At 45.7% G+C, this 144,179-nt stretch overlaps 1 protein-coding gene across 4 annotated transcripts; it reads left to right on the forward strand.

The window, feature by feature from the left end:
* Positions 1-43,033: 43,033 nt before the first annotated feature.
* PCIF1 (phosphorylated CTD interacting factor 1) lies at positions 43,034-116,735 on the forward strand. 4 transcript variants are annotated; one of them, XM_088481927.1, is made up of 16 exons: positions 43,034-43,141; positions 44,497-44,620; positions 44,695-44,819; positions 49,214-49,348; positions 49,437-49,540; positions 56,584-56,759; positions 75,378-75,525; positions 75,645-75,728; positions 84,688-84,787; positions 85,034-85,196; positions 98,619-98,794; positions 110,339-110,425; positions 110,952-111,136; positions 111,894-111,987; positions 112,067-112,242; positions 113,827-116,735. In XM_088481927.1, exons 2-16 carry the CDS (start codon positions 44,512-44,514, stop codon positions 114,035-114,037), a joined length of 2,073 nt encoding a protein of 690 aa, XP_088338053.1. In that variant the 5' UTR covers positions 43,034-43,141; positions 44,497-44,511; the 3' UTR covers positions 114,038-116,735. The 4 variants fall into 4 exon arrangements, with proteins under 4 accessions (XP_088338053.1, XP_088338054.1, XP_088338052.1 ...); XM_088481928.1 differs by lacking the exon at positions 43,034-43,141 and adding an exon at positions 43,187-43,428; XM_088481926.1 differs by lacking the exon at positions 43,034-43,141 and adding an exon at positions 43,439-43,564.
* The last annotated feature ends 27,444 nt before the right edge of the window (positions 116,736-144,179 follow it).

Raw genomic sequence — 144,179 nt, forward strand, 5'->3', positions numbered from 1 at the left:
CCACAGTAGTTAGGTCACGCCAATCCCAAAATATGGGTTACATCCACTATCCACCTAAAAGTTGTGACAGAGAGAGTTCCAAAGGTGAGAAGCAGCACGGACAAAATCTTGGAGGTGGGAGTGGGAGGAAGTAATCAGTTGACATGAGAGGCGATGTGCATTTGTTAAACAAAGAGGGCAGACAGGAGAGTGGAGGGAGATGAGGTCAAAGATGTAAATAGGAGAGGAGTGGGTGAGGGCTTTGTAAGCGAGTGTAAGAACCTTGAATTGGGTTCTGAAGGGGAAGGGGAGCCAGTGGAGGGCTTGTAGGAGAGGGGAGGCAGATATAGAGCGTTTGGAGAGAAAGATGGGCCGAGCAGCAGCATTCAGGACAGACTGGAGAGGAGAGAGATGGGAGTTGGGGAGGCCAGACAGAGAGAGGTTACAGTAGTCCAATCTGGAGATGACCAGTGAGTGTTTGAGGGTCTTAGTGGCATCCTGGGTGAGAAAGGGTCTGATCCTGGAAATATGTTTGAGATGGAAATTACAGGACTGCGAGGGGTTCTGGATATGTGGTTTGCATGAGAGGGAGGAGTCCAGGATAACTCCAAGACAGAACACTTTGGGGCTAGAGGAGATAGTAGTGCCATTACACAACCAATAGCACACATCAGGGCCGCCATCAGGGGGGGACTGCCGGGACTGGAGTCCCGGGCCCGGACACCTGGCAGAAAGGGGAGGGCCCGCTCCACTCACCCGTCGTTTCTAGCATTTTTCTTTTTTTTTTCATGGAGAGAAGCAGCAGCAGCACTGCTGCTGTCTCTCTCATATTAAGTTGAGCTGGTGGGCGCTAGGACCCGCCGCGGCTCTCAGTCTTGCTCCTGCTGCCCGGGAACACGTGCAGGCGCGTCAGTATTCAGGGGCCGGGACTCAGCAGAGAAGACACTGAGACAGCACAGCAGCAGACGGTAAGTTAAATGTGCTGTGCTAGTGAAAGCGGAGGAGAGGGGGCCTGGCTGGACACAGAAGGGGGGCCTGGCTGGCTGGACACAGAAGGGGGGCCTGGCTGGATGGACACAGAAGAGGGGCCTAGCTGGACACACACAGAAGGGGGGCCTGGCTGGACACACACAGAAGGGGGGCCTGGCTGGACATAGAAGGGGGCCTGGCTGGACACACACAGCAGGGGGGCCTGGCTGGACACAGCAGGGGGGCCTGGCTGGACACACACAGCAGGGGGGCCTGGCTGGACACAGAATGGGGGCCTGGCTGGACACACACAGAATGGGGGCCTGGCTGGACACACACAGAATGGGGGCCTGGCTGGACACACACAGAATGGGGGCCTGGCTGGACACACACAGAATGGGGGCCTGGCTGGAAACACACACAAGGGGGGCCTGGCTGGACACACACAGAAGGGGGGCCTGGCTGGACACAGAATGGTGGCCTGGCTGGACACAGAATGGGGGCCTGGCTGGAAACACACAGAAGGGGGGCCTGGCTGGACACACACAGAAGGGGGACCTGGCTGGACACACACAGAAGGGGGGCCTGGCTGGACACAGAAGGGGGGCTTAGCTTGACACAGAATGGGGCCTGGCTGGACACACACAGAATGGGGGCCTGGCTGGATACACACAGAAGGGGGGCTGGTTGGACAAATAAGGGGGGCCTGGCTGGACACAGGACACAAACAGAAGGGGGCTGGTTTGGACAAATAAGGGGGGCCTGGCTGGACACAGGACACAAACAGAAGGGGGGCTGGTTGGACACATAAGGGGGGCTGGCTGGACACACACAGAAAGGGGGCTGGCTGGACACAAAAGGCGGCCTGGCTGGACACACACATAAGGGGGACTGGATGTATGTACACAAGAGGGGCCTGGCTGGATGCACATAAGGAGGGCTTTGCTGGATGCACATAACGGGGGTCTTGCTGGATGATCATAAGGGTGGCTGTCTGGACACACATAAGGTGGGGTTAGCTGGACGCACATAAGAGGGCAGGTTTGATATATTTTGGGCACATTTTTTTTGTAGGAATAAGGTAGTGGGGGAAGGGGGGCCCTGGCAAGTTTGTCAGTCCCGGGCCCCACAATTTCTGATGGCAGCCCTGGCACACATAATTACAAATTTATTTCAACAAAGTAATGGATTGACACTGAAAATAATGAATATTTGCCAGTGTTACAGAAGTACTAGTAAAAATAAAAAAATTAATTAAACAGTATGAGTTGCAGTATAAACTTTTTTAATCCTGTAAATTTTAGGTAATTTTTGTAAGCATAACATGCTTAAAAACAGTACTGCAAACCCATGTTTCTAGTGTATAAGAAGATTGGGACAAAGTAGTCATTTGTATTTATTTCTAGAAATAGTTTTAGCTGTGAAATGGAGCTGCAGTCATAGGACATGCATGGAAACGAAACCTTCCTCAATACAGTTACAGTCTATACACAGGGCTTAGTATTCAGAAACAATTTCTCTCCCTCCCCCTGGCCAATTAGTGTTGCTAGGGTATCACTGCAACCTATCACCACTTAAGGGAGGCTCATGTTGTTGTTTTTTTCTACAGTCAGCCAATAGATAGAAGTGTTGTGCTACCAATACTGTACTGTAATGTGTGATGTCATGTGAGTTGGTAGGAGAAGGCAGCCATATTGAGTGTGGCAGTCAGCATAGAAGCTGGAATTTTTAAAGTAAAGTTGTTTTAATTGAGACTAATCTAAAATAGAACACCTTTCAAACCTTTTGGCTCTTTGTTTTATACTTACCTGTAGATATTGTTGTGTGTCCCTCTGTAGCTGTATGCATTGGTACAACAAATACTGCACACATACATTAGGGAGGCAATGGTATATTGGGTGCTGTGCGTTTCTGAATTTTAATTTCTTAAGACTTATGTGTCCGGTGCCTATCCACTAGATGATTAAGTTGAGCGATTGAACGATAACGATATCAATATCGTTCGATAATTCGATAATCGTTCGATAATATTTTGATAATCATTTGAAAATCGTTTGCAGATTGTTTAAAAAATTGGTCTTTTAGACATCTATCATCGGGCAAACATGCTGGTCAACGTCAGGTTCAGCATGTTTGCAGATGATTGATTGTGCCTACACTGAACGACTGCTCGTTCAGTGTAGGCACATCACAGAATGACAAACGAATGCACAATTACAATGTCGTAATCGTGCAGTCTTTTGCCTGTCTTCTAGTGGACTGGCACCTTAAAATGTAAAAGCGCCATGTTTGCTGCCTTGAGCAAATAGTTCCTTACTTATTCTGATGTGCCCTTTAGCTATGTATAGACAGGATTACTGAAATTCTTGAGATTTTAATAGGATTTTACTAATTCCTCTGATTCTCCTGGCATTTTAAAGACCTTTACATTTAATGCAAAATAAAATCACGTTATAGACTTCACAGATTGAAATGGATATTTTATTTTTAGTGCAGAAAGTTAAAGCAGTAACATAAGTGCAGAAATTAAGTTTATGTGTCTACTGTCTACAGATTATTTTTCCATTATGGACACATTTATGTTAAAGGCTCGCAAACCATATGTAACCAAGAAGGTTCATACATCAGGACCTGGAGACGATATTGTGTACAATGATCACAAGGCATCTGTGGGTCTCAAAACCAATTCTGAAAAAGTGACTGAATTATATTGTAATTACTTTGGTTTTGTTAATCTGTTCAGTATTGTCAGGGCCGAAACCAAGATTTTTGTCACCCGGGGCAAGACAGTAATTTGGCGGCCCCCTGGTAATTTCTCCATAGTAATGTCCCATGCAGCAGTGCCCCTATAGTAATGCCCCCTTCAGCAGTGTACCTATAGTAATGCCCCCCTGAGGTAATGCCCCTTTAATAGTGTCCATAGAGTAATGCCCCTGTAGTAGTGCCCATATAGTAATGCCCCTGTAGTAGTGCCCATATAGTAATGCCCCATTGTAATGCCCCTGTAGTAGTGCCCATATTGTAATGCCCCTGTAGTAGTGCCCACATGTTAATGCCCCTGTAGTAGTGCCCATATGGTAATGCCCCCATAGTGATGCCCCTGTAGTAGTGCCTATATGGTAATGCCCCCATAGTAATGTCCCTGTAGTGCCACTTACAGAAAAAAAAAAAACCATTACTTACCTTAAACCCCGCTCCGACGTCCGCCGACGTCTGGTCCGCCCGGCTGCTCCTTGGAACTATGAGAGAGATGTCATCAGGGCGCCAAAAGGGGGGGAGCAGGTACAAATTACCCGGGCTTGCTGGAGGGGCCCAGCGAAGGCCCGGGTCCGGACACTGTCCCCCTCCTTCTACATCACAGCAGCCCAGCACACGCTGCTGTGTGCTGGGCTGCAGTGGGAGACTGCTCGCATGCTGCTAAACAGCAGCTGGAGCAGTCTCCTATGCCTATGGGGGGAGTGATCACGCTGATCGCACCCCCCATTGGCTGTGCGCCGGGCTGAGGGGCTCACAGCGCCCCCCTCCCAGCGCGCGACGCTGCTAAAATATTTTTTTTTCCTGTGTTTTATCCTCTAAGGGGGCGTGGCCATGTCTCCCACGATTAGGCTATGCCCCCTGTCACCTGGGCCCGGCACGGCTCTTGGCGGCCCTGGACGTCATGACGTCTCTCCCATAGTGCCGGAAGCTGGTGTTCAGGAGAGAACTGCAGCATCCGGCTACCGCGGTGCTGCAGGGAAGGAGCCGGGCACCCACTGGTAATAAAATCTCAGCGGGCATCTGGCTTGGAACTCCCCTGCGGCGCCGGGCTGGAGGACACTGGCGGAGGGTGCAGCGGCAGACCCGGTGCACGTGCACCTCCAGCCCCCCCTAGTTGCTGCCCTGGTATTGTACATGGTGAATTACAGTTTTAGGGTTATATTTACTAAGAAATGGAATTTCAAAACCCATGATTTTTTACTGATTTTGCTTACAAGATTTCAAAAGGCAATACTAGTAAATGCAAAATTAGGCTTGTTTTGCCTAAATATTATTGCCCTTTTAAATCTGGCAGGCAAAATCTGCAAAAATCGAGGGTTTTGAATTTCTTAGTACACTGAAGTGCCAAAACTCATGGGATAGCAGTATGTAAAGGTAATGATAGGTGGTGTCACTCTACTGTGATGTCTTGGAAATGCCCAGACCTGCATCAGTTGTAATCTGACATCTCATGAGTCAGTTTGAACACCGGCTAGGCTGCTCATAGCAAGGTGACATTATTTATCGGAGATCGAACGGGGCATGGTAATGGGAGTCCAGTGGATGGGACATTCTATTTCCGAAGTTGTGCAGACATTCAACATTCCTCGATCTGTGGTGTCACATGTGTACCAGGAATACCTCATGGAAGGCATTATTACCCTCTGTGGACAGTGCCTTGACTAACCACAGGTGCTTAATGATCGTGGTCTGGCCAGAGTTGTTTGCGGTAACAGACGAGACACTGGCTCAAATCACATGCACATTCAATACAGGAGGTACCAGATGCATATCCAGCAGGTCAGTGCATCATTCTTTAGCTTCCATGGGATATGGGAACAGAAGACCGACCAGAGTGCCCCTGTTAACACTAGGACACCGGACACAGCGCCTCACCTGGGCATGGAATGTTGCTAATTGGACCCTGGGGGACTGGCAACATCTGGCGTGGTCCGATGAGTCATGGTTCCAGTTGTTTTGGGCTGATGTAGGGTTTGGGTGTGGCTCAGAACCCATGAGGCCATGGGCCCCAAGGCACCATGCAGGCTGGTGGTGGTTCCATAACGGTGTGGGATGTGTTCACGTGGCATGGGTTATGGCCTGAACATGTCATTGACTGATAACATGTATTGCAGTGCTTGATACCCATTTGCAACCCTTCATGGACTTCATATGCCCCCACAATTATGGAATATTCCAGCAGGATAATGCACCATGTCATCGGTCCCAAGTTTTCCCAGAATTGGTTCGAGGAGCATTTTGGAGAGTCCTGATGGATGGTGTGGTCACTATGTTTGCCTGACATGAACCCAATCGAGCATTTATAGGACTCCGGGGATGGAGCTAGGCTCTGTGTCCCGGCAGCAGGCTGTTAAAATAAGACAATTGTGGGTCTCTGTACCATTGATGGTAGAGAACCATTGGATCTCCACCATCGAGGGTAAACCCATTAGTAATTGGTTCCAAAGCATTGATGGACAATGGCCATCCCTACACCTGATTTCACCTTATGGGGTGCTAGTAGGACTAAATCCTGGGAGTGCCTGTTTCAGCATCATCTAGATTCTGGCAGTAGCTCCTGTAACTTCTTCACATTGTGAATCAGAGATCCTGTTACTGCTTTAGCAGCTGATACAAGTTTTGCACACGCACCAAGCTTTTTATTTTTATAGTTAGCATTTGAGACCCTAGAGTGTTTGTGGAGCTAGATCTTGCAGGGCCGTGATAATACCTTTAGAGGTCCTAAGTACTTAAAAGATTTTGGTGCCCTCATATATATATTGCTCCCCCAAAAAACCCTCAATTCTTGCCACAGCCTTTAAAAACCTCCAAATTTGGAATCCCTCTCCATCTGGCAACACTGTACTGAGCGCCTCCGCATTCACACTCAGTGGACGACTCAATGGGACAGGCGACATGGCCAAGACTAGAGCGATCATGTTAAAAAAAGGGGAACCTGGAATAGAGGTTGGAACAGGAGTTGGATAGTTGGAATAGAGGTTGGAACAGGAGTTGGATAGTTGGAATAGAGGTTGGAACAGGAGTTGGATAGTTGGAATAGAGGTTGGATCGTTCAGTGTAGGCACAGCACCAGACTGTGAAATGACTGCACGATTAGTGTCATAATCGTGCAGTCGTTTCTATGTCTGCTAGTGGATGTGCCCCTTTACTTTGGTGTCTACAATAAAGATTTAAACAAATATTATAGGTAAGACATGTAAACATATAATATAAGATCATGATTTTTGTACATCATTCAATTTTTTTACATCATTAGTGGACTTATAAATTAGTACATTTGTCTTTTCCTGACAAGGAGTGAATATGCTCCACTCATTTATCTTTGCCCTTGGTCCAAGCAGCTAGATGTATCTCTTTTCTCCCTTTCATAGACTTCATTGAGAACCTTTTTTTGCCCTATATAGCAAGCCTATATTTTCTGTTTATTAATACCCCTTTTACACCAGAGCTAAAACCTGGGTTATTGCAGGGTTAACCCGGGTAGCTCCTTGGTGTAAACACGGTAATCCAACCCAGGTAACTTGGGGGTTACCACAGGAATGACCCGTGAAACCCTGCACTGTAAACGGCGCAATCTGGGTCACGATGACCTGGAGTGCGGCGCATGCCGGCTGGCTTCAGTGGCGCTTGGAGATGACGTCATCTCCAAGCGTCCACTTCCACGCCGGAAGAGCCGGGTCTCTGCAGACCCGGCTCAGGTGTGAACGGCGCTGACTCGGGAATATCCTGGGTCGGCACCGGCTAAATTCCGGGCCTGATCCGGTTTGGAAACCTGTTCCAACCTCGGTGTCAGACCCGGAATTTAGGTATAAAAGTGGTATAAGTGATGTTGACTGTGTGTAATACATATAGTAGTCAAATTCGAGTAAAATTGTCAGTTTAATATCCCTTAATGTTTCTGCTGAGGAAACTCCCTGTACCAAACCTAAAGATTGAAGGCAGTTTTCCCAGAAGCTTGTGTGCATCAATATTATTATTTATTTGGACAGCATGGTTGGTGTAGTGGTTAGCATTACTATCTCACAGGACAGACGTCTTGGGTTAAATTCCCACCACGGCCTTAACTGTGTGGAGTTTGTATATTCTTCCCGTGCTTGCAAGGATTTTGTCCCACAATCCAAACCTATACTGGTAGGTTAATTGTCTCCTAACAAAAATCAACAGTAGTGTGTATGTGTGTGGTAGGGAATATAGCTTGTAAGCTCCATTGTGGCAGGGACTGATAAATTGTGAATATTCTCTCAAAAGAACAACAGAAATAGAGGGGTATTCAATATGAAACGTAAATTTCGCTGTCGAAGTTTACGTATCATATCGGAGTTTTTACCTGCGTTAAAGTATCGGGCGCGCCCCCGCTTATCCCCGTATTCAATATGAAATTAACGAAAACGGGAGACTCCGAAGTTGGATTTGCGTAAAGTTACAAATTTTTCCTTAAAAAAATTGTAGGACCCCCCTAAAGTTGTAAAAACATGGGGGAACACTATGGGTACCCCCGTTTTAGCCTGTAATTCAGTCGGGAATTTAAATAGCCGCAGCAGGTGTTTTTTCCCGACATTGAAGAAGTGATGCAGAAGAGCACTTAGGTTATTTTTTTCGTTTTTTTAAGTGGTCCCATCAAATTTGGGGTACATGAAAATGGGTACTAGCATAATTTTAAGTCCCTACTTGCAGAATAGTCCTGAACCTATTTCCCTATTTTTAAACAATTTTTTCCCTTTTTTTTTTTTCACCCCAATTTTTAAATTCATTTTTTGGGGTGTCCCTATTTTTTTTTTAAACTTTTTTTGACACAGTTCTTTCTTAAATGTCATTCCCAGGGGTGCAGGCTATTTTTTTTAAGCCTGCACCCCTAAACCCCAATTCTGCACTTTTTTTCGACACCTATTCAATGGTGAAAAGTTATCCCCGTTTTTGATCAAAGACTTTTCGAACCTGCGATAAGTCTTTGAAATTGAATACGGTGTAAAAGTCAAACCTGCGATAATGACGTCAAAAATGCGATATTAACTCAAAAACAATGTTTTCGCTCCCATATTGAATACACCTATTAGTGTGTGCTATATTAATAACTGTTAATAAATAATGTTGTTTGTGCCTCTTTATAAGATGAAGATATATAACCGGCTACCTTTAGGGAGGGTTAGATAACCTGATGCAGACCTCAGTTCCTTATACCCCTTTTACACCGGAGCTAAAATCCGGGTTATTGCAGGGTTAACCCGGGCAGCTCCCTGGTGTAAAAGGGGAGAGGGTTGGATCGCCGGGTCGAGTGACCCGGCAATCCAACCCAGGTAAATAGCAGGGTTTAACACGGGCATAGCCCGTGAAACCCTGCTGTGAGAACAGCGCACTCCGGGTCACGGTGACCTGGAGTGAGCTGTTAGCCGGCCGATTGGTCCGGCTTCAGTGGCGCTTGGAGATGACGTCATCTCCAAGCGTCCACTTTCACGCCGGGAAAGCCGGGTCTATGCAGACCCGACTCCGCTGTGAGCTGCACCGACTCGGGAATATCCCGAGTCGGCGCCGGCTAAATTCTGGGTCTGATCCGGATAGGAACTCTGGCCCTGATTCAGAGCCTGAATCAGGGCCGTCCTTCTTCATTTTTAGAGCGGCCTCCTGGCCGCTCGTATAGCTGTGGGTGACCACCCACAGCTATAGCGAGCGGCCAGGAAGATGGTCGCGATGGTCAAGACCATCGCGACCATCGGGCTTGCGACGAGACCCTCTATCAGAGCCGAGAGCACTCCCACTGACATCACTTGTGATGTCAGTGGGGCTAGCCCCAGACGGTAGGCGTTACCATGGGAACGCCTCCGTCTGGACAGCCACGTCCCTGGCACGCCCACCAAAGGGGGCGTGCTGTCACTCACCATCGACAGCACGCCCCCTTTGTAGCGAGACCCGGAGCGACGGCTTGCCCGTCGCTATCCGGATCTCGCGCATGCGCACGACGGAGCTGCCTCCGTCTTGCGCATGCGCACTGGGCCAACATCGACTCGCTTGCGAGCGGGTCTGAATTAGGCCCTCTGTTCCAACTCCGGGTCAGACCCGGAATTTTGGTGGAAAAGGGGTATATTAAATTGTGTATTCATCCTACACAAGAGTGTATGTGGGACCTAATACTTTTTGTACTTTTTTATTGCTTGAAAAGTCAGATATCTGTTTTGGTAATTGCTCATCACATATAACCAGTTTGGCACATACCATCCGTACATTCAATCCTTGGATATCAGGTTTTTTTTCTTTTACTTATGTTAGCTTATTTATGCCCCAATTCTAGAGATGCAGAAATGTTGTTTGTGTTTTTTATCATACCTAAATTTCCTAATTAAAGGCTAGACTAGTTCCACAGAAGGGTTAAGAAGGGTTTAGTGTTACAGAATTCTGGACTTGAGCTGTAATATTTGCCTCCACAAAGTTTCATTGTACACAGAACATGAAAGCTCTCTGTGTGCAGACACCATATGAATGCAAAGCGCACAACTATAGAAGATAGGGACTAATCGCTCAATCTGAGAACTAATGAGAGGCAATGCCAAGCCATCTTTATCAGCATACAAGTCACACCACCTATTACATCTAAAAACTGTACTATGCCTGGAATGATCAATGCAAATGTCTTAATATGTCAGTAATATCACTTAAGGGTAATGAACAGAAGCCATAAGCATTTACAAAAATTATAACTAAAATGAATGTACACTGGTGTGAAAAAAGTTTTTGCCCCTGATTTCTTCTATTTTTGCCACATTATTTATACCTCGTTTCCACTAGCAGCCAGGGGCTTATTTATAATGTGTGCAGGGTGTGCAGTGCACACGGGCCCCTGGGTCTAGGGGGGCCCGTACCACACACTCTGCACCCATATTATCTAATACTTACCTCTCCGTGGTCCCGCATCGGGTGTCTTAGCCCTGCACAAAACACCAGAAAATGGATGGCGTGGCCATTTATTCCGGCTTTTCGCACATGTGCGATTATCTCACTGCGCATGCGCCAACGCCGGAAAAATGCCCAGAGTCTACTGATGCTAAGGTTGCCGGTCAACTACGTCAGTCTGCTACCGGTCGCCAGGTAGAGAGGAGGGGGCTTCGGATGGGGAATGCACACGGGCCCCCTCCTCTCTTAATACGCCCCTGCTAGCACATGCAGTGTGAAAGGGCAGGGTTGAAATAAGACAGGTCGTTTGACCTGGCATTTTAACCCTGGTCACGAGAAGGCTTGAATGCGTGTTTAACCCAGCTCGTGAAGCAGTGTGAATGGGTAACCCGGGACGACGCGACCCGGGTCCCGTTCTCTGCATAGGAAGAGCTGGCGTTTGGAGATGAGATCATCTCCAAGCACCGCTCATCACGTGATGCCGATAGTGTCATCGTCCTGGCATTAGTGCCTGGTCGGGCTGTCTGCCTGTATGGGGTCTCAGTCGGGTCCCACCCAGGATGGGCCTGTGAACATAATCCTGGCTGCGACCCGGCTATCAGATGGAAAAGAGGTATTATTCAGATCTCCAAACCAGGGCCGTAACTAGGGGTGTGCGACCGGTGCCATCACACATAGTGCAAGGGCTTTGTGGGCAGCACAGTCTCCACCCCACGGCCCTTGCTTCTGGCTAGCAGGGTGCCCAGAACGGAACCCTGCAGCCAGGATTGGCTGTCTGGAGTGTCCTGTGGACACTCCAGACAGACACACTGCAATCTTTGCAGCCGACCAGGCGTTCTTGAGTTCATAGACAGGGCTGGCACAGGGCATATTTGTTCCCTGTTATGGCCCTGCTACAAACTAATACCCCTTTTACACCGGAGCTAAAACCCGGGTTTTTGAAGGGTTAACCCGGGCAGCTCCCTGGTGTAAAAGGGGAGAGAGTTGGATCTCCGGGTCGAGTGACCTGGCAATCCAACCCAGGTAATTAGCAGGGTTTAACACGGGCGTAGCCCGTGAAACCCTGCTGTGAGAACAGCGCACTCCGGGTCACGATAAACTGGAGTGCGCTGCTAGCCGGCCGATTGGTCCAGCTTCAGTGGCGCTTGGAGATGACGTCATCTCCAAGCGACCACTTTCACTCCACAAAAGCCGCGTCTATGCAGACCCGACTGCGGTGTGAGCGGCGGTGACTCGGGAATATCCCGAGTCGGCGCCAGCAAAATTACGGGTCTGATCCGGATAGGAACTTTGGCCCTCATTCAGAGCCGTACGCTCTGAGCAGAGCGCACGCTCTCAATGAGGGCCGCCCTCCATAATTATGGAGCGTCCTCCTGGACGCTCGTATAGCTGTGGGTCACCACCCACAGCCTATACGAGCGTGCAGTTTGATGGCCGCGATGGTCTTGACAATCGCGACCATCGCCACTGCGAGCCGGAGCCTGCAGTTGAGTTTTTCAACCGCAAGGCCCGGAGTGATTTTGGCTCTATCAGAGCCAAAATCACTCTCACTGACATCACTAGTGATGTCAGTGGGCCGGCTTATGACGGTAGGCGTTCCCTTGGGAACGCCCCCGGCACGCCCACCAAAGGGGGCATGCTGTCAATCAACATCGACAGCACGCCCCCTTTGATCAGACACAACGAGCGAAGGAAAGTCCTTCGCTCGTCGCGTCTGGCGCATGTGCACGACGGAGCTCCCGCCGTCGTGCGCATGCGCAGTGCACAACATCGACCCACTTGCGAGCGGACAGCCGCTTGCGAGTGGGTCTGAATCAGGCCCTTTGTTCCAACTCCGGGTCAGACCCGGAATTTAGGTGGAAAAGGGGTATTAATTGAATATAAGTCAAAGACAACCTAAGTAAACACAAAATACTGTTTTAAACGATAATTTCATTTATTGAAGGAAAAAAGTTATCCAACACCAACTGGTCTGTGTTAAGTAGTAATTACCCCTTAATTGCTCATTCAAACAATGATCTAAATTCAATTGATAATTGAGTTCAATTAGACTAGACATAATCAGGTTTGATTACTGCCAATCCTATTGAATTTAAACATACCTTAAATAGAACCTTTACAGCAATGTGAAGCAGGATAAAAGGTCTCAACAAGCAGCACAGTTTGCCGTGAATATATCAGTAAAGCTGCATACACACACTACGATTTTTTGAACTATTATCGTTAAACATTGTTTAACGATAATCGTTTGAAAAAATCGTTCACTTTCTGAGTCAAACGATGAACGATTATCGTTCATGCGCGTTCACGTTTGTAGTTTGTAGTTCAGTCAGACTTGTCAACTCAATGATTTTTATTAAGGGAATATGCAAAAATCGTTTGTAGTTCAAAAAAATCGTTCATTACACTTTAAAAAATCTGACAGATAATCTGACAGAAAATCGTTGGTAACAAAATCGTTGTGTGTGTATGCAGCTTATGGTGCATACACACAGTCAGATTTTTCCTTCAGATTTGAACGATAACGATTTAAAAATCGTTCAGTCGTTCATATCTGAAGGAAAATCTGACATATCTGACATGCCTGAACGATGGACGATGAACGATGCGCGTTCCCATTTGTCAGATAACGATATCTGACATCTGATGTGTTTGCAGTCAGACTTGGACTTGGACGATTCCATTCATTTTTTTAATGCAGTCAAAAATCGTTCAATCGTTCAAAACTTTGGTCAAATCGTTCAATCGTTCATCTGACAAATCTGACCGTGTGTATGCTCCATTAAGGAAAAAGTTACAAAGCCATTTCTAAAGGTGCATACACACACAACTATTTTTTGAACGATTATCGATAACGATATCGTTCAATCATTGAAAAAATCGTTCACTTTCTGAGTTAAAACGATGAACGATTATTGTTCATGCGCGTTCACGTTTGTAGTTCAGTCAGACTGACCAACTGAACGATTTTCATTAAGGGAATATGCAAAAATCTTTGTAGTTCAAAAAACTCGTTCATTACACTTTAAAAAATCTGACAGATAATCTGAAAGATAATCTGACAGAAAATTGTTCATAAAATCGTTCATAAAATCATTGGTAACAAAATCGTTGTGTGTGTATGCAGCTTTAGATACCAACGATTTTATGAACGATTTTCTGTCAGATTTTTTTAACTACAAACGATTTTTGTAACTTCCCTTAATGAAAATCATTCAGTTGGCCAGTCAGAATGAACTACAAACGGGAACGTGCACGATAATCGTTCATCGTTATAACTCAGAAACTGAACGATTTTTTCAACGATTGAACGATAACGACGTTGTTATAGTTAAATCTTCAAAAAATCGTTACGTGTGTATTCACCTTAAGGCTCTGGAACTTCAGTGAACCAAATGGAAAAAACTTGGAACAGTGGTGAATCTTCCAAGGAGTGGTTGCCTGCCGAAAATTCCTCCAAGAGAGCATCCAGGAAGTCACAAAAGAACCCAGATAAACATCTTCAATATTCGATTTTTTAAAGAAACATACATAGAGCAAGAAAATCAAACAGAGAAGATTTTACAGGAACATAAATGGGGGAATAAAGCAAAGTTAAATTAAACAACCAACATAAAATGGTACATACAATATACATTATAGTCATATCCTTTGGTCAAAATAGACCCTATATCCTGGGTTAGAATATGTAGCTTTAATACCATAGACATATACACGTTTTTAAACATGCAATCGTTTTTGAAAATATACTTCACATTGTTTGACACATTAAGCAATCTTACTGTAAAAGCCTAACAATGAATTGTGGAATCTAACTAATAAAGCCTTGAAAATATTTTGCCATGACATTTTTTATTTATTTATTTTTAGTCGATTTAGTTACCTAGGGAACATTTATGACTCCAATATTCATTCCAGTTAAGCCAGCGTATCAGAGGGCTTGATACCGATGAAGAATAGGGGACACCTGCTGTTTCAAATTCATAATGAGCCTGAATTTTATGTTCGATAGCCTGTATATTAGGGATAACGGTAGATTTCCAGTGTTGGGCAATTAGTAATTTAGTCATAATAAGTATGTGCCCCATTATATAGAGATCATTATTAGAAATGGGCCCCTGATAGATATGGAAGATAGCTATTAAAGGGTCAGTGGTTATAGATATCTTCAAAACCTGCTCTATAAGTTTAAATACCATATATGTAGGAGTTTATAAAATTGTTCTACATGGGAAATACATTTAGAAATTTTAAAACAGGTGCGGAAGACCGACTGCCAGTCTTCTTCAGTCAATGAGCAAGATGAATCTGACTCCCACTTTACCAAAGAAGGGAATTTAGAGGAATTTGCGGGGCTATTTATAAGGGAATACCACCAGGTTATGCCTCCTTTATAAGAAACTGAAACAATATTTAGGGACTTTACAGATATGGTGAGGAGTATGTGTTGCATTATGTAACCAATGGCGTAGTTGAAGAAATTTAAGGAAATCATTTACCGGTATAGAAAATTTCTCACATATCTGAGTAAAAGAAGTCAGAGTACCGTTTAATGTGACATCACCTAAGGTAATAACCAGGGCCGGCCCTAGCCCAAATTTTTTGGTAAGCAAGTATATTTTTTGGCGCCCCCCTATGCAGTGCCCCTTTTACAGTGCCACCAGTAGTGGTCCCCCCTGTGCAGTGCCCCTTGTGCCCCCAGTAGTATTCCCCTTATGTAGTAGTCCCCCTATGCAGTGCCCCCAGTAGTGGTACCCGCTATGCAATGCCCCTTTTACAGTGCCCCGGTAGTGGTCCCCCCTGTGCAGTGCCCCTTGTGCACCCAGTAGTATTCCCCTTATATAGTGCCCCAGTAGTACCCCCCCCATGCAGTGCCCCCAGTAGTGGTACCCACTACGCAGTGCCCTTTATATAGTGCCCCCAGTAGTGGTCCCCCCCTTGTAGTGCCCCTAGTAGTAATCTCCCCCCAGTAGTAATCCCCCCTTGTAGTGCCCCAGTAGTATTCCCCCCCTGTTGTATTGCCCCCTGTAGTGTCCCCAGTAGTATTACCCCCTGTAGTGCCCCCAGTAGTATTACCCCCTGTAGTGTCCCCAGTAGTATTACCCCCCTAGTAATCCCCCCTTGTAGTTCCCCCAGTAGTATTCCCCCCATAGTAATCCCCCCTGTAGTGTCCCCAGTAGTATTCCCCCCCTAGTAATCCCCCCTTGTAGTGCCCCCCAGTAGTATTACCCCCCCTAGTAATCCCCCCTTGTAGTGCCCCCCAGTAGTATTACCCCCTGTAGTGTCCCCAGTAGTATTCCACCTTCCCCCGCCCCCCGCAGTAGAGACATAATGAAAATTAAAAAAAACCCACTTACCTGAAAACCACTCCTGCTCCTGCCGCCGATACCAGCTCCTCCGTCCGCCGCTTTGCATTATGGGAGTGACGTCACGTCATGACGTCACTCCCATTACCCACTGCAGGAGCCGGAAGATGTCCGGCTCTGGCAGTGGGAGCAGCAGCAGCCGATGAGAGTCTGTCTGACTCTCATCAGCTGCTAAAGCAAACACACAGCTGCCGGCACCAGCGGCTGTGTGTTTGTGCTGTGTAGCGCTGACCGAACTCCATCCGGTCAGCGCTACACACGCGGTGCAGCTGTGTCAAGGAGACACAGTCTGCACCGTGGCCCGCATGGTACGCAGCTGAGGCGCCCTTCACTATGTGGCACCTTACGCAGCTGTGTACCATGCGTAACGGGAGAACCAGCCCTGTTAATCACCTCCCTATTTGTCCAATTTTCAAATCGTAAATTTGGAATAAAGGATGCAATTCCCCTAAGGGAGAGGTTAGTAGGAGGTAGGGTGATATCATCCAGTCTAGCAACTACATCAAGCCAAGCCTTTCTAGAGGTTGTGGTCGCTGCTAAGCTTCTGGTTCGATGGAGGTTACTGGATTGAGGCAACCATAGTAAATCTGCAATGGTAATTGATAAATTAAGTCCTTTTCCAGACTGACCCATGTCTTTGGATTGTCTGATACAAACCACTCTCCTATTTGACTCATTAAGCATGCTAATTGATAGAGTTGTAGGTTTGGAAACGTCAACTCTCCCTCCAGTTTCGGTAAAGATAAAATTCTCCTAGCCATTCTTGGTTTCTTATTTTTTCAAACGTATTTAATGACTAATGCACAAAACTTATCCAATATGTATTTAGGGACCATCAGCGGGATTGTTCTAAATAGGTATATGAGTTTAGGAAGAAGCATAATTTTCAATGCGGCAATATGCCCCAACAATGATACTTCCTGCATCATCCAATCTTTCAATAGTAAAGATAACAAACTCGTATAATGGTAGATAATTGCAAGAGATTTAATCAGAAATTTGTGGGGTAATTTGGTTTCCTAGGTATTTAAGGCTTCTTGTTTTCCATATGTATGATTAGGACGCTTTGAGAGAGGTGAGCATATTTTGCTGAACATTAATCGGAAGAGCTTCAGTTTTTTTTTTTTAAATTGAATAAATTTTTATTGGTTTATAGAAATACATTAACAAATAACCAAACAAAATAAATAATAAAAAATAATATATAATACAAAAATGAAAAAAATAATTATATATATATATATATATATATATATATATATATACACACACATATACATACATACATACACATATACACATAAATACATAATCAAATAACAGTATCTGGAATATAAAACCTAGATCTACAAACTGCATCCCAGATCTATTGCTTATAAAAAATATAATATTAATGTGTATACCAAAACAATAAACATAGAGAACATATATATATATATACACACACATATATATATATATATATATATATATATATATATATATACACATAAAACATATAAAATAAATAAAAAAAAAAAAAATACCACACTATACAAATATTGGAATATTGTCAAAAACAACACCTGAAAAATTGGCAAAATCAACTAGATCCCAATAAATTCTCAACTTATCACACAGCACATTACCTCCAACAAAGTAATAATCTACCTCATTATCTTAACAATAATATACCGGTCAATCATTAGGCAGTGCACGGGCATAACAGGATTTAAGCCAACTGCTCCAGATACGTTCATACTTCTTCTCAGCTTTGCGACAAATAAACACATGTTTTTCATGTTCAACAGTGGTACGGACCAAGGACAGCCAAGCATTATAATCTGGTCCTGTAGGAGCCATCCACGACCGAGCCACACATACCTTAGCTAGTGTACACATATTGACAATGTATTGTTTAAGATATCTGTCCACTACCTCATCGTCCATAGAGCCTAAACAGCACGTCAATGGCGTAGCTAAAGTGGGAGCAATACCTGTATTGGACAAAACTCTCAGAACCTTATTCCAAAAAGTGCTAACCACAGGACAATCCCATAGAAGGTGCCAGAAAGTACCGCTACTAATTTTACACTTAGGGCATATGTCAGATGCTCTCCCCCCAAATTTTAGCAAACGAACAGGAGTTAAATAGGTACAGTGTAGAATAAACAGTTGAATCTGTTGAAATCTTATAGAAGTCGTGGAAATACGAGGAGCTTCTAGAGCATTATCCCATTCCGTATCACTTATAAGGCCAATATCTCTCTCCCACTTTGATCTAAGATGTGGTAAACTATCCTTATGATAAGAAGACAATATATAGGAGTATACGTAAGAAAGCGTCTTCCGGGGACCTAAAGATTAAAGGAATGACTTCAATGGGGATATTTGAATTAGAGGAGGGCCATCTGAAAATTGAGCCGAGAGAGCATGCCGTAATTGTAAATATCTATAGAAATATGATTGAGGGAGATGATGAGCTTCTTGGAGTTGTGCAAAAGATTTAAGAATTGAAGTGTCATATAAATGACCCAATGTAGTTACACCGTTAGAACCCCATGTCACCTCAAGCTGTAAAGAGGCCAGTTCAGGTAATATACGATAACTACATAGAGAAGTGTCTGGATCTAATCCCGTAAACTGTAGAATACTAGATACCAATTTCCATATCTTAATAGCTTGCATCAACAGGGGAGGGCCTTTCTGTATAATTCTACCCGAAAGCAAGGCCTGCAATGGTGCAAAGTTAGGGAAAATCTGAGAAACCAACAAAACGTGCAGGGCATTAGGGGAGTCATCTTGAAGCCATAACCATATATGTGCCATCTGCGCCGCATAATAATAAAATTTGAAATTTGGAAGAGCCAAACCTCCCCCAGACCTAGATCGGGTCAGAGCTGCCAATTGAATACGTGGTCGACGATTCACCCAGACCAATGAAGAAAGAAGACTATTCAAACGCCTAAACAATGTATCTGTAATAAAAAACAGGAGAATGCTGCAAAACGTACACAAATTTTGGCTGCACCACCATCTTTATTAAGTTAATTCTACCAGTAATGGTAAGAGGGAGCCGGCGCCAGGACTGAAGTTTGCCCTTTAAGTAGACAAACAAGGGCTCAACATTCAATACTATATAGTCCTTTGGGGAATTAGTTATCCAGATACCTAAATATTTAAATGTATTTACCCAACAGAGAGGGAGAGTGACAATGGGAACAGTCGGATACAACCCCCTAAGAGGAAGGATAGATGATTTGTCCCAGTTTATCTTAAGACCAGAAAAAATTCCAAATTGTTCTATGACTTGAAGAAACACAGGCATAGCTGTTACATAGTCAGACAAAAAAAGTAATAAATCATCTGCATATAAGGAAACTTTGTCCATTCTATTACCCAATTGTAGACCCATAATATCAGGGTGAGAACGTATAATACAGGCTAACGGCTCAAGAGCCAATGCAAATAGGGTTGGGGACAAGGGGCAACCCTGTCTTGTGCCCCGAGACAGGGGGAAGGATGGGGAGATGGGGAAACCCATTCACTGACACCCTGGCAGTAGGGTTCGCATACATAAGCTTTACCCATTTCAAGAACACCGGCCCAAACCCAAAACATAACATGACCTCCCACAGAAAGGGCCACTCCACAGAGTCAAATGCTTTTGCAGCATCTAATGACACAATAACAGAGGACGATTCCTCGCCATGGGAGGCCTGTAAGTGAGTGTGCAGCCTTCTAATGTTCTCCGACGTCGACTTGCCTGGCATAAATCCTGATTGGTCTGGGTGAACAATCGAAGTAATAACAGTGTTTAGCCGAATAGAAAGGATCTTAGCCAAAATTTTGGCATCTGTGGGAATTAGAGAAATTGGCCTATAGGAATCAGGGTATCTAGGGTCCTTCCCGGGTTTAGGGAGCACAACAATTATGGCTTCAGACATAGATGGAGAGAACAAATTCTCTTCATAGAGCCCATTAAACAGATCTAAAAGTCTTGGAACAAAGATACGAGCATGTTTTTTATATATCTCTATGGGAATCCCATCAGATCCGGGTGCCTTGTTACCGGGAAAGGAACTAATCGCAGCATCTACCTCCTCCAGGGTCAACGGGGCATCTAAATACGCCCGAGCCTCGGATGACAATTTTGGAAGCCTAGCAGAAGCAACATATAATGACAAAGCATTCACGTCCTCAGTCAACTGTGTTTGATATAAGTTTTTATAAAATAAACTAAAAACCTCTGCAATATCTTGTGTAGATGTGACCATAGAACCCTCAGGCCCAATTAGTTCCGAGACAACAGCAGAAGGATGATCAGCTTGAACCAAGTGTGCCAAAAAACTACCAGTTCTGTCAACCTGCATATAATATAAATGAGTACGGAATAACAGTCTATGGTTCATTCTATCTGTCAAATGATCAGTCCACTCTGTCTGTGCAGTCAACCATTTAAAACGTGAAGATTCCAACCTATTCCCCAAGTAATCCAACTCAAGATTTCTACAGACCATCTCCAAAACACGTTCTTTTTCCCTATAAAATGTTTTTAATTCTGCTACCCTTTTGATCAGAGACCCACGTAAATAGGCCTTGAAGGCATCCCAAACACTAGCTACAGAGGCAGATCCCACATTGTCAGTGAAATAGCCATCCCACATAACTTCCAGCTCTGAACCTGCACCCATTTGAAAAAGCCAAGAGGGGTGTAGTTTCCATAAACGGAGACCTCTAGGACTACACATTCAATTCTACTAGAAGATCTGAGATTCCTCTGGCTTTATATTCACTGTTAGTTATATTAGGTACAATAGATGGGGACACCAGGGCCAAATCCAATCTAGAGAAAGAGTGATGCGCGGAGGAAAAACAGGAGAATTGTTGTACTCCAGGGTGTTTAACTCGCCACGCATCAACCCATCCCAAGTCAGTTACAAACTTAGCAAAGCCCTCACCACCTTTAGAAAGAGAACTGGAAGACTCACGCCACTTATCCATAGACTGGTCCATTATATTATTGAAGTCTCCCAAACAGAGCACTAGCGTATCTGGAGAATGGGCCACAAATTCAGCAGCTTTTTTTAAAACGTCATATGAAAAAGGAGGGGGGATGTACACTGCTAACAATAAAATGGGCTTAGAATACAGTACACAATCCAGAAACACATATCTGCCATAAGGGTCAGTTTGGACCGCAGTAAAAGAAAAAGGGACAGATTTATTAAATAAGAATGGAGACACCCATGGACGATGAAGTATGCGAGGAGTGATAAGCCCATCCCACCCATGGTCTTTTTAGAGCTAGTACCTTACTCCCAACCAAATGCGTCTCCATTAGACAAGAAATATCAGGGCCATATTGCTTAATCATTTTAAAGACCACAAGCGCTTTAAACGATCATTAACCCCCCGGACATTCCATGTTAAAAGTTTCACCATTGTAATACATTGAACTATAAAGCATAATTGAAGTTACCTTAAAAATAGTGTGGTAAAGAAAAAACAAAAAAAAACATTTGTAAGAAAAAGACTGGACAACCCATCCAAAACCACCCCCCACCCTGTATACCCACCCGAATTTAGGCATACTTAAACCCAAAACTAAACTAAACTACACTAAACCCACAGGATACAACTACTCAATCCTTATAGGTGTAACAGGCACTGGAATAAAAATAACCACCAATGCAACGGAACTCTCCGGCCATATTTTGACCGAAATATCAACATAAACAACAAAAGAAAAACCCTACCAGAGAAAAAAAAAAGAAATATACCCAGTAAGGGGAGCGGGACATAGAACAATATCCAACCAATATCACAACATAAATACTATTATAGAAATATAAATATTGGAATATCAGAAAAAGGCCTATTTAATGTCGTTATGACACTAGCAATTTCTGGCCATAAACAAATATAATCAGCAAATGCAATCAGTACAGTCATTCCGGTGCCATTTGCCTGTTCCCAGGAGATCTCTGGTCCAGCCACGCCGCAGCCTCCCGTGGTGTAGAGAAAAATTTTGACTCTCCATCCGCTACCACTCGCAACTTAGATGGAAAAATCATAGCATACTGAAGATTTAAATCCCGGAGACGACGCTTTATTGGAAGGAATTTAGCTCTGTCTTTTTGGACATTCATTGTGAAATCAGGAAACATAGAAATTTTCACACCGTTGCGTTCCAGTGGCCCTTTAACTTGAGCCAATCGAAGCACAGTATCACGGTCCTGGTAATGAAGAAATTTGGCTATATATGTGTGCGGTGGAGCGCCAGGCGGCAGGGGACGGGTAGGGATCCGATGCGCTCTCTCCACAGCAAATTGGTTAGTAAATGAGTCTCTGCCATATGTATCCCCCAACCACTTCTCAAGGAATGTTTCAGGTGAAGACCCCTCCTCTCTTTCCGGGAGACCAACGAACCGCACATTGTTGCGGCGCAGTCTGCCCTCCATATCGGAAATTTTATGCTGCATTGCGGACATTTGGGATGTCAGGGAGGCCACTTGAGCCTGTAGTGGGGTCTGGGAATCTTCCAGATTAGATAGATGTGTTTCTGCCTCCCCGACTCTTTTGCGGACCTGCTGGAGACCTTGATGAAGAGAAGATATATCGGATTGAACTTTCTCAATCTTATCTGCCAATTTAGTCTCGCAGGAGGTAACTGCTTCCAGCACTTGTTGCAGCGTAACTTCTGGTGATGAATCTGACCCAGATGCAGCAGGGGGAGGTGGGGTCACAGACTTGGATGTACTCTGGGGATCACAACACACTGGGGGCACAGGAGTGGAGGAACGGGCAAAGCGTTCCAGTTTTGCAGCAGCAGCATGACCTGTTTTCCCCATAGTATTAATATAATGTAGGAGAATAATGTAGGAGACAAGTTATAATATATAAATGCACAGGTAGTGACACAGCACCAGCAACAGGCAGAGATCCCTCCAAACTTAGAAATCACTCACAGAGAAAGAAGTGTTGCTGAGTCCCACAGTTGCAGAGCTGACAGTTCTCCACACAGAGCAGGGAGAAATAGTGATGTCTGGCAGAACTCCGGCAGTATCAGACTCAGAGATAACCTCCCTGACCCTGACTCTAAACACAAGCCAGGCAGGAGAAGCAGACCAGAAGCTCCCAGCAAAGCCCCCTTGTCAGGCACAGACAGGCTGCGTAATACAGAAGCCAACAGGAGAGGAGAGGCCTGGGTGCAGCTCTGGAATCACAGGATCTGGAGACAGGCAGGCCCAGGGAATGCAATGGAGGCCCTCAAGAGCCACTCTCCTCACTCCACACAGCTCCAACCAAGTCAGCAGGTTCCTGGCAAGGTATGTGAGAGACAGCAGGGTAGTAACGTTGATATAGGGGTCTCAGGAGGGGTAAGCAGGATTATCAGCCGGTGAGCTCAGAGTCCCTGTGTCCTACACTATTGCTGCCATGGCCACGCCCCCCAAGAGCTTAAGTTTTTGACGTGTTCAGTTTATAGTATGACGTGTGAATATCTCTCTAGTAGTGCATGTAAGTTTGATAAGCTAGAGAAGGGGTGAGTAAGGGTCAACAATACATCATCTGTGGAAAAAAAAGATTTTATGGTGGTTTCCAGCAAAAACCGGGCCTTGAATATCTGGATTCGACCGAATAGATTCAGCGAGAGGCTCAATGGCTAGCGCGAATATTAATGGTGATAACGGACAGCCTTGACGGGTTCCATTAGATATATTAAACCCATTGGAAAGCATACCATTGGAGAATACTTTAGCTGAAAGGTTGGAATATAAAGCCATTATAGAGGACTGGGCTCTGTTACATATTCTAAAGCATTGTAGCACCAATGTTAAATAACCCCAGTGTAGTCTATCAAAAGCCTTCTCCGCGTCCAGGGATAACACCAACAATGGCTCCCCTGAACCAGGGAAGGCCTCGATCAAGTCAATCACTCGTCTGGTGTTGTCCAGGGTTTGGCGGCCCAAGACAAAGCCAACTTGGTCTTGGTGTATTAAGGCAGGCAGGACCAGTTTCAGCCTATTAGCTATAAGCTTCGCGTAGATTTTGATGTCTGAATTTAGTAATGCTATTGGGCGATAATTGGAAAGAAAAGAGGGGTTCTTATTCAGTTTGGGAAATGCCACTAATATAGCCTGTAACATTTCCTTGGGCAAAGAGCCACGTTCAGATACAGTACTTCATTAAATACATTTACCAAAATTGGAGCAACTCCCTATAGTCTTTATAAAATTTATTGATATACCCGTCTGGGCCCGGGGCTTTATCCAGGGGCAAAGAGGTAATGACCGTCTCCACTTCTTCTATTGACCAAGGTTCATTCAAAGAAGTGATAGACTTGTCATCTAAAAAGGGGAGCCGTATGGAATTTAGGAATATGTCTATATCCGCCGATGTGGGTTGGGTAACTATGGGATCAACCTGTAAATTGTATAGCTTAGAATAGTAATATGCGAGAGCATTTGCTATGTCATTAGGATCAGTGACCTTCGCTCCATTGGAAATATAAATCATCCGAATCCTTTCTTTAGCTAATTTGCCCTTTAACTTCCAAGCTAACATTTGTCCTGCTCTGTCACCTTGAACATAGTATTTATGTTTCAGTTTAAATATGTTTCTATGAACAGCCCCCAACACCAACACATTCCACTCCTCTCTGGTTTTTAGAAGTTCCCAATAAATTTTATCATTAAGGGGAGAGTTCATATGTTTGTTATTAAAATCAGCCAGTTTTACCTCTAGATCTGCCTGGGTCTTAATGGCGGTTTTTCTAAGTCTTGCCACCGATTGAATTGCTGAACCTCTCACCACGGCCTTCAGAGTACACCAATGGTTAAACAAGGAGGTGTCCTTTGGTTTTTTAGTTTCCAAATATAATGTAATAGAATCCAGAATATTCTGTCTAGCTATGGGATTATTCAACAATTTATCACCAAGGCGCCACAGTCTAAGGGGGGGTCTTATGGGAGTCAACATCCCAGTATAGGACTATAGTCGAGTGATCTGACCAAGCCACAGGTAATATAGTGGCTTTCCCGATTTGTCGCAGATTTATCCGTCAGCGCTAGGTCTATACTTGAATAGGATCGATGCACATGGGAGTAAAATGTGTAATCTCTGGATGTAGGGTCCTCCATATATCATAAACATAGTATTCTGTTGAACGCCTTAGAGTGGTCCCGGACCTCCTGAGAGTAATTTGCTAGTAGGTGTGGATTTCTCTAATGACGGGTCTAACACCATATTGAAGTTCCCTACTAAAATAACCCTACAGTGTTTTTAGAGAATGACGCAGAATTTCCTGCAGAATAATGATTGTTTTGAATTTGGGGCGTACACCGTAGCAAGTGTAACTGTCCTGTTCTCTAATTTTCTAATAGGTATCGACCGTTCGGATCCACAATTTTTTCCTCTAGTTGAAATTTTCAGGTGCTGGAAAATAAAATGGCCACACAGCTTTTTTTTGTGGGCCATTAGACAAATAAGATTGGGGGTAATAGGAATTAGTGAATTTCAGGGGTGCTGAGTGAATGAAATGGGTTTCCTGAACTGCCGCTACATGTGCCTTATGTTTGTGGAAGAAATGTAGGGCTAGTCGTCTCTTATTGGGCAAGTTTAGCCCTTTAACATTTAAGGACATCAAGTTAACTATTGTGTAATAACAGAGTAACAATAAGTTAGTTTATGGAGAACCCAGATAAACATCTAAGGAACCTAAGGCATTACTTGCAAGTTGCCTCAGTGTCAGTGTTCATGATTCCACCATAAGAAAAATAGTAAGCCACTTAGGTATGAGAGATTCCCTTGTGCCTACTTGTTGGTCGCATCTAGGTATGAGAGATTCCCTTGTGCCTTCATCCTGGTAGAATCTTTTATGCACTCTTATATGGCCATCTCTGACACCCCATTGAAGAAAGAGACATCACACTATAGCTGGCGAAGATCCAATTTATTTAACACTTCCATAAAGTTGGTGGCCCAGGAAAAGCAATTGCAAACATATTCAATTTGGTAATTGGGGTGGGTACTCCTACCCACCCCTTCACAGGTGGGCCCATCCAAGCCCACCCAGTCCCAACGGACTGGGTTCTCCAATCCTACTGACCATGAAGCCAAGACCTCAGTCACTCCTTCTTCACTAGTGGGGTGAAGGTCCGAGTTTGGGCCTAGTGCCCCCACTATGGTCAACTTGGGAGGAGCCTTCACGTTCCATCATTTAACAAAAGTGGGCTGTGACACTACTAGCTGCACTGCTGCCCACATCAGCACAGGTGTCATACACTGACATAGGTGTGTTCTGCCCGTCATGAGGCAATCCATTCCAGGTAGTGTGCCCAATCACTACACGGCCCCGGAGGACATATCATCCTCCCATCACGTCATTGACAATGTACCTAGCTTATCTTAAGTTTGCTATTGCGTTTCCCTGGATGCCAAACTGCCAAAAAGAAACATTTTAGGTGTTAGTGGGGAGCTAGGGTGGGAAAATTCCTTAGAAAGAGAAAGCATCCTCCTCTGCATTGCCTTTTGTTGAATCCTATTCCTCCCACTTCTCCTCCTCCGAGAACGGACCTCCCCTCTCGTGAGTCACTTTAACCCTGTATGGTTTGGGTCATGTCCCAGCCCCCCCCCTCTGCTCAAGCAGCTACACACATTTTGCCTGTGACAAAGGCTATTCATCCAACTAGCCCCAATTTATATCCCCAATACCGCATCACTTATCTACATCACGTCCAGAATGCGGACGCTGCTTCCATATATCCATGGGTGAGCTGCAAGATGAAAACACATTAATAACCCCCCAAGCCTTTTGGGCTAATGTTCTGTGGACTGATAAATAAAAAAAATGAACTTTTTGGAAGACATGGGTCTCGTTACATCTGGGGTACAGCATATCACAATAAGAACATTATACCAACAGTTAAACATGGTAGTAATGTGATGGTGTGGGGATGTTTTGCGGCTTGAGGTCCTGGGCGACTTGCCATAATTGGCATAATCATGAATTCTGCTGTCAATCATAAAATTCTAAGAGAGAATGTCTGGTCATCAATCCATTATCTGAAACTCAAACGCAATTGGGCCATGCAGCAAGACAACGATCTGCAGCACACCTCTGAGTGGCTCACAAGAAACAAAATTAAGGTTTTGAAATGGCCTAGACAAAGTCTTGACTTGAATCCAATTGAGATGCTGTGGAAAAACCTTAAATGGACCAAGTTATTGTAAGTGCTTGGTTGCAGATTTTGCTACTAAAGGTGGCAAAACTAGTTATTAAGTTTAGGGGGCGCTTACAGCCGCGCGGATGGCACTTTAGTCAGAGAATGCCGGTTCTCACGACTAAACACCCAGGTTAAGGGCCATATTCAAGTAACGTAAAAAATGGCTGATTTCGCCGTCGGCTGCGAAATCGCCCATTTTTCGGCAAAAAACAGGTGAAAAGTTTTCTCCATATCAGATGCAACTTATGAATTTTTGGGGGGTGATTTATCAATAGGTGGGGTGTCCAAAGGGTTCTGAAAGAAATCCCCACATTTTTAGGCAAAAATAAAGATTTAGCTTTTTTTTCTCCTGGTCGGAGATGGAGATAACTTTTCGCATTTTTCAATCTATCCTATTATCGTGGGTGCGATAATATTGGCGACAAAATCTGCAAAAATCGTCCGATATTATTGCCAGTTATATTATCGCCGCTAATTGAATCTGGCCCTAAGTCGCAAGAACCGGCATTCTCAGACTTAACTGCTTCCCAAAAGAGGAAACATTGCACTGAATTGAACAGCTCCGGGAGCTCCCTCCGTGCACTATTCAAATTACACTGAAGAATAGCCCCCTATGTTTTGTCTTTACTCCAGTTGTCTTGATTTTATATTCAATTTTGTTTGCAGATCTGAAACAATTAGGTGTGACAAATGTGCAATATAAACAGGATGGAGCCAAAAACTCTCTCACTCCACTGTACATAAATGAAACACAAGTGTTTGGGATAAAATACTTTATTGGAACAGAACTCACCAGTCTTCAAAAAAAAGAATCCTTTATCCATATCAATATGCTATAACCCTGCCATGCTGTGAATTAATAAAGGATTCTTTTTTGAAGACTGGTGAGTGCACCCCATTTTTAAAATTTTTGCCTTAATGAGGGTTTTAATAAGACTCCCTTTTGGATAGCTACCACATCAATCACATTTAAAGACGTGAGTGTAGACCACTTTGGAACTATATGAGTGTGTGTGTATATATATATATATATATACACACACACACACACACACACACACACACTCCCATCCATCCCTGATTTTTTTTCTTTTATATAATTAGTATGGAGATATACCCCGGCACTCCAGGGCTGTCAATATAGATCTTGCTCCGGTGCCCTTCTAAAGAGTCGGCGCCCCCACAATACACTCAGAGATGAAGAATGGGCGGCACTTGGAGACTTCAATATTTAAACAAAAAACCCCATAGCAGGGGCGTTTATTAGTGCGGTCAACGTTTCGGGGATCGAATTCTCTTCCGCAGGACAAACAGTGTTTGAAGTCTCCGAGTGCCGCCCATTCTTCATCTCTGACTATATATATTAATTCAATTAAAAAAATATATATATACACACATATATATATATATATATATATTTTTACATTTGAAGTAAATAATTGTCATTTAAAGATTTCTGTTTTTCCTTCCATGTATTCAACACAAGGAGTGTTTACTGGCCCAGTGACTCCATGTTCTCACTCTTTTGCGGAGCATTGGTCTGATAATCCCAGAGTATGTAAGCACCAAGGCCTATTATCATTCCTATAACAATCAGATTGGATGACTGGATCTGACTTAAACAACATTTGTAAAAAACGGTGAGCCAATATCTTGCATATTGTGAAGTACACAAGTGTACATTTCCGATCATGGGCGGTATTCTATTAGTTTTGCATCCGCGATAAAGTTTCGCCTCCCCAACTTTCCACCTACATCGCGTGTTTTGGATGCGGAACTTATCGTGCACGCCCCTGCTATTCGCCCTATTTAATTCCAAACCACGCGAAAACGGCAAACCACGATGTTGGAACAGGCGGAAAGCGGTCAGAAATGGGGAAATCAGCCCGAAGCCCCCAAAAAGATGCACTAACATGGGGGATCAATGTAGATGTGCCCGAATAGCCCTAATAAAGCTATTTGGGGTACTTAAGTTGTTTCAATAGCTTCTTATTAGCATCTTTGCACAAGTGGTGATGGATGGCATTAATCAATATTTTTGAGTGAAAATAAGTAGTCCTGTCAAATTTGGGGTACTTCAAAATGGGTGCTAGCATATTTTTTTGTCTCTAAAGTGAAGTTTTAATACATTTCGTACGCGAAACCCGGATGGAATTGAGGGTCTGATTCAGACCCCTCGCGAGCGGCTGTCCGCTCGCAAGTGGGTCGATGGTGTGCACTGAGCATGCGCACGACGGAGGGAGCTCCGTCGTGCGCATGCGCCAGACGCGACGAGCGAAGGACTTTCCTTCGCTCGTTGTGTTTGATCAAAGGGGGCGTGCTGTCGATGTTGATTGACAGCACACCCCCTTTGGTGGGCGTGCCGGGAGCGTGCCTTCCTGACGGGGGCGTTCCCAAGGGAACGCCTACCGTCAGAAGCCGGCCCACTGACATCACTAGTGATGTCAGTGGGAGTGATTTTGGCTCTGATAGAGCCAAAATCACTCCGGGCCTTGCGGTTGAAAACCTCAACCGCAGGCTCCAGCTCGCAGTGGCGATGGTCACGACCATCACGGCCATCAAACTGCACGCTCGTATAGGCTGTGGGTGGTGACCCACAGCTATACGAGCGTCCAGGAGGACGCTCCATAATTATGGAGGTCGGCCCTCATTCAGAGCGTGCGCTCTGCTCAGAGCGTACGGCTCTGAATGAGGGCCTCAATACGGAGATAAGTTTCCGCTACGCGAAAAGCCCCGATGCGCAATACTTTCAGCAGATCTCTGCTTTTTGCTTCTAATTGAATACGGCTCTATCTGTCAAAAGTCAACTTTGTGATGAGCTTTAGGACAGATAATTGTTTGGTTTGAAACGACAATAGTCTGTACATTTAAAAATGGATGTTCTCAAAATTGTTTAATCACTGAGAATATCATAAATTGGTTGGATTGTGAGTAAAATTGTTAAGGTGTGTTCCTAGCATTACTAATTTTATGCAGGTCACTGCTATGAGGAAGCACTGATTGGCTGAGAGCGGATACTGCCATAGCAATCATTCCCACGCTTTCAGCCAATCAGCGCTTCATCATTAATTTCAATGGCAGTGTCCTCTAGTGACCTGTCATTTCATGTAGGCAATGTACACAGTATACAGTACAGTGCCTGTACGGTGGGCTCCATTCAATTTATTTTACCAAGATCATTGGAAACCTACTTGGAATGAATCGAAGGCCATCCAAGGATTTGGTAATTATGAAATTGGTGGTTTTAGGATGAGTGTGTTTTGTTTTTTAATGAAACTGTAAAAAATTGCGTTGTCTGTGTCTTGTGGTTATTTTAATAGCTTCTTTACAGGTGGAATACAGGTGCCAGTGGGCCCTTAATGTCTGGGCATACTGGCACTTGTTGTTCCACAAGTGTCATCCTGCCATAGCAGGCTTCCTGGGACTTGCAGTCCACCTGTAACAATATTATCTATTGTTTAATCATTAACTCTGGCCCCACAGTTGTGCGGGAATAGCCCTGGGCTTATTTTTGGGGTCCCATCTTTCCGAGGAATTCCAGTCCTGAGCTGACCAGTTTGAGGCTGGTTGCCGTTATGGCGGGGGGACCCCAAGCTGTGTGTCCTCCAGCCATAGTGTCAGCCCCCTGACTGGTTCTGCCTTGTGCTAGTTATAGGAAAATAGGGGGAATCCAACTCCAGTTTCCCCCCCTATTTTCCCATACCAGTCCAGGCTCAAAGGTCTGGGGCTTGTCATGAATTTGGGGGGACCACACACATTTTATTTTGCAACTTTAACTCTCTCGCCTTTTAAACCTAACGAAGCCTGCACAGATCATAGTGATCTGTACAGTGCTTCTCCCAAACAAACACGCTTGCCACAGTCAGGTATATTGTTTGGGTGGGTTTGCCATAGTTTTACAGTTGGATTTTGGATGCTTTTTTAAAACAGACCATTAGTAAATATTTGGATCCTATTTTGGTATATATGAAAGTATTGATTGTTGATCAGATGTTCTAAGGTCGGGTTTTTTGTCAATTTGTCATCAGTTTCGACTTTAGTATATGGTCAGGTTGCAAAACCAACAGTAAATTGCCCCCCCAAAAAAACAAAAATGTTTTTTTAGTAAATGTACCCCTTAGTTGGGAGTCTTTGCACGAAAGCTGCATAAAAATGTTGTACTAGGCAGAATTTATCTATTTTTTTATTGTGAATATTATTGGTGTTTAATCTTTTTTCCTAAGCAGTTTCCTTTTAAAGAGCTACTTTTTTTTGCAGTTGATGCTTATTTGTAAAAAACTGCAACAGGCCTACAACCCATTGCAATCGGTTTATTTTGCCATTTGTTTTGTCTGAATTTCCAAAAACCATTTTCAGAACGTGCATTGCATACTTAATTGAATTTTAAGGGCCTCTAGACTTAAAATAAGGGGGCAGATGTATTATGCTCTGGAAAGTGATAAACTACCTAAAGTGGAAAGTGATAAACGACCAACCAATCAGCTCCCAACTGTCATTTTTCAAACACAACCTGTAATATGACAGGAGCTGATTGTTTGGTCGTTTATCACTTTCCAGAGCTTAATAAATCTGCCCCAAGATGACTTATTTAACAGTATATAAATTTCATAAACATATATGTAGAAGATACCATATACTCTGAAAGAGCCCAAGATGTTTTACGTTGAAGTTATACTTGCTATGCAAAAACAGTTCTCTGCTATTGGCTTTTTTTCTGCAAAAGGTGACAAGGAGGGTTGCTACAGTATCCACTAATGGGGTTAGTGGTAGAATGTATGCTATCTATAGGAAAGTACTGCACCTATGATAGCAGGAATTTCCCTTCATGATAATCAGTGAAACTTTTACATGTACTGGGCCCAGTGCCGGATTTAGACATCATGGGGCCCTAGGCAAGGTACAGGTTTGGGGCCCACCTTCCCTCAAACAATTCATGTACTTTGTTAGGCTCTGCGGAAATCTTGTGGCGCCATATAAATGAAGGATAATATATATAATTATATATATATATATATACATACACACACTGTATATTTCACAATATACAGTACCCCACAGCGGTGGGTGACAGGTGGAGGCAGAGGGTGACGGGGGAGGCAATGGGTGACGGGGAGAGGCAATGGGTGACGGGGAGAGGCAGAGGGGGATAGAGAGAGTGTGATGGGAAGAGGGTTACAAAGAGAAGCAGTCAGTGACAGGCAAAGGGTAGAGGCAAATGGTATGTTAGGTTTGAAAGGGATTCACTGGGACAGGAAGATAAAGGATCAGTGGGGGAGATCATGTGATCTTTTTATAAGGATTGATACATCTCCCTACTATTTCTCTTAGATCCCTACTGTCAGTAATGTTCACCATAAGAAAATAGGCATAATTGGATTAGAACTTTTTATATCTACCAAAATACATTTATAGACATGAAGATCTGTCAGTGCTGTTTGCAAGTAAATATATGAAAAGCCTCAAATAGTACATTTCTTAATTCCTACAAATGCAGCATTCAGTAGATTACAAGCAAGAGTAATGTTAAAAGCAAGGAGAGAGACCGACCGACCGACCTGCCAGCTACCTGACTTATCATCCATTCTAAATCCGGGCTGTAGCGCTCTGCTCCTCTACTCCGGGGCCGGTCACTACATTGTGACGTCGGACCCATCGTGACAGCAATCTCAGAGGATGAGGTAAGGGGAGGAGATGAGACGATAGGGGTGGAGAGGAGGCGGCCCGGACACCTCCTCCTTCTTTGTTATGGCCGATGCAGTACTATTAGCACTGCCGTCAATGCTGCTGTGTGGGCCCCTTCATTGCCACGGGAACGGCGGGCAGCGGTGCAATGCACCGGCACCGCCGATTTGTCCGCCACTGAGTCTGCCAGACGATCAGGGCCGGATTTCGGGGGGACCCGTCCGCGGGCCCCATGGGACCAGCCGGGCCCTATGCGGGCGCCTAGGTTGCCTGGCGGTAAATCCGGCCTTGACAGGGCCAGTTAAAATTATAGAGTCCCTAGTTAGAGCACTTTGGAGTGAGTTCTAAGGCTCATAATGAAGAGAAATTTGGTATGGTATTTCAGAGAATGTGCTAGCCATTTATTGAAAATTAAAATATTGGTTACAAATTCTTACACCAGGTCATATTCATAGACGATGATACACCGCACCACATCAGTAGTTGTGCAAACATTGCTAAGAAAATACTTTACCGAAGAATAGGTCATGAGCCCCTACTTTCAGACATCTTGGCCACCCCAATCACCAGACTTTATCCCATGTGACTTTTGATTATGGAGGAAACATTGAACAATTGTAGCGTTCCAAGTACTTTGTATCAGCACATCGCCACCTGGTGACAGAGTTTGTAACTGACTTTAAAAAAAAAAAAAAAAAAAATTGCAGGGTGTTTTGCTGTTAAAAGCAGTGTCCTTTTACATCTCAGGCTTAAACACGTCGGGAAGTGGTGGCTTGTAGTAAATAAACTCTTTAGTCTTAAAAATGTATAGACAATCGAATTTGTAACACATAGATGGTGGTACTTTGTGTTATTCTTATTTCAACCAGTATAATTAGTGTTTTTCCTAAGGTCTCTCATCCTATCTGGTGATCTTTCTGGGTCTGCCCATGGTCCTAGCATTTTATGCCAGAGCCCACATCGGGCATCGTCGCTATTGCTATTAAGCATAGATAATATAATAAGATTATAGGAAAGCAGAAGCCTTGTTTGGATGACTTTATTATATAAACCTCTGGTTGATTGTATTAATTGGATCTACCACTTACTCAGGGCCTGATTCAGCAAGGATCACAATTGCAAAGCTGCACTCAGGCTATAGATATGATGTATGCACGCAAGCAGCTTTGCAATTGCGATCCTTGCAATTATGGTAATGCAGCAGGAGGCATCACGCCCCCTGCTGCATTACGTATCCGTGCTGAATTGTCCAACACAGCATCGGATACTCTGCGGTCCATCGGGGTCCTGCAGCCGGCCGCCGCAGATTAGAGTAAGAGGCCAGGAAATCTCCGTCAGCCGCTGGAGATCCTAGCCTCTTCCCTCCCCCCGAACAGCGGCGACACGCCTCCGCTTCAGGATCATGCGCCTGCGCTTATTCCTGTTCATCGGGAATCTGCATTCAGCGGTGCACTTGCGTGTACGGCTGAATTAGACCCTCAGTGCTTTACAATTAACATAGAAACATAGAATTTGACGGCAGATAACCACTTGGCTCATCTAGTCTGTCCTTTTTTCCTTTTGGTAACCTCAATTAACTAACAAACTATTCATATACACATTCATTTTATGGTATGCATTGATTTTGATTAGGGATGTGCAGGCTCGGATAGGTTCGAGTTTGCACGTGGAGTTCGGATTTTTCCCTCCAAAAAAACGGAACTCAGAAAGAGGCAAAACGTCATCTTACATGGACGAACATCATCATTCCTGGACTTCCAGGAATGATGATGTTCGTCCATGTAAGATGACGTTTTGCCTCTTTCTGAGTTCCGTTTTTTTGGAGGGAAAAATCCGAACTCCATGTGCAAACTCGAACCTATCCGAGCCTGCACATCCCTAATTTTGATAAACCTTTTAGATGCCAAATTATTATCTTATTGAACATGCATGTCAAAACATAGGTAATATACTGTAATGGACCATAACATTACAGTTAAATTATCATCTACAATTTTGCACTGCTAGTGTGTGACAAGCATACAAAATATACAAAAAAAAACCAGTGAGGAGGTGCCCACGCATGTGCTGACCGTTTCACCATACAAGCCCCCTCAGCGCGATGCCCTCCCCCCAGCACTTTCATTACCTCTTGTGAACGGTGCTCGGTGATGTCCTCCAGGGCTCTGGTCAGCTGGTCTCCTGTCCTGCACTGTGACCCCGATCAGCTAGAACAGCAGCTGACCAGGGTCACAGTGCAGGTGGGAGCCGGGAGACAAGCAGACTGGAGCCCGCTGGAGGACATCACCAAGCACCCTGGATGCAGGTGTTTGTTTTTATTTTGCATTGATCAGCTTGTGGTTTAGACCACAAAGCTGATCACAGGGGCCGGCTCCTGGCTCTGCTCTGCCTGTCAGAGCAGGAGTCGGGGAACCAGGGGGAAACCGTAAATAATGCCATTTATTTTTAGTAACTCTGGCCAGATCACATTTCCCCTTACAATTATGGAAAATGCAAACTGCTTACTAAAAATATGTGATAAGTAGGGTTTGGAGTAGAATTTTACGAATTCTACTCAAATTGCCCTTTAGTAAATTTATGTTAAACTAACTGACTAGATGGTAAATTAAAGTAGCCAAAATATAGGTCATGTCATCATACACCTATAAATAAATTTAGATAATTGAAATATTATTATAAATAATCAGGCCCAACGGTACCAGTAGGCGGCTTTAAGCAGCTGCCTAGGATGCTAGCACCTGAGCAAATATGGCATAGAATCAGGGAGGTAAAAGGAGAAAACTGGTGGACAGAAGGTGGCATGAGAGGAAAACTGGTGAGCAGGTAAGGGAAAACTGATGGGCAGTGGGGCATATGAAAGAAAAGCTAAGGGAAGAGTGGCATCTAGAAAAAAGCTGTTGAGTAGAGGGACATTTTAGGGTGGGCTGAGTAAATAACCTGACAGTGGACATGTGAGAACTGAGAGTGAGCAGTGGGACATGTGGGAGAAATGCTGGCAGGCAGATGTGTATGTGAGGGAAAAGCTGGCGGGCACAAGAGCATGTGGGAGAGAAGTTGGAAAACAGTACATGTGAAGGAAATGCTGGCGGGCAGATGTGCATATGAGAGAATAGCTGGTGGGCATAGCTGTATGTGAGGGAAGAGCTGGTGGGCAGCAGGGATCATGAGATAGAAAAGCTGGTCTGCATCAGGAACATGTAGGGAAAAGTTGGAGGACAGAGTGGCACGTGAAAGGAAAGCTTGTGAGCAGAGGAGCTAATACTGCAGACTTGCCAGACAATTATGCTTATGCTCTGTAAATATGCCATATAATTGGTTATGATAATAATATTCAGCTTAAACAGTTATTGAATTGTAACTATTTATCCTGCACTACATAGTTTATCTTAGAACTTGTGCACATAAGGACTCATACAGAGTCAGACACAATCACAATATATGATCGCAAATCTATTTGCATCTTTGAGTTGCATATGCAAATCATAAGCTGCGATTCACTTCTCCTGTTGTACCAGGGTGATATGAGACTGGATTGTGATTGGAGGCGTGGTTTCAGCAAGTAGTTACAAAATGCTAAAAATCACAGTACACAAAGGAAACACATTACATGTATTGGCTGGATAGAGCAGATAATAAAAAACCAAGTGGCTTCAGGTACCAACAAGTATACACAAATATACACAGTGTGTATATATATTATATAACAGTATATAATATATACAGTACACACACACCAATCAGTCATAACACTAAGATCACCTGCCTAATATTTTGTGAGTCCCCCTCGTGTCACCACTGAAGCATGGCCTCAACAAGACTTCTGAAGGTGTCCTGTTGTATCAGGCTAAGAATAATTGAGTTACAAAATTGCGCAAATACACACCAAAAGCAGCCACCAACACCAAGGAGTTTTACCATCTCCAGATTACAGAGATAAATAACAGAAAGGTGTAGTTACGGCGCTAAAAGTCAAGGGATATAGGGCCTCATTCAGACCCAGTTAGAAGCACTGAACGCTCGCAACCGGGTCGATGTCTGCCCACTGGGCATGCGCACGTTGGAGCCGGCTCCGATGTGCGCATACGCGAGACCCGGCTAGCGACGGCCGCTCCGGGTCTCTCACCACAGGGTGAGAGACCCGGAGCTCGCCCCGTTTGGAAGGCGGCCGGCCAAACGGAGGCGTTCCCAACGGTACGCTTACCGTTTGGGGGTGGCCCCACTGACATCAGCAATGATGTCAGTGGGGAGCTTCCTGCTCGATCAGAGCAGAAAGCTCCCTGGAGCTTGTGAGTGCCAAGACCCAACCTTAGGGTCTTGTCGCAAGCCCCGATGGTCGCGATGGTCCTGACCATCACCCTGGTCGGTCACTAAGCTGTGGGTGGTAACCCACAGCTTAGCTAGCGACCAGGAGGCCGCACTTCAAGATGCAAGCGGCCGCCCTCAATCAGAGCGACCGCTTGCATCTAACGACCGGGTCTGAATGAGACCCATAGTTCCAAGTAGATATCTTACTTTTTATTAAAATAGTAATAGTGCAACATTACATCACATGCAGATTTATTCATATTCCTATGGGGTTACACCTGCATGTGATGTATATGCCTGTATTTTTATAAACCATGTGAGTGCATTATGTGAATAAATCTATGTTCCTTTTTGAAACAATGTTGCACTATTACTATTTTTTCTTCTTTTTAGATAAATAAGGTGAAATTATTTGATTGTCTCTATTGGAGAACCCTATTTGGAGTGAAAACTTTTGGAATAGACAACTATTATTGGATGAACCCTAAGAAGGATTTTTGGGAGATCTTACAAAAATAAAAAGTAAGATATCTACTTGGAACTATGGGGGCGATTCAGACCCGAACACAAAGCAGCGCACTTTCTCTGCCATTAGGGCAGGGTATGCGAATTCTGCGATTGGACAGCAAGGCTTAAGGATGCCCTCTATGTCTTAGAGAGCGACGGCAGAGCGAACGCACGCCGGTCTAAAGATGCCCACTTTACTTTCTTAGCACGTCATCTCCAGGAAGTGTATGATTAATCAGAACCATCAAGAGCCGCTTGAGGTAGACCCTACCCCACCGCAAGCACTGTGATCAACGCAGGCTGAAATACAACTAAGTGACATGTACAATGACGCTTCCATGCTTATTATGCACACCCATAAAACGCCATTTTGACGCCCAGACAAGCCTGCGTTCACAACACCACTCCCTCGTTCACAAGCACTTTCCCCTGTTACCACCCACAAACGGCACTGTCACTCAAAGTAGCATCCAGTCTGTGTACTACGAGCGCACAATTCCCGAGCACAGTGAGTATCTTACGCATGCGCATATTGACACATGCACAGACGGGCAACTATCTGCCATAGCGTGCATTCACGGCTTAGCGTCCGGGTCTGAATCAGGCCCTATATCCCTTTTAGCACCTTTCTGTTATTTCTTTATCTCTGTGGTATCTGGCACCAAGACATTAGTAGCAGCTCCTTAATATCCTGTAAGTTGCAAGGTGGAGCCTCCATGGGCCGGACTTGTTATTCCAGCACATCCCACAGATGCTTGATCAGATTGAGATCTGGGGAATTTGGAGGCAATGTCAACACCTTGAACTCTTTGGGCCTGATTCAGACCCGCTCGCAAGCGGGTCGATGTTCCTCGCCTGCGCTTCTGAATCAGGCCCTTTGTCATGTTCCTCAAACCATTCCTGAACAATTTTTGCAGTGTAACAGTGCATTATGCTGAAAGAGGCCACTGCAATCAGGGAATACCGTTGCCATGAAGGGGTTTACTTGGTCTGCCACAATGTTTAAGTAGGTGATGTGTGTCAAATTAACATCCTTGTGAATGACGAGAACCAAGGTTTCCCAGGAGAACATTGCCCAGAGCATCACACAGCCTCCACTTGCTTGCCTCCATCCCATAGTACATCCTGGTACCATCTCTTCCCAAGGTAAACAACACACACATTTTGGAGATGCTCTGACCAAGTTGCTCAGATCCTTATGCTTCCCCTTTTTTCCTGCTTCCAACACATCAACTTCAAGGTACCATTGTACGAGATAATCAATTTCACTTCACCTGTCCGTTGTTTTAATGTTATGGCTGATGGGTGCATATGTTTGCATATTAAAATAGGAAAGTAGCTTTGTTACCTGTGAGAATTCTGAGTATGCTGCTTGAATTCAGTACACCGATATAATGGGTATTCATACTTTTCCCAGAAAACAAGCCGGGCCGTATTCAATTGCCATTGAAAAGTCCCGGAGTTTTCGTCGTCATCGCTAGTTTTGCCTCCAGAAAAGTATCGTGCTCATCACCGCTTTTCGCCCTATTCAATTGAAAATGACACGAGGATGTGTCCTGGTGAAACTCAAATCGGTGAAAAGTCCTGTCAGATTTGGAGAAATCATCCTGACTCGCCCCAAAAGATGCACTGACATGGGGGATCACTATGGATACCCCCGAATAGCCCTGCTGAAGGTATTTGGGGTGCTTAAATGCTGTCAATTGGTGCTATTTAGCGTCTTTGCACAAGTGGTAAAGAATTAGAGATGTGCGCCGACCCTTGTTTTGGATCCGGATCTCCCCTGGTTTTGGATCAGGATTGGTTTGCCAAAACCTCACCTCCGTGCTTTGTTTTTCGGTTTTGGATCTTGTTTTTTTCTTAAAAAAATCATAAAAACAGCTAAAATCACATTAAATGGGCCTGTTTTTGTTGCTACAGTATTAATAACCTCAATAACATTTATTTCCACTCGTTTCCAGTTAATTTTGACCACCTCACGCTCACTATATTGTTTTCATCCAGTTTAGGCCCAAAATTTGCACCAAGCTAACTGGCTGACTAAGCTAAGCAGCAGCAGTGGGCAGCACAAACACCTGCCAGTTCAACTTCCACCATGGCCCATCAGGAAACGAATGTTTTTATTATTCAAGAGAGGCCTGTGGGAGTTGGAGTATGTATGCAGTTGAAAGCAGGGCAGGGACAGGAAGGGTTGATTGGAAGTAAATTTAATTTTTTGATTCCGAATAAAATTTATGAGGGAGAAGGAGGCATTTACAAAAACATACTTGACACATTCACATCAGTCCTTGCCCCAGAAGAATCCTTGAGGGCCATGCCGGCTGCTGGTGTTGGGAGTGGATTTTCTCATCCCAGAAGGGGACCAGGAAGACTTCTAGTAGTGCTTTCCACATGAAAAAGCATTTCCCAACCTGTAAAGGGACATTAAAAAAACTTCCACTTAACCAGCACAAACATATTAAGGGGTAAATTTAATTTACTAAAGTGAGAGTTTTTAGAAGTGCGTTTTAGAAATGATGTTGCCCATAGCAACCAATCAGATTCTACTTAACTAGTCACTTTCTAGAAGATAATAGCTATAATATGATTATTTTCTATGGGCAAGCAACATCAATTCTAAAACTCACTTCTAAAAACTCTCACTTTAGTAAATTAAATTTACCCCTTAAGGTCTTAAATTGTGTCTTTCGTGAGAATCCTGCGCCAACTTCTGCTGCTAGGAGTGGATTTTCATCCCAGAAGGGGACCAGGAGGACTACTTTCCAAAACAACTGACTGTAAAATAATCATTTTCAAAGCTTCTACATTGAACATTTCCCAACTTGTACAGGGACATTAAAAAAAACATAGTTAGTTAGTGACCTCAAAGTGCCACTTAACCAGCACAGATATGTGGACATGTGTAAGATCTATGATTTAAGGCAGGGGTAGCCAACCCTGGTCCTTGAGAGCTACCAACAGTGCATGTTTTCCAGGTCTCCTCACAGAATCACAACTTTAATAATTAACTCCACCTGTGGATCTTTTGAAATGTGGTGCTGAGTAATGAATACAACTGTGCACCTGCTAGGTGGTCTGGAAAACGTGAACTGTTAGTAGCTCTCGAGGACCAAGGTTGGCTACCCCTGATTTAAGGACTTACGTTGTGTCTTTCTTGAGAATCCTGCACCTGCTTCTGCGGCTAGCAGTGGATTTTCATCCCAGAAGGGGACCAAGAAGATTGCTTTCCAAAAACAATTGACTGTTAAATAATCCTTTGCAAACCTTCCCTTCAGAAAAAGCATTTCCCAACCTGTACAGGGACATTAATAAAACATAGTTAGTGGCCTTCAGTCCAGCTGCCGTTGTACCCACTGTCCACTTAACCAGAGCAGATATTGTGGACAGGCGGAACAGAGTAGCAAATGCAACATTTAAGTCTTACGTTGAGTCTTGAGCGCCATGCCTGCTGCTGGGAGTGGATTTTCATCCCAGAAGGGATGAAGACATTGTGTTTTCTTCACAACGAACACAGATCTGAAGAGATGTAAATAACTACTGACAGGAAAAAGAGGCAATTTGGAGGCCCTTACACAAAACTGCCTTTGCTTTACTTGAGCTGTCCACCTTCCAGTGTGTACTCAAAGAGTTTTCAGCACAGCCAGGAATCTTGTCAGTGATCGGCCTGAGATTACTTCCCCAAAAGTGGAAAAGAGATGCCCATCAAAATGAACTACAAATTTTACGAGAAAAACCTTTACCGTCAATTATGTGCAAAAATTACAGAGGCATCTGTAATGGTGGATTCCAGCTGGGACAAATTAATATTGTGAAGAGGATGATGTATACATCACCCCAGATTATACCATCACCCAAGCCTATATCGTCATCCCATCCTGTGTATAAATTACAGCTGTGCTCCGTTAGATTGGGCATTCATTGTCCACTTTAGTGGATTTGAGCTTCATTTTAGTCCATATCATCACCACACCGCCCTACACATCTTCTGACCTGGGCTAAAGGAGGAGCAGCTGAAATTCAGGTACAGGGGCCATAGGTAGGGACACTATAATCAGAAAACGCAGTTTTAGCTGCTTTATTCCATTTTTTAAGCCATATCCTCTAATTTCACCTTTGAAAAGGTTTATGCAAATCTCAGCAGAGGCGTTTTGTGATGCCATGGCTAATGCGCACACACACACAAAAAACAGATTGAATTAATTTTTGGGGGGCACTTGGGAGGGAGAGCACCCGAACGAGGCAGCAGCCTGATAAATAACACAGGCAGCACAGCACCCCTGCGCACCTACGTTGCTGATAAATGTGGCTAACGTGCACACACAAACAATTGTTTTTTTTCTCACTGGTGGTGTGGCAGGCTAACATGCACACACAAAAAAATTGTTTTTATTTTCACACTGGTAGTGTGTGGCAGACTAGCACACACAGAATTTTTTTTTTATACTGGGGGTGAAGAGCACCCCTGAAAGAGGCAGCGGCCCCTTGACAGAAAGCAGCACAGCACCCCTGCACAACTACGTTGCTGACAAGCGTGGCTAACGCACAGAAAAAATGTTTTTTGTTTTCACACTGGGGGTGAAGAGCACCCCTTATGGACAGAGCACCCCCCGGACAACACAGCAGAACAGCCAGCCCCTATGGACAGGACAACAGCCAACCAGCCCCTATGGATAGGACAGTAGCCAGCACTTATATATGGACAACAGACAGACAGCCCCTATGGATGGACAGGACAACTTCAGGCACAACAGCCAGCCAGCCCTTAAGCAACACAACTGTAGCCAGCCCCTATGCACAGCACCATCTTCACAGTTGGAATGAAAAATGGCGTCGATCGCGGGACCTTTATAGAATTCAAAACCCGCAAGAATCCGACAGCGGGATGACGTTTAGTACAAAAGTACTTTTTTGGGGTGTTTTAGAGCATTTTTTTTTTTAACTGTAAGGTGTGTTGCTGCAACTTTGCACCCCAACACTGCACCTTTTTCTGCCTCCATTCACAGGCGAATCTTTTCCGCTGGTTACAAGGCGCAGACTTTTCGCACTGGCGAAAAGTCTTTGCAATTGAATTCGACGGCAAGATTCCAACAGGCGAAATGACGTGAAACGGCTTTTCACGGGCAATTGAATACAGCTACCTGACCTGTTACTTACTATTAGGGCTCAAATACCAGGATTCATTTGACAATTCATCTTAGTGCTGTTTAAACGAACACACACAATGCAGTATAAAAAAAAACAAGCACTACAGATCAACAAGATCACACTTTCCTTGAAAAAAAAATCTCGTACCCTACAAAAAAATAGATCTCTGCCACAACAAAGATGGCAGCAAGGGTCAGACGAATAACGATGGTGGGCAGAGCATGCGCACTACACAGGGCCGGGGCTGGAATACAAGATGGCGGCCCCGGCGGGGAGGGAGAGGCGGAGGCGGGATAACAGTGAACGGACAGGAGTCAGTGACGGAGATTGCCTCGGCCCCAGGTGAGGCTCCCGGGGCGTTCCACGGCCTGACACCCGAACCGTTTGGTGCCGCAAAGTCCCGAGTCCCCGCAGGCCCAGCCCCTTCCCCGAGCACGCCCCAACAACCCCGCAAAACAACTGCAATGCCTGAGCCGCCAGCGTAGCTCCTAACGCCATCTTAGAACCGCCCGGGGAGCGCGCTCTATGGGGCGCGAGCACGAAAGGAAAGGCGCCTGCTTGAGCGCGCCAAAATGAGAGGGAAGCGAATAATAATAAATATGAATAAATAAAATCTTCAGCGAGGGGCGGTGTGTGCAGGTTTATATGTTGGTGGTTTGTGCGTGTCTGTACTGTGTCTAGTTAAATGCGTGGCTGTATGTACATGAGACATGTCGTGGAGCGGGTATTACGCTAGCTAGCTGTTCATTTACTACCTACATGGAGGTACATGGTCGCTTCAGTGTTAAATCACTATTTCCCCCACGATCCGTCCACTGTGACATTTGCACGGTGCGAAGCAGACTCTGGTGTAGCCTGTAAACATACGCAGTACTGTATATACTAGTGCTCTTTGTATGGAGGAGTGGTCTGTGTCTCTATGGATATACATGTATGTGTGTACGTCCTGAGTGCTTCTCTGTCCATTTTATGTATCTTTTATTGCTCATTTCACTCTGTCCGCTCCTAATACTAAGCTGTAGTGGTGTGTTTATCATTATACGTGAGTACATCATTATAGTAATGAAAGGCATAAAGCTGCAAAAGCACTAAATAAGCTGTATGACTTAATTGCTTTTTAGCAAATAATATTCACCATGAAACCTATCTAGTACATTGTGGGTCCTCAGAAGCACCATTATACGATCACTGATCATAAATTGATACATTGGTGTTTGACATAATTAACTTTCTAAGGAATCAATTCATATTCATAATAGGGTAACAAGCTATAAATAGATATTGCAGTTCTATACATAATATTTTGAATCAATGACCTAGTCACAAGATATATAAAACACGACTAATAGGACAGTTTAAGGAAAAAAAAAACATTCATTACCAAGCCAACATGATCAATAGTACATTGAAATAAATTATATATATATAATGAGAAATCTACAGAACATAAGCCTTGTATAAATCTTTTCTTTTTATAAATCAGTCCTTTAAGCAAGTGCATTTGCCAGCAGCCACACTATGATAGGAATTTTCCTGCTTTATCTCTACATACATAACATATGTAACTATGAATACTTGTATAGTTACTTAATAGACTGCTTTGGATCATTTGTGCACAAGCCTTCATATCAGGTCTTTCAGAAACACAGGGATAAGATCACCTGACTCAAATAATCGTGTCCATTTTGCATCACTAGTTTGTCCTTACAAAGATGGCCCGTGATAATCATGGAAATTCTCAGGAAGATGCCGCCTTGACCAGCCTATCCCCAAGTACATCAAGTTCACCTCGACCTCCCCGTCCTTTATCTGATTTGCCAGGTAATGCAATGCCTTTTAGAGGGGTTCGCTCTGCAATATAATATTTGGTGCTCATATCTCCTGTCTCTCCCCAGATGAGCTTTTGCAAGCTGGATGGGAGAAGTGCTGGAGTAAGAGGGAGAGTCGTCCTTATTACTTCAACCGTTTTACCAATCAGTCCCTGTGGGAGATGCCTGTTCTGGGCCAGCATGATGTCATTGTGAGTAACAGTAAATACCCTTAGGCAACATAATGCAAAATCTATTGCATCTACAAATCATCCTCACTTTGTCGAAATTTCAAATTTCATTCATAGTAAATGAATTATCGCTGTGATTTTTTTTTTTTTTTTTTGTATTTATCAGACTGCTAGGCCTACTTTATGTATTAGCAACGATCATATTATGGTGTATCATTCCTTCTGATATAGGCTAACTAGCCTTTTTTGTATATGTCGTCCTTTCGGCCAAGTCGGCCACAAAAAGTTCTTTCAAGGTGTAACATGATTTATATCATTAGGATCTCAAATCCATTAGCCAGGGAATTCTGCAAACTACAAAAATAAAAAGTAATTGTTACCCTATAATGTTCACCCTATAATTCCTCCTTTATTCACTGTTTGGCCATTGCTACAGTATATAGTGCAGAGAAAAATGAGGGGCCTGTTATTAAAATTACTTTAGGTGGGGTGTGCTCCAATTTGTTACTAAATGCATTTTCTAGAATTAACTTAAGTTCGATGCATTTCGGGTAACAGATCCCATTCGATACTTTCTAATTTGTCTTAACTTATGGTGCATACACACGGTCGGATTTGCTGATCAATGAACGATTTTTACAACGATTTGAACAATTTCATCAACGAACGATTTTTGACAGTTTTAAAATGCATTAAATCATCAAAATCTGACTGCAAACACAGTCTATGTGAGAGATCGTTATCTGATATGCGGGAACGTGCATGGTTCATCGATGCATGCCCTACATGTCAAAGATATGAATGATTTTTACAATCGTTATCATTCATATCTGAAACAAAATCTGACCGTGTGTATACAGCATTACCTAGACTTTGTAAGGAAAGCCCATAAATATATACACAACCAAAGTGGTCCAAGGTAGGACAACTGGCGCTCATTGATACCTGTCCGCTGCTAACGTCTTGGTTCCAGATACCACATGACATCAACATATACTGTGCTGGTACTTCGGGAGAACACAGCAATTTAAGTTCCAGCAAAGGTATATGGGACCCTGTGGTTCTGTAATACCGTTTTTACATCTGACTGCTGAATTGTACCTGGGATTTTGTTCATGCGCCCATCTCAGGTGCAACCCAGCTGAGACCCCTTACAGACAGGTGGACCGACCCAGCACTAATGCTGCGTCGCTAACACCATCGGCATCACGTGATGAGCCAGTGCTTGCAGATGGTCTTATCTGAAAGCGCAGTTCACACTGCATCACGAGCAGGATTGAACACGCGTTCAACTCCTCTTGTGACGAGGGTTGAAATGCCGGGTCCAGGCCCATTCACACTGCACAGTAACTCGGGTTGCTGCGCGTTCAAGTGCAAAAACCCAGATTATTGGAGCAAGTGTAAAAGGGGTATTAGTTGGGGAAGAGTATAGTCTTTGTGCAAAGTAGACTTGTGATTCCCCATTTAGTAAACAATCATAAATCCCTCCATTCAGTTGATATTCTTCAATTTATTTGTTTTTATTTACAAACTTATTTTCACATTAAAAGATTGTTATCATAGTGCGAAATGTTTTTGTATACTGACAGGGAATAAGTAGATTTTTCTTCCATAAAGTGAGGGCTATGACCCACTTATCAAATCTACCTAACCATTGAACAATATGTGCGAAGGTATTACACTATTTTATTGCATAACCAGAATAACTGTTAAATGGCTGCAAGTTACTACATGTTTTGGAACAAGACAATACATTATCCACGTGGGTGCATATTTGCAATTACAGCTAATTTACTTCTATAGCTGGGAGTGTCATTAGAACAAGCCTGCATAATGAATGTATTTCTTTGACATACACAATAGTAGCACACAGATAAAGGCTGAGTCTCCGATATCTAGTATTCTAAAAAGCAAAATACTCTGATATCAAAGATCTTGAGTGCCGACATTTCACATGACACTGACATCGTGATGGATCAGACAGTGTTCCCAGTTAATTATACCCGCACATTTTATCCTGCTTACTGACGCAGCTGGGCTGTCTGGTGCTCATCTGGCGCCTCACCAGCTCACAAGAGCTGGACCCTCTGCAGTCTCCCCTCAACGCTAACTTGGATCCCTACAGCTGCCGGGTGAGCTCTCCGGAACTCTCCTCCACTCTGATATGGACTCTGGTGGTTTTGTAGGTGACAGATCTGGTACCCGCAAGCCTTCCTCTGGAGCTCCACCTCCACTGTGATCTGCCTAGGCTGCAGCACCATTGTCAGACTCTCCTTCAGTGCAGCCAGCTCGCTCCTCGCACAGCTCCAGCCAGCATCTTTTAATACCTGGCTGCAACACCCTTGTGGAGTTGACTCTAGACCTCCTGATCCTGCCTGTGGAGGTTCCTAGGCCAGAGTGCACAGTTATCTACATTGGTGAATCCGCATCTTCCTTTTTCTGCATCTTAAAAGGAATCCGTATGAAAATATTCCAAAATACGGAAAAATCCAAAATACTTCTGGTCCCAAGCATTTTGGATATGGGAGACTCAACCTGTATAGTCTGGTATGGAAAGGGACAGTATTATTAGTGTTATATATTGGGGGCGATTCAATTCAACGCAATGTGGATAGCGCTGGGAGGAGCTCCAGGAGCTATTCAATTGTCCCCATCGTGCCCTGCACTTAGTTGGGAGATGCCAGTTACTGTGCCTGTTTAGGTGCGATAACCGGCATTCTCTGACTAAAGTGCCGACCGCAATGCTGTTAGCGCTGCTTTAAGTCGGAAAACAGCATCACGGCTGGCAATTAAGTCAGATTTTTGCTTGTACCTCAGGAGGGTGCGAGCAGAAATCCTCTAGTCGGACTTAACAGTGCGGTCAATTGAATAGCTCTAGGAACTCCTTCCCGGCTCTATTCACATTGCATTAGATTATATCACCTCCATCGTAACGCCACAGAACAGTGGTTCTCAAACTCTGTCCTCAGGACCCCATACAGGTCACGTTTTCAAGGTCACTCAGCAGGTGCACAGGTGTATTCATTACTCACTGACACATTTTGAAAGATCCACAGGTGGAGATAATTATTTCACTTGTGATTCTGTAAGGAGACCTGGAAAATATGCACTGTTTGGGGTCCTGGAGAACCTGTGGTCTAAAACATCCTCAAAAGCCATAAGTTTTGAGAAACTGATGTACCTGGTCATTAGGTTTAAGCTAGGTACACACTGGACGATGTGTTCTCTGGGCCGACATATCGTAACACGGGTACACATTAGAGCGATGTTATGAACAACCACTCGTTCCGTCATTCATTAACATGAATGGGACCGCTTACAATATCGTCAGGTTTGATGTTCAGCACATCAAACCTGACGATGTCGCAAGCAACCGCGGGTAGCGCGCATATTGTGCAAACAGTGCACAATATGTCGTTAGGATTTGGCCAAATTGTAACGACATCGCTCCGGTGTGTACCTAGCTTTAGGCTCACCTCCCCACATACCACAGTGTAATTTAGCATGTGTCTGGACTATAAAACAGTAGGATGCTCATTTCTGTCACCATTATATTTAGTGCCTTTTGCTAGCATTTTGTAACGAAATAGTGATGAAGAGAAACTACATTTTTAACAGTCCACAAATAAGCTGTTGCAGTATTGTAATAAAATAAAAATACATAAATACATTTGCATTGCTGTGAATTTATATTGCATCTCCTAAACTTACACTGTTTATCTATAAATGTGTAAATACTTAATTCGGTTAAGCTTGCTTTCCAACAGGTGTAGCAAAGCAGTTGGAAGGGAGATTACTCATTCAGACAGCCAACTAAACCGGGATTAGTATAATAAGATACATAAAATGTCCCTGATAACACGTTACTGTTAGTAATCTGTATCCAGGGAATGTGGTAAAACTGCACATTGTATTAAAATAAAGATGTACAATGAGGTTTTTTTCACGTGATTTGCAAACCCATGTTAAAATTCAGTTTTATGTTTCATCAAATATGCTCTAAATTTAAATCTAATAGCACCCATTTTGTCGCTTGAAGTACATATAAAAAATTTAAAGTGGTACTAAATTTGCCTATACTCATTGTACAAAGGATCAGTACAAAGAAGAGACTTATTTATAATGACATTCATCATTTTCTTCATTGTGACATCCTTCATGTGCATATTTGGGCAAATCTGCTTTTGAATTCATGGATGGGCATTAATGAGAAAGCATTACTGAGACAGAACTAGTGAACTGTCATTGGTACTGGAGTATAAGCTGCATACAAATTGTGTCACAGACATAGTAAGGAGAAAATATGTGGTGCCTGCTGTTCTGAACCTTGAAGAACATAAATGATAAAAATGTAAAGAAAGTCAATAGTTTAGAAAGCAAAACTTATAATAGGTTGTGTCATTTGTTTCTGACAGTCAGATCCTTTGGGCCTTAATGCGGCACCGGTTCCTGCAGAAGGAGGAATGCCAACGACGCCGAAGGATACCAAACCCCGCAAGAGAAGACTATCTGAGGAAGTGGCAGTCACTGATGGCACCAAGAAGTTGAAGGTAGTTTTTGTCATTAGTTTTTTTTGCCATTTATGCTGACTATATTCACCTTGAACTCATTGACTGACATCATCATATGTGTTACTAGATGGAGTCTACACCTGTGACCCCGTCACCTGTGCCCAGCTCTCCAGTCGTCCCAGGTGTATCTGTGGAGGAAAAGCAATTTGCAACCCTGATAAAGCCTTCAGAGTAAGTGTGACATTTTTGGGTGTAGATTATAGAAGCTTTCAGTTTGATGTGAATAAGAGTGTGACAGTCTGTGGGATTGGAAATAAGGAAAAAACTTACATTCTTACTGTGGCGCTCTCATTGTGGGCCACATTAGAGGGTGTGGAAGCTTCTTATTTGTGTACATTATTCTAAAATACAAGTTGGTTTAATAAGGAAAGGCATAAATACTGATGTGTACTTGCCCATCTAGCCTTAATATGCCATGCAGCAAAATATGCCGGACATGAGTGAGCCGCCAGGTCATGTGCAACTCTACTAGCGTTGGGCGTATTGTTTTGTCTCATGGGACAGACCGGAGGCGTTGAGATGGACGCAGGCCCCCCATACCCTGCGCTCCCACTACGCAACCAGAGACCGTATCGGCCCAGGGTTTAATATTCAGCCAGGGGAGTCAGCCTTCCCTGTTGTAGCGGCTCCTCCCCTCAGCTAAGCGCGCCTTTCCACTGCTGTCTGGCTTTGCTGAGCTGTCTCCTCCTGTGGCCACACCCCCTCTGAGGTCTCCAGCGGCCATTTTCTCTGGTGGTTTATCGCAGATCTCTCGGGCCAGTGTGTGGTCCAGTCCCCCTGCATACCTCTCCCTTGGGTTGAGGTATGCAGAACTATAGCCTTCCGAGACACTCAATCTGGGCAGTTGAATGTAGTGTATGTAGTATTTTACAGTATACTTTCTGCATTGTATGTGACTTATGCTAGCACTGCATGTCTTTCTTCGTAACTGTCAGCATATATCTATACCTCTAATTCTGCCCTAATACAGGTGTAGTTAAGGTGGTTCTTTTCCTTCACATATATAAAAGATAATATTTGTGAGGTCTGACATACTGTTGTGTGCTGCACTGTGCCATATTTAGGCAAAGAGTTCCTGCAGCTTAACTAAGTGTCAGACAGGACCAGTGTGTCGCATACTTAGACAGTGGGCACCTGCAGCTTATCCAAGCATCAGTTGGGACCAGTGTTTTTTCTCAGACTATTACCTTAACATATAGGTGTATTCAAGGGTTTTACTGAGCCTCACATTTATAGAACTAAGTATTTGTGAGGTTTTGTCACATACATTCGTTGCACTGTGCCATATTTGGGCTGTGTGCTCCTGCAGCTTACCCAGGCATAAGACAGGACCAGTATATTGCTTCCTACTAGTATCCTACATACACGTTGGTTGCAGGTACTGGCCACTATTCCAGACCGCCTACAGTGATCGCGGTGAGTGACAAAATATGTGGGTCCCAGGGACCCACCACTTTAAAAAAATGGGGTCCTACCTGACCATTTCTGGGTCCCATCATAATTTATGCTTTAGAGCTCCCCACATGCCACCACACATGCCCCTAAAATGCCCATCTGATATCCCCTACAGCATCAGATATCCCCACATGCCCCTTAAATGCATGTTTTAATGCCTCCATGTTCTTTCAGGTAATATGACTTGTCTGTTCACAAAACACATAGTGAATAAAGTAGGCTTACCATATCATCCCTTTAAACTGGGACACTCATGGATTACAAAGGTTCTGTGGCTCATTAAAACCAGGTGAAATCCAGGCATGAAGTCAGCCAGTCACACAACCTTTGTTATTAATTCATGAGTGTCCCGTTATAAAGTGATAGTATGGTTAGCCTATGACTAACGCTTTAGGTAATAATAGACATTTATCAAAAGATAAAAGCCCGGTCTTTACACATTATGCCGCACATTAATGCCCTTTACACATTATGCCACACAGCAATGCCCGACCTTTACACATTATGCCGCACTTTAATGCCCTTTACACATTATGCCACACAGCAATACCAGGCTTTTACACATTATGCCGCACATTAATCCCCTTTACACATAATGCCACATATTAATGCCCGGCCTTTACACATTTTGCCACACAGCCATGCCCGGCCTTTACACATTATGCCATGCAGTAATACCCCTTACAAATTATGCCGCACATTAATGCCATTTAATCCTCCTATGCATTGCCCCAAGTAGTAGTCCCCCTATGCATTGCCCCCAGTAGTAGTCCCCCCCCCCCATGCATTGCCCCCAGTAATAGTCCCCCCCCTATGCAGTGCCCCCAGTAATATTCCCCCCCTATGCAGTGCCCCCAGTAATATTCCCCCCCCTATGCAGTGCCCCGAGTAATATTCCCCCCCTATGCAGTGCCCCGAGTAATAGTCCCCCCCCTATGCAGTGCCCCCAGTATTAATCCCCCCCTATGCAGTGCCCCCAGTAATAGTCCCCCCCTATGCAGTGCCCCCAGTATTAATCCCCCCCTATGCAGTGCCCCCAGTATTAATCCCCCCCTATGCAGTGCCCCCAGTATTAATCCCCCCCTATGCAGTGCCCCAGTATTAATCCCCCCTATGCAGTGCCCCAGCATCAATTCCCCCCTATGCAGTGCCCCAGCATCAATTCCCCCCTATGCAGTGCCCCAGCATCAATTCCCCACCTATGCAGTGCCCCAGCATTAATTCCCCCCTATGCAGTGCCCCAGCATTAATCCCCTCCTATGCAGTGCCCCCAGTATTAATCCCCCCCTATGCAGTGCCCCCAGTATTAATCCCCCCTATGCCCCCAGTATTTGACCACCTATTTGCCCTTTAGTGACCTGGGCCTAATGCCCAGGTCACCCACACCTATTTGTGGGGCAGATACCTTCAATTGGGCCTAATGTCCCCTATGTAGCCCGGGCCTTGTGCCTGTCTATAACTATATACCCACAGGCCTATTGCCTGAATTTATCCCACGGGCCTAGTGCCCAACAACTCTGGTGGTCTAGGGAGGGGTTAAATACCGGTGACTCAAGGCCGCCTACCAGTATGGTGGAAGAGGCTTTGGGGGGAGCTTCGTTAGCGCTCTTTCTTTCCACCACTTCAGTCCTCTCCGGTCCTCAGCTTCATTCTTCTGCTGCTGGCCAGCGGCGCCGTCTCTTCCTTTCTTCTTCCTTGATCACGCCTTCTTCTGGCCTCTTGCGCGGCCGCCGGAACTGTTGCTGTGACGCTCTTCTCTTCGGGAGGTCTTCACTCCTCCCCTCCGCCGCCATACTGAAGTTTCCCGCTCAGCGGTGTCTAATACAAGACGCTGCGAGTAGGCAGGGCTACGACGCGGCGAGCCTCGATTTGCTCGTCGCGTCTGTCTCCTATTGGCTTCTGGACCGCGAGCCGTATTTGGCTCGCGGCCAGTGCCAAACAACCACCGCCGCTTCTTGGCTTCCGGGCAGCGAGCGCCGCTTAGCTTGCGCCCGGAGCCAAGGTTCTCCCGCTGGCACTTTACCGCCGACGCTGGTGGAAGGGGCCAGGCGGTCCCTTCACCAGGGACTCGCCGCGGTGGCTTACCCAGTGCTGGGAACAAACACACTGTCCCAGCACCGGCCACGGCTCTGCCTGCCTGTGCTGATGCTGGGTTCAATCATTTGATCCCAGCACGGCTTTCCACAGCAGCAGCCAATGAGAGTCTATCTGACTCTCACTGGCTGCTATAACATTCCCCCGAGGGGGTTATCACAGCAGGACGTAATGCCCCCTTTGGGGTTGTCACAATACAGGTACATCCTGTACCCCCACCATAGGTAGACGCACTCTCTAACTCAGTACATAGTCTGATGGCTACATCTACCCAGTAATTCCTTTACACGTCCTGTGTTATCGTCAAAGTCCATGTTCATATGCTCTCTAACCCTGACTCCCCTCCGGAGGAGGATGATAGTCGGTCATAAATTAATATTCCTGACTTGGTGCAAGCTTTCAGATCCATCTTATTAATAGAAGAGGACGAGCCAGCCCCTAAATCCAAACACCCTCTGTTTAAACAACAGGAAGTAGCTTCAGCGGGATTATCGGATCATCTAGCTGAACACATGGCTGCAGCCTAGCAATCGCCTGGTAAAAGGTTTCATACTGACCTCATGTTACTCTTTTACTGTGGCTCATTGTGCAAAATGGGAAACACCACCTGTGGTGGATTCACGTTACGCGTTTAATTAAAAGCGCTACGTTGCCCTGCTGGATTCTCAGAATCAGAGAATTGCCCCTATTAGTTCCCGGACTGGGTAATCCTATCAACGGATGCCAGTCTCCCTGGCTGGTGCGCAGTGACCGGTCCGCGCTTTTTTCAGGACCGTTGGACATCAGTCGAATCAACCCTGTCAATCAACATATTGGAACTTCGAGCTTTCTACTGGTTCAGCACATACTTCACGGAAAACCTGTACAGGTTCAGTCAGACAATGCCACAAAAGTGGATTACATTGACCATCAAGGAGGCACTCGAAGTCTGGCAGCAATGACAGAAGTGTCACGCATTCTGACATGGGCTGAGGGTCACCTCCCGGTCATCTCTGCAGTGTTCATTCCGGGAGTTCTCAATTTGGAAGCAGACTTCCTCAGCCGTCACGACGTGCATCCTGGGGAATGGTCGCTTCTCCAAGAGGTGCCTCTCAGAGGTGGACCTCATGGCCTCCCGACACAATCATAAATTGCTAGTGTACGGGTCCAGAACATGAGATACCGAGGCAACCTTTGTAGACGCGCCGGTGAAGACCATCCTGTTTGCGTACCTATTCCTTCCAGTCCCCCTTCTTCCTCGAGTTCTTTGGAAGTTCAAACAAGACTGAGGCACTGTCCTGCTGGTGACTCCAGATTGGCTTGTCACTGGTACTCAGATCTACGGAGTCTCTACATCGACACTCCGTTCCTGCTGTCTCAATGTCCAGACCATTGTCCCAAGGTCCTTGCCTTTACCTGGACCTGGGTTATCTGTCTTTGATGGCGTGGCTCTTAAGACATCCCTCCTGAGGTCAAATGGATTCTCTAGCTCTGTCATCAACACTATGCTCAGAGCGAGTAAGCCAGCCTCTGCTCGGATCTATCACAGAGTGTGGCGTACATATTTCCAATGGCGTCATACCAGAAGCTACGATCCTCAAGTGTTTAGGATTTGGCCTGGCCTTCCTTCAAGCTGGATTGGACCTTGGACTTCTCCTTGCTTCACTGAAAGGGCATGTCTCTGCTCTATCCATTTGGTTCCAGTGTAGACTTGCACCACTACCGGATGTCCACACCTTCCTCCAGGGTGTCCTCCGGATTCAACCTCCCTTTGTCCCTCCAGTTGCTCTGTGGGATTTGTCAGTAGTTCTTCTCTCCAGGGTCCTCCATTTGAACCCCTGGATTCTGTAGAACTCAAGTGGTTAACAGCGAAGACTCTTTTTCTTCTGGCTATTGCAGGGCTCGACAAATCCTGGGGGCCAGGTCGCCATGGCTATCAGATTTTGCTGCCTGTCTACTAGATTTTGCAGTGAGGGAGGAAGCAGATCCTCATAAGCTCCGGCGGAGATTCGTGCCTATAGTATTGCGGTGTTCATATCATGCACAGGAGTGCATGTGCTGACTGTCGCCTGCGGTGACTGCTGTGCCTCTGTACGTCCCGGCCTGCACTGACGACTCCTCTCCATCCTCGCCTGCTTTGATCCCTGCTGTCTGTCCCAGTCTACGCTGATCCTCCTGTACGTCCCGGCTGTCTGTCTCCTATCTCCGGCTGCATAGAGCTCTCCGGTAGTAGGTTCTATGCGTGGCCAGGGATTGCGGAGCGGCTTCAGAGGGATAGTGGTGTGACACGAGGGGAGGGGAGTTTTGTTGTACATTCTGGCACCATTATTTTATCTGAAATGTGGTCCATTATTACTGGAGGGTGGGGGGTGGAGCATGGGAGCTGTGCAGAGCAGTGAGGAGGCCTCCGTTTTATGTATCCATTCAACTGTGACCATTTTGTGGACTAGTATAGTGTGTTCCCCTCATAAATCGGACTCCTTGCTTGTGCTCTATGGATTCACAAGAAGGGATGGCCAGCTAATAAACAAACATTGGCCAGAAGGCTTCGTATGACTATCTCAGAGGCTTACACACAGGCAGGCCTGCCTGTTCCGGCTTCTGTTACTGCTCATTCTACTCTGTCTGTGGGCCCCTAGTGGGCGGCTCGCTGTGGCACCTCGGCTTGTAAGGCGGTCACGTGGTCTTCTGTCCAGGCCTTTCTAAGGTTCTATGCATTTGATAGCTTCGTATCTCGGGATGTTTCCTTTGGGCGCCGGATTTTCCTTTCAGCACAGGAGCGTCCCCACCCTTAATAGGACTGCTTTCGGATATCCCCAAGGTCTCCCTGTGGAGCCTATGGACACTGAAGAAGAAAATGAGTTATTGTAAGTACTTACCTTGTGTTAACTCTCTTTCTTCGAAGTCCACAGGGCACCCGCCCTGACGCACCTGGCTTCATATGGGCTGTAATTCTGGTCACCGGTTTCCCGTCTCCTTCTCTGTGAGAGTGTGATTCTTGTGTGTGCCAGTCTTCCTTCTCTCTATCCTCCTCCTGCCTTTGGCTACTTACCAACTGAGGTGTCTCTGGCTCGGGGGCCGGGTATAGGGAGGATGGACCAGTGCATCCTGAGAGCAAAAGCTTTAACTGCGTGGTGCCTGGGATCCAGATCCAACCTACACTCCAAGTTAACATAACTCTCATTTTTGTGCCAAAATAAGTGTGTAATAGTGTAATTTATGCAGCAGGCTCACAACTTTTGCACTATTGTAAATAACCTTCTCTGAATGTCTTCCTGTTTTATCCATAAAAAAACACAATAGGACAGTAAAGGGCACCATACACTGTGCGATATGCACCTTGCGTTGCGATGGCCGATCCGACGGCCGACATATCGGGCGGTCCCCACACACGGAGCGATCTGGTGGCCAACCGCCCGGTGTGCCTGCACCCCCCTCCCCCACCCGCATAGCGCTGCATGGGATCATTTGTCGATCCCCCATATCAATTGAACATGCAGAAAGATCTGGAGGAGCGAGGGACGACCCCACGGGAGTGCGCAGCGGGCGATATCATGCCCACACGGAACGATACAGCGGCGATCTCTTTTAAAACCGGCGGATCGGCCGCTATATTGCTCCGTGTGTGGGGGGCCTTGAGTCTGTTGTGCTTGGGAAAAAAAAAACTTCTTACTCTCTGCTTACAGTGTTTACTGGGACTTGGACATTCAGAGCAATGTATTGATCAAGCCTCCTCCACCTTCTCACCTTTTGCCACATCCATCACAAGTTCTACCACCGCACCCTGAGGTGGAGCTCCTGCGGTCACAACTTATCCTGAAACTACGGCAACATTATCGGGAGCTTTGCCAGCAGAGAGAGGGTACGTACCTATATATCCTCTATAGAGAAGTGGACTCTCTTAAATTTGTGTTCCAAAGATATGTCTGTATGCATTTTATTATTATGTGTTATGTTTAAAGTGCTGACCTATTACGCAATGCAGTACTTTGTGGAGATTTTCACACAAACACATTAAATTCAAAGACATAAAGCAGAATGTAAAGGTGTCCCTGCCCAATGTAATTTACAGTCTAAGAGGTGTGTGGAGCAAAAGGTAGTGGAATAACAATTGTAGCGGTTAGACGGGAATAGAACATAGTCATTACTTGCAAGCAGAGATGTGGTGACCTGTATGTATTTCCATACCATATGCATTCCTGTTGTGTGCTTTGAGAAGGATAGTATTCATAGTTCAGCTATTATCTTATCATAATCTAAAGAAGTAGACCATTAACACTTAGAGCCGTATTCAATTTGAGCCAAGCCGCGATACTTTTTCGCGGCCAGGACTTTTCGCCAACTTCGCCTGTTTTGTAGGCGGAAAAGTATCGCGCGTGTGCCCGCTTTACCCCATATTCAATTTGAAAGTATGCGAAAACGGGACCCGGCGAAACTTGAACAGGTGGAAAGTACTGTCAGAATTGGGGAAATCAGCTTGACACTCCCCAAAAGATGCTCTGACATGGGGTTCACTATGGTACCCCCCGATTTTGGCTTGCTGAAGGTATTTGGAGTTTTTAAACTGGCTCAATAGCTGCTAAATAGCATTTTTCTATACATGGTGCAGAATAGTATTTAGGAGTATTTTTTCCAGAAAATAACTTATCCCAGCAAATTTGGGGTACTTGAAAATGAGGGTCAGCATATTTAAAAGTTGCTAAAGTGAATTTGAAGAAATCGTCAAAAATCCACCTGCCACAAGCACCTGCAATCAAAAAAACACATGGGGCATACTTGGGGACCCCCCCCAGAGTCAAGTTTTTAACTTTGTACCCCAACTTTTTTCGCCCCCTTTTTCATTTTTTTCGGGTGTCCTTAAGTGTTTTTTTTTTTTTTGACACCGTTTACCTTTGGGGGACTGTTTGAAGGCTGCAGGGGGGTTCCCGCAATGTTGCACCCCAATTCCCCATTTCTGCACTTTTTTTCCGCCTGCTGTTCACCTACTACATTGCATTGAGGCGGAAAGTCTTTCAAATTGAATACAGGGTAAAAGCAAAACAGGCGAAAATTACGTCATCGGCAAAAAAGTATCGTGGACCCGGACTTTTCGCCTCAAATTGAATACGGGCCTTAATATAATTTGTCAGAAAATAAGTATTCTAGCCAGTGAAGTGTTCAAAAACAAATAACTGTTGTTAATTGCCATTATACAAATATTTTGACTAATGATAATACCAACTAAATAACAAAAGATGTCTTTCCATGTAATGTTCCATTTATTGCCCATCTTTCCAAAATCTTGTACCTGCAATCATGACAAACTTTTCCCAATTCCCTGTCTCCTCTTCTCTGGGGTTCCTCAACCCAACTCCCTTAACCTTATTGTCATGAAAGAAGCCTAGTCCCTTTCTGAGACCACTTTCCCTGCAGCATTCATTTATGATTGGGTCGGGGAGTGTGGGAGAAGGAGAGACAGAGTCTGAGAAGGGGGTATTCTCTCCCTGCTGCAGCTTTGTATTGTAGTCAATATACAAAAGATAAAAGAATGGCACTCCAGGTCTTCACAATAGTAAATAAGTTGTATTTAAATAGTCAAGCAACAAAGTCGACGTTTCGGTGCAACAAACGCACCTTTGTCAAGACAAACATTACATTGTACACAAAAACACACCTACAGCCTCCCGCTAACCCCAATACTTATCGTCGGGATGTTGGCGCCAGGATTGTGACCGGTGTCAGGGTTCCAGTGCCAGGATTCTGCGTGCCAGCCTCCTGACAGTCAACATAAAAACGACATCTCTTTCTACATATTATGGAAAGATGAGGACAGTGAGATGTTGACATGATGTCATTTCTGTTGAACCACAAGGTGGAGTACTTCTTCTTTAAAACAAGGGATCTAAAATCATTGTTGATTTGCCTGGTCCTGATAGAAATGCTTCCGTGGGTCCTGAAGTGGTTAAAAAGAGATTGGGTTTGGGTTATCTTGGTTGCTCCAGACTGTCCGTATACCCCAACTTTCTTGGCCATTCTCAATATGGCAGTTGCCCTGTTTACTTCTATTCTTGTCACAGGGTCTGGATGGCGTGTTGAGACTTTGGTGCTTAAAACTGTCAGCTTTTCAGAGAAAATGGACACATTTGGATGTGCAGACTTTCTCACAGGCAGTGAAGAATGTGCAAACCCCCAATAGCTCTTTAAGACGTGAAATTTGGTAATGGCAGCTTTACGGCATCGTCCTCCTAGAGCCTAAGATTCTGTGGAGTAAAAATGTCTTACCTAGAAGGACAACCTTTCTTTTGGTTACCTCTAAAGCTGGAGGCTCTGTCTTTTATGTCTCCATATCTCATCTTTCATGAAGACAAAGCTATAATTTGGACTAAACTTCCTGAGATTAAACTGGTCTCCAAGTTCCTCAATCATGATATTTTGATTCCTAAGATGCCCTCGAGGGGCTGGCCAGCGTCCAGTCAAACCATTACGGAGTTATTTGTCAGGATTACATTGAGTGCACCTGGGTGGCACAGTATGTGGCCTAATCTGAGCAGCTGTGTCGGGCAGTCATACATGTCATCAGTCCATGCGTTTATTATTACAAGCTTAATGTTTTTGCACCCTAGAATTCTAGTTTTGAACAGACGGTGCTACACACCGCTTCCGATGAGCATATCGTCCCTTAAATGCAGCTTCAGGACGTTACCAAGGTTTACCACCAATTGTTGAAAGATAAATTGTTTTTTATACTTGCATTAAAGCTTTGCTTGAGTTTTTCATGGAAACCATTGTGGGGCACTGGACGTCCACCCTTTTATGGTCCAGTTCTGATTTTATGCTGTTTTTGTTTCCAGTGTCCTCAAATGAACTCAGAAAAAACAATTTAACACTAGTATAAAAATCTCCACCTTGACTACTCCCAGCTTCTCCTGTCTTGCCTCACTCTCAAACATCTCTCACCATTTCAAACCATTCTCAATGCTACTGTGAAACTTAATTTCTTTTACCACTTTGCATCTGTCTCCCAAATTCCTTGAGAAAGGCATGAGAGCCGAAACGCATTATTTAACACAGGGCCTGATGCACGCAATGACGATTTTTATGCCGATCGAGCAATTTTTTTGCCATTGCGTATGCAGGTCAGCCGCACTGCGCACACGCAGCGATTGTTTTGCAGTTATGCCCGCACTGATCTGGGGATGTCGGCTGGCATGCCGGGGGTCAACGCTTGCCAGGGCCCCCGGAGAGGACCCAGACTGCAACCAGACTTTAGGGGACAAGTAAGGCGGGTCGCCGCTTGCGGTGACCTGCGTATTACGGCAGTCGATATCTTTGGTCTCGGGACGGACTGGAGTGTGGATGCAGGCACCAGCCATCGTGATCCACTACACCACCGTCCCTATTTAAGTGACTCCTCCCCTCAGCTCAGGGCACCTTTCCTCTGAGGTCTGGCTTCTCTGAGCTGTTTTCCTCCTCCGGCCACGCCCCCTCTGAGATCTCCGGTGGCCATTTTCTTATGGTGCAGTCGCAGCTCTCCTAGGACAACGTGTGGGCCGGTCCCCCTACATACCTCTCCCCAAGGTTAGGATATGTGGCACTATTTCCTACCAGACACTGAGTCTGTGTACTTGAGTGTAGTGCCAATTTGCAGGAATTCCTGCATTGTATGTGACTTGTGCTAGCGCTGCCTGTCTGTGTCTCTTTTTTTCTATCTGTCAGCATATGACTATACCTTTCTCTATTTCATGCCCTAATACAGGTGTTGTTAGGGTGATTCATAAATAACCTCATGACAGGACCAGTATATTGCTTCCCTGTTAGTATTTGTACATACTTGTGGTTGTATTGTACCCAGTGCCATATTGTGTGTTATCTTACTCTACAGAGATGTCTGAGAAGGGTAATGAACACATTTCTGCACGTATTCCGCAATGCAGATTATGTACTGCAGATTTCAGTGAGGAGGATTTGGTTCGGGATGGGTTATGTGTGAGGTGTTATAATCCACCGGGTACCTCAAACCTCCCGACATCGGTACAGGAGCTCCCATGGGCTGTCTTTTCACAGATGCTGGCTGTCTAGTGGTCCCGGCTGCTTTTCCTCCTATGGGGTTACCGCAACAGCCTGCGTCACAGGGACTACCGCTAATTATGTAATCTCAATCCACTCAACTATCAGAGTCTGAGATGTCATCTGATGACGGAGAAGTAGCTGACACCTCTAACCCTGACTTCCCATTTGCAAGAGGCGGAGTCTAAATCAAGGATTAATATTCCTGCCTTGGTGCGTGCGGTTAGATCCGTATTGGTTATAGAGGATGACGAGCCAGCCCCTAAATCCAAATACCCTCTATTTAAACAGATAAAGGTGACTTCTGGAGTATTCCCTCTGTCAGATCAGCTAGTGGATCACATGGCAATAGCCTGGTCAGAGGTTTCAACCGCAAAAACGTTTGGCCTCATGTTACCCATTTCCTGAGGCTCATTGTAAACAGCGGAAATCTCCCCCTGCAGTGGATTCCCTATGACTTCCATTTCTCCCTTGAAAGATCCTACAGATAGGAAATTGGAGATTTGTCTGAAAGAAATATACTCTCTTTCAGAGCCCGTTCATGGCTATCTCCTGGGTATCTAAGGCTATAGAGTGTTGGGCCGATGCACTTGAGGACTCCTTCTCTTGGAAGCTCCCGACATGGTCTCCCGACAATCATAAATTGCCAGTGTACGGGTCTAGAACAAGAGATGCTGAAGCAAGCCTGGTGGACCCTCTGTCAGTGAAGTGGACCTTCCAGTTCGCGTACCTGTTTCCTCCAGCCTCCCTTCTTCCTCGAGTTCTTCGGAAGTTCAAACAAGACGGAGGCACTGTCCTGCTGGTAGCTCCAGCTTGGCCCAGACGTCATTGGTACTCAGATCTTCGAAGTCTCTCCATCGACACTCCGTTCCTGCTGCCTTAACGTCCGGACCTGTTGTCTCAGGGTCCTTGTCTTTACCCGGACCTGGATCGTCTGTCTTTGACGGCGTGGGTCTTGAGACATCCCTCCTAAGGTCCAAAAGATTCTCTAGCTTCTGCTAGGATCTACCACAGAGTGTGGCATACATATTTCCAGTGGTGTCGTCCCTGGAATTACAACAGCCAAGTGTTTCGGATCTCCCGGGTCCTGGCCTTCCTTCAAGCTGGATTGGACTTCGCCTGGCCTCGTTGAAAGCGCATATCTCTGCACTTGTCAGTATGGTTCCAACATAGAATTGCTACTCTTCCGGATATCCACACCTTCCTCCAGGGTGTCCTCTGGATTCAACCTCCCTTTGTCCCCCCAGTGGCTCTTTGGGATTTGGCAGTAGTTCTTCAGGCCTTCCAGGGTCCTTCATTTGAACCCCTAGATTCGATAGAACTTAAGTGGTTAACAGCTAAGACTCTCTTTCTTCTGGCGATTGCATCTGCCAGGAAAGTGTCAGAATTGGAGGCGCTCTTCTGTCGCTCTCCATTCCTAATATTTCACCTGGACAGGGCTGTGCTTCGTACTCGCTCTGAGTTCCTTCCTAAAGTTGTTTCTAGTTTCCACATTAATGCGGAAATTATAGTGCCGGCCTTTCAATCACCAGACCTCTCGGCAGGTGAGGCCTCCTTGGATGTGGTCCGCGCCCTAAAGATTTATGTGGAACATAACAGTTCCTTCTGGAAATCGGATTCCTTATTTATGCTTTATGGATTTCACAAGAAAGGATGGCCAGCCAATAAACAAATATTGGCTAGATGGCTTCCTATGACTATCTCAGAGGCCTACGCTCAGGAAGGCCTTCCTGTTCTGGCTTCTGTTAATGCTCATTCCACTCGCTTTGTGGGTCCCTCATGGGCAGCTCGCCGTGGCGCCTCGGCTGTTCAGCTGTGTAAGGCGGCAACATGGTCTTTCTTTTTAAGGTCCTATGTCTTTGATAACTTCGCCTCTCAATATGCTTCCTTTGGGCGCTGGATTCTCCTCTCAGTGCAGGAGCATCCCCTTAAAAGGACTGCTTTGGGACATCCCCAAGGTCTCCCTGTGGAACCTATGGACCCTGAAGAAGAAAATGAGAGTTATGGTAAGGACTTACCTTTAACTCTCTTTCTTCGAAGTCCACAGGGCACCCGCCCTGACGCACCTGGCTTCATATGGATTTTGTTGCTGGTTACCATTTTTTCCGTCTCCTTCTGTGTGAGAATGTGATTATTGAGTGTACCAGTCTTCCTTCTCTCTTCTTCTCCTCCGGCCTTTGGCTTATTATGAACTGAGGTGCCTCGGGGGCGGTGTATAGGGAGAGTGAAACCAGTGCATCCTGGAAGCTGAAAGCTTTAACTGCGTGGTTCAGTTCCATCACCTACACCCCAAGGACTCCATGTGGACCCTATGGACTTCGAAGAAAGAGCGTTAACAAAGGTAAGTTCTTACCATAACTCTCATTTTCACTGCTGCCTAGGGCTTCTAGTGTGCCGCCCAATAAATTTATAAACTCATCTTTTCACTAAAGCCTAGCAGCCTTTCCACTTAACTCCACACTCGCTGGCCCAGCCTCTTTCTGCCCACATTCTTTTTCTGAGTGCCCTCCTCCCCTTAGCCTTTGCCCTCCCCATTAGATTGTAATCTGAGTAGGACTTCCTATATACTAATACATACTAGCGACCCGCCCTGGCTTCACACGGGAGCAATTTCATCTTGCCACAACCCCCCCCCCGCATCTCATAACCTATGCCATGTCACCATAGTCCTCTGTATCACACCACAGCCTCCTGCTACTCACCACTGCCCCCTGCATTTCACCACAGCATCCTATATTTCACCACAGGCCCCTGCTTCTCGCTCCTGCTTCTTACCACAGTCCCCTGCATCACACCACAGCCCTCTGCATCTCACCACAACCTCCTGCTTCTCACTCCTGCCCATTGCATCTCACTATTGTCACCACAACCATCACTTTTGCTGCCCTGCAGCTGGCTGGGACGTGCTGGGAAGGGCAGAAGGATCATGGATGAGACCTTTGTTTTGCAGTTACCGTACGCATTATTAGCAGCATGTCCCCGGGGCTGGGGCACCTGTGCATATTTCCGTAGCCTTAATGCACACACCTCCCCTGCTGCTTAATATGGTGATGAGCAATGTACTCTTTGCACAGTGTACTCTCTATTTCCTGGGCTTACTCTTGAGCTTCTTCGCTGTGGTCCCCGCCATGGTGGGATACACTTCACAGTGGAGGAGTGTTGGCCGGAGTCTGCCTGTAGGTTCAGCATAGGGATGGACATCGGAATCTAGTGGTTACTAACCATCCATGTTTGTGTTCCAATGGTAGTGTGTTTACCATTTGATGGTGGCGGTCCAATGTTTGCCACCATCGAATGGAAATCATTTGATGATGTTCCGATGGTAGTTTATTTTTATTAAATTCCTGTTAGCTATGCCTCCTCTGGCTCCGTCCAGGCTACTGTGACTGCATCAGGGCATCTGGGCCTGATTCAGATGTGGGAATACTGTAAAATAGAGCAAGTAACTCTGTACCTGAACAAACCATGTTGCAATGCAAGGGGTGCAACTACATACTTTTTTATTTGTGGGGTAAATACTGGTTGCTTTTGCATGTGCCCTACAAATTCCAGACAGCTTTATTTTTGAACAGGAATTAAGATTTCAGTTTGGACACACCCCTCCCAAATCTAAATTTCTCTGCACATTGTATATATGTCCCTCGCGCAGTGCAGCATGGTTTTACCAAGACTCTATTCCCAAATCTGAATCGGATCCTCTGTCTGCCCTAGAGGTGATCCTGCTCCAGCCCCTGAAGGTGGCCACACACATGGCGATCTGCACACGATCAGCCGATGTGTACGATTTGTGTACGATTTCCCTTGAAACTCTCCCCGGCAGCTCTGCACACAATCTCCACACGATCTGCACACAATTTGGTGTCCAATCTTCATACGATCTCTCCTGCATCCAGACTTTCACAGTGCATCGTGCCCTAGATTGTCAGATCTGCCCTACTGCACGGCAGATCTGAAGATGCGATGTGCGACCAGCTCGGACACGCATCGCGAGTGGGGACTCACGATCTACTCAGGATCTGGCCGTATTTTACACGATCTGTCGTTCCAATGTGTTGGAATCGGACAGATCGGGTAAAATATCGCTATGTGTGTGACCAGCATGACTCACTCCCCTCTCTAGGCTGCTGCTAAGCAACAGGGCACATTACTAGCTCTGATTGGCTCTCACTTTGCTGTTTCAGCACTCTGGCCAGTTACTGTACTTCAGCTTGGTGTAAGATTAGATTTTTTGTCTGTGACTACTTTATTAAAATCGCCATTGCTCGGCTCCCTTTTGTCACAGATAAATGGTTCATACACCTAAACCTTCCTCGACCAATGCTGTATAGAACAGTGAAAACCCATCGATACTGACACCTGAAGCTAGGGCTTTCTTGGAGGCTCCACTCACCTTGGATGAGGTGGAAACTGCATAAGAAACATTCTGGTGTGCTTGTCCCTAGGCTGTTGGCATTGTTTAATGACCTTTATGAGGGTGGCGTATTCCCTTCCTCTATGTCTGAGGCCATTATAATCGACTTGCCAAAACCTGGGAAGGATTCTAAGTCTCCTGATGCTTATAGACCAATTTCTTTGATCCCTACAGATGCCAAGGTTCTTGACAAAATTTTAGCTTTGCGATTCAACCATGTTATTACTTTAATTGTTCATCCGGATCAGACCGGATTTATGCCCGGCAAATCAATCTCCATTAATCTTAGGTGTCTTTATACTCATTTGCAGGCCTCCCATGAGGGGGAATCTGCTTCGGTCATTGTGTCGTTGGATGCGGCAAAAGCCTTTGACTCTGTGCAGTGGCCCTACTTGTGGAGGTAATGCGCTGTATGGGAGTGGGACCTGTTTTCCTAAAACGGGTTCAGCTCTTATATGATAGCCCTAGCGCCAAGATTGCTGCTAAAGGCTTTGTATCCTCCTCTTTACCCCTGTCCTGTGGTACCAGACAGGGTTGCCCCCTATCTCCTGCTCTGTTTGCCGTGGCGATAGAACCACTGCGCGTCATGGGGGAATTTAGTGGATATTCCGGCCTTACTACCAATTGGGATAAATCATCCATAATGCCACTGCGAGTGCCTCCTCCTACTATTCCAGAGTCAAATTTGTGCTGGTTCTCCAAAATTAAATATTTGGGGGTTTGGATTTCTAATAACTCGGAGGAGTTTATTACTCTGAATTTGACACCATTATTCTCCTATTTGCGTGACAATATTACTTCTTGGAGCAAGCTGCCCCTCACGGTAACGGGTCGGGTTAATCTCATCAAAATGGTGGTGCAACCTAAATTTCTTTACATTTTACAGCAATCCCAGGTGTATGTCCCAGCCCCCTTATTTCGGAAATTGAATGGTATGCTTTCTTCTTTGATATGGGCTGGCAAGCGGCCTCGGATTCGGTTGGTTGTGGTCATCAGGTCCAAGGTGGATGGCGGCCTAATGTTTCCACACTTTTTCGGTCATGGTTACAGGATAGTTCCACAGACTCCTTATTTGCTCGTTTAGTTTCACAGTCAACTCCTGGACATACTCCCTTACATGCTTTGTTAGGTGGTAAGATTTTTAGTCGCAGCCCCCCACTACTTGTTCAAGCAGTCCAGTTTTGGTGTGAAGTGCACTTGTTACTCCAGTTTACTGACCTTGACCCTGACACCCCTCTGTGGCATTCTAGTAGGCTTTCTGAATTAGATACTCTTTCGATGAGACCGGTTTGGGATGCTTGGGGTATTTGTGTGCTGGGACAACTATATTCTGATGGCGGTTTGAAATCTTTTGGCCAATTGAGGGAGGAGTATGGTTTGCCGACCACCTATTTTTAGATATTTGCAGCTCAGACATACCTTACTGCATAATTTCTGGACTATCCTCTGACTTTTACCCACTCTCCTGTGAAACAGTTTGTGTTGAATTTGGGATCGGTGAAATCTGTATCCCTTCCGTACTCTTTTTTTTTTTTTTTTTTGCTGTCCTCCCATCATATTGATGCTCTGCCTGCATTGTGCCGTGGTTGGGAAGACATGGTGGGGACTCTTGGTGATGAGGAATGGGAAGCAGCCCTGGAATATCCCCGTAAGGCTACCACATCTATCAGATTTCAGCAGATCCAGATTTTACACAGAACGTGTTTGACTCCCGTTCGTCTGATGCACTTCGGAGGCCGACAACCTGACCTTTGTCCCAAGTGTGGTACTACCCGAGGGACCTTCTGGCATTTACTCTGGGAGTGTTCTGTGGTTTGGTTATTCTGCTCTCAGGTGAAATCTGAGATGTATAACACTGGTATTCCCTTCACGATTCTTACACCAATAGTCTGTATACTGGGAGCAAGGGAGGATGATAAATTTGACCGTTACAGTGTTCAGTATGCTACTAATTTATGTGCACTAGCTAAAGTCTGGCTCGTTCATGGATGGCTTCTTCTGGCCCAGACTTCTCAGCGTTTGTTGCATTGGTAAATGTTACAGTGGAGCATGAGCGTTATATGTATTTTACTTGTAAGACGACATCTAAATTTGACCATATATGGAACAGATGGTTGTAATCCACTTATGCGTCCTGGACCCCTTCTTTATAGAACAATATGTATATATGTATGTTGTTTTTCCCTGTTTTTATGTCTGTAGTCAGGTGGTATTTTGAGTGTGGCTTCATTTATTTATTTTATTTTGTTTTATGTTGTTTTGTTCTGTTGGTTTTTTTTGTCTATATAGTATGTGAATTATGTTTGTGGTTTTTTTTTTCTTTGTATACCAACTGGGTGTGTGCTAATTGTACTGGGTTTAATTGCTTTAATAATTGTTGTTATTGTAGCCCATTTTAATGTATGTTTGTGGCTATATGTGTTTTGCACTGCTTATCAATTTTGTATACTTTACTGAATATTGATTTGTACTGTTGCGATTATGGGGCGTATTCAGTTAGTCTGCGAAAAGCCGTTATCGGCGACAATTTTTCGCCGATGACGTAATTTTCGCCTGTTTGAATTATCCCCATATTCAATTTCAAAGACTTTTCACCGGTGAGAAAAGTCTTTGGAAAAAACGTATCTCACCACTGAGTAGGTGAAAAAAAAAAAAGTGCAGAATTGGGGTTTAGGGGTGCAGGCTTAAAAAAAAATAGCCTGCACCCCTGGGAGAGACCCCTACAAGTATTCAGTGTTTACAATTTTTTTAAAAAAGCGTTCAGGACACCCCATAAAAGGTAGTTTAATTTTGGGGTTTAAGAAAATAAAATAGGGGAACAAAGTTTTAAAGTAGCGAAATTGATTCAGGGGGGGTCCCCATGTATGCGGCAGGTGTTTTGAAGAATGCGGGTAGTAGCGGCAGGTGCATTTTTGAAGAATTTTAAAAATGCACTTAAAGGACTTAAAAATATGCTTGCACCCATTTTCATTTACTCCAAATTTGATTCAACTAGTTAGTTTTGTTTTTTTGCAAAAAAAAAAAAAAGTGCTGTTCTTCACCCCTTCTTCACAGGCACATTTATGCACCTGCCGCGGCTATTTAAAAACCCTACTTACCTTCCGCAGGCTAAAACGGGGGTACCCATAGTGATCCCCCATGTCAGGACATCATTAGTGGGGTCCCTGGATGATTTCCCGAAAATTCACGATTTTTTTCCCCATACTTTCCTTACCGCCGGGTCCTGATTCTGCAGCTTCTGGAATTGAATACGGGGATAAGCGGGCACGCGCCCAATACTTTATCCCCGTCAAAAGCTCTGATGTGGTGCGAAAAGTCTGGCATGTGAAAAGCCTGGACTTTTCGCACCAAATTGAATATGGCCCTCTATGTGTTTTCTTTAATTGCATATTTCGAGATCTTGTGTAGCCCTTGTTTTTGCATATCTGTTTTGTTGTTTTTTTTTTTATATTTTTGGTTGCTGAATAAAAATTTCTTTATTAAAAAAAAAATAAAACAATAGTGAAAACCTCATCTAAATTCGTCCAGTGGTTCAAGAGATTATCCCAAACGAACACACAGACCTCAGAACCGGGAACTATATTTCATATTATAAGGGCATGGTCGTGTTCTTTATATTGAGGCTGAATCGAATAAACAGAATTTTCCCATAGAGAATTCTTCAGAGGGGGGCATGGTGTTTAAAGGGCTACACCTCTGGGACCCAGCGGAGGTAGCGGGCGTTAGCAGTGGCTGGGCCGCTTTAAGGTAGTGGGCATTAGCAGCGCAAGGACCCGGCGGCGGTGCGGACGCTAGCGCCGTTGGGGTCTCGGCGGCATTGCACCCATTTGCGGCGGCAGGATTTGGTGTCTTTGCGAGCGCTAGTGGCGGCAGGACCCGGTGGAGGTAGCTGCCATGGCAGCAGGCCTGGATCCGAGAGGATCTAGTCCCTTCCAGCCATTCTGCAGAGTTCAGCAGCGGTGCCAATTTCAAGGCGCCATCTTTTAAATTCAAGATGGCCGCTGCAAGCCAATCACGGCTCGCGACGTCATCGCCCTGCCCCCTCAGCTGGCTTATATAAGCCAGCGCGAGACAGCGGCATGGTAGTCTGACGGCGGGGAGGGAGCATGGAAGAAAGAAGACAAAAGAAGTCTTAGTGTGTGGCGGCATGCAAAAGAGCTCAAAGGCTGCCGCCCACTAGGTGAAGAGAAAACCAGAAGCCTTGGGGAGGTGGCAGCCACGAAAAAGGGCTGACTACACCTGCGGGGCAGTGCACAGGGGCAGCAGCAGGGGACAGACTACTGCCGCTGATGGTCCATGAACTGCCCCGTAAGTACCCTAGCCCTCTTCCCCCCCCCCCCCCCCCACCTCCTAACCGTCCCGGGGGGTGCCTAACCCTAAACCTAACCCAGCTATGCTCCCTAAACCTAACCCCCCCCCCCCCCCCCCCACAGCTAACACTAAGGGTGCCCCAGACTTACCTTGTTCGGGCTGGCATCCTTCGGCGTTTCTGCGTCAGGATTAAGATACGCACCGGTGTTTCAATGCCTATTTTAAGTCCCTTGTCTGGATTCGGATGTCTGTATTGAGACCGGCGGCACATCCCGCGTAAGTCAGTTGTTCCAAATCTTTCTCAAATCATGGCACCCTAGCACTGATTTTGCTAATCACATTGACCATAAGAGCAGAAAAGAGAACCGTGGTGACTGGCATAATGCTCTAAACCCTATTCTGAGACCACTTCCACCTATGCTTAAAGCCCTTACCATTCACTATACTTTTTTAAGGGAAATAGTTGTCCATCCTTCATCAGCACTGGCATGACGCACTGTTTACTGCACTCCCTCTCCAACTTCTTCTCCCTCTCCATTCCTCAATAGATTTGTTATTTCCACTCTTCGTGTAGATTATCATGTTTATGAAATTGTTTCTTAATTCTCTGCATCATGCCTATCCCCATGGAGACGTTATTTGATGGGGCTAACGGATGCCCACCACTGCCCAAAATACTCCCATGATGAGGCTGATCTATTCCATTGTTTGTGGGACTTGTCCCTGGTTAGAGATTTTTGGTTAAAAGTCTGCATATCATTTTAATCAGCAGAAGCTGCTTGTGCTATCTATTTGCATAGTTATGCGAATAAGACGCATTTGGAGGCAAAAAGACGCTCGGCGCTGCCGAGTCACACTGAGCTCCCGCGTTGTGTGGCACGACTTGCAGTGCACAGTGGATAGATGTATGTGGGCACATCTGTAATTGGCATCGGTACTGAATTGATTGTTTACTTTGACAATACACTTTGCCTTATCCAATACAACTGCTGCACCCCCTTTATTCCTAAATATTACAACATCATTATACCTCTGTTCTTTTAAAATCTTAACAAGGAAGATTATAAAATGCATCATTCCTCTTCTCATATCTTATTTACTTCCTTCAATACTATATGTGAAAATGTTTCCAATGAATAATTTATCATTTCTTCTGGGTGCCCCAGTTTTCTGCCAAGTCCAAAAACATATCAGCAGGTTAATGTTCATTGTGTTTATGTTTGACTGTAAAGTTATATTTAGACTGTAAGGTCTACTTCAAAACCCGTGGATAAACCCTCAGCCTGACCGGGATGGGCCTCCCTCTGGGATATCCCAGAGTGGGAGGCCGACTTCTTCAGTTCACCCAGTGCTGGTGTCTAACCACCACGGATGCTTGGGTTAGAGAAGTGGTCTCTCACGGGTATGCCCTCTCATTCGCCCTCTGGTCAGGGTGTCCGACTGTCACCATATCTGGACGACCTCCTGCTCCTAGCAGGATTCCCAGAAGTGCTTCACGCCATCTGCAGTTAAGCACTGCTTTCCTGCACAAGCACGGATGGTTACTTAACTGGAAAAAGTCCTCACTGAATCCCTCACAGAGAATGATTCATCTGGGAGCCCTGCTGGATTCTCAGGTTCAGAGAATCTTTCTGACATCAGACAAGATCTCCACACTTCAAATACGAGTGCCCGGATGTCTCCACAGTCGCCGAGTGTCGATCCACTCAGCAATGCAGGCTCTGGTATCCATGGTGTCCACCTTCGACATGGTGGAATATGCTCAGTTCCATTCCAGGCCATTGCAAAGGCTGTTCCTCTCCAGGTGGAACAGGTTTCCCCATCGGATCAAAACTCAGACGACAGTGTTCTCTCCAGAGGTGCGTCTATCTCTATCTTGGTGGCTACAGACATCTCATTTAACCAAGGGTAGCCCCTTTTGGATCCCGGACGGGGTAATCCTAACAACGGACGCCAGTCTCTGGAGCTGGGGCGCAGTGACCGGTCCACACTCCTTTTTAGGACAGTTGGTCATCGGTCGAATCAACCCTGCCAATCAACATATTGGAACTTGCTGTCTACAGGGCCCTCAACCTGGCCCAGCACGTACTTCTTGGAAAACCTGTACAGGTTCAGTCCGACAATGCCACAATAGTGGCTTACATCAACCATCAAGGAGGTACTCGAAGTCAGGCTGCAGTGACAGAAGTGTCCTGCATTCTGACATGTGCTGAGGGTGACATCCCGGCCATTTCGGCAGTATTCACTCTGGGAGTTCTCAATTGGGAAGCAGACTTCCTCAGCCGTCACGGCATGCAACCCAGGGAATGGTCGCTTCACCAAGAGGTGGTTCAACAGATGGGGTCTCCCAGAGGTGGACCTCATGGCCTACCGACACAATCACAAACTCCCTGTGTACGGGTCCAGAACAAGAGATGCCGAGGCAACCTTTGTAGACGCATTGTCAGTGAAGTGGACCTTCCAGTTTGCGTACCTTTTTCCCTCCAGTCTCCCTTCTTCCTCGAGTTCTTCGGAAGTTTAATCAAGACGGAAGACACTATCCTGCTGGTGGCTCCAGCTTGGCCCAGATGTCATTGGTACTCAGATCTTCAGAGTCTCTCCATCGACACTCCGTTCCTGCTACCGAAACGTCTGGACCTGTTGTCTCATGGTCCTTGCCTTTACCCGGACCTGGATCGTCTGTCTTTGACGGCGTGGCTCTTGAGACATTCCTCCTAAGGTCCAAAGGATTCCTCTAGCTCTGTCATCAACATGAAACATAGAGCGCGTAAGCCTGCTTCTGCCAGGATCTACCACAGAGTGTGGCATACATATTTCCAGTAGTGTTGTACTAGAGGTTACGACCCTCAGGTGTTTCAGATTTCTAGTGTCCTGGCATTCCTTCAAGCTGGATTGGACCTCGGCCTATGCCTGGCCTCTCGTTGAAAGTGCATATCTCTGCACTGTCAGTGTGGTTCCAACATAAAATTGCTCTGCTCCCAGATTTCCACACCTACCTCCAAGGTGTCTTCCAGATTCAACCCCCAGCGGCTTCTTGGGATTTGGCATTAGTTCTTCGGCCTTCCATTTGAACCACTAGATTTGGTGGAACTTTAGTGGTTAACAGCTAAGACTCTTTCTTCTGGCTATTGCATCTGCCAGGAGGGTGTCAGAATTGGATTCGCTCTCCTGTCATTCTCCCTTTCTGATATTTGACCAGTACAGGGCTGTGCTTCGCACTCGCCCTGAGGGCCTAATTCAGACCCCCCGCTGAGCGCTCGCAAGAGGGTCGATGGTGCCGTAATGCGCACGACGGAGGGAGCTCCGTCGTGCGCCTGCGCGAGACCCGCATAGCGACAGCCAAGCTGTTGCCATGGGTCTCGCTGCAAAGGGGGCGTGCTGTCGATGGTGACTGACAGCACGCCCCCTTTGGTGGGCGTGCCGGGGTGTTGCTGCCCAGACGGAGGCGTCCCATGGGAACGCCTTTCGTCTGAAGCCGGCCCCACTGACATCACTAGTGATGTCAGTGGGAGTGTTCTTGGCTCCGGTAGAGCCAAAAGCACTCCTGGGCTTGCGGCAGCGAGACCCTACCGCAGGGTCTCGTCGCAAGCCCGATGGTCGCGATGGTCTTGACCATCGCGACCATCTTTTTGGCCGCTCGCATAAGCTGTGGGTGGTCACCCACAGCTATGCGAGCGGCCAGGAGGCCGCTCCATTTTTAGGTAGGAGGGCCCTGATTCAGAGCCGCTCGTAAGCGGCCGCTCGTTCGCTCCGAGCGATGTTCGCACAACTGCGCATGCGTATGGGTCGTAATGCGCATGCTCCAACCAGTCAGTGCGATCAGAAATCGAGCGCTCGCCAAATAGCGAGTGCCTGCTAATTTGAGTGACAGGATGAGGCGTTTGTGGGTGGTAACTGGGGAAGGTGCTTGAAAACGGGGACTGGAGATCCGAACGCAGGCGTGCCAAACGGTCAAAACTGGCGTTTTAAGGGTGTGCATAATTAACAAAGCAGCGTCATCGACCACGTCACTTGGTTGTCTCTTAGCCTGAACTGTTCGCATGATTGCGGTAGGAAAATCCTACCACAAGCACTGCAAGCAGTTCAGATGCCTTTTGATGTACTCGATTAATCAAATAAATAGCGGAGATGACATAGGATGCGAGCGGCCAGGGGGCGTCTTTACAAAATAGCGAGCGCATGTTTCGTTCGCTCGCTCAGACATAGAGGCGTCAACAGACCGCAAAGAGCGAGCGCTCAATTTAAATAGCCGGTCCCTTTTTCTGACCGAGCGAGCGCAAATAGCGTCCGGCTCTGAATCAGGCCCTGAGTTCCTTCCTAAAGTTGTTTTTAGTTTCCATATTAATCAGGAAATTATAGTGCCGGCCTTTCAATCACCAGACCTCTCGGCAGGTGAGGCCTCCTTGGATTGTGGTCCGCATCCTCAGGATTTATGTGGACCTTACCAGTTCCCTTCGCAAATCAGACTTCCTTATTTGTGCTCTATGGATTTCACATGAAGGGATGGCCAGCCAACAAACAAACATTGGCTAGATTTCTTTGTATGACTATTTCAGAAGCTTACTCTCAGGCGGGCCTGCATGTTCCAACTTCTGTTAATGCTCATTCTACTCGGTCTGTGGGTTCCTCTTGGGCAGCTCGCCGTGGCGCCTCGGCTGTTCAGCTCTGTAAGGCGGCCACATGGTCTTCTGTCCAGAACTTTTCTAAGGTTCTATGCCTTTTGATACATTTGCCTTTCAGGATGCTTCCTTTGGGCGCAGGCTTCTCCGCTCAGCGCAGGAGCATCCTCACCCTTAAAAGGACTGCTTTGGGACATCCCCATGTGTCCCTGTGGAGCCTATGGACCCTGAAGAAGAAAATGAGAATTAACTTACCTTTGTTAACCCTTTCTTCAAAGTCCATAGGGTCCACAGGGCACCCGCCCTGAAGCACCTGGCTTCATATGGGCTATGTTGCTGGTCACCGGTTTTCCGTCTCCTTCTGTGTGAGAATGTGATTCTTGAGTGTACCAGTCTACCTTCTCTCTTATCCTCCTCCTGCCTTTAGCTTGTTAAGAACTGAGGTGCCTCTGGTTTGAGGGCGGGGATAGGGAGAGTGGACCCAGTGCATCCTGGGAGCTGAAAGCTTTAACTGCGTGGTGCCCGGATTCAGTTCCATCACCTACACCCCCAAGGTCTCCCTGTGGACCCTGTGGACTTCAAAGAAAGAGAGTTAACAAAGGTAAGTTCCTACCATAACTCTAATTTTTCCCACGTTTCTATAGTCACCCAAAGGGCCTCCATTTGTTTGTCAATATTTTGTATTAAAGTAGAATTTATCCTCTTTTTTCACATACATTGCTACCACTCCTGTGATCTTTCCCATTCTGGGACGATGGCAAGACTGTCCTGCTCTCTACTACTGTCGCCACTGATGTCATAAGCTCAGTTGCAGCTTTTGTGGATTTTGGAAAGTTGGGGCACTAATTGGAAAAAGAGAGAGAGTAACAGGTATATAAAATTTAAATCTGCAGCTTATGTAAAGACACAGGAGAGAGGTCCCTGCTTGCTAGAGCTTACACTGTACAAGCCTATGACCAGATTAATTAATGGCTCCATTTTCTTTTGCAAAATTATCCAAACGTAGAAGAAAAATATCACACATTATATTATTTTTCAAATTAGAAATGTAAAAAATATAACCACATTTATATATATTTTTAAAACCCACTAGGTATTGACCCACCCCGGGAATCATTTAACCGTTGGCTACTAGAGAGGAAAGTACTTGATCGAGGACCCGACCCCCTCCTTCCCAGTGATTGCGACCCAGCAGTATCTCCATCTATGTTCAGAGAAATTCTGAATGATGTCCCTATAAGGTGATATTCAGGCTCATGTTTATGTTTGGGAAGGGTATCTGCTCTATTTTATTCATGCCTTTATTTTGGGAGATAATCCTCTTTCTTTCTTTCTTTCTTTCTTTCTTTCTTTCTTTCAGGTTGTCACGCATTAAGCACCGGGAAGAAGCTAAACGTTTGCTCTTTAAATATGCAGAGGCTGCCAAGCGTCTTATAGAATCAAGGTGATTTTTCGAAGATTAATTTTTCACCCAAACAACCAATTCTTGATTATTTTATACACACACTAGCGACCCGCCCCAGCTTCGCACGGGAGCAATTTTGAATTTACAGCAATAGTATTTTTTTGACCAAGGTCCTATAAGATTGCCTTGTAGACGACATTAGTCATTGTTCCATCTGACTTAGCTTTGATGTGAGGCGCAAATGGGCCTTTTAAAGTTGTCTATGAGCAAAACAGTCTCGACGTAGGTCAACTCCAGCCTCATTAAGTATCTGTCCCTGTGCTTTATTTATTGTCATGCCAAAGCCTGGGAAATGGACTCGTTTGAAATTAAAGAATCGCTTTTCACATAAATGAAATAGGAATGGTAAACAAAAGGGAAAAAAATTAATTTTGTATCAGTAAACAGGGCTTACATAAATTTTTCTGGAGAAACCGGATAATACATATCAATCTCTCTACATGGTATAAAATAAAGCCCATCGTTGTGATCTATCTTTAATGGTTTAGACCAGGGGTCTTCAACCTTCAAGATAGTGTGGGCCACATGAAAAAATCCTCCTCACACAATTTTGTCCCATAACTGCCCCCTCCTACAATTATAATTATGCCCCATAACTGTCCCTCCTCCTCCATTAATTATGTCAGATAGTTGCCCCCATCTTCAAACAATTATGTCCCATAACTGCCCCCCTCTGCAGTGCCCCCAGTAGTGGTCCCCCTATGCAGTGACCCCAGTAGTAGTCCCCCCTATACAGTGCCCCCAGTAGTGGTCCCCCCTATGCAGTGCCCCCAGTAGTGGTCCCCCCTATGCAGTGCCCCCAGTAGTGGTCCCCCCTATGCAGTGCCCCCAGTAGTGGTCCCCCCTATGCAGTGCCCCCAGTAGTGGTCCCCCCTACGCAGCGCCCCCAGTAGTGGTCCCCCCTACGCAGCGCCCCCAGTAGTGGTCCCCCCTACGCAGCGCCCCCAGTAGTGGTCCCCCCTACGCAGCGCCCCCAGTAGTGGTCCCCCCTACGCAGCGCCCCCAGTAGTGGTCCCCCCTACGCAGCGCCCCCAGTAGTGGTCCCCCCTACGCAGCGCCCCCAGTAGTGGTCCCCCCTACGCAGCGCCCCCAGTAGTGGTCCCCCCTACGCAGCGCCCCCAGTAGTGGTCCCCCCTACGCAGCGCCCCCAGTAGTGGTCCCCCCTACGCAGCGCCCCCAGTAGTGGTCCCCCCTACGCAGCGCCCCCAGTAGTGGTCCCCCCTATTCAGTGACCCCAGTAGTGGCGCCCCCCCCCGATGCAGTGCCAGTGCCCCTTATATATATAGGACAAAAACACTTAACTGAATCCCCGCTTCTGCTCCCACCGCCGTCTGCTCCTCCGTCCTCCCGGCCCGCTCTCCACTATGGGAGAGACGTCATGATGTCTCTCCCATCACCCACTGCGGGTGCTGGAAGGTGGAGCTCATGAGTAAGCTCCAACCCAGCTCCAGCCGTGCAGCAGCCAATGAGAGTCTGTCTGACTCATCGGCTGCCAAAACAAACACACCGCCACCGGTGGCGATGTGTTTGTTACTGTGTAGACTGTGTACACTTACTGAAACGGACCTGGAGGGGGGGACATTAGGGTGTGCCCTCACACCATTGGCGGGCCGCGGGGAACAGCTCCACAGTTTGAAGACCCCTGGTTTAGGCAGTGTAAGCCAAGAAAGTGAAGTTTTTTCATTGACTTGCGTCAATTAAATCATCACTGCTTGCCTCCCTTCTGTCATAAATCCATCCAGGGGTGCTCGAGATTAACCCGAACAAACAATGAGACAGACCAGGGACCGTTTTCTCATTTCACTAAAATCGTCACTACTCTGCTCCCTTTTGTCATACATTAATGTTTCTTGCACCTAAAACTTCCTTGACAAATGCACTATAGAATAGTGAAAACTGCATCAAAATCTGTCCAGTGGTTTTCCAGATGTGCCCGAACATACAGACAGACACCTACCAGGGACTTTGGGCCTGATTCAGACCCAGTCGCTAAATGCTTGCTCTCGCAAGCGGCCCGATGGTCTGCGTACGCGCATGCGCACGCAGTGCGCGTGCGCAAACTACACATTGCGATCGCATACCGCCCGCTCGCCCAGCAAAGCAGAGTAAGTGACAGTAGAGGCCGTATGTGGGTGGTAACATGGGCAGTCCATTAAAAAATGGGGGAGTGGAAGTGTGAACGCAGGCGTGCCTGAGTGTTTCAACGCCATTTTTAAGGCGTGCATAATTAACAGGCAGCGTCATAGTTCACGTCACTTGGCTGTTTTTTACACTGAAGTCCTTGCAGTGATTGCAGTAGAGTAAGGCAACCGCAAGTGCTGTGTTAGCTTCCGATGGTGCTCGATGTAACCAAATGTTTTAAGACACTTCCAGGAGATGACGTGCGCTAGTGGGCTGCTCTGCATACTCTGATGGGCGGCTGCATACGCTGAGTAATCGCAGCACAGCCAAAGTGGGTGTGCTTTTGTCTTGGCGGGCGATCGCATCCCATGACGTCAATTTAAAAAATTTGCATACCCACGATGCGAGCGGCCGCAACATGCGAGCGGGTCTGAATCAGGCCCCTTATTTTATACTATGTATAGACTTATTAACTGTTATTTCTTCTTCAGGGTCCATAGGCTCCACAGGGAGACCTTGGGGTGTAGGTGATGGGAACCAGTCCGGGCACCACACAGTTAAAGCTTTCAGCTCCCAGGATGCATCAGGTCCACTCTCCCTATATCCCGCCCCCGAGCCAGAGGTAACTCACTTTTGTTGATGCCTGGCCGGAGTCGGGTCACCATTTCGCAGAGGGGCTATTTAAACAGCCCCTAAAACTTATCTTCTTTATTTTAATTTTACAAGAATACAGCGCGTAGCAGCAGACTGTCCGTGGGACGTCTGCACTGCCGCTCCGTCATCCCTCCGGTGCCGTGACGTTAGTACTGATCTGGTGATCTCGGTGGGCGTGACGGGGGCCAGCGCTAGCCAGAGCCCCCGATGAGGACCCAGACTTTACCCGGACATCGGGACAGGTAAGGCGGGTTGCCACTTGCAGTGACCCGCGCATGTGTCAGTCGATACCTCCGGTCTCAGGGGACAAACCGAAGGTGGCTGGGTGTGGACGCAGGTTCCGGCTATCGTGCTCCACTGGACCACCAGGGACAATTTGGTGCCAGGGAAACCAGCGTCCCAGGGGTTAATAACCGGCCAGGGGAGACAGCTTCCCTGTTTAAGCGGCTCCTCCCCTCCGCTCAGCACGCCTTTCCACTGCGGTCTGGCTTCCCTGAGCTGCTCTCCTCCAGCCACGCCCCCTCTGAGGTCTCCGGTGGCCATTTTCTTCAATGGTGCAGTCGCAGCTCTCCCAGGACAACGCGTGGTCCAGTCCCCCCTGCATACCTCTCCCCATAAAAAGGGGTCAGCGTATGTAGCACTACTGCCTACTAGACATTGAGTCTGTGTAGTTGAGTATAGTGCCGCTTTGCAGCGTCTTTCCTGCATAGTATGTGACTTGTGCTAGTGCTGCCTGTTTTTTCTAATCTGTCACCTTATGGCTATACCCTTTCTTTATTTCTGCCCTAATACAGGTGTTGCTAGGGTGGTTCATACCTGGCTTTAAATTATATATATATATATATATATATATATATATATATATATATATATATATATATATATATATATACCGTATATATATATTACACACACAATATTTGTGAGATCTGTCACATACTGTTGTGTGCTGCACTATGCCATATTTGGGCTACAGGCTCCTGCAGCTTACCAAAGCATAAGACAGGACCAGTATATTGCTCCCTGTTAGTATTTATACATACTTATTATTGCTTTGTACCCAGTGCCATATTGTGCGTCATTTTACCCTGCCAACTTGTCTGACAAGGGTAGTGAACACATTCCTGTGCCATATTTGGGCTGTGTGCTCCTGCAGCTCCCAAGCATAAGATAAACCCTCAGCCTGACGGGACGGGCCTCCCTCTGGGATATCCCAGAGTGGAAGGCCGACTTCTTCAGTCAACCCAGTGCTGGTGTCAAACCACCACGGATGCTTTGGTAAGAGAAGTGGTCGCTCACGGGTACGCACTTATATTTCTCAGACGGCCTCCCCACCAGTCTTTCTACGCAGGCCCTCCTTCAGACCTGAACAAGGCCTTACAAATCCAGAAAGCCAACCAGTCCTTGCTGCAAGCAGGGGTAATTGTGCAGCACATAGTGCAGCACAGTTTCACTATCTCAGCGAGAGACTGGTTATTATTCTACTCTCCTTCTGGTTCAGAAGCCGAATGGGTCTCATCGGCCTTCCTCAGCCTCAAATCCCTGAACAAAATTCTCAGGGTACCCGGGTTTGGGATGGAAACCCTATGCTCCTTTATCCTAGCTATGGAGCCTGGGGACTTCAGGGTATCTCTGGATATTCAGGACACATACCTACATGTACCTATAGCGCCCTCACATCAGCGATATTTCCGGTTTGCTATACTACTGCAACACTTCCATTAACCATTGCTTTCCTGCACAAGCACGGATGGTTAATCAACTGGAAAAAGTCCTCCCTGAATCCCTCACAGAGAATGATTCATCTGGGAGCCCTGCTGGATTCACAGAATCAGAGAATCTTTATAACATCAGACAAGATCTCCACACTTCAACTACGGGTGTGCAGATGTCTCCACAGTCGCCGAGTGTTGATCACTCAGCAATGCTGGTTCTGGGATCCATGGTGTCCACCTTCGACATGGTGGAATATGCTCAGTTCCATTCCAGGCCTTTGCAATTGCTGATCCTCTCCAGATGGAACGGGTAATGCCATCGGATCAAAACTCAGTCGATGGTGCTCTCTCCAGAGGTGCGTCTGTCTCTATCTTGGTGGCTACAGACATTTCATCTAACCAAGGGTAGCCCCTTTTGGATCCCGAACTAGGTAATCCTAACAACGGACGGCAGTCTCCGGGGCTAGGGCGCAGTGACCGGTCCGCACTCCTTTCAGGACCTTTGGACATCGGTCGAATCATCCCCGCCAATCAACATATTGGAACTTTAAGCTGTCTACAGGGCCCTCAACCTGGCCCAGCACATACTTCACGGAAAACCTGTACAGGTTCAGTCCGACAATGCCACAGCAGTGGCTTACATCCATCATCAAGGGGGTACACAAAGTCAGGCAGCAATGACAGAAGTGTTCCACATTCTGACATTTGCCGAGGGTCACATCCCGGGCATCTCTGTAGTATTCATTCTGGGAGATCTCATTTGGGAAGCAGACTTCCTCAGCCGTCATGACGTGCATACCGGGGAATGGTCACTTTGCCAAGAGGTGTTTCAACTCCTAGTGAACAGGTGGGGCCTCCCAGAGGTGTTCCTCATGGCCTACCGACACAATCACAAACTGCCCGTGTACGGGTCCAGAACAAGAGATGCTGAGGCAGCCTTTGTAAAAGCATTGTCAGTGTAGTGGTCGTTCCAGTTTGCGTACTTCTTCCCTCCAGTCTCCCTTCTTCCTCGAGTTCTTCGGACGTTCGAACAAGACGGAGGCACTGTCCTGCTGGTAGCTCCAGCTTGGCCCAGACGTCATTGGTACTCGGATCTTCAGAGTTTCTCCATCTACACTCCATTCCTGCTACCTCAACAACTGGACCTGTTGTCTCAGGGTTCTTGCCTTTACCTGGATCTGGGTCGTCTGATGTCGTGACTCTTGAGACATCCCTCCTGAGGCTACGATCCCCAGGTGTTTAGGATTTCCAGAGTCCTGGCCTTCCTTCAAGCTGGATTGGACCTAGGAATCCGCCTGGCCTCACTGTAAGTGCATGTCTTTGCTCTGTCCATTTGGTTCCAGCGTAGACTTGCTCCACTAACTGATATCCACACCTTCCTCCTGGGTGTCCCCCGTATTCAACCTCCCTTTGTCCCTCCAGTGGCTCCTTGGGATTTGCCAGTAGTTCTTCGCACCCTCCAGGGCCCTCCATTTGAACCCCTGGATTCTGTGGAGCTCAAGTGTGTAACAGCGAAGACTCTTTTTCTTCTGGCTATAGCGTCAGCCAGAAGAGCATCAGATTCCTGTCTCTCCCCATTTCTAATTTTCCACCAGGATAGGGCAGTACTTAGGACTCGCCCTGGGCTCTTTCCAAAAGTTACTAGTTTCCACATTAATGAGGAAATTGTAGTCCCGGCCATTCAATCACCAGACCTCGCGACAGGCAAGGCCTCCTTGGATGTGGTCCGTGCTCTCAGGATATATGTGGACCGTACCAGTTACCTTCGGAAATCGGACTCCAAACAAACATTGGCTAGATGGCTTCTTATGACTCAGAAGCTTACACGCAGGCGGACCTGCCTGTTCCAACTTCTGTTAATGCTCATTCTACTCGGTCTGTGGGTCCCTCATGGGCAGCTTACCGTGTCACCTCGGCTGTTTAGCTTTGTAAGGCAGCCACGTGGTATTCTGTTCAGAACTTTCTAAGGTTCTATACCTTTGATACCTTCGCCTCTCAGGATGCTTCCTTTGGGCGCTGGATTCTCCTCTCAGCGCAGGAGCGTCCCCACCCTTAAAAGGACTGCTTTGGGACATCCCCAAGTCTCCCTGTAGAGCCTATGGATCCTGAAGAAGAAAATGAGTTATGGTAAGAACTTACCTTTGTTAAGTCTCTTTCTTCGAAGTCCATAGGGTCCACCCTGATGCACCTGGCTTCATATGGGCTATCGTACTGGTCACCGGTTTCCCGTCGTCTTCTCTGTTAGTGTGATTCTTGAGTGTTCCAGTGTTCCTTCTCTCTTATCCTCCTCCGGCCTTTGGATTTTTACCAACTGAGGTGCCTCTGGCTCGGGGGCGGGGTATAGGGAGAGTGGACCCAGTGCATCCTGGGAGCTGAAAGCTTTAACTGCGTGGTGCCCGGATTGGTTCCCATCATCTACACCCCAAGGTCTCGCTGTGGACTGTATGGACTTCAAAGAAAAGAGTTAACAAACTTAAGTTCTTACCATAACTCTCATTTTATAAAGTGTAAATGTATTCTGCAGCGCTTTACAGAGTATATTTAATCATTCACATTAGTCCCTGCCCCCAATGGAGCTTACACACTACTTCCCTTACTCATGTACACACACATATTGGGTTCTTTTTTTGTCAGAAGCCAATTAACCTACCAGTATGTTTTTTGGAATGTAAGAAGAAAACAGCACCCGGAGGAAACCCAAACAAATACATGGAGAACATGCAAACTCCACACTGACAGTCCCTTGGTGGATATCAAACACAGGACCTCAGTGATGTGATGCAGAAAGCTAATTATTGCGCCACCTTGCTGCCTAAAATTTGTATCTCTATCATGGCCTCATTTATCAACGAGTGATATTTTTGTTATCACTCGCTACTAATCTTAAATGGTGCTCCAACCAATCAACTCCTAAATGTCATGTGTTTGAAAAATAACAGGAGTTGATTCGTTGGAGCACCATTTAATATTAGTAGTATTAGGCCCTCAGTCTTTCCAAAGATGTTTGGCATTGATTCCGGAGAGCCAACATTCTTGCAGGGTGTCTTGCCTGTATAGCCTCCTTATGTGTCTCCGGTGATTTTGTGGGACTTCGGTCCTCATTCAGACCCGGTCACAAGCGATGAGCGCTAGCAACCGGGTCAGTATTTAGGCCCTACGCACGCGCAGCGGCCGCACTGCGCATGCGCAAGCCCCGGAGCGAGAGAGAATTTCTCTTGCTCCGGAGCTCACTACAAAAGGGGCGGCTGTCGATGTTGATCGTAAGCTCGCCTCGTTTTGTAGGTGTGGCGGGGGGGTGGTTTCACAAACGGAGGCGTTCCTTAAGGAGCGCCTGCCGTTTTGTGGGCGGCCGCACTGACATCAGCAGTGATGTCAGTGGGGAGCTTCCTGCTCGATCAGAGCAGGAAGCTCCCTGGGGCTTGCGGTTGCCGAGACCCAACCTTAGGGTCTTGTCGCAAGCCAAGATGGTCGCGATGGTCTTGGCCATCGAGACCATCAACCTGGTCGGTCGCTAAGCTAGCGACCAGGAGGCCGCACTTAAAAAAAACAAGCGGCCGCCCTCATTTAGAGCGAGCGAGCGCTCGCTTCTTGCGACCGCCTCTGAATGAGGGCCTTCGTTTGGTCCTGCAGGCTTTGCAGAGCGATCCATTTGGACCATTACAGTCAGTGGACTTGAAGATGTCAACCTGGAAGGGGTGTTCCTGTTAGCCTTTTCGTCAGCCTGTATGGTTTCTGAGTTGGATGCTCTTTCATCTCAGTCACATTTTATGATATTCCATCAGTATAGGGCTATTTTAAAGACCAGCCCAAGGTGGTCTTATGGTTGCATGTGAATCAGGAGATTATGGTAGCCACCTTGGGGATCATCAGAATGAAGGGGATTCCATTCATCCTTTGGATGTTGTTAGGGCTTTGAAAAGGTATGTTCTAGGACTGGAAATTTTGGGGGATCGATAGTCTGTTTTGTGTTATATGGTTTTCGAAAAAGTGGCTGTACAGCCTCTAAGCAGACTATTGTGCAACTCAAAGATTTGAGAAATTCATAAAGGCGCTCAGATAAACAGTCTAACAATAAAATAGTATAAGATACGTCCCTTATATTAAGTTCACATCAGCCCCTGTGCTTAGTCCTCAACCTTCTGATGATAATATTCCATATGCCATTAAAAGACAATCCCTTCAAAGGATGTATTTCCACACTCTTTCTTGATGCAGATTTTATATAAGGGACATATTTTATACTATTTTATTGTTGGTTAATCCGTTTATTTTAGCGCCTTTATGACTTCAGTTGTACATATCAACTTGATATGTTATTGTTGTTGTAACATTGACAACGCGATATGAAGCCATTGCTTTAGGTTATTTGTATCTCTCCATTTCCACTGCCACAGCGTAACTGGCATGCCTGCCTGAATGTTGCTCAGACTCTCTGTTCTCTCCTCTAGGAGTGCCTCCTCAGACATTAGAAAGGTGGTGAAATGGAACGTGGAGGACACTTTTAGCTGGCTGCGGAGAGACCATCTAGCAACCAAGGAGGATTACATGGTAAGCCATGTTATTATTGGTAACACTACTGTGAAATGTCTATTTGCAAGTGATATCTGGCAAACTTTCCTCTTTTGATTTGTAGTGTGGTCACTGACTAAAATAGTCTTGTCTTTTAACCTCATGAACATTTTTGTGCAGATAAGTCATCCTAATATTGTCTCAAAACTGATCATGTCCATTTACTTACTACCTTTATTGTCTTCCTACAAGTAGTAAAGCATATTACTTCTCGCTCTGCCTCAGGATCGCTTGGAGCACCTGCGCAGAGAATGCGGTCCTCATATGACAGCTGTGGCAAGGGACTCCGTAGAAGGCATATGTAGCAAAATCTATCACTTCTCTCAGGAATATGCAAAGAGGATCCGTGAGAAACATTTGGCAATGCTACGTGAGGCCAACATACCAGGTAATAACTTGGCAAATGAGAATTGAGAAGTATTATTATTACCAGTTATTTATGTAGAACACACATATCTTTGTAGAGAATATTTATTCACATCAGTCCCTGCCCCAGTGGAGCTTACAATATATATTCCCTACCACATGCACACACACTTACACACTAGGGTTAATTATTGTTGGGAGCCACTTAACCTGCTAGTATATTATTGGAGTGTGAGAGGAAACCGGAGGAAACCCATGCAAGCACAGGGAGATATGCAAACTCCCCACAGTTAGGGCCGTGGTGGGAATCGAACCCAAGACCTCAGTGCTATGAGGCTGTAATGCTAACCATTACACATCTGTGCTGCCCAGTGTACACTTTGTCTCATTAAGATCGAAAATTTTGTGTGGAAAAAGGAGAGCCACCTAAATTGTATATAAAATATTTAATCAGGAATACATTTATTAAGTTTTATGAACAAGTTAATAATAATAATGTTAGTATCATTCAAATATTGTATGAAACCAATCATTCCATTAATAAATTGTTATTGAGGGTTGTTTATAAATGTTTTTGATAGTTGAATTTGTTTAGGGTAGAAGTGACAGGTCGGCCAGCCCAGCCTTGCTAGGGAACTTATTCTTTGAAGATCTAGAGTCTTTTTGTCTGTAAAATAGGTATTTGTCAATAAAGATAATTAATGAATTTCACGAGGTGACTACTGGTGGGTTTATTTCATCCTAAAATACGCATCATCTCACATCAGTCTGAACTATAACTATACAAACACTTTTAAAGATAATGGTTTATTCAGTAATATGGTATCTATTGCAAACCTAAATATCTACATATAGGATAACTCAAAATTTAAAATTATGTTTTTCAATTAAATTCCATAAGTAAAACATTCATTCAAAATATTACTTACCTGAGGTTTGGCTTTCAACCCAGTATGACTGTCCTCCCATTGTCTGCCGCTATTCAGTGGTGCTCTCATCTTCTTGCCAGCAGCATGTTGTTTGGCAATGCAGTACTTTAATTGGAGAGCCTGCCACATTGGCAATGTGAGAGTTGCTGGACCATGGGGACTTGCAGGATGAGGTTGAATACTGGTCTATGGTTTGTTATTAAATTCTATTTAGTTAGACTTAAAACAAGCATAATTGAGTAGCTAAAATAATGGATTTGTTTAAATGCAAACCTATATGCTGGAAATTAAATATAAGACAATTATGTTAAAGAAATAGGCTCACAGATACATCTGAGGGAGAACAGTCAGTATCATACAATGACAAATAGACATAAGGAGACTTATGTCTTCCCAGTTAAGTCCTTTTCTTCTAAATCCATAGGGGACACAGTGTGCACTACGCTGGGGTATAGGCAGACAGATTGAGTCCGGGCACCAAACTGTTAAGTTTCTTCAGACCTGAAAAGCCCAGGCTCCTCCTCCCCTATACTTTGCCCCCAGCAGGCCAGTTAAGTTAGCAAGCCCAAGGCAGGAGCGGGAACAAGGAGAAGGAAGACCAGCACACACACACAAACAAACACCCGAAGAGACAGGGAAACCAGAAAATGAGGAGAAGCCCCGCCAGCCAGGTGCGTCAGGGTGGGCGCCCTGTGTCCCCTATAGCGTTTGAAGAAAAGGACTTAACCAGGTTAGACATAAGTCTCCTTTTCTTCTTCACATTCCATAGGGGACACAGGGACTAAGCTGGGACGTCCAAAAGCAATTCCTCTAAGGAAGAGGACGCTCATGAGCTGCACTGAGTACCTGTAGCCCACAGGCCGCATCTTCGGAGGCGAAGGTATCAAATGCATAAAAGCGAACAAAAGTCTGAGCAGAAGACCACGTGGCTGCCCTGCAAAGCTGCTCTGCAGAGGCGCCACGACGAGCCGCCCAAGAGGTACCAACCGACCTCGTGGAATGAGCAGTCACCACTGCCGAAGCAGGAAGATCCACTGGTACGTACGCATGGCAAATGGTCAAACGGAGCCACCTGGCCAAGGTCTGCTTTGTAGCTGGCCAGCCCCGCTTATGGAAACCATAGAGGACGAAAAGGGAATCTGACTTCCTCAGTATTTATTTGCTCGTTAAAATTCTATAGCCATAAAATCAAACATCTGAGTGCACCATTAATAAAATGTAGTAAACAGAGGGCCTGTTTCAGAGCCGGACGCTATTTGCGCTCGCTCTTTCAGAAAAAGGGTCCGGCTATTTAAATTGAGCGCTCGCTCTTTGCGGTCTGTTGACGCCTCTATGTCTGAGCGAGCGAACGAAACATGCGCTTGCTATTTTGTAAAGACCCCCCCTGGCCGCTCGCATCCTACGTCATCTCCGCTATTTATTTGATTAATCGAGTACATCGAAAGGCGTCTGAACTGCTCGCAGTGTTTGTGGTTGGATTTTCCTACCGCAATCATGCGAACAGTTCAGGCTAAGAAACAACCAAGTGACGTGGTCGATGACGCTGCTTTGTTAATTATGCACATCCTTAAAACGCCCGTTTTGACCGTTTGGCACGCCTGCGTTCGGATCTCCACTCCCCGTTTTCAAGCACCTTCCCCTGTTACCACCCACAAACGCCTCATCCTGTCACTCAAATTAGCAGGCACTCGCTATTTTGCGAGCACTCGATTTCCGACCGCACTGACTGGTTGGCACATGCGCATTACGAGCCATACGCATGCGCAGATGTGCGAACATTGCTCGGAGCGAACGAGCGGCCGCTTACGAGCGGCTCTGAATCAGGCCCATAGATCACTTGTTAAACTCCCCAATCTTTCATTGAATTAGGACCTCCTCTGTATAGTATTTAGTGACAAATATTACCAGGCGTTGTAGAGAATACCAAGTTATCTGTAAGCACACAATGCAAGTGTTAGTGTACTCTAGGGGTAGTCCACTGGTGGTCAGTTGCAGAATAAGTTCACTTGAGGAAATAAAGTCCAAACAATGGGATCGATTCAGACCCGGACGCTAAGCTGCACTCTCTCGCAGCAAAAAAGGGCCGGGTATGCAGATTCCGCGATCGCACTGTCTGGTGTAAGGACTCCCTCTATGTCTTAGAGAGCGACGGCAGAGTGAACGCACGCCGGTATAAAGGCGCCCACTTTTCTTTTTTAACACACGTCATCTCCAGGAAGTGTATGATTAATCAGAACCATCGAGAGCCATCGGAGCTTGAGGTAGACCCTACCCCACCTCAAGCACTGCGATCACTGGAGGCTGAAAGTGACGTGTACAATGACGCATCTTTGCTAATTATGCACACCCATAAAAGTCTGTTTTAACACCCAGACACGCCTGCGTTCGCAGCACCACTCCTCCGTTAACAAGCACCTTCCCCTGTTACCACCCACAAACGGCACATTCTGTCACTCAAAGTAGCGTCCAGTCTGTGTACTACGAGCGCACAATTCCCTGACGCAATGACTGGTTCGCGTATGTGTATTTTGACGCATGCGCAAACGTGCGATATTCGCCTATAGTGTGCGTCCGCGGCTTAGCGTCTGCGTCTGAATTGGGCCCAATGTCCAGAGATAAATTCAGGGGTCCAAAGATAAAGTCCAAGTGGTCTGTAAAAGCTCAACGCGTTTCCCTGGGTCTAAATAGCCCAGCTTCCTCAGGAGCATATGTGCACAAAGTCCTAAATCTCCCTAATTAGATAAAACCGTCCTGTACCAGCATTCTTCTTTATCACATTTAGTTTAATTATAAGGCAGTCCTATATGTCGCATACAATTCATCATTACAATTCATTATATTGCATTATAATGTTCGTAAAGAGGAAAAGTTCTGATGCCTTCTTATTATTGTGACCACCAATCATGTGACTCCCATCATTCACATGACTGGTGGGGCAGCCAGTCTCAAGGCATCTGAGAATTACTCCATAATTGGTCTAACCAGATCACGTGGTATATAGACCACGTGATTCGGATCAGTAATCCGGAACAGACCGCAGTTAATTATATCTCCATAACCAAGGTGACGCGACACTTATGGACAAAAAAAATCTGCAACACAATATCCAAGAGCATGTGTAAGGATTCAAATACCGAGAAGTGCCGCGTAACCATGTTATCCAGGATACCACCACCACCGTGGGATCTCTAAGGTCCCTAAACGGTGGATGTGCGTATCCAATAATGGTTAAGAAACTTTATAAATAGGTTGTCATTCGTTTAATATAATAATACAAGGCATAAATGATACATTTATTCAATGGTCTCTGTTGCATCTTATGTTGAGCATCTAGCTCAATTATGTGGTCAGTATGATTAAAAGTGGACATATATATATATATATATATATATATATATATATATATATGCATGCAAATGTGCAGGCACTCACAATCAAAATGTGTACTTGCCGTGGTGCGCACTTCTAGGGGTAAACAGCAGGGCAATGAGTGTCACTCTCCGGGCTTAAAGAAATTCACATGCAGACAGCAGTCAAGTGGTCAACGTTTCGAGTTTAATGCAAACTCGTCATTAAGACTTACAAGTGTAATATCAAAAGTGTCCTTACCTTTATACATGCCAAAGACCCATCCCCCAGGCGTCTGCCGTCCATCAGCGCTGCCTCCGACTCCCGCCCGGCGATTGCCAATGACGTCAGTGCAGGGAGCCGTCGCATCACCCTGGCAACAAGACGCCAACACCAGTGATACGATACACAGTATCCTTAGACAATTAGATACAGTTAAACACTAATAAATACATAAAAGCTACTTAGTCTGGTCAATAAGTGAAATACATTACTAGTAATTACTATCATGTATATAGCTTGGGCAGATGTCCAAGCACAAAATGTACTATACAGTATACGAACAACATATATTGATCAACAGTTTCTACCTATACATGGGTAGTCGGTAAGAAAGGGAACTGGTATCTAGTGTATCAAAAAACAACAATAAAAATAAGAATGAAGCAGTACATAATAACAGCAGTATAGAGTTAAATAAAGGCTGAGAATGTTAAGTTGTCATTTAGTCCTTTAGGTTTAACTGTGTCTAACATATAGATCCATTTGGTCTCCAACTGTAACAATGCTCTGTCGGTCGCCCCCCCTTGGGTTTTCTGGGATATGATCAATAATCATATGTTTGAAATTAGCCATATTATGCCTTTTTTCAAAATAATGTCTGGCAACTGGTGTTCCTATGGTTTGCCACTTAGTGCCATCCTAATAGATGATCTGTGTAGGGCCATCCACTCTTTATAAGAGCGGATGGTTTTTCCCACATAGCACAGCTCACAAGGGCAATTGATCAAAAAGATAACATAGGTGCTAGAGCATGTAACTGCATATGTAGTGTGAAGTCAGAAATCCACTGCACTCGCCACTCCCAGATTTGGGGTGCAGACCTGCACTCGCCATTCCCAGGCATGGGTTGCAAGTAGCTTGTGACCACATTGCTCAAATAAATAAAATCAATATTTATACATTATTTTGAGTGATTTAACAATGGAGAGTGCTGAGTTTTCTGATTTTATTTATTTGAGCAATGTGGTCACAAGCCACTTGCACCCCATGCCTGGGAATGGCGAGTGCAGATCTGCACCCCAAATCTGGGAGTGGTGAGTGCAGTGGATTTCTGACTTTGTTTATGTGGTTAATTTTTAATTAACCTTTTGTGATCATAGCTTTCTCATGCACCCCATTTGCAACCTCGTTTATAATAACCTGTCAGCTGCCTTTTTGGTAGTATGATAGAAGCTATGTTTGGTGACTGCCTTGCCTTTAAAAGCCAATAGCTGGCCGGTGAGCTTTTAAACCAGGTAAAAAATTTTCAGTTTATACTATGTGATAACAGCTACCAGGTTTCCATCAGTGTGACAGATAGTGTAGGACCTGCAGAGAAGTGGGGTCCCGTGATGTGGGCTGCAGGCTTAAATGCATTGATCAATCCATGAACCAAAACCCCATTATTTATTTATACATTATTGTGAGTGATTTTTCAAATCCATTATATCTCTGTCATCATGGTGACGCGGAATCAACGAACCCGAACCACAGTAGTAATGATACGCCACAGAGCGCATCAACCAGTAGCTCCGGTCCTGAGAAACCGCATCACCCGTGTAACAAGGCTCGATTATCATTATCATAATACAACCATAAAAATAAAAAGTTTATTATTATTCGTACCCTCCAATTGAGGGTTATTTATACTAAACATAAAACAAGAGAGTTATTAACATGGTGTAATGAGAGTATTTATAAACAGTCAAGTCTCAGAGTACTGAGTTCAATTCTATGCTCTCATTAAGCCCATCTGGGTACAAAGAGTTTAACTTCAACATCCAAAAAACTTCTCTGCTACAGAGTTTATTGCATCTGTCACCTTCTCGTAGAGGTATGGTAAATTTTTTCACGGAGCCACCATAGGAACAAACGCAGGCTGCACGTGGAAAACTCTTTGAAAGAAAATACTGACATCAAGCATCATGGCAATTTGCCTCTGAAAGAAAACCGAAAGGGCCGAGACCTGCACTTTTAAGGATGACAGACGAAGACCCCAATCCAGACACGCCTGTAGAAACAAGAGGTCTTGGGAAAGCCGGAAGGATCTGAAATTAAGACCCCTAGAAGAACACCAGGAGAAGTATGTACGCCAACCTGATGATAAACTCTAGCGGATGAGGGTTTCCGCACATTCAGCATGGTACGAATGACTGGTCCTTTAGTGCTCAAGACGGATTTCTCAAGAGCCACCCCGTCAAAGCGAGGCGTGTCAGGTCCGAGTGGAAGCACAGGCCCTGAGACAGAAGATCCGGCCGTGAAGGAATACGCAGTGGAGTGTCAATGGAGAGGCTCAGAAGATCTACATACCAAGCCCTCTGCGGCCAATAGGAAGCTACCAAAACCACGGTGCCGCCTTCTAACTTTAAATTGCGGCGAACCCTCTACAGCAGCGAGATCCGAGGGAATATGTACATGAGATTAAAAGTCCACCGAACCTCTAAGGCGTCCATCAGAAGGGCTCCTGCGTCTATGGTGCAAGACCTGTACCTTGTGGTTGTGCCAAGACGCCATCAGATCGATGTCCGGCAGGCCCCATGATGAACTAGAAGCTGAAAGACGTCCGTATGAAGGGCCCACTCGCCTGAGTGGATGTCCTGGCAGCTTAGAACTAAGAGATAGTACAATTGCCTGCCGCCTGATCTGGAGATGGGATCTGTTCCAGCGAGCCAGAATCTCCGTCTGGAGAGGCTGGGAGTGAAATTGGGCGTACTCCACCATGTCGAACATGCAGACCAGTGAACCCAGGATCCGTATGCAGATGTGAATTGACATTTAAGTAAGAACCCTCGAATCCTGTCCTGCAACTCTCGAATATTGCCCACTGGGAGGAACACTAACAGGGCCCCCATATGGAGCATCTCCTGGACAGAGTCAGGGAGGACTTCTTCCAATTGATTATCCATCCGTGCAATTGGAGATCTTATTGTCAGACGGAGGTGTTCCCTGAGCATGTCCAGAAATCTGGCCAGAATAAGTAGGTCATCCAGTTAAAGGAGAATTCTGATACCCTGCACCGCAAGTGAGTCGCCATGACTTTCGTGAACACACGAGATGCCGTGGAAAGACCAAAAGGCAAGGCCTGAAACTGGTAGTGCTCCTCCCTGATCGCAAACCGGAGGAAGCGCTGGTGACTGAGCCGAATAGGCACATGTAATAAGCGTCCTGGATGTCCAAAGAGGCCATGACATCCCCTTGTTCCAATGCCAGAATGATGGAGTGCAAAGACTCCATGCGGAACCGGGGAACCCACAAATACTTATTGAGGGACTTGAGGTTGAGGATTGGACGGAAGGAACCATTCGGCTTCTGAACCAAGAAGAGATTGACATACAAGCCTGAGCTCCTCTGAGCCGGTGGTACAGGAACAATTACCATGGAGGCTAGCAGAGAGTGAATGGACTTCTTTAGCACTTTTGCGTTTCCTGGATCCCCTGAAAGGCCTGTGGGAAAAAAACCTTTCTGATGGACGCCTTCGGAAGGTCAGAGCGTCCATCCAGGAATCGGAGAAAAGCAGAAGCCGGCCTCCCACACTGGGGTCCCCCATGGAGAGGCCCGCCCATCAATCTGCAGGCTTATTGGCTGGCTTAGCAGCCGGCATCTGGTATGCCAGGACTGCTTGCTTCTAGGCTTGGAGGTCTTAGAGGAAGAACCCTGGAACCTAGAAAAGGCCTGTCCCTTGGCCTTCCCTTGCGGGCGAAAGGAAGATACTCGCGCTGTAGAGGCTACTGCCAAAGGCAGAAACACCGTCTTTAAAGCTGCCACCGTGGCTACTATCTTATCCAATTCCGGCCCAAAGAGAACAAGCCGGAGTAAGGAAGAGCCTCATGGGCCTTCTCCGAGTCTGAATCAGCATGCAAAGAGCACAGCCAGAGGGCCCTTCTGGCAGGCACAGAAGAAGCTGACACCTTGGAAGTTGAGGTACCAGTGTCCAGGACTGCTTTGTAAAGATAGGAAGCGGCCTGCTTAATATGCGATACCAGCGGTGATAACTGGTTCCCATGGGCCCCCGACAAAAGGCCCTCCTCTAGAGCATCTGCCCAAGAGCCATTTGCCTTGGCCATCCACGGAGTTACAAGGGCCGGACAAGCAATAGCACCTGCATGAGCATAAATTACCTTAAGGAAATGTCCAACTTCCTATCCTTAAGGGAAGCCGTATTAGGGATAGGGAGGGTAGAATTTTTTATAAGATAGCCATTATGTGCATCAAATGGTGGAGGAGGCTCCCATTTATTACGCTCCTTGGCAGGGAGCGGGTAAAAGGACACAATGCATTTGGAGACCTGAATCCTCCTGTTAGGAGCAGCCCAAGCCTCTGCTAGCATCTCTTCAAGTTCGTCAGATTTAGGGAATTCTACTGAAACCCTTTTCTGACACTTGAAAACTGGCACCTTGGATCTAGGGGCCGGCTCCTCGTCCTCAATAGAAAGAACCGATCTAACCAAGGCGATGGTGTCCACCTGAGGGAGAGACTCTTCCTGAACTGACGAGGTATCTTCCTCCGAGGCACCGGAAAAATCCTCCTCCTTGTCTGAGGAGATTTCCGAATCTGACACATCACCCATCACCTATCTGGGGAACAGAGCTCTCACGCCTGGACTGTCTGCGTCCAGAAGCACGGGCCTTATCCAGCATCAGCTGAAAGGAAGCACACACCTGTACTGAAGGTGCACATAGTGCAGGCAGCTGCAGATGAGAATGCATAATAGGGGTGGTTTGAACCCCCAAATCAGGGAGGACCGACGCGGATCCACCAACTGCGACATTACCTGCGACAGGTTGGTTGTCCACGCCAGTTCCTGGCTGGAAGCTGTAGATGGGACCTCTCGCTGTGTGCCTGAGTAACACCTAACACAGAGACCATCCTGGACCACATCCTGTGGGGAAAGACCAGCAGAGCAAGATCTACATGTTCGTAGAAATAGAGCCTCCACCTCCTTGGGTGCTTTGTTCTTGGAAGACCTGTTACAGTATTCCAAGGAAAGTTCCACACACCAAGTTCTATAACAGAGGTGTGCAATAAGGAACAGTGAACAGAATGTAGGAGCCACACAAATTTAACGAGTGGGGCTTAACAAAGTAGGAATTAACCCCTTTCACAGCAATAGTTACGAAAGATAAACAGAACAGAGTTTAGAAATGAGAACAAGCACACAGTCACATTAAATGCATAAAGAATCAACAGGCAAATAATGCTCAACAATCCATCCCCAGTCGGCTGGCTGGAGCTAGACTGTATAACTTGACAGAAACCAACTTCTCTGAAGACTAACTGTGGCAGCACCTATCTGAAATTACCGCTCAGCGTCTGTGGTAGGGTGGAGAAAGGAGGAGGAGTAACCTGATGGCGGGAAGCCTCCTAGAGGGATCACACCATGGGCCGGGGGAAGGGCTAACGGGGAGAGCCTACCTTCCCCTGCTGACAAAGATCCCCCCAGACAATGGCTGCCTACTGGGCAGACACCCGCTGCCTAAGTGCCTGGTGGTCTAGTGGAGGTGCGGGCTTCCCAGCCTCCCTCTGTCAGCACCGGCGGTGGTCTAGCAGCGGCAGTGTACCTTTTTGCTCTCTGTGTCCGGCTGCGGCTGGGGTCCTCCGTGTGCTGCAAAGGCTTTGCTGAGGTCGGCGAGCAGAGTGCTTGAGGTTGTCGGGGGTTGGCGGAGCGGCGCTGCCTGCTTAAAAATGCAAAAAATTAAGAAAAAATTAGGCCGCTTTAGCAGCCCTCCCTGTAGTGGTGCCCTTTCCTGCGTCACCAAAGTTAGACTGGGGGCGGGGTATAGGGGAGGAGGAACCTGGGCTGCTCAGGTCTGAGGAATTTAACTGTTTGGTGCCCTGACCCCATCTACCTGTCTATACCCCAGCGTAGTCCCTTTGTCCCCTATGGAACGTGAAGAAGAAGATATAATTACATACAATAATCATGTTAACACAGTACTGGTTAATTCTGTCATATAAAGCTGCTATAAGGTGGAGTCACACACCGGACCATAGTAACTGCAAGCTGAGATGGTAAATAATTGTCGGAGTGTAAGAGCACTCGCTGGTGGTTTGTGCACCTGTTCCTGCTCTATAAATCTCCATTATGCTGCATTAGGTTTAGTCGGTAAAGTGCTCTGCCAGAATGCCTCAGCATTTGACATCCATATATTCCACTTAACATTTTATGCTCTACACTAGAGGAATGTTTGGCCTACATACCACAGTCTACAAGGACAGATTAAGACATATAACCTAAAAAGTTAGATAAAATAAACCTCTCTCAAAAAGGTTTTCCAGTGAAATGTTGCCTGTGTTACAGCTTTATGCACTGTAACTACGCTTTCAGGGATCACCGCTCTTTTCATCTGCTTATGCATCCATAACCTATCTGTAAGGACATTCTTCATAGAGGAAAATGGGACATATGTAATTGTTTCAAGGAGATTCACCAGCAAATAAATCAGATTAATTATATTCTTTAAAAGGATGTAGCTGAAATTAAAGCAATTAGCAGCTGGGCTGGGGGTAGACAAGTAGGTTGGTGACAAGTAGAGAAGGACCAAGTGAAACAGTTGACTAAACCACCCTGACCACACCTGCTCTTTTCTGATCAGCGGCACACCTATGGTGGGTATCCCGACAAGGGTCGGGTAAGTATACTTACCCTCCCCCTTCCCCCCCTAACCCTCCATTTTTGTAGCCTAACCCTTCCCACCCCGCACCCTAACCCTCCCCGTTAGTACCTAAACCTAACCCTCCCCCCTTCGTGCCTAAACCTAACCCTCCCCCCTTAGTGCCTAACCTCCCACCCAAAACCTAACCCTAACCCCTCTAAGCTCCCTAAACCTAACCCTTTCCCCCCACGACTAACCCTAAGGGCGCCACGGGTTTGCATCGCTCGGGCTGGCATCCTTCTGTGTCGGGATTAAGATAGGCGTCGGTATTTTGACGCCTATCTTAAGTTCCTTGTTGGGATTCCCCTGTCTGTATTGAGATCGGCGGCCACCGGTCTCATAACTAAATCCCCCTGGAAGAGAGACCACCACTTGTGAATATCAGGTGCTATAGGCCTTTTCATGCTGCAACCAGCAGGGGTCCCTCTTGTCAACTTTCATTTAATTTGCATGCAGACAGCAGTTGCCAATGGCTGCACTTCAGTTCTGTGCTTAACCTCCCACATATAATAATCATCTTTCCACAAATATAAAACATTACATTTTGTGACGGCAATGTAAGATTATTGCTGTGGAGCCAAAGAGTGTCATCACACAAAGGACATAGGGCCTAAATCAGAGATGTACGCAACCCGATGGTTTATGTACATCTTCCTTGTTTGTTGAATTGCGCATGCACAAGACCCGTACTGCGCATGTGCAGGTCTGGTCCTGTGTCGTCAGATGCAGTACAGTTGCAGATGTCAGGTGACAGTCTGCTGCCGTTTGAGACGGGGAACGTTTTACTAAACGGGCATCAGCCCGATTTTGTAGGCCAGGGTCTGTGTTTTCCGATGCAGCTTCACTAGCCCCAGCAGCATGAAAACACGGCCCGTCCTGAGTAACCTAAGGACTACTCAGATGACTGATGTTCACGAAGATGATCCAATGCTGCGTCTTTCTACTACTGACACCTTCTGCTGCTTTTGCATATCTTAGCATAGCCGCTGTGTACAAAGACGCATATTTTTTTGTTATGCATAATATGAGCAAAAGGACATATAATTGGATGTCACATAAGGAAAAAAAATTGGGTTGCACAACCATGATTGACAGGCAGTGTAATTTTTTTTTTTTGCCTTGCTCTGGACTTCAGGGATGAACTGCTATTGACTTATAGGATAATTACGCCCAAAACTGAAGATAAAATATACACATGCTACAACTTGCCCTGAAATGTTACATACTTATGGTTCAGTGCTTAGGAATCTTAGGGATGGACATCGATGGTCGATGATTGCTGACCATCAATGTTTTTTGTTTTTCTTGTGATGTTAGTGGTTTAACCTTTCGATGGCAGCATTCCGATGTTTGTCGCCATCGAATGGTAATGATTCGATGGTGTTGTGATGGTTAATTTTTTTTTTTTTTTCTTTTCTTTTTAATGCTGAGAGCTGCACTGTTTCTGCCTGCAGCTCCCAGCATTGGGTATCTTGCCCCGCCTCCGATCCTGCACCCAGTGTCGCCCCCTGCCAGCCATAAAATAGGGCTATTGTGCATGCGCAAGAGTGGGCTTTTGCGCATGCGAATATCAAATATAAAATGAATCGTTTTTTCATGTAATACATCTGATGATACAATGGTTACTTACCGCTGCATCAAAAGTTTTGATGGTGGATGCCCAGCCATTATTTGATGGTGGGTTTCCGATGTCTATCCCTACTTGGGATATCCAGCGGATTCCCTAATGTCTTCTGTGTACCTGTTACTGCTCCTCTTGCTCCTGCACATTCCCACTTTTTATTGGTGGACAACATGCTGCCAGTCTGAAAAAAGACCAGTTGCTAAATGTATTAGCCTCCTATTTGCCAAAAGTGCAGACATGGAATATAAAGCTGTGATTTGTATTTTTAAAGACCCTTTAAAAATCTTCCTACTTTAAATCCATTGGCAGAATCACTGGAAATATGCCACTTTGCCAAATAGGCTGTTACATTTGGCCCTCGTTGGCAGAAGCATAGAGTGTGTGGCAGACATAGTTGGACTCTCTTATTCCTGCCAGCCTGGTCATTTTTTAGATCAGTAATATCTTATCCACCAACAATTTGTAATATTTTGGGCAAGGATTTTCATTATAATATTATACCAGAATACAATTTTCAGGTTGGGTGGCGTGAGCCTTTCATGCGTTTACATGTTTTATTTACCTTAATTTCTTTAATATTATGTTACCTTTGTAGGTATTAACAATTCTTTGTCACCTTTATTTTACAGAGCCAGTGGCATTTGCACCCTCCCCAGAGAAAAATGTGTTCTGTCACCCTATACGGCTGACCATGCCAGCATTGCCCCTCCAGGGAGGACTGGATGTGCAACAGGATGGCAACATGGTGTGTGTGAGATACAAAGGGGAGTCTGTAAGAGTCAACCAAAGCTACTTCAGCAAATTGGTGAGCAGACACTGGCTCGGAAAACATCTTCAGCTTATTGTTATTTGTCTATGGAGTGGTCTTAATATGTGTGAGCTCCAAAGAGTTAGGAGAAACTTTTTTGTAGTATTGTAAAGAACCATTTAAGTGACCATTTTCTTTTCCAAAAACCACTCAGAAAAGTTGTTGAGGTTTTTTTTATTATTGAATGGGGTTAAGAACATATACAGTAATCCAACACGATTTTGTAAATTGAGTATTTTTATTGGTTTTTAATATATTCAAAACAAAAAAAAAAAGAAAGTTTTGTACAATCACGTCACAAGAAATGACAGTCCATACAGACAACAGTGATTATCTTATATAACAAATTGAAAATTAAGGGGTAGCAAAAAAAGGATAAGTTAACAAATTCAATACATATAATATAAATTTCAACGCCCCCAACATAAACGTATAGAAATCCAGATAGACATCACATACAATAAATGTACAGTGACTCAGAGAACAAACAAAATTGAAAACAACAAAAAATTAAACCGTATATTTATAGCTGCACTATCTAGCCGTCATATCAATTAAGGTCGACTTGCCATCGACGACTAAACACTTGGGCCACAACTGCAATAATACAGGAAATCGACAACAACCGAACAATCGTACTTTTCCAACATGATTTTATTAAAAATAAAATAATATTTTTCTACTTCAGGGTCCATAGGGTATCCACAGGATACCTTGGGGTATAGGCGATTGCGGCAGTCATCGGGCACCTCAGAGTTTAAAGTTTTCAGCCTCCCAGGATGCACTGGGTCCCCCTCCTATACCCCGCCCCCGAGCCAAGGCAAATCAATTTCGTAGGTGCCCGGCTCGGAGTCGGGTCACTATTTTCAGAGGGGGGCTGTTTACAGCCCCTGAAGTTCTTTAAATCGATGTTGCTGCAACAAGAGCTGTACAGCATAGACAGTACATAGACAGTCCTAGGTCCTCAGGCAGGGGGCTCCCTGGGGACAGGCTGCGTGTGGAGCCAGGTATTAACCTGCGCTTTCACTAGACCACCAGGGACAGTGGGCCGCGGCTGAGTGGTAAAGCTCGGGAGTCCCAGGGATTAATTGCATGCCAGGGGAGCACGCCTTCCCTGTCTCACAGCCGGCGCCTCCCCCGCTGCAGTGCCTCTCCTTAGCAGCCTGGCGGGCTGTGTCAGCGCTCCTCCCCCAGGCCCGCCTCCCCTCAGCTCCTCGGCGGCCATTTTCTGAAGAAGTGTGCAAACGCTGCTGGGCGCTGAATACAGGTGGCATCGTGGTTCAGGTCCCCCGCATACCTCTTCTCCGATTAAGGTCAGAGTATGCAGCACTGTTTCCTACCAGGCTCTGTGTCTGTGTAGTTGATCATAGTGCTGGTAGTGCAGGGATTTATTTCTGCATTGTATGTGACTTATTGCTAGCACTGTCTGCCTGTACTTTCACTTCTGACTGTCAGCCATTTTACTATCCCTGGTCGTCCTCTTCTAAAGCCTTTGCAGTGCGGTGTTGCAGGGTGTCTATTACATCACAGTGAACGTATTTTCTGTGAGGGGAGTCACATACACTCCCTTTACACCCATCATGTCTGTCACTGCGCCTGTGCAGGAACCGCCCTGGACTTGTTTTGCTAAGGCACTTACAACCCTTGTGGGCCAGCTGGCGACGCCCCCTGCATTTCCCCACATGGGGTTATCACAGCAGTCGGTGGTGTCATCACCCATGCAGGGGTTCCCCAGGCAATCGATGGTACCCCAGTGTCTCCCGCTTTCGCTCCCCCAGGTCTCTCAGGAGCCTGTGTGGTGGTTTACAGGGGGAGTCCTCATTACGGCCTCCTAAGCGGCCTTTAGTGTCTCAGACGGTTCAGGTTGATGAGGATGAAGTCTCCTCTGATGAAGGGGAGATTTTTGACTTTTCGGACCAAGAGCCCCTTAGTACTAAGGAGGCGGAGTCAAAGTCTAAAGTCTATATACCTGGCCTTATACAGGCAGTCCGTGCGGCCTTGGTTATTGAGGACAAGGATCCCCCCGTGGCCAAATCCAAATATACCTTCTTTTAAGGATAATAAGGGTGATGCCACCTTATTTCCTCTATCTGGTCAGTTGGTGGATCATTTAGAGGAGGCGTGGAAAAATCTGGGTAAATGGTTCCAGTCTCAAAAACGCTTAGCCTTTGCATACCCTTTTGCGGATAATTATTTTTCTAAGTGGGAAACCCCTACTCAGGTGGGTTCTCATGTCACACGCCTAGTGAGGAGTGCTACGTTGCCCATGCCCTCCATGTCCTTAAAGGATGCTACGGATCGCAAGGTGGAAATATGCCTAAAATCCATTTATTCCCCTGCTGGAGGGGCGTCCAGACAGGCTATGGCCGTGTGCTGGGTGGCCAGAGCCATGGAGAGCCTGGCTGATAGCTTGGAGGCATCTCTGGGCACTGACTCTTCTGCTGAGCAGGCGGAGTTAGTGGGCAATCTCAGAGACTCAGCCACGTACATTAATGAGGCAGCCTTGGATATAGGTCTCCTCACTTCCAGAATCTCCTCGGCAGCAGTGGCCGCTTGCCGCGCCCTATGGTTGCGGTCTTGGAAAACGGACGCAGATTCCAAAAAGGGATTGGAATGCTTGCCTTTTAATGGACAGGTCCTGTTTGGCCCTGATCTGGACAATATTGTGGCCACTCTGGCAGCAGCTAAGTCTGCGTGTCTGCCATCGGCTACCGTTCCAATCATGGTCTGGTACTTCGTCCTTTCGGCCCTATAGGGCCTAGGGTAAGTCCAAAGTACAGTCTTTTCCGAGACAGTCCAGGGCCAAGAAGTCTGCCAAGCCAAAGAAACAGGCTTGGAGTACAAGACGCCCTGCCCCCAAGTCGGATGATAAGCCTTCTGCCTGACGGGATGGGCCTCCCTTTGGGGTATCCCAGAGTGGGAGGCCGCCTGCTTCGGTTCGCCCCGTGGTTGGTACCTGACTACCAAGGACACTTGGGTACACTAGGTGGTCTCTCAGGGGTATGCCCTCTCCTTCCGGCGCAGGTTCCCCAGCAGGTTTTTCACCACAGGCCTTCCATCAGATCAGGACAAAGCCCTGTAACTACAGAAAGTGTTGCACTCTATGCTCCAGGCTGGAGTTGTAGTGCCTGTTCCATTCTCCCAGAGGGGCATGGGTTTCTATTCCAATCTTTTTCTGGTGCAGAAACCCAATGGGTTTTACCGACCCATCCTCAACCTCAAATCCCTCAAAAAGTCCTTGAGGGTTCCTCGGTTCAGGATGGAGACCCTGCATTCCATTATTCTGGCAATGGAGCCTGTGGATTTCATGGTGTCGTTGGACATTCAGGACGCCTACCTGCATGTCCCCATTGTCTTAACACACCAGGAATTCCTCAGGTTTGCAGTACTCGACCAACATTTTCAGTTCCAGGCACTGCCCTTTGGTCTGGCAACAGTGCCTCGAGTCTTTACCAAAGTCATGGCAGTTATGGCAGCCCACCTGCGGATGCAGGAGGTCTGCTTGTTGCCTTATCTGGACGACCTTCTGTTGTTAGCAGGGTCTCCAGAGGTCCTCCAGCTCCATCTGCAACTGACAATCTCTGTGTTGCAGAATCATGGCTGGTTAATAAACTGGAAGAAATCCACCCTGGTTCCCTCACAGAAGATGCTCCATGGCCCTGTTGGACTCTCAGCAACAGAGGATCTTTGTGACGGAGGAAAATATCTCTGCATTACAGGCAAGGGTACGCAGTTGCCTTCAGAGATGAGGTTACTGGGCTCCATGGTGTCACTGTTCGACATGGTGGAATATGCCCAGTTTCACTCCAGACCACTGCAGCAGTTGATCCTCTCCAGATGGAATGGGTTGCCCCATCGGGTAAAGACACAGACCATGGTGCTTTCTCCGGTGGTACATCTGTCTCTGGCCTGGTGGTTGTAGACGACTCACCTGAACAGGGGACATCCCTTTTGGGTGGCAATCTGGGTCCTTCTGACGACGGATGCCAGTCTCCGAGGCTGTGGCGCAGTGACGGGTCCACATTTGTTCCAGGGCAGGTGGACCCCGGCAGAATCTGCTCTTCCAATAAACATCTTGGAACTTCGCGCGGTATTCAAAGCTCTCCAGCAAGCAAAACATGTTCTCCATGGAAAACCCGTGCAGGTACAGTAGGACAACGCCTACTGTCCCGCATCCTGACTTGGGCGGAGGGCAATCTCTCTGCCATCTCGGCGGTGTTCATCCCGGGAGTCCTCAACTGGGAAGCAGACTTTCTCAGCCGTCAAGACATGCATCCAGGAGAATGGTCTCTTCACCAGGAGGTGTTTCAACTCCTGGTGGACAAGTGGGGCCTTCCAGAGATAGACCTCATGGCCTCCCGACACAAAAACAAGCTGCCTGTGTACGGGTCAAGAACAAGAGGCAGGGAGGCTCTTCTGGTGGACACTCTTGTCGGTCCAGTGGACCTTCCGATTTGCGTACCTCTTCCCTCTGTTCTCCCTTCTTCCTCGAGTGGTTTGAAAATTCAAGCAAGAAGGCGGCACACTCCTGTTGATAACTCTGGCGTGGCCCAGACGTCACTGGTACTCACATCTTCGGAGTCTCTCCGTAGACACTCCGATGCTGTTGTCTCTACATCCGGACCTGTTGTCACAGGGTCCTTGTCATTACCCGGACCTGAGTCGTCTGTCTTTGACGACGTGGCTGTTGAGACAGCCCTCTTAAGGTCCAGGTGGTTTTTCCAGCTCTGTAGTTAACACCATGCTCAGAAGCCTGCGTCTGCAAGAGTTTACCATTGAGTATGGCATACTTTCTTTGAATGGTGTCGCCCTAGAGGCTATGATCCTTAGGTGTTCAGGATATCCAGGGTGTTGGCTTTCCTACAGGCGGGCTTAGATCATGGTCTTCGCCTTGCTTCTCTGAAGGTGCAGGTTTCTGCCCTGTCAGTGTGGTTTCAACGTAGGATTGCTACTCTTCCTGATGTCCGCACTTTTCTGCAAGGTGTACTTCGTATTCGGCCTCCCTTTGTTCCACCAGTGGTTCCTTGGGATCTGGCTGTGGTCCTGAGGGCTCTCCAAGGACCGCCATTTGAACCACTGAGCTCAGTGGATTTGAAATGGCTTAGAGCTAACACTGTATTTCTTCTGGCCATTGCTTCGGCCCGAAGGGTTTCAGAATTGGGGGCTCTCTCATGTCGGCCTCCCTTTCTCATTTTTCATAGGGACAGGGCGGTGCTTCTCACTCGCCCTAGTTTCTTCCCAAAGGTGGTGTCTAGTTTCCACATTAACGAGGAAAACATAGTGCCGGCCTTTAATTCTCCAGACCTCTCGGTTGGTGAGGCCACCTTGGATGTGGTACGGGCTCTAAGGATTTATGTTTACCGTACCAATTCTTTTAGGAAGTCGGACTCCTTGTTTGTCCTCTATGGCTTCCGGAAGAAGGGTTGGCCTGCCACTAAGCAAACTTTGGCAGGATGGATTCGCATGGCAATTTCTGAGGCTTACATTCATGAAGGCCTTCCTGTTCCATCCTCTGTTAGGGCTCATTCCACTAGGTCTGTGGGTCCTTCATGGGCAGCTCGACGTGGTGCCTCTGCTGTTTAGCTGTGCAAGGCTGCCACATGGTCTTCTTTCCATACTTTTGTGAGGTATTATGCATTTGACACCTTCGCCTCTCAGGATGCTTCCTTCGGGCGGCGGATTCTCCTTTCAGCACAGGAGCATCCCCACCCTTAAAGGATACTGTTTTGGGACATCCCGAAGGTATCCTGTGGATACACTACGGACCCTGAAGTAGAAAATATGAGAGATGGTAAGAACTTACCCTTGTTATCTCTATTTCTACGAAGTCCATAGGGTTCCACAGGGCTCCCGCCCTGTCGCACCTGTACTGCAGATGGGCTTGGCACTGGTCACTGTTTTTTTTGTCTCCTTCTGGTGAGAATGTGATTCTTGTGTGTTCCAGAACTTTCTTCTCTCTTTCTTCTCCTCCTCCGGCCTATGGCTTGGTACGTAACTGATTTGCCTTTGCTCGGGGGCGGGGTATAGGAGGGGGACCCAGTGCATCCTGGGAGGCTGAAAACTTTTAACTCTGAGGTGCCCGATGACTGCCGCCATCGCCTATACCCCAAGGTATCCTGTGGAACCCTATGGACTTCGACTTCATAGAAATAGAGATAACAAGGGTAAGTTCTTACCATATCTCATATTTTTTTTAAATGCATAACATTAACATCAATTTTTTTTAATATCGTTCATTGATATATCGGACATTCGATGTCCGAAACATCACAAGCTTGATTTCTCCAGTGGCTGCTCCGCTAAGCGGGCTCCAATTATTCACATTTAGGCCTGAGGGGTGAATAATTAGAGTTATGGTATAATCTGAGGTCCACAGGATCTACCTTGGGGGTATGTAGTTGGAGTGATCCATTTCACCAAACAGCTCCCATCATGCACAGGTCCTCCTCCCTATATACCCCGCCCCCAGCTACAGGCATTTAGTTTGTAAACAAGCCTAACTGAAAGAGAGGAAAAGTGGAGAAGGAAGTACATTGTACCCAAGAAACACTCTCAAAACACGAAGAGGGATTCAGTGACACAAAAAGAAAGGAACAGATCCCAACTGAGGCCAGGTGCGTCAGGGAGGGTGCCCTGTGGACCCTATGGACCTCAAAGAAAAAGTTAACTGAGGTATGTTATACCATAACTCTAATTTTCTTCTATAGGGTCCACAGGATCTACCATGGGGTCATCCTACAGCAGTTCCCTTAAGGGTGGGGACGCTACTGAGCAGAGAGGAGAATCCGCCGCCCAAAGGAAGCATCCTGGGAGGCAAAAGTATCTAATGCATAGAAGACCAAGTGGCCGCCTTGTACAGCTGTTCAGCTGAGGCGACATGTCTAACCGCCCACGATAGTCCCACAGACCGAGTAGAATGTGTTTTCACCTTGTTCGGGGCAGAGAGATCAGCCTGACCTGAGAAATAGTCATACGCAACTAGTGAGCCAAAGTCTGTTTGTTAGCTGGCCAACCTCGTTTGTGAAACCCATATAACACAAAGAGCGCACCTGATTTCCTGATGGAGCTGGTATGATCCACATAGATACTTAGGGCACGAACCACATCCAGGGAAGCTTCACCCTTAGAAAGGTCTGAAGACTGGAAGGCCGGGACTACAATTTCTTCATTAATATGAAAACGGGATACCACCTTTGGAAGGTAACCCGTTCTAGTATGGAGGACAGCTCTATTTTAATGAAAAATCAAATATGGGGAGCGACATGACAGTGCTTCCAAATCAGAAACTCTGTGAGCTGAGGAAATTATAACGAGGAGAAAAAGTGTCTGCGCTGTCAACCATCTAAGGTCCGCCTTATTCAAGGGCTCAAAAGGAGAAGCTTGCAGTGCCCTGAGAACCAAAGATAAATCCCACTGTACCACCGGAGGAACAAATGGAGGTTGCAGACGGAGAACCCCCTGCAAAAATGTTCTACCATCCGACAAGGGAGCAATTCTGCGTTGGAACCATACTGACAATGCAGAAACCTGAACTCTCAAGGTAGCCAGTTGAAGATCTAAGTCTAATCCCGCCTGAAGAAAAGCAAGCACTCGCAAGACCCTGAAAACTTTAGGGTCATATTTTCTGTGGGAACACCAAAGAAAAAATTAATGCCAAATCCTGTGATAGATGTGGGCTGAAGCAGGCTTCCTTGCCCTCAGCAGGAGCTGTTGGTATTATCCTGCCGCCCTCCTGCTTGAACTTTCTAACGACCTTTGGGAGGAGGGAGATTGGAGAAAACAGGTATGCCAACCTGAAGTCCCATCTCACCGCCAGAGCGTCCACGAAGGCGGCTGAGGGGTCCCTTGTTATGGAGCTGTACCTGGAGACCTTGTGGTTGTGGTGTGACACCATGAGATCTACGTCTGGTAGTCCCCACTTGTCCACCAGGAGTTGAAAGACGTCCAGATGAAGAGCCCATTCTCCAGCGTGCATGTCCTGACAACCTAGGAAGTCCACTTCACAGTTGAGGACTCCTTGGATGATTATTGCCGAGATTGCCGGAAGATGGCATTCTGCCCACAGCAGAATGTTCGTCACTTCCCTCATGGCTGCCTGTCTTCGTGTGCCTCCTTGATGATTGATATAGGCCACCGCAGTCACATTATCAGACTGAATCTGGACAGGCCTGTCCTGAAGTAGGTCCTGCGCCAGAATGAGCGCTCTGTGCACTGCACGAAGCTCCAAAACATTTATCTGTAGGTGACTTTCCTGATCAGTCCACCTTCCCTGAAAGGTGTGAAGACCTGTCACTGCTCCCCATCCTCGCAGACTTGCATCCGTGGTGAGTACCACCCAATCTGGGACCCATAACGGGCGACCCTTGACTAGATGAGTCGTCTGCAGCCACCAGGTGCGGGAGAGCCGAACCTCTGGTGACTTTATCCGATAATACCGACCACCCCAACGAGACAGAATCCATTGCAGGGACCTGGAGTGGAACTGGGCATAAGCCACCATGTCGAATGTGGACACCATGGAGCCCAGCACCTGCATTGCCAAGTGAACTGATACTTCCTGCTTGCAAAGTAGACTGTGCACACGAGATTGCAGTGCTGCAATCTTGTCCTCTGGTAGAAGAATCCTCTGTCCCAGAGAGTCCAACAGCGTCCCTAATTGCACCATCTGCTGAGTTGGAGAAAGAGAAGACTTTTTCCAATTGATTATCCAGCCCTGCTCTTCTAGGCAGACAATGGTCATCTGGAGATGACATTGTAACATCTCCTGAGATTGTGCTAATATCAGGAGGTCGTCCAAATATGGCAGTATTCTGACTCCTTGTCGTCTGAGATGAGCCGTCATGACTGCCATTATCTTGGTAAATGCCCGAGGGGCTGTGGCCAGCCCGAAGAGTAGAGCCTAAAATTGATAATGTTGCTGATCTACCGCTATTCTCAGAAATCCTTGGTGAGATCGTTCAATAGAAACATGCAGATAAGCATCCTGTATGTCCAGAGAGACCATGAAATTTCCAGGCTCCTTTGCCAGCATAATTGACCATAGGGTTTCTATACGGAATTTGGGCACATGGATGAATCTTTTGAGAGACTTCAGATTCATGATAGGGCGACGTGATCCATTTGGTTTCTGAATCAAAAATAAATTTGAATAATAACCCTTTCCCTGTTGCATCACAGGAACAGGGATTATGACTCCCGACCTCAGGAGGGCCCCAATAGCCTCCCAGAAGGCCAAAGATCAGACCGGCTCTACCAGAAGGGTTGTACCAACAAACCTCTGAAGAGGATGCCCCAGAAACTTAATGGCGTAACCATTAGAGACCACCTCTCGAACCCAGGCATTTGAAGTCGTCTGATGACAGGCATGAGAAAACTGTAGAAGTCGGCTCCCCACCCTGAGACCCCCAGGGGGAGGCCCGCCCCATCTGGCAGTGGGCTTATCCATCCGACTTCGAAGCAGGGCGTCTGGTTGACCAGGATTTCCAGGTCTGCGGTTTCCTGTGGGAAATATCCCGTCTAGAGTAAGACTGTCCCTTTGCCCTACCCTGTGGCGAAAGGACCGAGCTGACGACTGCCTATACCTAGGCCCGCCGAAATTCTCGGGGCATATAGCGGTACTGGCGTTTCGGCATCTGCGGAGGTAGGAGTCACAGTATATGCGACGTATTCGGCACCTAATAACCGCTAAACTCAGAAGTTCAAAAAACTAAGGTAAATCAAAAAGGAAAAGCCTGGGACTGCCTAGGCAGTCCTGCTGTTAAAACAGTGCGTCTGGATACTTGCCGTGCACCAAACAAAAAAAACTGAATGCCTGTTACTGGGGGCGGGGTATATAGGGAGGACCTGTGCATGCTGTGAGCTTCAAAGCTGTAAGCTGTTTGGTGCTATGGATCACTCCAACTACATACCCCCAAAGTAGATCCTGTGGACCCTATGGACCCTGAAGAATAAAATCTACATTTCCCCGGCAGCTGCTTCTCTCTGCAGCAGCCTGTTGGGGGGATTCCTGCTGTGCTGACGATCGGCCGCATGGCAGACACTTGGTTGAGGATACAGAGAGGCCAGGAGGTGCGTTTCTGACAGGTCGCATCGTTCGACTATGTCAGTTAACGCACTGCCTGGTGTGGTCGGAAATTATGTGACCACGCCTGTTAAGTGTTTAAAGAGAGATCAAGTACATGCTAGCAGTACAAATTTAATCCAGATAGGGACTCATTCAGTGATGTACCCAAACTTGATGATTTGCGTACAACACCGATGGTGAGAGATCTGTGCATGCGCAGGATCAGTACTGCGCATGTGCAAGTCTCCATCTGTGAGATCGCTCACAGCGCCCCTTGGACCGCAGCATGACAGTTTGGGGACGGGACGAGGGGCGGTATCGTTAAGCCTTTTACCAAAAGCAGGTGTGTGTTGTCCTCATTTTGTAGGCTTGCCGAGGCCATGGTCTGCATCTACTTACACAGATTTCCTAGCCCTGGCAGAGTGAAAACACTGGCCATCCTGCGTAACCTAAGGGTTACTCAGAGATTCATTTATGCTGCTTTCAGGAGCCTGAATCATAGGGATCATTTTATGTGACTCTCACATTACATTTCATAGTAATTTTTAGAAGTTTAATTGCGCCACACACAAAAATTAAGCTGAAATTCAACATTTTAAAAATATGACAATAATATATGTAGATAGTCATAATTAATGCTTAGATTCAGAGAATAACGTACACTCTTAGTAGTTACATTTTATTGTTTATATGTATGATATTTATTTAAACCTGCTCTCCTAATTATTTTTACAATATGATTGTTATACTATACACTTATAAGACTGTAAACTTATGATTGACACACAAAAAAGAACCTGAATGTTAACCAAACTATACTTAAAATTAATTTTGACACATGACTCGTGTTGCATACAAATGTGACTCACGTTACATTTCTGTCCCCAGTCAAAGGGCTCTGATACAAATTACTGAAACCTGTTGAATCCGTGTGAATTAATCAGTGTAGGCCTGTTTATCTTTCTTACTAACTGTGAAACTGTATAAAATATTTCATCGTGTGATGATGGCCATTTCCAGTTGCTGCTAGCTTGCTCCATTGTGCTCGCTAAGTATTCACCATCTCTGATGTTCTTGATCTCACCTTGGTAACTCTTTCCATCATATTCAAGATAATACCAGTCACCAACGTTAACTACATCTTCTGAAGTCGCTGTGACAGTTACATTAAGTTCATCAGTTGAAAAAAGTAAAGTTGAAAATGTCTTGGCATCTGCTGTGATAAATTTAATTTTAATGTATCGTGTCCTATGTTTCATGGAGTAACCCAAAGGATAAAAAGTGATGTGTTCTGGGTCACTGGGAGACATTGATTTCATTTATCAGTAGTTGGCTACTGAGTACCTCTTCTCTGCTAATTATGGTTCCCTTGATCATATTCTCAGGCTTGATGCCATAGTGGGATAAAATAGTCTCTGCACTTACAGTGTGACTGCCACATGGAAGTAATTACTAAATTGTCTTCCCATTCTCTTCAGTTCCAGCTCTATCGCCTCAGCTGCACAGATGATCCAGGGTCAGAAAAGTTCCTCTCTCGTGTGTGGTGTCTGTTACAGAGATATAAAGTATGTACAGATGGATTGAAGCAGAGAGAACTTGAAGAATAACTACCCAAAACGTAAACTCTAGTATTGGGGGACATTCGCAGTTCTGTCTGCTCTTCGGCCAGATTCCTGGAAGCTTTCAGCTGTATAGTATTGCTTTTCTGTATGCTGTTCTTTCTCACCTGATTTAAACCAACATCAGCCCCCTTTCCTCTGTATATCCCAAAGCATAGAAATAGGATAGACTTAAGGGGAAATTGTCATAACCACTCAGATTGTATCCATAAAATAAATAAATACACACAATTCCTTAAAAAGGAAAATCTAACTAGCCCATGGCAAACTCCCTCTTATACCTATCCCCTCTCCACAGCATCTCAGCACAAGGATTCGTTACTGCCGTGGAATGGAGATAATATTAGCCAAGTGATCTCCACCCAATACTAGATTTTACATTTATGAGGCGTTTTTCTTTAATGCTCATACAAATAGTTTAAAGAAATGTATTGTATAAGATTTGCCTAACATTTAGTTTTGTATTATGCAGATGATGTCAGGTACAGCACAGTATGAAGGCTCCGGGCTACAGGGGGCGCTCCCAGTCCATGTATTGCAAGCTTTGCACAGGATTTTTGGTGTAACCTCTGAATGCTTTGCTTCCCCCCTGAACTGTTATTTCAAGCAGTACGGCTCTGCTTTTGCAGACACAGATGGATACTTTGGCTCCAGGGGGTGAGTGTTCAATCTAATGCAGAATGTGTCATTTATGAGTGTAATTTGCATGGCAGCTATTGGAATCATATCTTTACTGACTGTGGGCTTGACTCAGTACCGTACGCAACTGCGATTACACACACAATCGGGCGATTGTTGCATTCTGCGTATGCATGGCAGTATGCAAACCGGGCGCTGTGATCAGGACTGTGATCGCAGTGTCTGCGCAGATCCATCGCAGAGTGATTGACAGGAAGTGCTGTTTGTGGGAGGTGCCAGGGAGTTGGTCTGGGAAATGCAGGCGTCCCAGTTCGCCCACCGTTGCAGGGGCGTGCATAAATTATCCACTATCCAATGCCATACGCAACCAGAGGCCTCATAGCGTGCTTGGTTGTTAGCAATTTCTGAGTAAGGTCAGAGCCTGTGCAAGTGTGCATGAGGCTGCGATCGTACTCGATTGTACTGATGGTTTTGCTATTCTACTAAGTATTACGGATGTGTGCAATGTAAAGCGGGCGTCCTTATGTAGTGCTGAGTTTGAATTGCGATTGCAATGCATTAGCATGCTATCGCAGTTGAACTGCTTGCGTACGCAATATTGCGTACCGTATTGAAGCAGGCCCTGTGTAGACAAGCATGTGTGGAGAATATACTGTATAAGGTTTAAAAGTTTGTTCACTCTTTCAGTGAGGTGGTAAGTCTGAAAAGTTAATTTAAGTAGATGATAGAAGTCCTATATTTTGTCCTACATTTATATAATTAATTTTCCTCTTAGGCCGTGTCTCAGTTTCTTTCCAGTCAGTGGTTCGTTTGAAGCCAACCCTCCATTCAGTGAGGAGCTAATGGATGCTATGGTCACTCATTTTGAGGTACAGGAAAAAAACGTATCTCTGACAGTTGTTCTGTACCCAGATTATTTATTTTGCTAAGTAATTGCTTTATCTGTAGAACCTCCTGGACAGTTCAGACCAGCCCCTGTCGTTCATAGTGTTCATCCCAGAGTGGAGGGACCCTCCTACGCCTGCCCTCACCCGCATGGAGGAAAGTCGTTTCAAGCGGCACCAGATAGTGCTCCCCGCTTTCCAGCATGAATACCGCAGCGGCTCTCAGCATGTGTGCAAGAGGTATGCATTTCTGGCTTATCTATAAGCCTTTGTGGGTAAAGGAGTAGTGATGGAGTTGGGTGTAGAGCTTGGCCACACAAGTAGTTATTTAGTTCAACCAAATTGGCCATGCAATAAGTGCCGAGCTTAATGTTCCCATGCCTACAAATGACTGTGATGACGGCACTTATTTTGTGTCGGCAGCCATTGGCCAACCGCACTGACGGGGACCTAAAGGGATCTGGCTGCACACTGGTCATGACAATTTTCTGGTTATTAAAGGACCACTAAGCCAAAAACAAGAGTTTGAATTACCTTCACATTTGTAGTGATTCAAGTGATTCAGAGGCTTACTAGAAGTGAATATAGATGAGCGATAGTTATGATCATGGGGAGTTTTTCATACATATCTTAGACTTTGTCTCAGTTATCCCATTAAAGGAGAATAGAGCAAGTTCCCACCCATTTGATATGGATGTACCATGCAAACAAGGAGAACAGAGGAAAAAAGAAATACAAAATGTAAAATCAATGGGAGTAACCTGCCGGGTGGAGTTAATGATATTTCCGTAGTTAGTGATATACAGCCAAGCAAAGCAGCTAAATTCTGCACAAGTTCAAATTGGCAAAAAATCCCACTGTGGTCTTTTTTGGTAATGCTAATCTGTCCGTAAGAAATGTAAAACATTTGTATAGTCCCTTTTTATTTATCTTTTTGTTATTCTCTTCATTTGTAGGTAGTTAGATCATATAGACCTTATTCTAGTGTCCCTTGTATTAGAGGCTGGGCACCTTATCGTTCAGACATATTGTCTGTACGCACTGGCGGACGGACACCTGCCCAGTTGAGATGTCAGTCATCGGCAGGTCCCTGCAGCAAGTGTATGGGCAGTCGGCCGATATGTCTGCATCAGATGCGATATGTCTGTGAACGACATCGTTCACAGACACATCGTCTGTACACAAAAACAGATGCACTATGCGATATGTAGTTCAACAGGGACATATCGTACAGTGTGTACCCAACCTTAGTCCTCACCTGATATGTGACACATCTCAAGTTCTGTCACGGTATGGCAGCTTACACACCTATATTTGTAATTGTTTATAGTAGTTACGAGTATTTTATGCAATTTTCTGGTGTTTGCTTTGTATATCTGTTGGGTTTTTCTTCTTTGTAATTCTCTCTGCCTCCAGTAGCACCCTGTGTATTCTGCAGAAAGTCCCATCTGGTCCTTCCTCCACTAACATTCTGCAATACAGCCATGCAGCTCTTCAGCATTGTGCCACCATTACTCCCACTCATGACTACACACAGACTTCACTGCCTCATCATATCCTATTCCAGTCACTACATCACATTTGTTAATACCTACCTCATGTTCACAACTGGTATAAAGTGTATATGTACGTTTTTTTTTTTTCTATAGTATATCCTTCATTTGTGAAAACACCTTAACTCTGTGTCGTTATTCTCTGTTGAACACAAATCTCTGGTTTTATAGTAACAATCCATATTTTCCATGCTTATCAGCTTTCCTCCTAATCTGCCACCTCCTCTCTGATCATTCTGTTGTCCTTTTGACCATTTATTCTCTTCAACAGAGAGGATCTGTATTACAAGGCTGTACACAGTACTGCGGTGTTGTTTCTTCAAAACGAAGCTGGCTACCAGAAATGGACACCCACTCCAGAGCATGTGCAAGATTTATGTACAGCATATAAGCAGTCTGGACGGTCGTCCAGTCCTCTGTGGGGTACAGAGAGGGAGTCCACAAGAGAGGAAGGCACCAGCAAGGACAGTATGAGTAACTAAAGGACAGATATGAGCACAGAGGTTACTTTGGGCAGTAAATGCCCTAATCAAGAGGGCTGAGCATAGTTCTCCAATACTATTGAACATAAATATGACCTCCCTCTTAAAGGCAGAACAAGGACCTCCCCTGGACTGTAAAATGGACTATGAAAATCCATCAGTTACTGAGGGCAGGTTGTGGGCATTACTGCCCTCAGCTTGGCAGAGCTGTGTCTTCTGTCAATCCTATGGAGCATAGTAGTCATTTTACCTCTCAGTAACACTGAGAGCATTTTCCTAGTCTGATCAGTAATAGGTGGAGTTTGTGTATTATAAGGTCACCTTGACCGTATTTACTACATCTGCAGGAAAATGTGGTCATTAAACTCTACCAAGTGAACAATACGTTGGATGCATTAATCTGATGAAGGTGTTGGACAGAGGAAACTCGCCTGTGTTGGAAATTAAGTGTGTGTGGTGCCCCTGCTCCTGTGTGTGGCGTTGTCCTCAGTACTAAGGGGATGTCTGCAGCTTCCTGTGTACATAGCGCTATGAATTTGCTCTCAGCAGTATATTTGGTGTTGTGACCTTTCTGGCAGAGACTTGGGGATCTGCATGTTTTATTCTCCCCCTCCTCGTGTGTATGTATGTCAGTGTGTTGTTTTTTTTCCCTGGTATTGTGGATGGTGCATGTTTATGTGCTAATTACTTCTTGTAATTAATTTAATGTCTAACCATTTTATTACTTTTATCAAACAGTAAAAGTCTATTTTTGATTTTTGTCTCAGAGTATTAAGTAAAAACAAATGTGCACCTAGAAAAATAAAATCCAAACAAAGTGCATATAGTAGGTTATATGGTTATGTAACATTGAAGCCTAATGGTGCCAGAGAATTCACCCATTTATTTGCGTCAATATGGAAAGTGAGCCTGGTGCCCGTCCCACGGCTGAATGATGCCACAAACCATGGTTTTATGTAAACCCAGCACACACGCAAACATGTAATCTTCTATTTGTCTTTGCAATGATGATTTTGCTGTAACTAGTATTACATAAGGCCTAAATGTCAGCATGTAGGCAGGCTGTGGGATTCCTGTGTGTTTGTTATACCCACCTGCTGTTCCCTCTGATCTTTCTGAAGCACTGCTATGGTTTTCATATGTTTGCACTTCAGTACTCGTTCTAGCTTATGATAGAGCACAACGACCTCTGATAATGAATTCAGATGAACAAACTTGACACATTATCTCAACAACACATATAAACAGAGTATACAAGAGTGGCGTGGCTATATGTACCATGAGCTGTGGAAGATAGCCTTATGTTTGTCAATGTAGAATATTGTTAATCATCAAACATAATATTTTTCACTATGGTGGCCATTCTGAGACATCATCCATGCCAAAGTTTGACAAATGTAATATATTTCACATTTATTTATACCTACAGCTTGTATGCATCGTTCCTATCTTCCAAATACCAAATTGACCTTTGAAAAGTATTACGGTGAACATAATATACCCAGCAGTTGCCCACCATAACCCCTTTCCAGTGCAGCAACCTGCATAGAATAATATCACCAGACACAGCTGTATGACCTGCTGCCGGCGTTCTTTTTCTCTCTACACAAAAATAACTGTGTCAAAACAGCATTTAATACAATGGTAAGTAAAATATTTTTAAACAAGTTTGTCAAAGACTACTCTTCCTACATTAGAAGGAATGATGCACATCCTACTGTGAAATAGCAGCAAATTAGAAGTCATCAAACAATGAGATCATGTAAAAGTTCTTTGGCCTGAAGGTTCAGTCTGTAAGAATTTGGCGATCATAAAGCTATTTTACATGTTACTTTTCTATCTATACTGCAATTTGTTCTTATCAGGGTCAGATTAACAATGGGGCGGATGGATCTCCAGGCCTCTGCATAAAAATAGGCCCGTAAATCAAAAGTGTTTAAAATTGTAATTCCATTTTCCTTACAAAATGATTCAATCTTTATACTTTTACATAACCCTAGCCACAGCCACACAGCGCTGGTCACAGCTCCTTCTCACAATAGGCTTTTAATCACTTTCAACCACAGGCCCATGTGGCCCTTAATCCAGCCCTGTCTCATATCTGAATCCTCACTGACAGTTATGCATTCTGCCATAGTTTGGCATAACCAAACAAAACATGCAAAACTTAGAAAAACACAACTAAAAATAGATCAAACTATTTATCACTACTTCAACCTTCACCTCAAGTCAAGTTTACTTTTCCTTCCATTTTCTTTTTTTTATTATCTGTTCCCACGTCTGACACGATAACCATATATTTTGTATGCTGAAGATGATAGGCTTGTATACATCCCTATGGTAAATTCTATGGTTATTAGTAAGAGCAACGTGTGTGTTCCCTTTTCTGTGAGCTGAGACTATGAATTGCTGCTCTGATGCACAATACAGTTCAAGCCCAATTGTACAGTATGACTTATGGTAAGCAGTGTATTTCACATTCAGTTTGCTACAACATTAATGTGTAGGCTATAAGTGTGTCATTGGAGTTTTACCAGATTTCTTCAGTACATGGATTTATGGGCTATAATGTATTAATAATTTGTTTATGTTACCACTTAATGCTACTGTTCTCGGGTTTGAAAATGAAGTAATCTGAACAAGCAATATGGCAGCTACTACTCATTTTAATAAATGCAAATATGCCTAAAGCACTTTACCCTTGCTTTGCTCACTGTATCATTCACTTTCATTACTAGACTTGCTGTTACATCAGTGTTGTTCTCTCATGTATTTCTGCCTGGACACTAGAAGACCTTTTAGAACTACAATCCTGTAGCAGACAGAAATACAATCCTGGACGAAGCACACTGAAGCTGGTGACTTACTAGATATACTTCACATACAATGGGAAAAACAGTTCCCATTTCATTCTTGAAGACTTGAAAGTGTACTGGTGTGACAAGGAATCCGCATTTCCCATTGAATACATTGTGGCTCTACAGAGTCTTCTGAAGACTTCTAAACACGGTTCTGGCTTTACAAGTGCCTGTCTGACAGCAAATGGAGGTTTTGGTGGCAGCATTTTGGTCACATCTTTAGTTTAGCCCTGTATAATTGCAATAGGCAGGCCTCATAATACTTAGATTATGCGTTGAATGGTCCTTAACACCTGACATTTGCTATGAATTTAAAATACATTGCTCAGTATAATCCTAACTTCACAAAAAACACTCAGTGATGCAAGTTATAGAGTCTCTGCTGTGTAATAATATTACCTCCTCATACCACATGAAATACTGCTGGAGCTCTTCCTACATTTTTAAAACAATGTTAACAGCGGTTAATTTTTACATAGTGCCCCCAACAAAGAGTTCTTTCCCTCTCCCAATTATAACTTTATATTACACTTTGTCTTCTGTGGTGTCAATATTATATCTGTATTGTAGTTTGGCATTTATCATGTAATATACAGTATCAAATACTCTCCAGTGCAGAAAGCCATCCCGCTCTTCATAAACAATGTCTCAATGGAAGTTAAAAAGCTGATGGCCTGATTCAGAGATTATTATTTATTATTATTATCATATATTTATATGGCGCCACAAGTGTTCCGCAGCGCCTTACAATGTATGAAAACAAATAGGTGACAAAAGACTTACAGTACAATACAATACCAGGACAAGGAACATGGATAATATACATTGCCACATTAGCGACCATAACACCCACATAAGCAACAGAGCTTAAGCAACCAAGTGTTAGGTGCTCTAGTGGGGAGTAAGAAGTAGATGAAAGTAAAGAAGGGATAAGCACAAGAGGGTAGAGGGCCCTGCTCACAAGAGCTTACATTTTAAAAGGGTAAGGCAGACATACAGGTGTGACACTGATGGGGTAGACGGGGAGGATATACTCACGGCCAGGTCACCAAGTTCTAGCTGATGGGAGGATCCAGGATGACTCCAGATCGTACTTTGTTACTATTGCAGTTAATTCTGAAAATGTTATCAGCTCAGCTCCTATCATTTCAATACATAGCTTTAGAGATGTACACTAATGTGATTACATATGCAACGCAGCAGCGAAAATATGCTAATGTTAGCAAAGGTCATCCAAGCATAAAGACTCCCACTGCTGCCTTTTTACCTGCGTGCGACAATGCATATCTGCTAAATATCGGTAACATTGATGCACATCAGTGGCCATCTTACCCTTGCGGCAGGTCTGACCTGCCGCAACCTTGGGTTCTCTTCTGATACACACAGATGTGTATGCAATAGCAGTGGCTAATTTATGCACGCCAATGTAATGGCGTTCAGAAGGACAGACACACCTTGGTTTTTCTGACCACCCCCTGTTTACACCCCCAAACGCTGATAACCTGTCAGTCACTTTGTGATGGGATCCACTGCGTCAGCAATCGGCACGCACAGTGCGGCTTATGCGCAATGGCAAATAATCGCTCGATCTGCCTGAAAATTGCATTAGCGTCCATCTCTGAATCAGGCCCTTAGTCCGCATCACTCGCAGAGCCTCTGACTATGCTTCTACCAATCCACACCGTGCATTCCAGCCCTAAGTACACAGGGATTTCACCCTAAGTGTTGTTTTCACGGCATAACTTCCCTTGTAATGCAAATATTTGACCTGTTTATTGTGTTGAATTCAGCATTAAATTTCCTTTCATTTGATATATGAATCATTGCACTGCGTGAAGTGAAACGGTTTTTATAAGCATTCAAAGTTGATGAACATTCAAATTTCAAAATGGGTCCGCAATTTTGTCCACCAGTGTACATATGGACAGTATGACAGCTCTCAAGATACGTCCAGCACTAAAAATATAATGTAATGGTGTAATCATTATACATAAGACAGAAGCGAGTTTGGACTGTTAATGCATTTGGGTTTACCATGTAAAATACAATACAGACAAATATAAAAGTGCAATTTAAATTGAATTCACTACAAACACCTGTTTTCCTTTTTAAGAATTAAACAAGAAATGTGTTTCCTGCCACAGTCCATATTGAGATATCAGTTAATGCAACTAGACTGCAGCAACTTGATATAATATAGCAGCCACACTAATGAATCAATTGGAGGAGTTAAGATGCAATGGGAAGTGGGTAGCTAATGCTGCTGATCGCCATCATTATAATCAGTGCGTGTATCTGCACCATTCGCCGAGAATCTGCAAGAGATTGTTTCTTGACAAACGTAGAATGTGTTCCAATCGGGATCAGACCCAGAATCTCCCCGGCGCCGACCAAGAATGTTCCGGAGTTGGTGCCGTTCACACAGGAGCCGGGTCAGCAGGGACCCGGCTTTGAAGTGGACGCTTGGAGATGACGCAAGCTCCACTGAAGCTGGCCAATCGGCAGGCATGCACCACGATCCAGGTCACCGCGACCCAGATCGCGCCGTTTACACTGCAGGGTTTCACGGGTTATTCCCGTGTTAAATCCTGCAAGTTACCTGGGTTGCAGGGCCGTTTGTTAGGGTAGTGCGGACGGTGCCATCGCACAGGGCAGGGGGTGCTGTTTGGGCCTGTCAAATGTCTGTTTATTATCATTCTCACTTCCTCATTTCATCCCCAGCATTTCCTGGCCTCACCTATCTCTTCCCTGGCCCTTCCCCATGAGGCCATTCCCCTTTTTTGGGTGCATTATGTCCCTTTGAAAAATGAGGAGGGCGCCAATGCTCTATCTGGCACAGGGCACCAAAAAGTCTAGTTACGGATCTGCTGGGTTGGATTGCCGGGTAACTCCACCCGAGAATCCAACCCTGTCCCCTTTTACACCAAGGAGTTACCCAGGTTAACCCTGCAATAACCCGGCTTTTGGCTCTGGTGTAAAAGGGGTATAAGTGTAAGGAATCATCTACTTGCAGTCCTGTGTCTCTAATTACCAACTGCTTGGAGCCAGAAACTAGCACCGTGCATATAATCCTTTACCCTATATCTCCACCAACAGCTACAAATATAATTCCGCTACCTAGGTGCTTCTCAAACCTCTTAAACTGTAAGCTTGTTTTATGCAGGGCCAGTTTTACCTTCTGTCATTTTATGTGTCTTTGGTTTGTATTATGCTTACCTCATTTTATAGTGCTGAATTTGCTTATACCATACATGTTTTGTAGGGCTGTCCTTCGAATACAATATAGAATAAGGCAGTGACACTTAGCAAGCCTCTCCCACTTCATTTTTGACTGAATATTGGTGGGGGGGGGATTCAATTGTTTTTTCTTCCTCCACTAGGGGGCACAGGGATCACTCAGGGTATAGCCTGGAGAGGAGAGTCTGGGCACCAAATAGTTACTTATTTTTTCCCAGCAGCATATGCTCCCTCTACACTATACCCCGCCCCCAGCCACTGGCCAGCCAGTTTGAGTTTGTTTTAAGTGGCCTCCGTTACTTTTCTTTATTTTATTTCTATTAGTTTATTTTTGCAGAGCTGGCAATGAAAGGCGTCCTATAGGACACCATCACTGCCACTCCAAGGACCCCAATATCCAGGAGGGACAGCACACTGCCACAGCTGCAGCCGGACACAGTCAAGGACAACTAAGCGTGGCTCCCTGCTTTATACTTCAGATGTGGAGACCACCGACGGTGCTGGTTGTGCTGGCTCCGGGGGTCCCCGCTCCGCATGCTAGACCACTAGGGCACGGGGGGAACAGGACATCGCTGGCAGCGATGAGGACCATCCCTGGAGTCCATACCAGTGAGGGGCTGCAGGCTTTTCCAGTCAGCCTCTCCCCCACCCCTGGGCGCGCTGGCTTATAGCAGGTAACTTGCCCCAGGGTGATTCCTATCTCTCCTATAGAAAAATGCTGGGCAGCCACTTTACAAAATACATGCTTCAGCACATCTCCGAAGAGTAGCTTGGCTCCTGTCTCTGGTTATACATTTAGTGCCTTCTTGTTCTATTTAGCGCTGATTTGTTGAGCACTATTATTACCCATGTGTTCTGTACTGAATGTTATGTCTGCAGCTTTACTGAAGTACAATGCAGTGCTAATACTATATAGATATACAATACTGCAAAAGTTTCAGGCAGGTGTGGAAAAAATGCTGCAATGTACGAATGCTTTCAAATATAGAAGTATCAAATGTTTATTTTTATCAATTAACAAAATGCAAAGTGAATGAACATTAGAGAAATCTAAATCAAATCAATATTTGGTGTGACCACCCTTTGCCTTCAAAACAGCATCAGTTCTTCTAGGTACACTTGCACAAAGTAAGGGATTTTGTAGGATTAGATAGGTATATGATTAACCAATCATACCAAACAGGTGATAATGATCATCCTTATCATGTAGTATGCAGGTTGAAACAGTCATTAACAGAAATGGCTGTGTAGAAGGCTTAAAACTGGGTGAGAAACAGCCAAACTGCTTCAAAGGTGATGTTGCGGAAGACAGTTTAATGTCACAAATCATGCACCGTGGCAAGACTAAGTACAGCAACAAGACACAAGGTAGTTATACAGCATCAGCAAGGTCTCTCCCAGGCAAAGATTTAAAGCAGACTGGGGTTTCAAGATGTGCTGTTCAAGCTCTGTATGACTGAGGGTTTCATTCTGACCAAAGTGAATTGTTATATAACATAACCAATTGAGTGAGTACAAATTAGCACACTTTATTACAAGTAACAAACAACATACAGAGTATATACTCAACTTTTGTCTTTGTATTCAGACACCGGTGATTCATCTTCTTTCACAATGCCCAGGTCTTTCAATGTACATTGTAGGCACCCTACTGCAGTCTCAGGTCCATACACGAGATGAAGGGCTTTTGTCTAGGTCTTGAATCATATACCATAGTCTAGGTGTTGGCTTCTGGATATTAATACCATATTAGTTACATACCGAGTACCAAGTACCAGGCCCAAATTTACCACAAGGCAACTTAGGCGCTCGCCTAGGGCCCCGCGAGTCCCAAGAGGCCCGTGGATGGGACCCTTTTGACTCGCGGGTCCCTTTTACCCAAGAAATCTGGGCGGTCAAAATGCTCCCAGAGGAGCACTGTACAAGTACCGTGTGATGTCATGATGTCACGAGGACCCGCTTATGGAGTCCTGCTGTGGCGCCGCTGTCTGCATTGTCACAGAGTGACTGTGCATAAGAGGGAGGAGGAGGGTCACCGGGTCCTCCGACCAGCCCCATCCAGCTCCAGCCCACCCCCAGCACAGCAGCCTCTGCCACTGACTGCCAGGCTTGCAGCTTGCCACCAGCAGCACACATCGGTGACACCCAGCGAGGAGCAGAGGGACAGGCCAAGGCAAAGTCTGGCTGAGTGAGACAGTGACCGAGGATCCAGATCTCAGGGAATCACAGCAGCCAGGCAGGTAGGGTCAAGTACTGTGCTATTCTCAACTACTATAATATAGATTGAATTATGTAGGATTTATTTTTTATGGTAGATGGGGTCTGGGAAGTGGACAGGACTGTCTTATAACACAAGCATATAGTAATATACACTATGATGATCATGATATTATTAGTACATCAATCCAAGATGATGGTATTTTCATGTTAGGTACTTGTAATATACTATACTATAATGCAGTCCTGTCCACTCCTCACAAACCATTAAAAAAATAAATCCTATAGTGTACTTAAAAATAAAAAAAAAAGGGGGGAGGGGGTGTAATGATGATGACTCATCCCCATCATTGCACACACCACAACCCCCACTGCAGATGTCACCTTGCAGCTACCTTCTAATCCTTAGCACTCCTCAGGCTTATGTGATGTATTTCATGGATAATGAGGAGTAAAACCTTAGGGTATTAGGTTTCGTTTGGGTTGGTGTATCAGTTTGGGTTAGGCTATTAAGGTCAGATTAGGTGTTTGAGTTGGGGTATTAGGGATGGTGTAGGGTTCAGCAGTTAGGGTATTAGGATTAGAGGTTAGGGACAGGTTTGAGCTTAGGGTTCAGTTAGGGTCAGGATTAGGGTAGGGATGCTTTGCATGAATCAGGAACGCAAATAAAGTGCTTTGGATTGTTTGAGGGAGGGGGGCCCCAAACTGGTATCTTGTCTAGGGCCCCATGAGGTCTAAATCCGGCTCTGCCAAGCACTGGTTTGTACAACATAGCATGGACCATTCTCATCTCTTACACATAGGCAGTAAGCACTAACATATAACCAGACAAACAATACAGTAATGACGTGTCCTAGGATGTCTGGAGTTACACTGTCTTTCAAAGCCCCTTTGTCTAGAATATGGGCATCACTATCTGTAACCCATAATGCTTAGCATCTCTACATACCTTACAATGGTCATTCTGTTGGAATGTGGCTCACAGTCTACTGCTAACACCATATAAGTTCTTAAGGGCTAATTATACATCTCTGCTAATGTCAGGTACAAGAAGGCCCCTCAATATATGTCTTGTCTGATACTAAAGGTGAAGCTGACCATTGTGTGAAAGTATGCATAGACTAGAACTGCATGAATACAATCTCCTTTTCAAACCTCAATGGGGCCCAACACAGGTTCTAATACTTGTATGTTATGTAGACATTATTTAACCCACTGGGTACAAAGTCTTTTGCAGAAGCACAAAGAAACGGGCAACGATGAGGACTGTATACACAGTGGTCGGCCAAGGAAACTTAGCGCATCAGATGAAAGACACAGCATCCTTACTTCCCTTCGAAATCGGAAGATGTCCAGTAGTGCCATTAGCACAGAACTGTCAGAAACCAGTGGGACCCACGTACATCCATTTACTGTTTGGAAAAGTCTGGCCAGAAGTGGTCTGGTCTTCATGGAAGAATTGCGGGCAAAAAGCCATACCTTCGATGTGGATACAAGACCAAGGGGATTCAACTTTGCACGAAAACATAGGAACTGGGGTGCAGAAAAATGGCAGCAGGTGCTCTGGACTGATGAGTCAAAATTTTAAATATTTGGCTGTAACAGAAGGCAGTTTGTTCGCTGAAGGGCTGGAGAGGGGTGCTTTAATGAGTGGCTGTAGCTACAGTGGAGCATGGTGGAGGTTCCTTGCAAGTTTGGGGCTGCATTTCAGCAATAAGCAATGGAGTTGGAGATTTGGTCAGGATTAATGGTATCCTCAATGCTGAGCAATACAGGCAGGTACTTATTCATCATACATTACCATCAGGGAGGCACCTGATTGGCTCCAAATTTATTCTGTAGCAGCCGAGTTCCTTCAAAAACTGTATGCAAGTGAGTGGTCACACATTTGATTTAGATTTCTCTTCTGTTCAATCACTTTGCATTTTGTTAATTGATAAAAATAAACTATTAACACTTTTGCATGGTGCTGTATATGTAATTATTGTTATTTTTGACTAATTACTGCTCTTCCGGGTCCAGTTTGCTATTGTATAATTTAAACAAATTGCCCCATCAGTAAAGCACAATGATTTATGCCACTGTTCTATCATCTCTGCCTCTATTGTAACAGTGATGGGGCTGTCACAGACAGTTTGCTTAGCATCACTACGACCTGAGTTTTTCTCTCTCTCTATCCCCACTTATTTCTCTATTTGTGGTGCTTTATCATTCACTGCATGAACCCGTAAACTACACACCACTATTTTATAACTATTGTGTGGGGGATACTCTAGGACTGATTTTAAGTGGCTTTTAAGATTGAAGCACCCAGGGAGGTTGGTGCTCCTGTTTTACGGGGCTGTTGGACCTGTACTAAAGGCCTCTGTGTACTGATGTACTCTCTCCACGGGTCTCTGTGTTCTGACGTCCTCAAGGTCCTAACCATGACGGCAGAGGGATCCCTAACACAGACATCTGTTCATGATGTTTCAAAGCTACGCTGTGTGAGGTTTCTTTGACCATGGCTACCAGTCAAAGAAACCTGCAAAGGCTTCCAGACTGTTACAGGTAAAAAAAAAGTCCCAAGGTGGGATTCATCTTGAAAAAGTCCCAAGGTGGAGATGAAACGTGTTGCTGCCCATTATTACTGGAGGACTGTGTTAATACTTACCGGGAGGCTGTCTGATTTTTATGTTTGATCCGCCACTTGAATCTCTACGAGAGCGCTTCTACTACACTATTGTTTATCCGATAAAGATTTGCCTCGATATCAGCATGGCGCTGCGAGGACTTGAAGGGTGTCCAGATGTGAACTGTGGAAATGGTCAGCGTCAGGCCATGTATCAGCAGCTGGACCCATTAGCCGGCAGATCCTTGAGTGGAGGTCTGGTGCGGCTATAAATCTTACAGGCTACGCTGACAGCACTGAGATCAGGACTCAGGGCCTAGTTCACTAACGATCGCTATTCTGCTTATACGCACTCAATGCAGTTGCTAATATCAGCGGTGCTATGTAAATACATTCGTATTGCGATCGCAGCCTGACATAGACGCCCACTTCCCCTTACTCACATCCGTATACTTGACCAACATAGAGAAACAATCGGTAATATCGAGTAACTTCAGACAGTTAATGAAGCCCAGACCATACTCAGGAATTGCTTACTTCTGCGCACGCTATGAGACCTTGGGTGGCATCTGGTATCCTAGTGGCTAAGTTATGCATGCCCATGTAACGGCGTTGAAACGCACTGACGCTGGAAACTTAGAATTCCAGCTGTAAATTCTGTTTGGACACAGTATCTCTTAAACTATCAAAAGGACTTTTACTGGTCTAATCCTATGGATCCAAACTAGTATTAGCAGTAGATGCCAGTCCTTAGTTTTCGAATATATATTTTACAGTTGTATTCATTATATTTTGTGATATAATATGTATGTGCAATTGACTTTGTGCGATTAAATGGAGTATATTTTTATGAGTCTTCATACTAGCGCAGTTTATATTGCCTTTTAATCAGAGCCGGCCCTAGGCATAGGCATTATAAGCAAATGCCTAGGGGCAACTCAGTATGCTAGGGGCATTCCAGGGCTGAGTGAGCTCTGCCTGTCTGTCCTCAGTCCTGCCTCCGCCTGCCGCTGCTCCCAGTCCCACCTACCCCAGAGCTGGCGGCGCAGCTACCCACTCTCTCCCCCATAACGCTGCCGCAATCGGAGCTCTCTGATCGGGCAGCGCAGCGGATGGCCAGGCCGGTCATGTGACCAGCATCCGCATCCGTCCGGTCCTTTGTCAGAATGAGCTTCTGCATAGAAGCTCATTCTGACAGTCTACAGGACTGTAGTGGCGGATCTAGGGGGGGCAATAAGGGTGATCGCCCCCTTTAATACACAGCCCAAGCCCCGCCCACCCGCTGATCCTGCAGGCAACGGCGCAGCTCCGGGCAGTGCAGAGGCTGGGGTGACTTGAGCTGTGGAGGAACCTCCCACCTGCCAGCACCACTGACATCCTCTCTTACTACTGCTGCCTGTGCCTGCCTCTCCAATGGACAGCCTGCTGCTGCTGTTCAGAGGCTGAGAGAACTAAGGGGGCACAGGCAGCCGCAGACCGTGCATTTACAGTCTGCCTGTCTTGAGTCACAAGTCTGAGCCTTAGCATGGCTCTATGTGGAGGAGGGCGGCTGCGCTGTGGCTGTCAGTGCACATGGCTACAATCAAGGAGCCATTCAGGGGATCCTGGCGGCGACTGCTCTGTGAGAGGAGAGGAGAGGACTGTAACTGCCTCCTCTGAGTCTGTACTAGACGCCCAGCAGACACAAGGAGGATGCCCCAGCAGCCCACCCCAAGCTCACAGCCTGAGGCTTACAGTAAGTGAGATGAATATAGATTGAAATTTTTTATTTGATTTTTTTTTACTGTGGCAGAATGTGTTTTTTTTTCTTATGTGTTAGCTTATAGATGTGTGTTTTTATCTCATGTGGGGGCCTGTGTGTGTTTTTATCTCATGTGGGGGCCTGTGTGTGTGTGTGTTTTTATCTCATCTGGGGGCTTCTGTGTGTGTGTGTTTTTATCTCATATGGGGGCCTGTGTGTGTGTGTGTTTTTATCTCATGTGGGGGCCTGTGTGTGTGTGTGTGTGTGTGTGTGTGTGTGTGTGTGTGTGTGTGTGTGTGTATGTTTTTATCTCATGTGGGGCCCTGTGTGTGTTTTTATCTCATGTGGGGCCCTTGTGTGTGTTTTTATCTCATGTGGGTGCCTTCTTGCACTAGCCATGCACACAGTCAGGGGGAGGGGAGCAGCAGCCATGCACACAGTCAGTGAATGGCTGGGTTGGTGTATTGCTTTGCCCACATCCTTTACTACTATTAAAACTGCCCTGGGCACATATATAGTGTTTATGTAAGCCCTGTATGCAGGTGTGTTATCTGGCATTTGTGAGGAGTGTGCTCTCAGATTGCTGGAGAAAGGGATGCATCGTGCACACGTCTGTCATAGTGAACTGTGGACCTCATTCAGACCCGCTCGCAAGCGGGTCGATGGTGAGGGCCTGCGCACGCGCAGCGCTTGCAGTGCGCATGCGCAAGCCCCGGAGCGAGTGACAAATTCACTCGCTACAGGGCGGCTGTCGATGTTGATTGACAGATCGCCCCATTGGGTGGGGGGGTGGCCGGACAAACGGAGGCGTTCCTGAAGGAACGCCTGCCGTTTGTGGGCGGCCCTACTGACATCACCAGTGACAGAGCTCTAACAGAGCAGGAAGCTAACTGGGGCTTGCGGTAGACGAGACCCTACCGCAAGGGTCTCATCGCAAGCCGCGATGGTCTCGACCATCGCAACCATCACCTGGTCACTCGCTAAAGCTGTGGGTGGTCACCCACAGCTTAGCGAGCGGCCAGGAGGCTGATTTTCAAAACCAAAGTGGCCGCCCTCATTCAGAGCGAGCGCTCGCTTTTTGCGAGCAGCTCGGAATGAGGGCCTGTGTCTCCAATGCAGTGCTCCCACCCCGGCTCACTGTGTCTGTGTGCTCAGTCACTTCGGTGAGAGCACAGGCTCATCCCTAAAGTGTGCTCACAAAGATAAAGATCGCAGTAATTGTAAAGCATGCTCCCCAGGGTGATGGGCATAAACTATATAAGGGGTGAGGTGATGGGCATAAAATATGCATATATATTAGGACAAGGCATAATGACAAGGGAAGAAGAGTGTGCAGACAGGAATGGATACACTAAGCTATGTCGTAAGGTTATTGCCTCAAAAATGGGAGGAGCCAGGATTGGAGGTGGGAGGAGTCATGATTCATTCTTAAACCGCTCCGCCACTGTACAGGAGGAGCCAAGATGGCAACGGGAGGGCATGCTGCGCATGCCCTGCCGCTGCCACACCTCCCATGGGCCTTTGCGGAGCAGACCCATGAGCAACAGCTCACTATATATGGATATATATAATGTGTTATTTTTGGGGTCCGCGTATAAACAATAAGATTGGTGGTGGGATTATATGCTAGGGGGCACCAGTCAAAATTTTGCCTAGGGCACCAAATTGGCTAGGGCCAGCTCTGCTTTTAAATGTTACAGTTCACTAAACAGCTTGCAGCTCCCAGTCCAGCTCTGCCTGCCAGTATATATTCAGGTGCGGCCCAGATTTACAATGTATTTCCTACAGGGAGGTTCAGAGCCAGCTGTCACAGAGCAAAGTGGATGCACTACTTCCGTTACTTAGTACAGGTGTGGCAGATGCTCACCAGCGATGGCACAGCTCAGGAGCAGGCCGTCCAGTGTTAGGTCCTGTCTGGTTCTGACTCTGCATTGGCTCAGAACAGGAAGCTAGTGTCTGCATTCCCTCAAAAGGTAGAAATGCTGATCAGGGTATATCTGCACTTTTAAGCAAAATGCCTCAGTTTATTCAGTACCAGCAGCAGTTTAATCTCTGATGAGACTAATTGCAGGCACAAAAACAGATAAATCTCAGGTGCACAACTCCAAATTATTGATTATATATAAATGCAATAAAATTTTGCAATCAATAGAGGTTTTTTAGCATAATCTTGGCCAAGGTTATGAGCCTACCCACCATATCCAGGTAACCTCTGTAGGGTAGGTCCCTAGCATACTACGATTCAAATCCAGAGCGCAGGACACCCCCAAACTAGCCCAGCTAAGCCGCCCCAGGGCACCGCCATAGTAAGAAAAGTGCAGTGTGAAAGAGATAGATAGGAGCAGCTACTACTGCATATAAAGAATGAAATAAACAGTGAGGTACATATATAATAAACAAACAGTGAAGGGTTATAATGTGTTATAAAAGAAAATGTGTTATAATGCGGTGCCCTGAAACAGATCAACAAAGGCAATCCAGGGGGACCCACGCCCCAAAAATGAACCAAAGTTGCACTACATTATATAAAACGTGTAGGACTTACCTAGAATTGTGCCTAATACCAGTGTGCATATTCATTACAAGACTCCATGCTTTTAAACCAATAAGGTAGGGGTGCCAATCCAGACTGAGGGCATCTCCTTTCCCTCAGGAGTGCAATAAAGCACATTAAATGGAGTATATGGGAAAGACCCCTTGACTGCACACCCTGAATATATATATATATATATATATATATATATATATATAATGGCAGGTGCAACCTGATGAGACTAATTGCAGGCACAAAAACAGACAAATCTCAGGTGCACAACTCCAAATTATTAATTGTATATAAATGCAATAAAATTTTGCAATCAATAGAGGTTTTTTAGCATAATCTTGGCCAAGGTTATGGGCCTACCCACCATATCCAGGTAACCTCTGTAGGGTAGCCCCTAACATACTATGATTCAAATCCAGAGTGCAGGACACCCCCAAACTAGCCCAGCTAAGCCGCCCCAGGGCACCGCCATAGTAAGAAAAGTGCAGTGTGAAAGAGATAGATAGGAGCAGCTACTGCTGCATATAAAGAATGAAATAAAAACTGAGGTACATATATAATAAACAAACAGTGAAGGGTTAAAATGTGTTATAAAAGAAAATGTGTTATAATGCGGTGCCCTGAAACAGATCAACAAAGGCAATCCAGGGGGACCCACACCCCAAAAATTAACCAAAGTTGCACTACATTATATAAAACTTGTAGGACTTACCTAGAATTGTGCCTAATACCAGTGTGCATATTCATTACAAGACTCCATGCTTTTAAACCAATAAGGTAGGGGTGCCAATCCAGACTGAGGGCGTCTTCTTTCCCTTAGGTGTGCAATAGAGCGCATTAAATGGAGTATATGGGAAAGACCTCTGGACTGCACACCCTGAAAAAAAATAAAAAAAAATATATATATATATATTGGGAGGTGCTACCTGATGAGACTAATTGCAGGCACAAAAACAGACAAATCTCAGGTGCACAACTCCAAATTAATAATAATATATAAATGCAATAAAATATTGCAATCAATAGTGGTTTTTAGCATAATCTTGACCAAGGTTATGGGCCTACCCACCATATCCAGATAACCTCTGTAGGGTAGGTCCCTAACATACTAAGATTCAAATCCAGAGCGCAGGACACCCCCAAACTAGCCCAGCTAAGCCGCCCCAGGGCACCGCCATAAGGATAGATTTTCTCTGGTCCCACAGATGGATCATCATTAGCTTTTCTCCTTGACTCCATCTCTCGAGATACATTTGGGGAGGGCCTTGCTGGATTCCATTGATCGGCGGGTATTCTTCCCTGCCGTCAATCTTGTGGTCTTCCGGTTACCGCTTCCTCAACACTCAGTGGAAACGCCAGAATAATTACACTCTTGCATGCAGATCTTGTGCTCTCTACTTTACCCTTTCGACAGGGTGAAGGTGGCTCAGTTTCATTCCCGGCCTCTTCACATGGAAATTCGGTCCCTATGGCATAGATCCCATCTGCTATTTATGGCGCAAACTTTAGTCTCTATTTTGTGGTGGCTACAGGGGGCCCACTGGGATATGGGCCGCTCTCTTTGGGATTCAGAATGGGGTTCTCCTCATCACTGACTCACATCTTTATGGGTGGAGGGCAGTAACCGGTCATCAGATCTTTACGGTCAGTGGAGCCAGTTGCCGATCATCATTCTGCTGCTCTGAGTGTGTCAGGATGCGGACTGGGATCGGCCGCTACTCACATTTGTGCTGGTGTCCTTGGGCTTAGGTGTCCAGACGCTGGGAGTGGAGGTGAGTGGTGACTGAGTATTCTCCCTGGGGTCCACTAGGGCTTCCATGCGTGCGTCCTGGTTTCTGGGGTGCCGGGCATGGGCACAGCCATGTTGGCTCATATCACCTGACTAGTCTCTCCCAATGATAGTCCTGTGGTCGCTCAGCTGATCCTCTGATCCAATGATCAGCTACCCAGGGGTATTTTAGTCTGACTCCAGGAACAGGAAGCTGCTGTTCAACTTCATTATTCCAGTGCCTGTGATACTCCCACTGTTGCTCTGTGCTATTCCTTCAGCATGTTGCTTCAGCCTGCTCACAGTTTTCCAGTTTCCTGTATTAGCTTCCATGCTAACCCTTAGTCTGAGACGTTCGCTTTCTCACAGTACTTCAGTGTTTCATGTCTCTTTCCTGCGTGTCTTTGTATATGTGCTGCTAATTCTATTGCAGCTTTCCTGTGGCTATTACCCTGTGTCACTGAGGTGTCAGATTACCTGCTAGTACTAATAAGCTCATAGCTGGACCTCCCAGCACTCTTCTAGTAATTGCCTTTGTCCAGTACCAGCATTACTAGCTTCCCCAGTTTATACTTGTCTTCCCTCTGTGTTTCACTGTGTTTATCAGCTCCAGAATCTGTTGCAGTTCCTGTACATTTTTCTGTCTTTCCAAGCTAGTCTGCGACTGGGATTACTACATGTGCCTGTGTCCACTTCTCTCTGTGTCTTGTCTGTGCAGTCAACACCTGCATTTATAGCTTTCCAGTATATGTTTGTGTTCCTTGCTCTGTGTCTTGTCTCTGCAAATCAGCTCCAAACATACAGTCAGTCCATAACTATTGGGACATTGACAGAATTTTCATATTTTGTCCTCTATTCACCACCACAATGGCTTTGAAATGAAACAAACAAGATGTGATTTAACTGCAGACTTTCAGATTTAATTTGAGGGTAATTACATCCAAATCAGGTGAACGGTGTAGGAATTACAACGTTCTATATGTGCCTCCCACTTTTTAAGGGGCCAAAAGTAATGGGACAAACTAAACTATCCTAAATCTAACTTTCACTTTTTAATAGTTTGTTGCAAATCCTTTGCAGGCAATTACAGCCTGAAGTCTGGAATGCATAGACATCACCAGACGCTGGGTTTCATCCCTGGTGATGCTCTGCCAGGCCTCTACTGCAAATGTCTTCAGTTCCTGTTTGTTCTTGGGGCATTTACCCTTCAGTTTTGTCTTCATCAAGTGAAATGCATGCTCAATCGGATTCAGGTCAGGGGATTGACTTGGCCATTGCATAACATTCCACTTTTTAGCCTTAAAAAACTCTCTGGTTGCTTTTGCAGTATGCTTCGGGTCATTGTCCATCTGCACTGTGAAGCACTGTCCAATGAGTCCTGAAGCATTTGACTGAATATGAGCATATAATATTGCCCGAAACACTTCAGAATTCATTCTGCTGCTTTTGTCAGCAGTCACATCATCAATAAATACAAGGGAACCAGTTCCATTGGCAGCCATACATGCCCACGCCATGACACTACCACCACCATGCTTTACTGATGAGGTGGTATGTTTTGGATCATGAGCAGTTCCTTTCCTTCTCTTCTCTTCCCGTCACTCTGGTACAAGTTGATCTTTGCAAATGTCACACCTAGAATCAACTCCAGAACTTTTACCTGCTTAATTGATAATGAAATAACGAGGGAATAGCCCACACCTGTCCATGAAATAGCTTTTGAGTTGATAGTCCCATTACTTTTGGCCCCTTAAAAAGTGGGAGGCACATATTGAAACTGTTGTAATTCCTAAACCGTTCACCCGATTTGGATGTAATTACCCTCAAATTGAATCTGAAAGTCTGCAGTTAAAGCACATCTTGTTTGTTTCATTTCAAAACCATTGTGGTGGTGAATAGAGGCCCAAATCTGAAAATTCTGTCAATGTCCCAATATTTATGGACCTGACTGTATCTAGCAATTCCCAATATATGCCTCTGTTTTTCTGTGCAATCAGCACTTGGATTTCTCAGTACACTTTCCAGTATTCCTATGCTAGCCTGTGATTAGGATCCCTAACAGCATTCCATTATCTAAGCATTCAGTTTACCTCCTGTGCTCTAGCATTTGCTTCGTTAAATATAGTTTCTGGTCTTCTCCCATTCCCAGGTACCTGTCCAGAGGGCCACGACCTGCTCACTTGGTGCAGCGGAAAACCAAATCCCAATTGTAGGGGTCACTGGAGAAAACCACCAAGTGAGTTAGACTCCGCGCCTCTGGGCATGTCTAGCCAAACCTGTGTTCGGCTGCAACTAGGAGACCTAGCTACAGTCACTTCCCTAGTTACCCAAACCCCCGGCTCACCATCCTCCACAGAGGAACACTTGCACCGGATCGTGACAGAGTGGTTTTCAGAGTGGTTTTACATCGCCCATGTATGGTCTGTCAGTGCAACAGCAGTCGCCTATAGAAACCATCGGGGCAGTGCTCTCAGTCGCACCGCCATGAAGATGGTCAGCCACTGTCTCAGTTAGGCACAGCGTCATCTTTCGGTTCTGATGTCAGTCTTCCTCTGCATAGTCCACCATGGGAAGGCAGACTTCTTAGGCGTTCACTCGGGTGAGTGGGCTCTACATCCTTGAGGTACAAAGATGCCTTTCAACTCCTAGTTCATCACTGGGGCTTGATGGGTATCGATATTATAGTGTCTCCCACAGTCACAAATTGCAGAGATTCTGTTCCCGCTCCAAAGATCCCGGAGCTCTCCTGGTGGACGCTCTGGCAATACAGCAGATGTTCCCACTCATATATGTCTTACCCCCACTCCATGCTCCCATGGGTCATCCGTGGGTTGCAGTTGGATGGAAGCATGGTGATCCTTGTGGCTTCGGATGGCCACAATGGCTGTGCTACGCAGCTCTTTACATCTCTATTTCGGTGCTCCACCGTGTTGTCTTCTGCTGATGGATTTCCGGGCCTGTACTTCCATCAGATTCTGGCCCACTTCACTTAACAAGGTGTCTCTTGAGACACCCATCCTTAGAACAAAGAGTTTTTTTCCAGAGGGGTCATCCGTATCCTGCTACATGCCCTGAAGCACACTTTGGTCAGGAATTCTCACCGGGTTGGAGGACCTATTGATGGTTTGGGTAGATGCTTCGATGAAAGATTGTTCTGACTGTCATGAGTCCTATTTTTTCTGCAAATAGATCTGGGTTGGGCCTCCGGTCCTCTTCCTTGAAGGTATGAGTCTCCACCCTAGTCCTCTAACAACGACAGCTTGCGTTCCTACCAAAGGTACAGACTTTTTTTCAGGGCGTCCTCTTTGTGCTTCCACCGTTTGTTCCTCCAGGTGGCTCCATCGTTCCTCTCCTTGGTTCCTCAGGTTATCCAGTTTGAGCCCTTGGATATGGTGGACATTCATTTGTTTACATGGGAATGCAGTCTTTCTACTTTTCCTCGCATCATCCTGGCTGGTGTTTGACTTGAGCGCCTTGTCTTGATGCTCCTCCTTTGTGATTTTACACTAGGATCAGGCCCATCTGCGGATTTGCTTGGGTTACCTACCTAAGGTTGTGTCTTGGTTCTACACCAACCAGGTTGCAATTCCAGCTTTCCGTGTTCCAGACTCTTTGCTGGAGTAAGCATCTATGGATATGGTGAGCGCTCTCCATTTTTTCCATGGACAGTGCCGGAGATCTGTTTCTCTGTTGTATTGTATGTTTTTCATATGCGGGGCTACCCAGCTTCTAAACAGAGTATCCTGGTGACTCTGCTTGAGTATCCGCCATACTCTGTGGCGGATCTTCATGCCTCTGCCATGGTGTCTGCTCATTACTCCCAGTCAGTGGGAGCCTCTTAGGCAGCTCAGTATGGTGCTTCTGTGGAGCAGCTTTGACAAGCTACTGCGTGGTCCTCTGCCCACACTTTGTTTCATTTCTATGCTTATGCCACCTTTGCATCTTCGGGCGCAGCTTTCATGTGAAGGGGTTCTCAGTGCAGCTTTGGGATGTCCCAGAGTGATCCCTGTGCCCCCTAGTAGAAGAAGAAAAGGGGATTTATGGTCTTACCTTTTTTAAATCCTTTTGTTTGACTCCATAGGGGGCACATGGCACCCACCCTGATGCATCTGGCTTGTGGGGATTATTTCCTATGATAATGGTTCATTGCGCACCTTTTTTCTACGTGTGTTCTAAGTGTGTGCTGGTCTTCCTTCTCCCACTTCTGCTCCTCACTTCTGCTGTAGACTTGCTAACTTAACTGGCTGGCCGGTGGGGTAAAGTGTAGAGTGAGCCTGTGCTGCTGGGGAAAAAATAAGTAACTATTTGGTGCCCAGACTCTCCTCTCCAGACTATACCCAGAGTGATCCCTGTGCCCCCTATGGAGTCGAAGAAAAGGATTTAACAAGGTGAGACCATAAATCCCCTTTTTGTGCCCGATCTCTAGTCTAAAGTGACAGGAGATTGGGTTGAGGTATTAAATTGTTTTGGTCGCCCATGTTTTTTCACACATTTCGCACCCAAAAGCACCAAATTTAGACGTGTAAAGCTGCTAAACCCGTGCAAAGTCCTCATTAGCACAAAAGGACTGTTCGCAGATTTCTGTTCGCCATCCTCAGGAGGGTCCAAGCAGAAGTCTAGGCATCTATTATAAAAATATCAATGCTGTCTGGAATACACTGATTTTCTAGGTAAACATCTATTTGCACCAGGCATCTATTATAGAAATACCAATGCTGTCTGGAATACACTGATCTTCTAGGTATATAGGGCCTCATTCAGAGGCGGTCATTAGGTGCAAACGGTCACTCTGAATCAGGACGGCCACTTGCATCCTGAACGGCCGCTTCCTTGTCGATCGTTAAGCTGTGGGTTAACACCCACAGCTCTAACGACCGACATGGGTGATGGTCGCGATGGTCAAGACCATCGCGACCAGAACCTACGGTAGGGTCTGGGCACTCGTAAGCCCCAGGGAGCTTCCTGCTATGTTCGAGCAGGAAGTTCCCCACTGACATCAGCAATGATGTCAGTGGGGCCGCCCCCAAATGGCAAGCGTTCCGACCGGAACGCCTCTGTTTGGCTGGGCACGCCCCCGGCCCGCCCAGCAAACTGGGCCAGCTGTCACTCAACATCGACAGCTCGCCCCATCTGCTACGAGACCCCTAATGACGGTTCACCCGTCGTTAGCCGGGTCTCACGCATGCGCACGACGGAGCCGGCTCCGTCGTGCGCATGCACTGTGGGGCAACATCGAGTCGGTTGTGAGCGCTCAGCACTCACGACCGACTCTGAATGAGCGCCATTGTCTTTAATTAATATCTGTAAACTCCAGTGTGACATAAGATCTGACTATATAATTATATATTATCTCCTAGGTTCATGGGATGCTGTTTAGACTCTATTTGTTAGTATTAGAATTTTATGACTTGTATCTGGTGTGGGTGAGGATTTTGGGGGTGGGTGCAATCAGTGACTACACATGTTTTGCTTTACTATATACTCAGTAGTTTACAAGGCTGCATAGGTTTTTATTTCAAAGTTGGGTTTTTTTCTAAGTGGGACTACATGGACAGTAAGGATACTGCCTTTGAACCTCTATATATACCCCTGCCTATACCTTCTAATATCCTACCTATAAACCTCTAAGGATGACGCTAATTTGCGTACGCAGTCATACAGTAAATAAAGACTCCAGACCTAGAATCTGTGGTTCCAAAGCACAAAGTATTATTCAAGTAAAAGTACAGCAGTTACACGCTATGATCCTCATATAATCTTAGCGCAAAGAGATTATACAGACCCGAGTATAATTATACATACGCAGCGCTCTCTGGTCCAGATGTTAGGCATCAGCAAGAAACCCCTCGTCAATCAGCAATTACATGGTATTTCCTAGTTCAGGGTTGTAATGCAGTTCTGTATTTACCTCGGTATTCATACTGACCACCATCATAATTTCTTTCTTACGTTTTACTCTATTTTTCCATTTTCCACACTTCAACACAATAGGAACACACCGGACACATATGCCAATTATTATGATAACAATCAGTATAAGGATTAAGAATTTGCTTATACTGGCGATCATTTCCTGGACCCATTCCCCTAGACCTGAGAACCATTTCACTGGGTTCAGCCATGAGACCCATCCTTCTAGGGTGTTAGCACTTCCCTTGCTGTTACCGATGAAGATGGCGGCACCACTCGTGATTGTGGTGATGCAGCATCTATCATTTGCACAGCATGGGAAATGGCAGACATTACAATAGGCTCATCATCCACATCATAAACATTTTCTTTATGGTTGCTTAGGAGAGGGTACAAATTGCTTGTTACATTTTTATGGGTATTTTTGGTAACTGTACTTGCACCTCCATCCACATAAGGTGGGGTTGGTGAGCGTGAATTGCTGGCAATACTCTCCACAACGCTACCTTGCTGCACGTGCGTGCCATTTTGCGGCTCACCCGTATTGCAAATTAGCGTCGCGGATGTATTCTCTGGCAATGCGCTCGCAACGCTAGTTTGTGTCCCTTGCACATTTTTAAGCCACGCATCCCCTTCATGCTGCCACAACTTTAAACATTCATAATATTTTACCTTTTTCTCTCGGGAGCGCATCAGACTGATGTGATCCCGGACATTATCTAGTACATTTTTATCAAAACTACCAATTCTGGGAAATGGTCTAACACTTTTCATCGTCATTTTAAACCATACATCACAATACCTTATCGCATAAGTACCGTACTTAGTATGCATAATACGACGGGCCGATCCAAACGGCGCTTCCATTAGCAGCACATCATTATCTAACATTTCTATTGTTTGCATGGCCCCCATTCTGAGACAACTCCTATGCTTTTCAATAAAGATTTAAACTGGTGAAAGACAATCAAGATACTTTCACTTACCTGTGGATGATTTAAACGGCAGCGCCCACACACCTGGATAAGATTTGAAAAAGGCAACTTCCACACCCGGATAAGATTTAGTAAGGCAACTTCCACACCTATGGAAGTTTACGTCAGCTACTTCCACGCACCTCTCGATAACAAAGACAACATGTACACCTGCTACTGTGTATAGAACGGTAAGCTGCTTACCGAGCAACTAGCACTTAGCCCTTAAAGGTCATACGGTACCTCTAACTGTAGGGAATAAGTTATCCCTACCAACAAATACTCACTGTTACACACTTTTTCCTGCAAAGAAAAATACACGTTAACCAGATATTGATAACAACTGAAAAATGTAAACCTCAACGGCTTTATTTAAACACGTGGCAGCACAACCGGAAGTACATATACGCTGTTGTGCGACTAGTCACATACACAATAATGCGACTACCACACAACCGTATGACAACTTTTTAGCTGCGTACGCAAATGTGCGTCTTCACTGTGCGCAAAACTGCGACTCAGCCGCGTGCTCAATACTGCGGCACCCCTTTAAACGTTAGGTTCTATCAACAAAGGAAAACAAACTTTTTCCTCTCTTGTCCCTGGATTCTAGTCAGCTTCCTTGGCTCACACAAAAACGGATAGCGATCTTTCAGCACAAAGCGGTAGCAGGTAAACCCTGCAAGTGGCCACTCCACCCTTTGCTGAGATATTGATAACCGTATGTGCCGTGTGAGTAGGTAAGTGACTTCACTATGAGCCCCCAACTAAGGATACTGCCTTTGAACCTCTATATACCCCTGCCTATACCTTCTAATATCCTACCTGTAAACCTCTAAGGATGACGCTAATTTGCGTACGCAGTCATACAGTAAATAAAGACTCCAGACCTAGAATCTGTGGTTCCAAAGCACAAAGTATTATTCAAGTAAAAGTACAGCAGTTACACGCTATGATCCTCATATAATCTTAGCGCAAAGAGATTATACAGACCCAAGTATAATTATACATACGCAGCACTCTCTGGTCCAGATGTTAGGCATCAGCAAGAAACCCCTCGTCAATCAGCATTCAGCACAAAGACTAGGAACCCAGGGTCAGAGCACACATATTTATACCCCCCAGAAATAAACAACACAATAGAGAAATTTGTTGCTAATACCATTGGTCCTAAAGGAGAGGGCATATGTTACAAGGCATTTAACAGGTTGATTCAAATAGACACAACCCAGCCTCTAACAACTGGGAGTCTCTGGTTTCCTGCCTCATGCAACATCCTAACAGTTGTTCATTTAATGTACATTTTGTTGCTTGAAGTCTCTGCGGTCCGTAAGTTGAGAATGCATGATGCGATCTCCACACCGATGGTACCGGAATACTGTTGAAATAGTACGCATCAGTACAATACCAATCACGACTTACTTATCATGTATAAAACCTTAGTTACCAAATAATCTTTATTTCACAGAATGAACAAACTTAAATCTTATACTTTAAAGCTTATTAAACCTTTTATGTGAATATGTAATGTGTAAGTATGCGGTTTGTGATATAAAGACGCTAGTTAACTTGGGGCAGATGCGTGCGCATGAAGCTAATAAACAGCGTTTTCATACAGGATCTTATGCATTCGCTAATATGCGATTAGTTAACAGCGCAATTGTGCGTATTAATGTGTGTATGAGAAATGGTGCACTTAAATCTCACTTAAACTAAGTGAACACCTAGCAGTGTGGAATGCTGAGCCTTATAGTTCCACACGCCCCCCTCTCTCAGCAGCCCCCACCCTTCCCAGGCTCAAAAGTACAGTCCTTTGTTCTCCCAGGTTCTTGTGTAAATGCAAATTAGCACAGCTACAAGACCCAAACCTCAGATAACACTCTTGGCTTTGAAGGTATTTTATTGCAGGAAGCCTGCTAATGTAAGGTGCTACAAATGACCCTCTTGCTGTATTCAAGCAGGGCCACCTGGAGTGAGAGCAGATGTTATGTCCAGGAAGCTTGTCTACACAGGCTAGTTGTCACGTGGCCATTTACTCTGTTTAGCTAATGCAATCCAATTTTGACATACAGTACAGCCATTTCTGAAATATATCCTTTAGGGGAATTATAATAATATACACTTTATCCAGAGCACCCAAACTACGTAAAGTCATGAAATGGGCTTTTGATGAATCGCCGTAACTTATGGCGATGGTCACAGATGCAATCGCATGATGCTAATAGTAATATCGCCACATGTACTAAAGTGTGAGTTTATCTAAAATGGCTCTTGGCGGCCATTCGCAAAATTCCAGCTTCGACAACAGCATAACTTAAAGCATAAATGCCCCCATACATCAGAGATTGATTGCAGCAATCGTGCAATTTGCAATTGATTGTGTATAAAAACCTTTCCCTTTTTCAATTGATTATGGAAATTCAGCAAAAGGGAAAGATTTTTATACACAATCAATTGCAAATTGATTGCAGAAATCGTACAATCTCTGATGTATGGGGGTCTTTAGAGAGGAGTTAAACTGGAGGAAGACAGGAGGACAACATTTTAGAAGAACTCTCTATAACTTGGAAAAAATTGCAAAGGATCTTCTGGATACCCTGCAACTCAGCCACCAGCTTTCATTATAACCTGGACACACATTTTGCCAACACCCTGCTTCAGCATTGCAAGCAACTACCTGCTTGCTGGCCATTTAATTCTTGTATGTTTGTATTTCTATCCTACACTGTTTAAATTATTCCAGTACCACTGTCAATTTATCTCTATACCACTGTAGTATCTACCATTGTTTCACACGTATACTTTTTTTTATTTTTTTAATAATCATACTTTATACTAATTCTAAAGTCCTGCAACTTTAACAGCTCTAAACTCCTTTTGTTTATAATATACTATTGTAGTTGTGCCTTTACATCTTCCAGCACTGTTCTTCCTTCTATCTGATTTTGACATTTGAACTGTACTGCTCCTGTAACTCATACTCATTACTACTACTGACTTTACCCTCCCCCCCTCCCCAACTGCCTCATCTACACTATGTATCTTTTCTACTACTCCTCCCTCACTCAGCAACTACATTATTTTCTCCTCTACCACCAGTTTTCACCTCTTTTCTCCATCCATAGTCCCCTCTACCTTCTCCCCCTCCTTCCCCTCCTCTGTCTCTCTTCATCACATATAAGTCTCTCCACTGCATCTCCCACATTCTCCAGTATTATTCACTTCTCTTCCACCATGGTCCTGCTGCACCACCACTAAATCCTGCACCCTCTTTTTTCTCCAAGTTACCTGTCCTCTTCCCCCCCCACACCACACTAAACCTCCACCTTACCCACCACCTGCTGTCACCCTTCCTCATTCAGAACCCAGCCACAAACCCCCACACTCCTTATCCCCCTGCTCTAGATCAATATCACCACCAAACTACATCAACCCTAATAATCTCATTCTCCTCTCGCCTCTTAACTCTGTCCCTCTCTCCTGTTCCCTCTGGAAAGCCAGTTCTGTCTATAAAAAACTGGTCCCTGTTCATGAGCGCTTCATCTGCAACGCCTTGATTCTTCTTGCCATCACCAAACCCTGGATTTACCCATCTGACACAACTGCTCCTGCAGCTATCTTCTTTGGGGGCTTCACATTCTCTCACACACCCTGGCCTGGAAGTTTACATCTTGGTGGTCTTGGGGTCCTTCTATCCTTGGTTCACTCCTACCAACTCTTACCTTCTGAACCCTCCATCTCATTCGTTTCATACGACACTCATGCCATTTGCCTCTTCCAACTTCGAAGCGAGTAGCTGCCTTTTTTCTTCTCCCTGGCCTTTGCTTGGCTCCCTTGCTCTTAATCTTCAAATGGTCTCTCAAGACCCATTTCTTCCTCAATGCTTTCCAGCGCTCATCCTAACCCACTACTCTATGCTCCTTCCTCACTATCTAGCCCATCTGTGTCACCTTTGTTTGTCTGACACTCCCCTTTAGAATGTAAGCTCTCGCGAGCAGGTCTCTCTTCCTTCACGTGCTTCTTCTTGCCTTACTTTTACTTTAATTTACAGTGGCACCTAAAACTTGGTTACTGACACCCTGCTGCTTATTTAGGTGTTATGCAGCATTGTTTATAAATCCTGTATTTGTCCTGCATTCGGTACTGTTAATAACTGTTGTCTTGTGTGCTCATTTGCTTCTGTACTTTGTAAGAAGGTGCGGAACCCTTGTGGCGCCATATAAATAAAGGATAATAATAATAATAAAGTCTGATTTCTATGTTTTACTAAGCTGGGCAGGAGTGGGGAAAAAGCAAGCCATAGGGGCATAGGCAATCACTTTACACTGTACAATATCAGATGGTCTGGTAGCAGAAAGCAGGATGATCATGTTCCAGGATAAAGAGTGCTACCTAGCAACAACTGGATGTGTTTAAAAAAATGTAAAGTAAGTGAAAATATAAGATGAGACGCAAGCTGAATAGACTTAAGACTACATAAGAGTCCTTAGTTTTTTGTAATTGGTAGAATTTTGGTCAACTGTTGCTAGGTAGAGTAGTTGAAGGTATTTTATTTGGTTGGTTGGTTCTGACCATGTTGAGCTTGTGGGAGTGGCTTATGTGGACTTTATAAGGCTGGTGTACGCCCAACAACTTCCTTTCTGGACGGTGTTTGTCCCATGTTGTACATCTGGACAGTAACTGGTGACATTAATTTTATCTTTTCTCCTTGCCTGTGTTTTTCCTGTCTTTTCTGTTTTCCCTTTCTTTTTCGGTGTTATCTATTATTCCCTTCCCCTCCACTTTTCCCCTGCTTCATCCTCCCCCTCCTTTAACTTTTCCCGTGTCATTCCCCGCCCTAGTGCTCTGCTCCCCCTCCCTGCCGTCTTATGTAACCCTCCTGCCCACCTCCAGTTTCTGCCCTGTGCCTCCTCAGCCTCCTGTCCTTTTGTTGCTGCTGCCGGAGTCTCACCTCCGGCATGGCGCTCGGCCACGCCCCCCCCACCGCTAGCCTTCCGTGGGCTTTTCGTGGCCTTACTCTTCTGCCCGGGCGGGCGGTTCCCCCGCCTCCTGTGGGGTCACCTCTCGCCGTCCTTCCCCCATGACTCCCCACGGGTGCGGCATCAATGCCGGCGGCCACAAGTGACTCTCGCGCAGCCCCGCCAGCCACGCTCAGCCCGGGATCCAGCCTCCTGTTGTCCCCTGTCCACCTGATGCCCCCCGCCGCAGCCCTGTATCAGCTGCGGGGGGGCCGCTGTCCTGCGGCGCCTGCCATTTTGCCGCTGGCCCTGCCCCTTTATACTTAGGTGCAGCCCCTTTTAACTTCGGGCTTATATTTTTGCTGGGGGTGTTGCTTTCCTGCCCCCCTTTTTTCCCTTGGGGGCAGCCCCCTCCCTTTCCTCACCCCTTCATTTCCTGGCACCCCCCACCTGTCTGTCCTCCCCCCTTTTTCCCCTGCTTTCAGCCCATCCATCTCTTCCTGCTCTGTCCTCTTATTCTGTTCTTCCCAAGTTTTTTTTTTTTCTCCCTTTCTGGCAGCCCTCTTTTTCTCAACCTTACCCACTTTTTTCCCATTATTCTGTGCCTGTTTTTTCTGTTTTCTTGCCCTCCGCCCAGTCTTGGCCGCATCATTTTGCTTTACAACAGGTTGCGGCCCCTCTACCTCCTTTACCTTCCACACAAACCTGTAGATTTCGCCGCCCCTCTCCCTTTACCTCTTTTTCCCGCTGCACCTTCTCCCCCTGTTTCTGCACATCCTCCAGCCCTTTTCCAGGTACCCATGCTGTGTGCCGTCCGGTGATGTAACATTTTCTGTGTCTCACCGTAGTGTTTTGCCTAGTGTTCCCACGATGGATTCTGGTTGTGATGTGATCTCCAGTGGACGCACGGTGGCGGGTCTTGCCACGGGTGAAGTGATCGTTGCTCCTGTTGTTGCGGTACATGCGGCCGATGGTGAGGGAATGCCGAGATAAGCTGGTGGTGAGTCTGCTGTCCTTCCTTTGCTGTTTAATACAGATTCTTCAGGGTCTAGCGATAATAGCTCTTCACCAGGGTCGCCGGTGCTCCTGCGTAAGTTGGCTAAGCTAGTTGCGCAGCATTTGCTTAAGAAGGCGGCTCAGTGTCAGTCAGTTCCGGTTGCTATTGTGGCACCAGTTGAGGATCCTGATGTGATCCCCTGTGTTAATGCAGCAGTGAACAGGCGCTTGCGTAAGCGATTTAGGGACAAGATTTGCAAGGGTAAGTTTGTGGATGTTTTTTCACTTTCAGTTGACATGGAAAAACCCTTAGACAAGGCCAAGGAA

The sequence above is a fragment of the Taudactylus pleione genome, unplaced genomic scaffold, assembly GCF_031769625.1.
Source record: "Taudactylus pleione unplaced genomic scaffold, aTauple2 ptg000279l, whole genome shotgun sequence".
Lineage (NCBI taxonomy): Eukaryota > Metazoa > Chordata > Amphibia > Anura > Myobatrachidae > Taudactylus > Taudactylus pleione.

Coding starts and splice junctions, on each gene's coding strand:
- PCIF1 (XM_088481925.1), top strand. Junction 44,820..49,213: donor TGGGCCAGCATGATGTCATT/GTGAGTAACAGT, acceptor TGTTTCTGACAG/TCAGATCCTTTGGGCCTTAA. Junction 75,729..84,687: donor AAGCGTCTTATAGAATCAAG/GTGATTTTTCGA, acceptor TCTCTCCTCTAG/GAGTGCCTCCTCAGACATTA.